The 121,896-nt window shown below is 42.6% G+C and overlaps 1 protein-coding gene across 2 annotated transcripts; it reads left to right on the forward strand.

Moving 5' to 3' along the window:
* Positions 1-54,684: 54,684 nt before the first annotated feature.
* B4GALT6 (beta-1,4-galactosyltransferase 6) lies at positions 54,685-121,383 on the forward strand. 2 transcript variants are annotated; one of them, XM_068993850.1, is made up of 9 exons: positions 54,685-54,799; positions 75,354-75,470; positions 85,425-85,538; positions 103,267-103,391; positions 108,834-108,950; positions 117,039-117,226; positions 119,893-120,015; positions 120,296-120,397; positions 121,236-121,383. In XM_068993850.1, the coding sequence occupies exons 1-9, from the start codon at positions 54,685-54,687 to the stop codon at positions 121,381-121,383; spliced, it is 1,149 nt and encodes a 382-aa protein (XP_068849951.1). The 2 variants fall into 2 exon arrangements, with proteins under 2 accessions (XP_068849951.1, XP_068849952.1); XM_068993851.1 differs by lacking the exon at positions 75,354-75,470.
* The last annotated feature ends 513 nt before the right edge of the window (positions 121,384-121,896 follow it).

A 121,896-nucleotide genomic window follows, 5' to 3' on the forward strand; every position in this document is an offset into this window, starting at 1 on the left:
GAAACTAAGCCATGCTGTGTGGGGCCACCCAGGATGGGAGGGTCATGGTGGAGAGGTCTGACAGAATGTGGTCCACTGGAGAAGGGAATGGCAAACCACTTCAGTATTCTTGCCTTGAGAACCCCATGAACAGTATGAAAAGGCAAAATGATAGGATACTGAAAGAGGAACTCTCCAGGTCGGTAAGTGCCCAATATGCTACTGGAGATCAGTGGAGAAATAACTCCAGAAAGGATGAAGGGATGGAGCCAAAGCAAAAACAATACCCAGTTGTCGATGTGACTGGTGATAGAAGCAAGGTCTGATGCTGTAAAGAGCAATATTGCATAGGAACCTGGAATGTCAGGTCCATGAATCAAGCCAAATTGGAAGTGGTCAAACAAGAGATGGCAAGAGTGAACGTCAACATTCTAGGAATCAGCAAACTAAAAATGGACTGGAATGGGTGAATTTAACTCAGATGACCATTATATCTACTACTGTGGGCAATAATCCCTTAGAAGAAATGGAGTAGACATCATGGTCAACAAAAGAGTCTGAAATGCAGTACTTGGATGCAATCTCAAAAATGACAGAATGATCTCTGTTCGTTTCCAAAGCAAACCATTCAATATCATGGTAATCCAAGCCTATGCCCCAACCAGTAATGCTGAAGAAGCTGAAGTTGAATGGTTCTATGAAGACCTACAAGACCTTTTAGAACTAACACCCAAAAAAGATGTCCTTTTCATTATAGGGGACTGGAATGCAAAAGTAGGAAGTCAAGAAACACCTGGAGTAACAGGCAAATTTGGCCTTGGAGTATGGAATGAAGCAGGGCAAAGGGTAATAGAGTTCTGCCAAGAGAATGCACTGGTCATAGCAAACACCCTCTTCCAACAACACAAGAGAAGACTCTACACATGAACATCACCAGATGGTCAACACCAAAATCAGATGATTATATTGTTTGCCGCCAGAGATGGAGAAGCTCTATACAGTCAGCAAAAACAAGACCGGGAGCTGACTGTGGCTCAGATCATGAACTCCTTATTGCCAAATTCAGACTTAAATTGAAGAAAGTAGGGAAAACTGCTAGACCATTCAGGTGTGACCTAAATAAAATCCCTTATGATTATACAGTGGAGGTGAGAAATAGATTTAAGGGACTAGATCTGATAGACAGAGTGCCTGATGAACTATGGAGGAAGGTTTGTGATATTGTACAGGAGACAGGGATCAAGACCATCCCCATGGAAAAGAAATGCAAAAAAGCAAAACGGCTGTCTGAAGAGGCCTTACAAATAGCTGTGAAAAGAAGAGAAGCGAAAAGCAAAGGAGAAAAGCAAAGATATACCCAATACCATGGCTCAATTTCCCCCCAAAGAGTGGCGGATAATCTGTAATTATTCCTTGAGCTACAGATGGTTTTGATAGACGGTGTGGAGTCCAAACCTCGGAGGGGGAAAGGGTGAAGAGATTTTGGTGTGATGTAGGGGTTAAAACGTCAGTAAACTCCCAAGCTCTTAGGTCACCAGGTAATCTGCAGAACATTAATCCTCACCCTAGTCCTGAGCCTCAAATCTTTGCTGATTTGTATCCCTGGGGAGACGAAGAGTGACGGGGTGAGGAGTGAGGGAGCTCCTGGAGGAAGGAGAGCAGGTGTTACAGATAGTGATGATTTGAAAGGGGAGAAGAGCGCTTGCTGGGATGTGACTCTTTTTTTTTTTTTTAAAGGTTTTTGTTTTTTTTTCAATGTGGACTATTTTTAACATCTCTAAGTGAATTTATTACAATATTGTTTCTATGTATATATGTCTGTGTGTGTTGCTGCTGCTAAGTCGCTTCAGTCGTGACCGACTCTGTGTGACCCCATAGATGGCAGCCCACCAGGCTCTGCCATCCCTGGGATTCTCCAGGCAAGAACACTGGAGTGGGTTGCCATTTCCCTCTCCAATGCATGAAAGTGAAAAGTGAAAGCGAAGTCGCTCAGTCATGTCCGACTCCTCGTGACCCCATGGACTGCAGCCCACCAGGCTCCTCTGTCCATGGGATTTTCCAGGCAAGAGTACTGGAGTGGGGTGCCATATATATGTATTTTTTTTTTGGCATGTGAGGCATGTGGGATCTTAGCCCCCTGACCAGGGATCAAACCTGCACCTCCTGCATTGGAAGGCAGAGTCTTAACCACTGGACCACCAGGGAAGTCCCTAGGATGTGACTCTGATCCCAGCTGGTTGAAGGTTGGAATGCACTAGGGTCAGAAATGTTTGGGAAAATTCTGTACCTGTCATGAAGCTGTTCTTTGGAGAAGTGATCTTATGCTTTGACAGGAACTTTTCATTTGTCCAAGTCTCTCTTCTGTCAAACTATCTGCAGCAATGTTCCATTCTAGGAGCAAATCTTGTGCAGTTTCAAGGGAAATTGAAGATGAAGAAAAGACAGACTGAGAATAATCTAGCTATGAAGTTCGGAGAAGGAAATGGCAACCCACTCCATTACTCTTGCTTGGAAAATCCTATGGATGGAGGAGCCTGGTGGGCTGCAGTCCATGGAGTCATGAAGAGTCGGACACGACTGAGCAACTTCTTTTTCACTTTTCACTTTCCTGGATTGGAGAAGGAAATGGCAACCCACTCCAGTGTTCTTGCCTGGAGAATCCCAGGAACGAGGGAGCCTGGTGGGCTGCCGTCTATGGGGTCGCACAGAGTCAGACACGACTGAAGCGACTTAGCAGCAGCAGCAGCTATGAAGTTACTGGGGCTTGGGTTGGAGACCCAGCAGATGGCGTGATAACAGCTTATCTGAACATGGAGGATATATGAGATGCTAAATGGAAATCCATTCTGGTGAATCCCAGATGCTGGTCCAGGGCTCAGCTGGATCATAGAACAATACAGATTCCTGGGCTGCAGACCAGACTTTCTGATTTGAAAGGTTTGTGAGAGTCCTTGGGGGTGATTCTGAGGCAGATTGAAGGTCAGTCAGTTCAGTCATGTCCGACTCTTTGTGACCCCATGGACTGCAGCACGCCAGGCCTCCCTGTCCATCACCAACTCCCGGAGCTTTCTCAAACTCATGTCCATCAAGTCAGTGATGCCATCCAGCCCGCTCATCCTTTGTCATCCCTTTTGAAGGTAGGAGCCATTTACCACGGTTCAGAGGGCTCAGCCTTGGCTTCTGATTAGAATCACCTGGTGAACTTGAAACAGGTGGTGCTGTTCACCCCCGACCCTGTACCATTTACATGAGTCTTCAGGGGGAGCTCACACAAACTAGTAAAAAGAAATCTCCCAGGTGATTCTAATGTGCAACCAAGTTTGAGAACCATGGCTGTAGGCCATAATGGTTGTTAGACTTCAGACTTCATGTTTTCAGAGCTTAGAAAAGTAGCAGCGAGAAGCACCTCCCACAAAATGCTCCCCACCCTCCCACCACCGACAAAATCATGTGGCAGATGATAAGCTAGGCTAAGATATTTGGCATTTGATACTTCCATTTTTAGGAAGCACATAAAACTGATTGGGGGAAAAATGGTTGAATACCTAATTCAAAATATCACAATAGTGATATCTAGTGTCGAATTTAGATGCTTACTCAGAATTTCAGTATTTTCCTCCCTCTCCCACCCCTTTTGGTGAATATTATTTAAAGCAAAATGCAGAGAGATAATTTTCAGTAGCCTTTTAATAATTTCCAGAGTCTTCAGAGCTATAAATTGGATGATTTGGTGATGGCGTAGAGGAGCTGGTGAGTAGGGGGTGTGCCAACTCAAGAAATATAATTATTCCTCCTCTTGCTTTCTAGTAGATTTGGAAAAAACCAAAAGCTAAAAACCTGACCCGGCGTATAATTGAGCCTTTCAGAACAATGTGAAATAATTATCCCAATTACCCGAGTGCTGAGATGAAGCAGATCTTTTTATATTCCTGTGTGACCTCAAATCTAGAGCTTTTTCACCCACTTCCCCGATCTGAGGTGTAGACATTCAACTTTCCAGGAGGATGGAGAATCTCATTCTGGCTCAGACCCAGCCACACAGACCAGAGTGTTTTGGGTCCTCAGACCTCCCTTTCTTCCTGGCACGTTCATGGCTCACCATGAACTGAAGGTGAAGGGGAAAGCCCACAGGAAGACTGAGAAAGATCCACACGGGAGTCCAATCTTTGCCTCCACTGTATCCACACAGGTGAGTCCATCCTTGTTTCAAGGCTGGCAGGTAGGGAAGAGGGATGGGGAAAGCCTTCAATACACTTTCTTCCTCTCTGTAGAAATGATGAATTCTTTACTGTCTGAGCCACCAGGGAAGCCCGATAGATATGACAGCAGCAAGAAAATAAGCACCTCCTACCCCAACAGCAGGGCTTCCCAGGTGGTGCCAGTGGTAAAGAACCCACCTGCCAATGCAGGAGACATAAGAGACACAGGTTCAATCCCTGGGTCAGGAAGATCCCCTGGAGAAGGGAATGGCAACCCACTCCTGTATTCTTGCCTGGAGAATCTCATGGACAGAGGAGCCTGACAGGTTACAGTCCATAGGGTCGCACAGAGTCGGACACAACTGAAGTGACTTACCATGCCCGCTCCCCAACTGCGCACAGACATTCTTCTGAGTAAAAGGTGTCATTTTCTGCAAATAATTCCCCTTAAATTTAAATAATGAAAAGATAAACCTAAAGTCTCTTCAGTGTTTTCTTGGAATCTCAAAAAGCTAATGCAATAAGTGAAAATATGTATAGAGAATATTCAATATAAAGTCTTAATGAAAATGTAACCTATTAAACCTAAGAGGGAGTTTCCTGGTGGTCTAGTGGTTAAGACTTCACCTTTCAGAGGAGGGAGTACAGCTTGATCCCTGGTTGGAGAGCTAAGATCCCATATGCCTCGGTGCCAAAAAACCGAAACAAAACAGAAGCAATAAAAAAAGGTTCTTATAATGGGGGGAAAGCAACCTGAAAATAGAGTGCTACGAGGGATCAGCACCATTTCAAATTAAGACATGAGCCCCACATTAGACACAGAGCCTGAGGGCCACATGGAAATCACAACTTGCAATTTCAAACTGTGTCCCAGTGGCATTTATTTTTGACAATGATCTTTTAGTTTGTGATCAGTAGATTTTCCATTTCATTTCACTCGTCACTGAGATAAGCCATCATAAAAAAATTTGGATCTTAATCTTTCACACCGAGGAATAGGCCATTTTGCTAATTCCATAATCGTATCAACAAATGAGTGTTTATTCAATTTGTTAGAAATTTTTGAATCTCACTTGATATTTGGCTGTCTTTGCTTGCCAAATGAATTGTAGTGAATGACCTAATTTAGGTAAATGAATTTGAAAACAATCTCAGATCAAATAGGTCTGTGACCGAGAGGTAGAATTATTAGGTTGCCCTGTTCCCAGTACCCGTGAAATCCCATTTTTGGGCTTGTGTGCTGTGCTAAGTCGCTTCAGTTGTGTCCAACTCTGTGATGCTATGGACTGTAGCCCGTCAGGCTCCTCTCTCCATGGGATTCTCCAGGCAAGAATGCTGGAGTGGGTTGCCCCTTCCTTCTCCAGGAGATCTTCCTGACCCTGGGATCGAACCCACGTCTCTTATGTCTCCTGCATTAACAGGCAGGTTCTTCACCACTAGTGCCACCTGGGAAGCCCCATTTTGGGGCTTGGAGCTCTATTAACAAATTCACTTTCTAAAAAGACCTTCGTTGGTCCTCAATCAGCTCCCAAAATTACCTGCTGCTGCTGCTGCTGCTGCTAAGTCGCTTCAGTCTCTGTGTGACCCCATAGACGGCAGCCCACCAGGCTCCCTGTCCCTGGGATGAAGCAAGTTGAGAATAATACAGCAGTGTGAATTTGAAGGCCAGTGCTATGTTTGATAAGCAAACATGGGACTGGATGTTCAGTTCCTATTTTTAAAGGACTGGAAACTTAGACATGTCCATCCTGGCAGCTCCAGCCCTACATGCCTGCCCTATCTGTTTCTGATCACATCTGATTGTCCCTGTAAATAATGAAAGCGCAGGGGCCTGTCTATTTTGGGCAGTCTGTGAATGTGGCCCTAGTACATGCTGCCTTCAGATCTCCCCTGCTGAAGAACCTGAGCCTACTTATAAACAAAAAAGATAACAAAAAGACTATTTTAAAAAAATGTATTGGAGTATAGTTGCTGTACAATGTTGTGTTCGTTTCTGCTGCACAGCAAAGTAAATCACTCTGTGTTTATTTATTTGTTGTTCAGTTGTTCAGTTGTGTCCAACTCTTTGCAACCCCGTGGACTGCAGCACATCAGGCTTCCCTGCCCTTCACCATCTCCTGGAGTTTGCTCAAACTCATGTCCGTTGAGTTGATGATGCCATCCTCTGTTGTCTCCTTCTCCTCCTGCCCTCCATCTTTCCCAGCCTCAGGGTCTTTCCAAAGAGTTGCCTCTTCTTATCAGGTGGCCAAAGTGTTGGAGCTTCAGCTTCAGCGTCAGTCCTTCCAATGAATATTCAGGGTTGATTTCCTTTAGGATTGACTGGTTTGATCTCCTTGCAGTCCAAGGGACTCTCCAGAGTCTTCTCCATCACCACCGTTCAAAAGTATCAATTCTTTGTCGCTCAGCCTTCTTTATGGTCCAGTTCTCACATCCATACATGACTACTGGAAAAACCATAGCCTTGACTAGACGGACCTTTGTCAGCAAAGTAATGTCTCTGCTTTTTAATACACTGTCTAGGTTTGTCATGGGCTTCCCAGGTGACTCCAGTCATAAAGAACCCGCCTGCCAATGCAAGAGACATGAGTCTGGGGTTCGATCCCTGGGAAGATCCCTTCAGGGGATTGAAAGGTTGTTGCTGAAAGAAAAGACGCCAGGATTCTTGGCCTCTGGAAGAGAAGAATTCAATCCGGGGCCAGAGATGAGGCTTGGTCGCTCAGAGCTTTCGTATAATAAAGTTTTATTAAAGTATAAAAGAGATAGAGAAAGCTTCTGACATAGGCATCAGAAGGGGGCAGAAAGAGTACCCCCTGCTAGTCTTCAGCTGGATGTTATATAGTTACTAGCAGTCTGTTGGAGAAGGCAATGGCACCCCACTCCAGTACTCTTGCCTGGAAAATCCAATGGATGGAGGAGCCTGGTAGGCTGCAGTCCATGGGGTCGCTAAGAGTCGGGCACGACTGAGTGACTTCACTTTCACTTTTCACTTTCATGCATTGGAGAAGGAAACGGCAACCCACTCCAGCATTCTTGCCTGGAGAATCCCAGGGATGGGGGAGCTTGGCGGGCTGCCGTCTATGGCGTCGCACAGATCAGACACGACTGAAGCGACTTAGCAGCAGCAGCAGTCTGTTAATGAAAGAAAGAAATGTCTTAAAACTCAATGGCACCAGGCCCCTCATCCATAAGATGCATTTTGGGATAATCTTGGTACCAAATGATTCATCCTGGGCCATAAAATGATTAACTTGAATCTTGTAGAAGGACAGATTACCATACAAATAGTTTCATTTACATAGATTAGGGTAACAATATCTGAGTATAACATACTGGTTTGTCAAGTAGGTTCTGAGCCATTAGGCGAAACAGACTTGAAGACAGAGTTTGGGGTAAATGCATAGTACATTAGCATAGCTTAAGACAAACATTTCCATAATAAAAATACATTGGTTAACTCAAGATTTGAGAATAGTTAACTTCAGGTGAAACCAGGTGTCATTATGGCAACACAATAAGAGAAACCTCCTTTTAAATTTGTATAGAGAAGGAAAAAAATATTGCTAGTTTGTTTCCTCCTGTGCTTAAGAGAGATAAAAATGTCTGACACTTGCAGGCTATTTCCTCCATTTGGAGACTCCTGGCCTTCCTGCCTGTTACCCTCTCATTCCCTCCCAGATCCTCCCTCCAGGGGAGATCCCCTGGAGGAGGGCATGGCAACTCGCTCCAATATTCTTGCCTGGAGAATCCCATGGACAGAGGAGTCTGGCAGACTATACTCCATAGAGTTGCAAAGAGTTAGAAACAACTGAAGTAACTTGGCACATAGGTTGGTCACAGCTTTTCTTCCAAGGAGCAAGTGTCTTTTAATTTCATGGCTGCAGTCACCTTCTTCAGTGATTTTGGAGCTCAAGAAAATAAAGTCGTTCACTGTTTCCATTGTTTCCCCATCTATTTGCCATGAAGTGATGGATACCAAGATCTTAGTGTTTTTTGAATGTCGAGTTTTAAGCCAGCTTTTTCACTCTCCTCTTTCACCTTCATCAAGAGGCATAACATTCAGATGGCAAATGAATTCATTCGTTCTTTAAAATTGTGTGTTTCTTCTGCTATGTCTCCTATGCATCCACCGTGTGTTGCACTGGCCTCCTGGGGTGTCATCAGGGAAGACAGCGAACAAATTCCTTGCCTCCACAAGTCTCACATTCTAGTTGAAGGAGCAGAAAAGAAGCAGACAGACATATCTTTCAGGTAAATATGCATTTTAAAGAAAAATAAAGCAGAGCAAGGTTGCTGGATGGGAGGCTATTTGAAATGGTGTTCTCAGCTACTGTGTCTTTGGGGAGAGGACACGCGTAGGTGTGGGGAGAGTCGAGCAAAAATCTTGGGAAGTGTTCTGAACAGCAGGAGCACTGAAAGGTGGACTGGACCTTGGTGTTTTCAAGAGATGCAGTCAGACTGGAGCAGAGGGGCAAGAGGAATAACGTTAAGAACTGACTCTGGATATGTATCTTCGTGTCTATGTTCAGCTGTTCAGTCGTATCTGACTCTTTGGGACCCCATGGACTGCAGCATGCCTGGGGTTGGAATGAAAACCGATCATCTAGAGTCCTGTAGCCATTGCTGAGTTTTCCAAATGTGCAGCACTTTAACCTCATCACCTTTTAGGATTTGAAATAGCTCAGCTGGAATTCCATCACCTCCACTAGTTTTATTTTAGTAATGCTTCCTAAGGCCCACTTCATTTCATATTCCAGGATGTCTGCACTACTCCAAAACAATATTCTAAGTCTGACCCCAGTGTGCCTAATTCCAGGAAAATGGCCACTCTTGTAAGCAACTGCTCTGGGTACTAGAGAAAACTCCTGAAATACACTTATTAATGAAGATGGCTGTTATAGTTCACGTGTGCATTGCCTCAGATGGATTTTTAAACATTAACATGATTCTAAGATTCATTTATTTGACCCCAAATATCTGTTGATTACAAGTGTTCTTTTCTTTTTTAAAAAAGTATTATCTATTTGGCTGTTCCAGATCTTTGTTGCACCATGCAGGTTCTTTTAGTTGCTGCATATGAGATCTAGTTCCCTGAACAGGGGTTGAACCCAGGCCCCCTGCATTGGGAATGCAGTGTTATGCCCGAGGTCCCAATCCCCAGAACTGAGAGAACAAGACATCCACAGCAATGCAAACGCAAAAAGGGAGTTTATTTCTAGCTCGAGCCAGGACCCAAGTTTCATCCAATGCAATGGAGTGGAACAAGGGCCCCGAGCCCTGAATTACAGGAGTATTTATAGGGTTAAAACAAAGACAGGGAGTTGACAGGGGCGGATTGGTTGCAAGGGTTCCTTAGCATCTGCTAATTGGCTAGATTTTCACGCGCGGGCTTTCTTGGGGGAGGTTTTCATCCCTGTCCTGATAAGCTTGAATCAGGCTACAGGGAGTATACTGATTGGTAGAGTCCTGGCGCCTGCAGAGGATGATCGCAGCTCCTCCTTGGCAATAACTCAGCCCCTCTGTAAAGGAGACTTAGGCCTACCTTGGCCCCCTGAAGCCTGTCATGGCACCTGTTTGGTCCTAACAGCAGAGTTTAACCCACTGGATCATCAGGGAAGTTCTCAAGTGTTCCTTTCTAAGTCAGTTCAGAATGCATTTTCCAACAACTGTAGTTCTTATGCATGCGGGTGTGCTAAGTTGCTGTAGTTGTGTCTGACTCTTTGCAACCCCATGAACTGTGGCCCTCCAGGCTCCTCTGTCCATGGATTCGCCAGGCAAGAATACTGGAGTGGGTTGCTATGCCCTCCTTCAGGGGATATTTCTGACCTAGGGATTGAAGCCGCGTTTCTTATGTCTCCTGCACTGGCAGGCAGGTTCTTTACCACTAGCGCCAATTTTCCAGAATGACCTTCAAAGTCCTATTTGGCACCTCTGTACTTGATGGTATTAATAATAGCACATAACCAGGATGATAGCGTTATTTCTATGAGGAAGTCAATTCTGGGTTCCACTCAGTGGGGTCTGTTCACACCCTCCTCTCTCCTGTTCTGCTTTCAGCTCATTCTGGTTCTGCTGCTTTGTAGCCTCAGAAGCAGCATCCAACAGTGAGGTTTCCAGGGTTCTTGTGGTATCAGAGAGAGCCCTGAGCCATCAAACAGGGCTCTGATAATCAAAGTGGCAGTAGGGAATCACACACGTACTTCCCCAGAACCATCAGGAAGGGACACGTGTCCTCAGCTGTGCAAGGAAATGGGAATTACTGTAAGTCCCCTACATATGAACAAGTTCTGTTCTGAAAGTACATTCGTTAAGTCCAACAAAGTTAGCTTTGGTGCCCAATGAACATAATCGGCTAAATACTGCTGCTTTTACGTTTGCTTCCAGACCTCCTGGGCTTGAAATAAAGATACTGTTCTTCTGTACTCTATTCAGTACTGCACAGTAAAGTACACAAAAGCACTACCATTTGTAGAGAATGCACGCACATGACAATGTACACCAGACACGGGAACATGTGACATTTGAGCACACATTCACATCTTTGAAAGTTCGCAGCTTGAAGGTTCATATGTAGGGAACTTACTATAAAGGTGATGGGGAAGCAAGCAGCAGAGAAGGGGAAAGAATCACTGACTCTGAATCACTCCCTACAGCACTGTAGGGAGAAGTTATCCAGCTAGTACTTCTCTGTGGCCAACACTAGGGAGCACCATTGTAGCTGAAGGCGTGCCCCTCACTGGGAATCTAATGCCCTTGGAGTTGTACAAGTGGGGGCTCTGCAGGAAATCGGAGGAAGAGACTCTTGATGAGACACCTATGTCCAGGTAAGAGATGTTTATATATCAGGCATTTTAATGTTGTAAATGACCTTACAAACTTTTCTTAATACTTTATAACATTATCCATGTATTAAAAAAGTATACATTTAATAAACCAGGAGAAACAGTAGGATTATCTGGCTTCATGCTTTTTCATAGACCAGATTTTATGACCTCAAGTGGTATTTTCTCTCCAGAAGTGCATTTTGGACGCAACCTTCTGGTTGCATTGAGGATGAATGCAGAGAAAGCTAAACCCGGATACAGAAAGGATAATTAGGAAGTGATTGAAATAATGCAGGTAAGAGATGTTCAGAGCCTGATCTTGGGCAGGAAAATGGACAATGCTTAGGTTGTAAAATTGAACAGGCTTGAGAAATCTGACATGAAGGCAAGGAAGACTAGCAAAGGGTGCTCACTGGCTCTTGGCTGAATAAGCAGGTGAAAGCGAACACTGATGAAGGCACAGTCGGGGTGGTGGTGGGGAAATGGTGAGTTCACTTCTAGACATGTTGAGTTAGATGCATCCAGGGAATATGTGTATGGAAAGATGCAGCAAGCTTGGAGGTCAGTGAGGAGTCTAGAGTTGCAGACAGTGATCCAGGTATCGCATGCAGGTGACAGCTAAGCCAGGAGAACGCAAGGAACCTGCACTACAAGTTTATAGGGGACAGGATATATAGGAAAGAATCTCGAGGCTCAGCAACATTTAATTTTCAGAGAGAGGAGAGGTACTGGCAAGAGTTTATATACTGGAAAATCAAAGGGTGTGTCTTTAACTGGGTTTACAAAGACCCAAACCAGTCTATCTGCTCCCCAACTACTTAAGATGGCTCAGTGATGACTGCTGAGACTACTCACAATGAACAGGGAAGCCTGGTGTGCTGCAGTTCATGGGGTCACAGTCAGACGTGACTTTCGACTGACCAACCACAACAAAACAATTAATATAAATTAAGTTGCTTCTTCTTCCTTTAAACTATTACTGAAATATATCCTTATATAATAGTGTGCAAAGAATTTAGCACAAAACAGGATTAAATAGTCTTTGGTGATCTTTTAGAAGAGACTTTTGAAAGTTATGAATATGTGCCTTGACTTGAAAAGTCTTGTTACAGAAACAGTAGACTTATTTCTGTCAATTTCATATTGTTTTAATTACTCCTGATAACAGTGTTAAAATTTCCATATTTTTGACATTGTCAATAATGAATCTGTCATCATTTTCTAATTGGAAAATATATCTTAGTTTTTTAAGGAAGAAATTAGTTGGAAGCAAATATGAAAAATATTATCAATGACTGTGCGATGCTGGAAATATATTATTATTAAGTTTAAAATTATGTAAATTTTTAAAAATTCAGTATTTAAAAAACCTCTATTTTCCAGCTGTAGCTTTCAGTGAGAACATGTGATTGTAAAGTTCTTTCTATATATTTTGTGTGTGCCAGGATTTAAAATCTGACATCCATGATTTATTATGTAAGTCATTTTTATGTCAAAGGCTACACTCATAAATAGAAAAATCATTCCACAATTTTATTTTCTAGTTTTCTATTTTTGAACATAATAAAAAATTATCAGTATTTCGTTCATGACTGAAGACCTAGGCTCGGTTCTGCTTTAACATGTGTGATTCTAAGATTTCAGCAGAGCTGTGGTTTTCCAAGTTCTGATTCCTCTTCCTTTAGCAGTCGTTGACATCACCATTACAGGAACCACTGGCTTGTAGGCAGGGGAAAACCATCTTGTAAACAGTCACTGCATGCCTGTACTCCCAGACTAATTGGAGGCTGGATGGTGAGGGGTCCACAGTAAGCGTATTTCAGGTTCTTCTCAAGGCAGCCTCTAGAGGGCAGAGGAATCACAAGCCTGTTAGCAATTCTGTACAGGTATTCAGGATTCTACATCCTTTCTTTAATGTTATTCTGCTTTTCAACTTCATTTCAAATTGATGTTTTCGTGATTTATTTTTACCAAATTTCAAAGTTACAAAAGAATATTCTTATTCCCCAGAAACAACTAACACTACCCTACCCAACAACCCAACATCACCAATTCCTTATATATCTTTCCAGAGGCAGTGGTGTGTGGTGTGTGTGTGTGTATCACCCTGTCTTCTCCCTTGAAGTGAAAGTGTTAATCACTCAGTGGTGTCTGACTCTTTGAGACCCCTTGGAGTGTAGGCTCCTCTGTCCATGGAATTCTTCAGGAAATAATATGGGAGTGGGTTGCCATTTCCTCCTCCAGGGGATCGCCCCAACTCAGGAATCGAACCCAGGTCTTTTGCATTGACATGTGGATTCTTTACCATCTGAATCATCAGGGAAGCCCCATCTTCTCCCTTATTTTTATACAAATGTTAACCTCCATATACGTTATTCTGTATCTTGCCTTTTCCACTTAATATTGCTTTGGATAAAATTCAGTGTAAGGATAGAGAGCTTTCTTGTTTATGACTGCAAATTCTAGCTACAGGGTGCATAATTTTCCAGGTAATACTTCAGTGAAGGGCACTTAGTTGTTTCTGCGGTGCTGCTGGACCTTAGACATGTAAAATTTCACTAGCAATAGCGATAGCAATATATCCACCTGAGTCATATCTTACAGTGTTTTGGAGGCTGTTCTTAATTTTGCTGGGGAAGGAGGGGAAAATGATACTGAACTTGATTTTTAAAACATCTCCTTCAAACTTTAAATTCTCTCTGTAAACTAAATCTTTCCCGAGAAAACCTCTCCATTCCCCTCCCAGCCCCCCTACCTCCCCCCGCCCCCGCCCCGCAACAAGACACTGCTTTCTCTGTAGGCAAGAAGAGTGCTGAGAATTGTTCTCTTGTTTGCCTCTTCCAGGTCATTTTATCTCCTCCCCAAACACCTATTCTTAAATCTCAAGTCACCAGGCTTTCCAACCACTTCTCTTCATTGCTGGTATTCTCCACCAACCCCCAGATCACATTCCTTCATTTCTCTCTATTTTTTTAAGTTCCCGAATGGCTGTTATTCTCTTCAACTCTATTTCTGTTCTAGTGATCGGCTATTTTAATATCTACACATGTGAAAATTTCACATTCTGCTCTGGTTGAACTGGATTTCTAAGGACATACAGTAAAGATCTAGGCAAACAAGGTGAGAAAGGGCTAAAATTAAGGTTTTGTGACTAGGAAAGCACGGTGTGAAATTCGAGTTAAATTGGGACAAGATCTTGGCCAAATATAACTTTCTTTCTTCTTTCCTTCTTTCTTTTCTTTCTATTGAAGATTATTGGCGTGTGTGTGTGTGTGTGTGTGTGTGCGCGCGCGCGTGCGAGTGCTTAAGTCGCTTCAGCCGTGTTTGACTCCTTCGAGATCCTATGGGCAGTAGCCCACCAGACTCCTATGTTAATGGGATTCTCCAGGTGAGAATACTAGAGTGGGTTGCCATTTCCTGCTCCAGGGGATCTCCCTGACCCAGGGATCGAACCGACATCTCTTATGTCTCCTGCATTGAAAGGCAGGTTCTTTACCACTAGCACTACCTGAGAAGCCCATGATTGACATACATTATACTGAATACTGGAGAAGGCAGTGGCACCCCACTACAGTACTCTTGCCTGGAAAATCCCATGGACGGAGGAGCCTGGTAGGCTGCAGTCCATGGGGTCGCTAGGAGTCGGACACGACTGAGCAGCTTCACTTTCACTTTTCACTTTCATGCATTGGAGAAGGAAATGGCAACCCACTCCAGTATTCTTTCCTGGAGAATCCCAGGGTTGACGCAGCCTGGTGGGCTGCCGTCTGTGGGGTCGCACAGGGTCGGACGCGACTGAAGCAACTTAGCAGCAGCAGCAGCAGCATGTTGAATATTAGATTGGAATGTACAACATAATGATTCAATGTTTGTATACATTGCAAAATAACAATTTTATTTAGACTCTATTGGGTAGATGATGAAAGTCTCAAATATTTTCACTGTAGGAGTAACAGGCTAAAATTTGTGTTTATGAAGATGACTCTGATTGTATTGTAGAAAATTGTTGTCATGGATTCTACCCAGCTAAAGAGGTGTATTTCTTGGTCATGTTATTATTTAGATGATGTATTTGTTCATCGTGCCACATCCTGGATTTTGGAGGTCAAGGTAAACATATCCTGATTGGCACTGTCACCCCTCACCCAGGCTGGAGTTGTGCTCACTAGTGAAATATCTTCAGGGCATCCAAGATAAATTAGGTAGGTGGGATACCGTAGCCCTGTGGGCCCCCTCCCCTAAGCAGAGTAGAACTAGGGGGAATTTTACTTTAATTTCTCTGAAGATGGATGGGAGTAGGAACTGTAATGTAGTAGATAAGTGTGTAGTTTTGAAGCCAGGAAGCCTGGGTTCAAATCTGAGGTCTGTCTTCCAGTTGGCTATGGGATCTTGACTTCCCTGGTGGCTCAGTGGTAAAGAATCCACCTGGCAGTGCCGGAGATGTGGGTTCCATCCCTGGGTGGGGAAGATCCCCTGGAGAAGGAAATAGCAACTCACTCCAGCATTCTTACCTGAAAAATCCCATGGACAGAGGAGCCTGGCGGGTTACAGTCCATGGGGTCACAAAGAGTCAGACATGGCTGAGCGCGTGCACATATATGCACACACATGCGCACACACACAGGTCTCCTGAGAGACCAGATTCAAGCTTCTAGAAGAAATAACAGTAGGAGAAAAAACGATTACAGCCAATCGCAACATAGATTTTCTTCTTCATCAGCATGGAGTTGGCATCACGACAGCAGACACAATCACACTGATTTTTGTAAAGAGAGAAACAAGTATTAAAGCTTGGGAGAAAATGAGTAAGCATGAGTTGTGCCAGCCTAAAGGCTAGCATTTATCTCCAGCAAATACTGGGGCATTCGGCCCCAGAGATTTCTAGAAGCCCTCCCTCTTTGCCCTCTTGCTTCAGTTCCTGATGCCCTATCTCCCACAGTGGCTATGCCCTCTGTCATTCTGGAGGTCTGAGCTCTCACTTGCCTATGCACATGCTCTTCGTTACCTACTCTCAACCCTGAGCCTAGCTGGTGACCAGTTGTCAGCATCATGATTATTCTTGGTACAATATCAGAATGGACCTAGTGGGAAATTTTCCTCAAAAGAGATAACACACTGGCTATTTTCTTTCGTCTCCCATTTATGCTGGTTTAGGGGCAGGAACTGGAGAAAGAAATGGCAACCCACTCCAGTGTTCTTGCCTGGAGAATCCTAGGGATGGGGGAGCCTGGTGGGCTGCCGTCTATGGCGTCGTACAGAGTCAGACACGCCTGAAGCGACTTAGCAGCAGCAGCAGCAGCAGGGGCAGGAACGCATATTTGCTCTTTAAACATTTTATTTTGGTAAGTGTGCATTTGCTCATGTAATATGGGTCTGGAAATGAGTCTGGAAATAACTTCTAAAGCTCTCTGATCTCTAACCTTTTTATTTCCATGGAGGACTATTGTTAAACCAACCAGCACATAAGCTCATAGACCCTATTTTTAAAAACTCTGATGTCTTATTATAAGCAAGAGCATGATGTTTTAAGCCTCAGTCAGAAGAAATTCCTTGGGAAAATAATTTTTAGGTTGTTTTCCCTGGTTTTTGGAGGAGGTCATCAAAAGGACACAACCTTCAGTTCAACTACAAGCTGGACCTGAGTGATCAGAGGCTCCTCACCCCTGCCCCTGACCTTGAAATCAATGTTCTGCCACTGTTCCCACAGGGGTAACTGTTCTGAGGACACAGTCATGAGGGAGGAAGATGTCATTGAGACCATGTGGATGGTATACATCATAGAACCCCATGAAAACTTCTACGTAAACTTGTAAGATTCTGGTGGGCAGGTGTAGGGATCTACTTGTCTTGCAGTACCCCAGACAAGCCGCATCAGTAAGTTCCCTTGCTTATTGGACCTGCCACTGCCAGTCTGGATGGGCTACATCCATCTTCCTTCTATCTCTCCTTGCCTTCTGTGCATGGGGGCCAGTTTGCAAACCAACACTGGTCACGTGCAGGAAACAATGCTTTAGGCTTCTTGTGCCTCAGGCTCTTGGCAAGCTTAGAAATTCTCAATCTCATTACCGTGAAAGAGTGAAGGAGAAAGCTGACTGCAAATCTAAGTATTTGGTGCATTTTGCGTGCGAAACACCGATAGTATTATATATTATTCAGGAGCACTATTTGAGTGCGTTGGAGGTTAACAGAGAAAGAGACTTTCCAAAATGACTCTGTCTGAGCTTTTCTCATGAGGGTCACATGTCTATCATAATAACTCATTCACTCTGCTACAACCTAATAAGGGTGCATTGTTTAGTTATTAAGAACATTAACGAGGAACAACAGGATGCTGAGTGTGTGTTCTCCCATGCTTGATGTGCTGATGGTACATGACATCCAGGCTTACATGTCTGACACTTGATTGAGAGTGGGGACCTCTCAATCAAGTGTCAGAATTCAGGGATATTTCAAGATTCAGTGGGCTTCCCCAGTGGTGCTCAGCAGTAAAGAATATGCCTGCAGTGCAGGAGCCACTGGAGATGTGGGTTCAATCCCTGGGTTGGGAAGATCTCCTGGAAGAGGGCATGGCACCCCACTCCAGTATTCTTGCCTGGAGAATCCTCATGGACAGAGGAGCCTGGCGGGCTACAGTCCATAGAGTTGCAAAGAGTCAGACATGACTGAATCGATTTAGCATGCACACATGCCCAAGATTCAGTATATTAATAGCTCAGATAAAAGGTTAAACAAGAGAGGTACTAAAATGGATAGATGCTGCTTCAACTCCTCTAATTCTTTTGGAAATTCACCTTACTAATTGTATTTCTCAGACCTGAATAGATCTCTTCTGGTAGCACATTAATGTTCAATATTATTATGGATGTGTGATGACTTGAGGCACCTGGAGTAAATCACTCTCAACAGCAAAGAGCTCAAAGGTATGAGTTCTGGAGGCAGCTCTGCTTCTGACATTCCGTCTGGGCATTCATTTGAGTGAAGCCGTTTTCTGTCCTCTGATGCCTAAAAGCCTAGTTTACCAGGTCTCTCTACTTTGCCTTCTTCCCCAGTGGTAACCCCTCTCTGACCCTGTTTACGGCAAGGCAGCCCAAAGGGTCAGTTCAGGTGCAGAGCCATTCATTATGCTACTGTGAGGAAATTCCAGGGTATGAGCTAGATGGTTGAGGTAAATTACAGGCAGAGTATCTCATTACTCAGTTTAACAACTGTTCTGAGCACAAAACATTCTATCAGGCATTCTCTGTCATCATTCTCATTACTAGTCCCAAAGCCAATTTCTAGACTATTTTTTGTATTACCTAGTTCTGAGTTCTCTCTGAGACCCCAGGATTCCTGGGGACTTGGGACCTTTTGAATTCTGAGTCCCTAGTCTGCCCCTTCAGCCTCTTAGTTGACTGGTGGGTAAGAGAGCTGTGAGTTTGGACTTCCCTAGTGGCCCAGTGGTCTAAGATTCTGCACTGCCAATGCAGGGGGTCTGGGTTTGATCCCTGGTCAGAGAACTAGATCCCACATGCAGCAACTAAGACTCAGCAGTCAAATATATTAAAAAAAGAGAGAGTGAGAGCTGTGAGTTAACAGAATGGAAAGAACCCGCCTGCCAAGTAGGAGGTGCAGGTTTGATCCCTGGGTCCAATAGATCCAGAGAGGGAAATGGCAACCCCCTCCAGTGTTCTTGCCTGGAAAATTCCATGGACAGAGAAGCCTGGCAGGCTATAGTTCATAGGGTCACCAAAGTGTCGAACACAACTTAGTGACTGAACAACAACAATTGGTTAGTCAGTCAAACTTTTGATGAAACATTCTCTAATTCAATTTCTTTCTTTCGTTGTATCTGATATTAATCTGATCCCCTTTCACTCTCATCCTGATGAGTTGAATGAGCATTGAAATTGGAACCCAGAAAACTTGAGTGTGAGCCCTAGATTTGCTATTTACTAGCGGTTGTGCCTGGGAAATTTCTTTAATTCTTTGAGCCTCAGTTTTCTCATTGACAACATGGAGAGACTGTTGCCTTTCTTACTTTACAGGGTTGTTGTGCAGATCATAATGAAGGCCACAGACATGTTTAGCTTTATATTTCACCATCGGAGACTATGATTCCATGAAAAAGACAGCTCTAAATGTGATAGAGACTTGACTAAGAAATGAAACATGGCTGAAAGGCATGTGAATTGACTATGGTCCATCATGCCTAAATCTGAGTGACTTAGTAGGGTCAGAAAAACAGTATTTTTATAAGAGCATCACAGGATTTCCAGATCAAACACACATTGCGCAGCACGTCGGGCCTCTTTATACTAAAAAGTTACTCATTATTTAGCTGAAACTCAATTTAACTTGGGTTTCCCTGATGGCTCAGTTGGTAAAGAATCTGCCTGCAATGTAGGAGAGCCCAGTTCAATTCCTGGGTCAGGAAGATTCGCTGGAGAAGGGCCTAGGAGAAGGGATAGGCTACCCACTCCAGTATTCTTGGGCTTCCCTTGTGGCTCAGCTGGTAAAGAATCCTCCCGGGAATCTTGTATTTTACTTGCTCAAGGTGGTGATTCTACACAGGTGATCCTCACGAGTGAGCTGCTTTTGAAACTTCTGACCTGGATCTTGAGTAGGGCCTCATTGAGAGCCAGGAAAATGGGGTGACTGACTCCGTGGCAGGACATCAGATGCCATGGTGAGAAGATCATGGTGTCTTCCTATGAGAATAGAAAGTCCTGCCTCACCACCCACGGCTGTGACATTTTCTTCTTAGAATTGTATACACTGCAAATGTGAACAACCAAGGAAAAGATAGAGAAGCATCAGGCAAGTATCCATTATTTACATTTGACTAGTAGTCAGACAACCTAGAAATAAGTTAAAAAAATTTTTTATTGGAGTGCAGTTGCTTTATCATATTGTGTTAATTTCTGCTATATGGCACAGTGGATCAGCTATATGTATACACATGTCCTCTGTTTCTTGGATTTCCTTCCCATTTAGGTCACCACAGAGTGCTGAGTAGAGTTCCCTGTGCTATATGGTAGGTTCTCATTCAGTTCATTTCAGTTCAGTAGTTCAGTCGTGTCCGACTATTTGCAACCCCATGAATCGCAGCACGCCAGGCCTCCCTGTCCATCACCAACTCCCGGAGTTCACTCAGACTCTCGTCCATCAGGTCAGTGATGCCATCCTGCCATCTCATTCTCTGTCGTCCCCTTTTCCTCCTGCTCCCAATCCCTCCCAGCATCAGAGTCTTTTCCAATGAATCAACTCTTTGGATGAGGTGGCCAAAGTACTGGAGTTTCAGCTTTAGCATCATTCCTTCCAAAGAAATCCCAGGGCTGATCTCCTTCAGAATGGACTGGTTGGATCTCCTTGCAGTCCAAGGGACTCTCAAGAGTCTTCTCCAACACCACAGTTCAAAAGCCTCAATTCTTCGGCGCTCAGCTTTCTTCACAGTCCAACTCTCATATCCATACATGACCACAGGAAAAACCATAGCCTTGACTAGACGGACCTTTGTTGGCAAAGTAATGTGTCTGCTTTTGAATATGCTATCTAGGTTGGTCATCTTCCAAGGAGTAAGTGTCTTTTAATTTCATGGCTGCAGTCACCATCTGCAGTGATTTTGGAGCCCCCCAAAATAAAGTCTGACACTGTTTCCACTGTTTCCCCATCTATTTCCCATGAAGTGATGGGACCAGGTGCCATGATCTTCGTTTTCTGAATGTTGAGCTTTAAGCCAAGTTTTTCACTCTCCTCTTTCACTTTCATCAAGAGGCTTTTGAGTTCCTCTTCACTTTCTGCCATAAGGGTGGTGTCATATGCATATCTGAGGTTATCGATATTTCTCCTGGCAATCTTGATTCCAGCTTGTGCTTCTTCCAGCCCAGCATTTCTCATGATGTACTCTGCATAGAAATTAAATAAGCAGGGTGACAATATACAGCCTTGATGTACTCCTTTTCCTATTTGGAACCAGTCTGTTGTTCCATGTCCAGTTCTAACGGTTGCTTCCTGACCTGCATACAGATTTCTCAAGAGGCAGGTCAGGTGGTCTGGTATTCCCATCTCTTTTAAAATTTTCCACAGTTTATTGTGATCCACACAGTGAAAGGCTTTGGCATAGTCAATAAAGCAAAATAGATGTTTTTCTGGAACTCTCTCGCTTTTTCGATGATCCAGCAGATGTTGACAATTTGATCTCTGGTTCCTCTGCCTTTTCTAAAACCAGCTTGAACGTCTGGAAGTTCATGGTTCACATATTGCTGAAGCCTGGCTTGGAGAATTTTGAGCATTACTTTACTAGAGTGTGAGATGAGTGCAATTGTGTGGTAGTTTGAGCATCCTTTGGCATTGCCTTTCTTTGGGATTGGAATGAAAAGTGACCTTTTCCAGTCCTGTGGCCACTGCTGAGTTTTCCAAATTTGACCCATTAACTTGAATTTATCAGCGGTTGTTTTGCTTTTGATTTATTTTACACCCCACCTGCTTTCCTCATTTATTTTATCTGCCTGGCTGCCATGGGCATTGATTTGGGGATCCCTGTTTGAGAAGCAACGTTTTGGTTTCACCTTAATGAAAACAAATGAATTAAAGACTAACTTTGAGGTGCTTTTTACAAATATCAATTAGAAGCTGCCTCTCTCACACTGACTAAAAAAGGGGGCCCACGTACAGGAAAGAAGTAGCTTCAAGCTCTGTCAGAGCAGGATAGCAAGCTGGATGACTCACGTCCCATGTGGACAACTTTGGAACAGTCCTTTTGCCTATCAGAAACTCAGTTTCTCCACCTATAAAATGAAGCCAATAATGGTAGCTACCTCTTGGCGTTGTTATGAGGTTGTTCTACAGTGAGGTATATAAAGAACTTTATAGCCATGCTCAATAATAAGCTTAAAATTTAGAAAGTAACATTTTCATTTAAGTCATAGTTTTTATATTTAGGTAACATCAATTTTGAAAGAAACTGATGAGAACTAAGTGCCTGGGAAAAACTTTCTTCCTTAATAAAGGAAATAAAGAAATAAAGTGCTACAACCACATAGAGGAAATTTTTAGAAAAGGTTCTTTTCATATGTTTACTGGGTTAAACTCACTGTCATAATCTAATATACCTCACAAAAAGTAACTGCATTTTTAGGAGTTAATTTCAAGATGGAATTAGCTCATGAACACACTTTTCCTTGCTTAGTGGCATTGCTAATTTTGGAATTTGAAAGAAACCAAAAGTTGAAAAGAAATAAAATTCAGATGGAATTCAACATCACCAAAAGCCCTTAAACATGGGGCAATAAATATAAATGTGAGCACAACAAAGCAAATTACAAAGAAAGAAGTCAAAACAGTCTTCCTGAAAGATACTATGTGAGGAAAGCAAAATAAAAGACTATGTATCGATAGAGGAGCAAAAACCAGTGGTGACCACAAACTGCTGCAGAAACCCAATGGTAAACAAGAAAAGGACTTTATGCTATAGACTGTCTACATCACCGGAAGGGACGGCGGGCAAAACTCGTCAAGCTTGAAGAATGGCAAGAGTCTAAACTTGAGTGACTATAATTCTTTTAAGATATTTGGTAATTAAAGAATGTTTAGGAAACAAACATTTGAGCGTAAACTAAGTGCAGGGAAATGGGAGCAATCAGTCAGGGCCCTGCTCTCAAAGAATTATCATCAAGCTGAGAGAGGTAGGAGTAAATAGAGAATCATACGTAAAAGATAGATGATGACTGGTGAATTCAGAGAGGCGTTGCCTAATCTTCACTTTTTAGTCATCCAATTTCTTTCATTTATAAATGGGGTTTGAAAGACGAATAGGTAAATAAGAGTTTACCAGGTGGACAAGGGGAGAAAGTGATTACAAGCATGGGGACCAGCATGTTCAAAGGCTTGGAGATGTAAAATAGTGAATGAAAGATGGAGAAAATTTTACCCTCCAGAGCATGGTACACAGAGAAGATTGGTGGGATGGCTTATACTAGGAGCAGAAGTGTGTGTACGGATTTTGGGATCTTGGAAAGGAGAGGATAACATGAGGGGAAAACAGCATGATGTTGAAATTGTATGGCATGTGATGTATTTTTCCTCTCTGCTACCCCCACCCAACTGGGTAATTCTAATAGTCTCAAGAAATGCTTGATGTTTGGGAATTATTTATGGGTACCAGTCTTGGAAAAGAGCCAAGATCATGAGATCGGGGCAAGAGGACAGACACAAAGAACCACTAAGGCCATGGCTGATGTTATGTCATTTTTGTACAAATTTTACAAAGAAACCTCTTTGGGACTGGGTGGTGGCTTTGTGCCAAAAAGAGGCATTTGTAACCCCACAGCAGGGGCACAGCTTTGAGGGCAAAGTGCTAATTCGTTGCAGCTCCCACTTGCCCCCATGGCTGCACACTGTTTTGCTGTGCACAGCCTGAGCAACCCAATGTGGCAAACACTCAATGGTGAGAAAGTATGCTCGGAGGAGGGTTTGTGACTGTAAGAGGTCATGGAAGTAGTGTTTAGGCCAGCATCAAGTATCCCTAAAGGACTCAGAGATTATATCTCATGTGCCTTTGTACACTGTGTTCAGGGAACTCTGAGCAGATCAGTATTTTTGGAAACTATATTTCTAAGGGAGTGTGTTTGTTTCCTAGGGCTGCTGTGACATATTACCACAACCTGGATAGTTTAAAATAGCAAAAATGAATTCTGTCACTGTTATGGAGGCCAGAAATCCAGAAGTCTGAAATCAAGGTCATCAGCAGGGTTGGTTCCTCCTGTGGCTCTAGACAGGGTTTTCATCCTGGGTCTCTCTCCTGCCTCTGGTGGCTATAGGCAATCCTTGGGTTATAGACACCATTGACTCTCTGCCTCTGTCTTCACATCATCTCTTTCTCTTTTATGCACACACTTATCACTGGATTTAGGGTGGCTCAGTGGTAAAGAATCTGCCTGCAATGCAGGAGATGTGGGTTGCATCCCTGGGTTGGGATGATGCCCTGGTGAAGGAAATGGCAACCCACTCTGGTATTCTCACCTGGAAAGTCCCATTGACAGAGGAGCCTGGTGGGCTACACTCCATGGGGTCGCAAAGAGCTGGACACGACTGAATGAGCACAGCACAGCGGCACATATTACATTTGCAAAGACCTTGCAGCAAATTAGGTCACAACCACAAGTCCTGGGTGGACATATCTTTCGGGGGCCATCATTCAATTCACCACAAGAGGAGTCATGGTATCCACTGGGCCAACAAGCAAGCAGGAACCTCCCGTCTGACCCTGTGTGATCAACATATGGTATTGGCTTATGGTTCACTGATGCTGAACTATTTGTCACTTGGTGTTTATTTCAGCCTAAGCAGTCTTTCTTTGTTTTATACTGTGTGGTTTGGTCTTTTCCTGACAAGCTGCTGCTGCTGCTAAGTCACTTCAGTCATGTCCGACTCTGTACAACCCCATAGATGGCAGCCTACCAGGCTCTGCCATCCCTGGGATTCTCCAGGCAAGAACACTGGAGTGGGTTGCCATTGCCTTCTCTGTATCCTGACAAGTCAATTGCTTTAATAAGAAAAACACAGTTTTGGGCTTCCCCAGTGGCTTAGTCGGAGAAGGCACTGGCACTCCACTCCAGTACGCTTGCCTGGAAAATCCCATGGATGGAGGAGCCTGGTGGGCTGCAGTCCATGGGGTTGCTAAGAGTCGGACACGACTGAGCGACTTCACTTTCACTTTTCACTTTCATGCACTGGAGAAGGAAATGGCAACCCACTCCAGTGTTCTTGCTTGGTGAATCCCAGGGACAGAGGAGCCTGGTGGGCTGCCATCTATGGGGTCGCACAGAGTCTGACACGACTGAAGCGACTTAGCAGCAGCAGCAGCAGCAGTAGCTCAGTGGTAAAGAATCCATTTGCCAATGAAGGAGAAATGGGTTTGATCCCTGATCCGGGAAGATCCCGTATGCTGTGGAACAACTAAGTGCCACCACTATTGAGCTTGTGGTCTGAAGCCCAGGAGCCACAACTGCTGAGCCTGTGTGCCACAGCTGGTCAAGCCTGACCACCACAGAGCCCATGCTCTGCAAGAAGTGAAACCACCGCAATGAGCAGCCCTTACACCACAACTAGAGAGGAGCCCCTGCTCGCTGCAGCTAGAGAAAAGCCCACGCAACAATGAAGACCCAGCGCAGCCAAAAATAAAAAAATAAAATTATTTTTTAAGAAAAACACCATTTTCACTGATGCACTTCTTATTGCAGAAAGATGAAAAGTCCCAGAGTTTTCATTTGGTAATCTTCAAGTTTGAGCCTAAATTTTCCATTTGCCTAGAATTTGTTTAAAATTGTTCCTATCCTAGAGATATCATTTCCCCACTTGTAACTCTTTGTGGCTTGATTTGCACTGAACTATTAAAACCTTCCCACAGTCAAGGAGTTCTCTTTGGGCCTCTGTGTTAGAATAACATATGGTATCTGATGCATCTTGAATGAGAAAGGTTACAGAAGGATGTACATTTATGGTTGCAAAATGTTCATAGTCACATACCCCAAGGCCCATAGGTTTTAAAATTAGACTAAAGAAAAGGAAAAATAAATAAATAAATAAAAAATTTTAAAAAATTCCTCCTTGATTGGAGGAAAAGTGCTTTGCAATGTTGTACTGGTTTCTGCTGTACAACAAGGCAAGTCCGCCATAATTATACATATGTCGTCTCCCTCTAGAGCCTCCCTCCCCCTCTCCATCCCGCTCCTCTCGGTTGTCGCAGAGCACCAGGCTGGCCCCCTGTACTGTACACTGGCTTCTCGCCTGCTCCCTATTGTACGCGCAGTCGTGCATCTATGTCAGCGCTGCTTTCTTCATTCGTCCCATTCTTTCCCCCGCTGTGTCAAGTCTGTTCTCTATATCTGCATCTCTCTTAAGAAAAGCCTATTTTTTCTGAAATGGGGTTAATTACAAAATAAAATAAACTGCTGTCTCGTAGAATTAAAGAATATTGGAGGCAAATGATGCTTGTAGATTAAGCTAGCTCACCCATTTGACAGAGAAACTGACGCAAGAGAGATGGGCTTGCTGAACATTACACAGCTAGCAAGTGAAAGAGAACTCATTTGCTTTTACTGCTTACATTTGCAACAGTTGTGAAAACTAAATGCATGAGGTAGATGTCCTGATGAAACGAAAACCGGCTTGAAACAAGCATTTCTGTTTCATGAGGATACATCTAAAATAACCCACCCAGTCTCACGTTTCTTCAGTCACTTAATTCCAAAACCTGAGGATAGCCTCTCTCCCTCATTACATCACCATTTTGATTCTTTCTAATTAAATGCATCAGTTAAATTAATGAATGCTTTGCCTTTTTGACAACATTATTTTTTCCCTTCTGCCAGTATCTCCCACTATTGTCTGATGAACTCCTTTTTTGATCCAAGCTTCCTTCAGCACTTTGTTTTCTCCTAAATCTATCCAATCTTTTACTATGGAGAAAGTGGGAAAATCAGAGACAAGGGCAGAAACAAGGAGGAAAGCTGGAAAGGAATAAAGGGAGGGAGAGAAATTAGATTCTTCCTAACTTTCTACCCCGGAGCGTATTAAAAATCAGAGACGTTACTTTGCCAACAAAGGTCTGTCTGGTCAAAGGTATGGTTTTTCCAGTAGTCATGTATGAATGTGAGAGTTGGACTGAAAAGAAGGCTGAGCACCAAAAAACTGATGCTATTGAATTGTGATATTGGAGAAGACTCTTGAGAGTCCCTTGGACACCAAGGAGATCAAACCAGTCAATCCTAAAAGAAATCAATCCTGAATATTCATTGGAAGGACTGATGCTAAAACTAAGGTTCCAATATTTTGGCCACCTGATGCAAAGAGCTGACTCGTTGGAAAAGACCCTGATTCTGGGAAAGATTGAGGGAAGGAGAAGGGGGCAACAGAGGATGAGATGGTTGGATGGCATCATTGACTCAATAGACATGCATTTGAGCAAGCTCTGGGAGATGGTAAAGGACAGAGAAGCCTGGTGTGCTGCAATACATGGGGTTACAAAGAGTTGGATACGATTGAGCAACTGAAAAACAATTTTCTGCTTCTGTTTTCAGATGTCAGTATTCTTACAGTATTATAAATAAATTAAAAAAAAGAAACTAAATATCCACCAACAAGAAAGTTGTTAACTAAGTGGTTCACAAATTTTGGCCTGTATTAGAATCTCTTCTGAACACTCTTAAAAATATGGATATTTGAGCCAAACACTAGACCTGAATCTAAATATGTATAAGTTTGGACACTGGAAGCAGGACAATCACCAAACCTCATAGGTGATCCTAATGTAAATTGCAATTTGTTAATTAATACATTAAATTATTTCATGATACAGTCATACAAAGGAATAATATGCAGCTACCAAAAAGGACAGTGTAGGTCCATATGAATTGACACTAATAAATGTCTATAATGTGTGAGTGAAAAGGTCAGGTTAAAGAATAATATATTTAAAATTATTTCATTTATTTTTATATATCATATGTATAATACATACAATGTATAGACTGGTTCCAAATAGGAAAAGAAGTACGTCAAGGCTGTATATTGTCACCCTGCTTATTTAACTTAGATGCAGAGTACATCATGCGAAATGCTGGGCTGGAAGAAGCACAAGCTGGAATCAAGATTGCCAGGAGAAATATCGATAACCTCAGATATGTAGATGACATCACCCTATGGCAGAAAGTGAAGAGGAACTCAAAAGCCTCTTGATGAAAGTGAAAGAGGAGAGTGAAAAACTTGGCTTAAAGCTCAACATTCAGAAAACGAAGATCATGGCATGTGGTCCCATCACTTCATGGGAAATAGATGGGGAAACAGTGGAAACAGTGTCAGACTTTATTTTTTTGGGCTCCAAAATCACTGCAGATGGTGACTGCAGCCATGAAATTAAAAGACGCTTACTCCTTAGAAAGAAAGTTATGACCCACCTAGATAGCATATTGAAAAGAAGAGACATTACTTTGCCAACAAAGGTCTGTCTAATCAGGGCTATGGTTTTTCCAGTGGTCATGTATGGATATGAGAGTTGGACTGTGAAGAAAGCTGAGCGCCGAAGAATTGAGGCTTTTTAACTGTGGTGTTGGAGAAGACTCTTGAGAGTCCCTTGGACTGCAAGGAGATCCAACCAGTCCATTCTGAAGGAGATCAGCCCTGGGATTTCTTTGGAAGGAATGAGGCTAAAGCTGAAACTCCAGTACTTTGGCCACCTTATGCAAAGTGTTGACTCATTGGAAAAGACTCTGATGCTGGGAGGGATTGGTGGCAGGAGGAGAAGGGGACGACAGAGGATGAGATGGCTGGATGGCATCACTGACTCGATGGACGTGAGTCTGAGTGAACTCCGGGAGTTGGTAATGGACAGGGAGACCTGGCATGCTGCGATTCATGGGGTCACAGAGAGTCGTACCTGACTGAGTGACTGAACTAAACTCAACTGATAGTATATTAATTGATATTGTGGTGGCTCAGTGGTAAAGAATCTGCCTGCAATGCAGGAGATGCGGGTTCAATTCCTGGGCTGGGAAGATCCCCTGGAGAAGGAAATGGCAACCCACTCCAATATTCTTGCCCGGGAAATCCAGAGAGCCTGGCACGCTACTGTCCAGGGGTTCACAAAAGAGTCAGTCACGACTTAGTGATTAAAACAACAAGAAGCATAATATTAAAAAAAAAAATACAGATGGTGTTCTACAGTGGTATTAAGTGGTATTTGCTCTTTGTTCAATATATCTCTGTTTTCACATTTTTATAATGAGTCTATTATGAACCATGTATAATTGGGGGGAAATATTAAAATAAGTAACTGCCTAGAAGCCCTTGTCCTTAAATGACAATGCCAGGGAAGATTCTTCAGAGGATTAAGTTAGTTAATACTATTTAAATAATTTACTACTGTGAAAAATGTTTTATTCATCTCTTTCCTGACCTTACTCTTTACAAATGTTCTAAATTACAGATAGCGCATGTTTAACTTGTCCTGTAAATTAACCTTTTCAACTAGAACAGGAAGAATACAAAGTTTCCCTCCCACCTTATTCATTGTGGTGAAGGTGAAAACTCTTAATGACATCAGTTGATCAGCTTCTGTGAGTGAAGAAGCAATAAAATGATCATCTTTCAAGGCAGACACATTGGGTCACAGGCACTACTGAAATATTTTACCATGTACTAAGTCCATGGGGTTGCAAAGAGTCAGACAGGACTGAGTGACTGAACTGATCTGAACACTATAGAATCTTGGAATATAAGTGACTATTTAAAAAAATTTTTTAATTGGAGGATGATTGTTTTACAAGGTTGGGTTGGTTTCTTCCAGGTAACTATTTTATTGACGAGGGAGAAACAGATTCTTTTTCCTCTGTTGTTTAGTCACCAGATTGCGTCTGACTCTGCTACTCCGTGGACCCCTCCAGGCTCCCTTGTGCATGGAATCTCCCAGGCAAGAATACTATGGTGGGTTGCCATTTCCTTCTCCAGGGGATCTTCCTGACCCAGGGATGGAACCCCTGTCTCCTGCCTTGCAGGCGGATTCTTTACCACTGAGCCACCAGGGAAGCTCCTCTGTTTCCCTAGGTGAAATTAAATGCCTAAAAAATTTTTAAAAATAAATCAATTGACTGTTTCTCATAGTTAGAGGTATAGTTAATCATTTTGGGTGCCTCCTTGAGTAAAAAGTTTTAGGATAAGTCTTCCTTCATATTTTTATTTGCAAGGCATTGGGTTGGCCGAAATGTTCATTCAGTCATAAGATGCTATGGGGACCCAAACGAGTGTTTTGGCCAACCCAATAAATAGTTTCCCAGACACTTTGTGGTTACTTTTACCAAGAGAGAAGTACAGACAAGTAGTGCTTATTTATCTTTTTCTGTGCTGTTTCCTCCTGCCTTTTATCCACCTCCCCTACACACACCTTGGCCATATAAGTAAGTGTCTGTTCAAGATGGATATTCATAAATGAGTGATTCTTGTGATTTAGGCATGTCATGTGGTTAGTATTTCTCAAGAAGTCTGTAAATGCCTCTTATTGAATTAGTACAGTTCTCAGAGTTAACTTTATGGTACTGCTATTATTTCTGCTTTGATCTGTTTAAGCACTTTCAGTTCAGAGATATAAAGCCAAAATCAGACTTGAGTGTATTGGTATTGGTTATTAATATTAATATTTTCTATAAAATATTAAAGTCAATTATAGGAATATGGAAATATGGAGGTTTCCTAGAAGTTATCTAAGATTCCTATAGTAAATGTTTTATGTATATGATACCTATAACAGTATAATAGATATAGTATGTATGTATATATACGTATTGAACAGATTTATATACCGTATATATATGTATATTTATTCCCTCTGTGAATAGCGTTACATTTTTCTTTTATAGAGCCTGAAGCTTAATAAAATCTAACACTGAAGGAGCATTTACTATGTTCTAGGTATATTATCTTATTTAACCATCATAACTACCTGTCTAAATAAAATTTTCAAGACGCTAAAAACATGATTATCATTTCAAAATAGTATGAACAAATGCTAAAATGTTTATTAACTCATTAGTGAGAGAATCAGCAGGATAAAAAAGCTGTTCAAGAAGTAGGTTTTTATAGGCATTTAAGAGGACATGCCTTAGGGACTAAATATCAACAAGAGAGAAATGTTAATATAAGATTGATCAGTAGGGCAATTAAAAAAATTACTTTTGGGGCTATCTTTTCTACCCAACAGAAATTACTTGTGGTTCCACTGTAGCTACCTTCAAGTTAGCACTTAACTCCAAAGAGTCTAAGATCTTAATTCATGTACTCATACCAAAATTTCTGTACAAATGTCAAACAAAGGAAAGTTACACTAGATAATAAAATAATCCATGAGTGGGCTGATTAAACAGTGTCCCCGTATGACACTGAAAACTCATGCTAGGACTTCCGTAGTGGTAATGCAGGGAACATGAGTTCGATCCCTGGTCTGGGAACTAAGATCCCACATGCTGAGGGACAACTAAACCCATGTTCCTTTGTTGCCTTATAGTCAAGTTCCAGATCATATCTTTTAACACACCCTGTTGTGTAAGTGGGGGCCTCCCTGGTGTGACCCAGTGGTAAAGAATCCACCTGCTAATGCAGAAGATGTGGGTTTGATCCCTGAGTCAGGAAGAGCACCTGGAGAAGGAAATGGCAACCCACTCCAGTATTCTTGCAAAGGAAATCCCATGGACAGAGGAGTCTGGCCAGCTACAGTCCATGGGGTTGCAAAAGAGTTAGACATGACTTAGCAACTACAACAACAACAAAATTGTGTAAATAATTTTATTATCCTCATTAATTTGGTAGAGATAAATCAGATTCAAATAAGCAAAATCACATATATATATTTTTTTAATCACATATATTTTATAAGGCAATGAAGCAATCTGAGTTAGAGCAGATATATTCTACTCTATATTCCCATCTATAAATAGAAAATAGCTATTATTACCATTAATATCTATAAATAGAGAATAACCAAATCCATAGAGTTTCATATTTATTACCTAGCTTTTGTCTTATTTGACTGATTTGGCATTGTTGTATCTGTGATTTTTAAATGACAGGCTATGCCAAATTCTTTTGATGGGTAAACATAATATTAATATAGAGTTTTATCTATAAAGATTGAACTTTGTATGCCTACTGTAAATTAATTACTAGTCACATGACTCTTTCCTCTTTGCCAAAACCCAGAGCCACTTAGCCCAGCTGATTATTGTATGTATTGTCAACAAATGAGGTCCATATGGGTTGCTTGATTCTAATATAAAAAACTCTTCAATAACTATTGTCTGCATTCCTAAACCAATTGGTTAATTCACAAATATGTATAAGTGGTGAGGAGAGAGCAAAAACCTACATATTATGTCTTCTAAAGATTCAGTCCATCATCACTCTTAGAAAATTAAGTCCAAATACTTGATTTTATCATATTTTATATATTTGGGACAAGGCATGTAAAAAACTTTAGTAAGGAAGGATGCAGGCCTTTTTTGATATGAAAAAGCTCTTTTATGCCCCTTTATACATTATCTTGGTTTTGCTCATCCAGTTCTATTTTTCTATGTATCTTAAAGTCCTCTAAGTTCTACAGATTATTAATTAATTGTAAAATTATTATTAATGCTTTGTATTTGATATTCTGATTTATCATTTACTGCAAAACTTGCAGGGCTAGTTTTTCACATTCAGTTTTTGTCATTGTCATTAATGTCATCATTTTTGTTGAAAACAGAGATAACAAAGAAGGATTAAAGTCCCAGGGCCTGGGTACATGATATATTATAACAGAAAAGTTTTGGTAGTTCATTATCTTGAGTCATGAAGCACTGACTCTCAGCTCCCAGAATAATATTTAAACCTCTTAACCCTACTGCTATGCAAATAAAAAAAAAGTGTGCTAGTATCTCAGTTATGTCTGACTCTTTGTGACCCCATGGACTGTAGCCCAGCAGGCTCCTCTGTCCGTGGATTTCTCTAGGCAAGAACACTGAAGTGGGGTTGTCATTCCCTTCTCCAGGGGTATCTTCCCGACCCAGGGATCAAGCTCAGGTCTCCTGCATTGCAGGTGGATTCTTCACAGTCTGAGCCACCAGGGAAGCCCAATATGCAAAAGAACCAGTGCAAATTAGCTGCTCAGAGCTTTACATATTCCTGCATATATTCTTAGACGTTTAAATATACCCGAGTCAGGTCTGTCCTTGAATACACTTATTTGGCTCTCACCTGATTCTATTTATATCACACAGCTTCCCCAGGTGTTCTCAGAGCTCCAGCTGTATAAGCTCCCTCTTAATACTGGTGTGATCTCTGACCTTAAATGTGATACCGATGAAGACTTTCTAGGGGCTTATGTTTTTCAAAGTCTTGCCTAGTATCTGGTTTAGGATGAAATTTGTTTTTAATGTCTGTCCGTCTGTAACTCTTTTTCACTCTTATTATGAAGCAGCTGGAACAGCAAACAGAATTTCTGTTCCTTTAATCTCTCCCACCTACCCTATCCACATAGCATAAACACAAGGTTTTTCTGAAGGATTGGGGTGACACAAAATGGCATGTACACATCCCGTTCTTCAGTTCTGGTTCGTCCTGGTCTTCTTTCTCCTCGGGCTCAGCCACCCAGCGTTTTCCAGGCCCCTGTATTTCTCCTCGAATTTTTCACTTCTCCCTATTGTCTACCTATTCTTGGATTCCCTTGCCCTCTCCATATGATTCTTATTTTGTTATGAAAATAATTTCTCTTTTGTTTTTCTTTGTCTTTCTTTTGTGCCTTCCTGATACCCTTTTCTTCAGCCAGGATAACCTACCAACAGTTTTCTCCCTGAATTCTGCCACCAGCTAGTTTTAAAATAATTATATACACACACACACACAGATATATGTATACATACACATGTAGTTACAAAAAATTCAACAATAAATAAATATAAAATTATAAATAAAATGAGTTTATAAATAAAAATTAAAAAATAAAAATGCATAAAAATGAAAATAAAAAGAATGCAGAGAAAATATGATTTTCTTTTATACTTCAACAGCTCCTTTTTAAAAAAGTTTTATTTATTTTTATGTTTGGCTGAGCTGGCTCTCCGTAGCTGTTTGTAGGATTTCTCTAGTTGCGGTGCCAGGATTTCTCGTTGCAGTGGCTTCTCTTGTTGCGGAGTACAGTCTCTACAGTGTGCAGGCTCAGTCGCTGTGACGAGCAGGCTTAGTTGCTCCTTGGCATGTGGGATCTTCCCAGACCAGGGATCAAACCTGTTCCCCTGTACTGGCAGGTGCATTCTTAACACTCAACCACCAAGGAAGACCAAAGACTCTTATTTTTATATGATTCTCCTTTCCAAAGGCCCCTCATGCCAGATTTTTGGGTGCTTAAGTATGTGTATAACTCTGCTTTCCAGAAAACAGAGCTCTGCGTATCTCCCATTTCCCCCTCCAGACCTACTCTGTACTTTTCGTTCACTTATTAGAGCTTTGTAATTGATTCATCCTCGGACTTCCTCACCTCTGGCTTCAGGTTGAAAGATCTAAGTGGGAGAAGAGAGAGATGGGGCCTTGGCCTGGCTTTCTAAGGTCCCCTGGTGGCTCTCTCCAATCACTCTCTCCTTCCAGTTCACGTAACTGGGCCTTTCCTTCCCCTCTTCAGGTCTATTTTGTGGTTATACTGTGCCTTGTAGTACTACTCTAGAGGTTTCTAGAGAAACCCCTGTCCAGAATGTATAAGCAGTTTCCTTTGAAAACTCCTTAGATATTCAGTTTGAGTGTTGCCTGCTAGAATCCTGAAGATGTAAATGGGAGCACCAAATGCATGAGTTTTAGGAACTTTGATGTCAGGCTGTACTGACTCATACGAAATTGATCTTAGGCCTTTACAAGCATAATTTTCAATTGCACTGGTATAATTTTTCCACCCGATCCGTTATTGTTGGCAGTTAGGTTATTTCCAGTCATTCTATGCTTATAATGTTGCTGCAAACATATATCCTTGTGTTCATTTCTTTGCATATATGTACAAGTAGGATTGGAGGATACTTTTTAAAATTAGTAATTGCTGTACCAAAAACTATATGCATTTAAGACGTTAATATAATGCTGACATTTGCCCCCGTAGAGGTTTGTTCTAGTTTATACTGCCACTTGCTAATGCGGTTGATTCTTTCTCAAACCAGTAATTGGAATATGGTATCTCATTGCCATTTTAATTTGGATTTTTAACATTTTGAGTAAAAGACAACAACTTTCTGGTTATTTAAAACTTTTTTTTCCCGTGAGAACTTCCTTTCCTTATATCTCTTATTGATATGTAAGTGATTTTTTAATATACTAATTAATACTTTGTCTCTTTTATGTGTTTCAAATATTTATTTTCAGATTGTCCTTGATTCTTAAGAATTCTTTATTTCATTTATTTCTTTTTGGCCGTGCCAGGTCTTCGTTACCGTGAGCAAGGGCTACTCTCTTGTTGCGGTGTGCAGGCTTCTCCTTGCAGTGGCTTCTCTTGTTGCAGAGCACGGGCTCTAGGGCTCGAGGGCTTCAGTAGTTGCGGCGCATGAGCTCAGTAGTTGCAGCTCCAGGGTTCCACAGCACACAGGCTCAATAGTTGTGGTGCCCAGGCTCAGTTGCTCCAAGGCATGTGGAATCATCTCAGATTGGGGATCAAACCTGTGTCTCCTACACTGACAGGTGAATTCTTTACCACTGAGCCACCAGGAAAGCCCTGTCCTTGATTTTTATCTTTGCTTAAGGGACATTTGAAATTTTGCTTAGTAACATTTCTTAATCATCTCTTTTAATGTCTCAGTTACGAAGACCTTGCTCATTCTATAACGAAGATTCACCTTTCTTTCTTCCAGTATTTTTACCATCTCACTTTTTATATTTTTGTGTTTAAAACTTTAAACTCTCTGGGTATAAAATTAGTGCATGATATTTTCTTTCCCTGGTGATGTCTGAAAATTATTGAAGAAGTCAGGGTCCCTGTGGAGAAGCCTGGAGTCATTCTTTGAACTCTTATTTCTTTCTCTATTTATATTCCAGATGTGTGTATGAATATTCTTTTTAATTAAAAAAAATCTATACTGATCTCATTCATGGTATAATCTTTTATGATATAATCTTTCACACTCTTGGTTTTTTTTTTTTCCCCCTCCTGTTTTTCTTGTGTTTTATGCTGGCCCCTTCTTGATCAATCCTCTTTTGTCTGGAGTTATTCCCAGTCTGTGGAAGGAATGGCAACCCATTCCAGTAGTCTTTCCTGGAGAATCCCATGGACAGAGGAGCCTGGTGGGTTATGGTCCATAGGGTTGCAGAGAGCAGGACACGACTGAAGTGACTTAGTAGGCACACACACACTCTCAGCCTAGTAGGGGTGAGGGTCAAGGAGTGCACCTGAGGAGGGTCTACATGACAAGGTGTTCCCTACAAAAATTTTCATGAGGCATTTTGCCCTGTGGCATGATTCTAACCCAGGTTATGAGATGTTACACTGCTTTTTCATGAATTTCCGTATAATCTAAGTTCCTAGTAAGCTTCCGTGTGGCTTAGCGTTTACCACTCTTCAGATTGCTTTTGACTTTGACTGTGTGGATCATAACAAACTGTGGAAAATTCTTCAAGAAATGGGAATACCAGACCACCTGACCATACCAGGCCTCCTAAGAAATCTGTACGCAGGTCAAGAAGCAACAGTTAGAACTGGATATGGAACAACAGACTGGTTCCAAATCGGGAAAGGAGTACGTCAAGGTTGTATATTGCCACTCTGCTTATTTAACTTATATGTGGACTATATCATGTGAAATGCTGGGCTGGATGAAGCACAAGCTGAACTCAAGATTGCCAGCAGAAATATCAATAACCTCAGATATGCAGATAACACCACCCTTATGGCAGAAAGTGAAGAAGAGCTAAAGAGCCTCTTGATGAAAGTGAAAGAGGAGAGTGAGAAAGTTGGCTTAAAACTCAGCATTCAGAAAATGAAGATCATGGCATCCAGTCCCATCAATTCATGGCAAATAGATGGGGAAACAATGGAAACAGTGACAGACTTTATTTTTGGGGCTCCAAAATCACTGCAGATGGTGACTGCAGCCATGAAATTACAAGACGCTTTCTCCTTGGAAGAAAAGCTATGACCAACCTAGACAGCGTATTCAAAAGCAGAGACATTACTTTGCCAACAAATGTCCGTCTAGTCAAAGCTATGGTTTTTCCAGCAGTCATGTATGGATGTGAGAGTTGGGCTATAAAGAAAGCTGAGCACTGAAGAATTGATGCTTTTGAACTGTGGTGTTGAATAAGACTCCTGAGAGTCCCTTGGACTGCAAGGAGATCATACAATTCAATCCTAAAGGAGATCAGTCCTGAATATTCATTGGAAGGACTGATGCTGAAGCTGAAACTCCAATACTTTGGCCACCTGATGCGAAGAACTGACTCATTTGAAAAGACCCTGATGCTGGGAAAGATTGAAGGCAGGAAAAGAAGGGGATGACAGAGGATGAGATGGTTAGATGGCATCACCGACTAGATGGACATGAGTTTGAGTAGGCTCCGGGAGTTAGTGATGGACAGGAAAGACTGGCGTGCTGCAGTCCATGGGGTTGCAAAGAGTTGGACATGACTGAGTGCCTGAACTGAACTGAACTCTTCAGATTATAAAATATTGGCAGCTCAGGACGACCAGTCATCCAAGGTTTTGTCTCCACAGGCCACACCGACAGCCTGCTTCTTAGAGAAATGGTGTGGCTATATTTTGCTGTTGAATACTTTCCCTGCCATGTTGTGAGAAGAGGTCAGAGAGACTGTCTCTGCGTCCTGGCACGAGCTTGCCTTCCACGGATGCAGTGTTGGTTTTGCCTCTCAGGGCTCCAAGCCTCAGAGAACTCTGAGCTCTGACACCTCTGTCTCAAACGTTCTGAGCAGGAAGCCTTTGCCAGCATTCTCTCTGATGGGGCATCGTCTTCCCAGACTTTCTTCCTATAGTCTTGCTCAGAGTTTTAGGTGTTTTCCAGCATCAGTGAAGATTTTTCTTGTACTCCTTGTTATTTTTGGTTGATTTCAGGCAGGAGAGGTGGCAGACTGTTTTCATTTTATTGGTTTACACTGGAAACTTCTTTCTGCCAGCCTGGCCTTTAATAACAAGCTTTCTTTCTGCTACATGTATAATATTTTTATTGCTTCAGCCCCTTTTCTCTGTGGCAGTGGAGGAGGGTTGACCAGAATTTTTTTCTTAAAGATAGGAAAAAAGTCAAGGCCATCTCATTTTGATGAAATTTAAATTTCATGGTATTAATATTCCCTCTCCACATACTGCATGGTTCTTGAGAATTGCCATACATGATAAAGGCTCCTAGGGGATTTTAATGTTATTTTAAATAGGATTGAGTCAGGAATTCAATGAGAGTGTTTAAAATTAAGTGTCTTTATTAACCGCCATGAAATTCGTGTTGATAAAATTCTTCTACCATTTACAATTTAAAGATATATGAGGTGTGGGGATGCCTGGATGTGAAGTGTGGAAAGGTACATTTCAGTTCTTTCATGTCATCCTACCAGTTTCACAGTTCTGCGTATTATTGTGATAATGTGGGATTTGGGGTTAAGCCAAAATAGGGAGTTTTTCTTTCCACTGAAACAAGTTATTAAAAAAAAACAAAACATATCAGGACCAGAACCTAAATCAACAATAACTCAGTAATAATGGCCAGTTGTTGTGAATATCCATGTGAACAAAAACCCTACAGATGGTGACTTCCCTGGAAGTCCAATGGTTAAGACTTTGCCTTCCAATGCAGGGGCTGCAGGTTTGATCCCTGGTCAGGGAACTAAGATCCCACATGCCTCATGGCTAAAAAAACCAAAACATATAACAGAAGCTATTTGGCAACAAATTCAATAAAGACTTTAAAAATGGGTCCATATCAAAAATATCTTAAAAAACAAAACCCTATGGATGCTTATCATTTGACTAGGGAAGATCGTACAGTAAAGGACTCTGAACTCAGTGAGGTACTTTGTCTCTTTTAACCCACTGGGAAGTCTGGAGAGACTATGAGCAATCATTCTCTATCCTCTAGCCTCCTGAAAAGGTTGATGTGTTTAAAGATATCCAGTCTTGCTGGGGATGTATCTGTGCTCTGGATAATGAGCAAAGGGGTATTATGTTTAGTGCAAGCAATAATGCTTCCACCTAGGAAGGTAAAGTGTTGTTTACAAGTGCTGACCTTCTCCATCTCAGACACCTGAGCTGATTAGCTGGGAAATGTTTCCTCTTCACCTTACATCTTCCTGAAGGAGCAAGTCCACTTATTTAAAGATAGATCAATCATCTTTCTCACCCTCACAATAACCATATCATTCCTGTCTTGTCAGATGAATACTACAGGAAACATAGTTGGTAGTGATTATGAATATTGTTGGGCTTCCCAAGTGGCTCTAGTGCTAAAGAATGCACCTACCAATGCAGGAGACAGAAGAGATGTGGGTTCAGTCCCTGGGTCAGGAAAATCCCATGCAGGAGGGCATGGCAACCCACTCCAGTATTCTTGCCTGGAGAATCCCATGGACAGAGGAGCCTGGTGGGCTGCAGTCCATCGGATTGCAAGTAGTCGAACATGACTGAAGCAACTTAGCACGCACGCATGCATGCGCGCATGAATATTGTTACTTTACATCTTGAGAGTTGTCTCTTGATTTGGAGGCCTGCTTATTTCTGTGTGTCCTGTCTTAAAGCATCTATTTTGGGAGAAGTGACTGTAACTCTCTAACCTGATCATTCTCTAACATTCATTGTCACGTTTAAGGAGATCCTTATCTTTATCATATTGCATTTCCCACCCTTTCCATTTTCAAGCCTTCTATTTGATCTCCATTTGGGGGGAAGCAAATTAACTTAAAAAAATCTGATTTTCAACATGAATTAACCTTATTTTTATTTATTTTGCTGTGCCACTTCTCAGCTGCAGCATGAGGGATCTTTGACCTTCATTGCAGCATGTGGGCTCCAGTTCCCTGATCAGGGATCCCCTGCATTAGAAATTCAAAGTCTCAGCCACGGGGCCACCAGGGAAGTCCCTAAACTGATTTTTAAATTGGCCCCTTATTTTAAGAGATTGGCCTTTTTAAAACTGCTTTTCAAGTGCAGTTTCAGGATTGCAAACAAGTTGAGAGGGAGGTACAGAGATTTCTCCATGTACTCCCAGCTTCCACTTATTCATATCTGCCCAACCTCCTCCATCATCAACATCCTCCACCAGAAGTGGTGCATTTGCTACCATCGATGAACCTCCAATGACACATCATTATCACTCAAAGTCCACCGTTTATATCAGGGTTTACTCTTGGTGTTGTACAGTCTATTGGTTTGAACAAATGTACAATAACATATGGGCTTCCCAGATGGCCCTAGTGGTAAAGAACCCACTTGCCAATGTAGAGACATAAAGAGATGCAAGTTCAATCTCTGGGTCGGGAAGATCCCCTGAAGGAGGGCATGGCAACCCACTCCAGTATCTTGCCTGGAGAATCCCATGGATAGAGGAGCCTGGCGTGCTACAGTCCTTAGGGTTGAAAAGAGTAGGACATGACTGAAGCAACTTAGCAGGCATGCATAATGACATATATTCATCATTACTGGAGAAGGAAATGGCAGCCCAGTCCATTATTCTTGCCTGGGAAATCCCATGGACAGAGGATTTGAGTGGGCTACAGTCCACAGGGTTCCAAAGAGTTGGACGCAGCTGAGCGAGCGTGTGCACACACACACTCATTCATCACTGCAGTATAATAGAGTATTTTTCACTGCGCTAAAAACAGTCTGTGCTCTGCCTATTCATTCATTCGCCTCTCCTCAACCCTGGCAAGCACTGGGCTTTTCACTGTCTTCAGAGTTTTGGAATCATACAGTATGTAGCCTTTTCAGATTGACTTCTTTCATCTAGTAATATGCACTTAAGTTTCTTCCATGACTTTTCATGGTTTGATAACTCACTTCCTTTTAGCCTAGAATAATATTCCATTGTCTGGATGGATCACAGCTTATGTATCCATTCACCTACCGAAGGACATCTTGGTTGCCTCTAAGTTTTGACAGTTATAAATAGAAAGCTGCTGTAAGTAGCTGTGTGCCGATTTTTGTGTTGACATAAGTTTTCAGCTTCTTTAGGGTAAATATCAAGGAGTGTGATTGCTGCGTCATATGGTTAAAGTGTGTTTAGTTTCGCAAGAAACTGCCCAACTGTCTTCCAAAGAGGCTATACCATTTTGCATTCTCGGCAACAGTGAATTTGAGTTCCAGTTGCTCCATATCTTCATCAGCATTTGGTATTGTCAGTATTCTGGATTTTGGACATTCTTATAGGTTTGTAGTAGTATCTTGTTGCTTTTTTTTTTCAATTTGCATTTCCAAATGATACATGATGTGGAGCATCTTTGCATATCCTTATTTGCTATCTATAATCTTTGGAGAAATGTCCATTAAGGTCTTTGCCCTATTTTTAATTGAGTTGTTTGTTTTCTTAATATTGAGCTTTAAGAGTCCCTTGTATATTCTGTTTTATTTTCTTGGCTGCTCTGTGTCTTTATTGCAGCTCACGGGCTTAGTTGCCCTGAAGCATGTGGGATCTTAGTTCCCTGACTAGGGATCAAACCTGTGTCCTCTGCATTGGAAATTGGATTCTCAGTCAATGGACCACCAGGTAAGCACCAAGTGTTCCTTGTGCATTTTGTATAATGGTCATTATACATCTGATAGATGTATTTTTGGCAAATATTTCCTCATAGACTGTGGCTTGTTTTCTCATCCTCTTGACATTGTCTTTTGCAGAGAAGATTTGTTTTAAGTCTAGCTTATTATGTCTTTTATGGATCATACTTTTGGTGTTGTACCTAAAAAGTCATCATCAAATTCAAGGGATTTTAGTTTTTCTCATATGTTATCTTCTAGGAGTTTCATAGTTTTGCATATTACATTTAGGTCTCTGGTCTATTTTGAGTTAATTTTTGTGAAGAGTATAAGCTTAATTTTTTTTAATGTGGATGTCTATTTATTCCAGTATCATTTGTTGAAAAGACTATCTTTGCTTTATGTTATTGCTTTGCTCCTTTTCAAATATCAGATGATTAAATTTATGTGAGCCTACTTGTCTGTTCTTTGGCAATTTCAAACTAGCTTGATTATCACAGCTTTATAATAAGTCTTGAAGTTGGGAAGTATCAGTTCTCCAACTTTGTTCTTCTCCTTCCATATTGTGTTGGCAATTCTGGGTCTTTTGCCTTTTAAGAGTCAGTTTGTTAATATCTACAAAATAACTTGCTGGGATTTTAATTGGTGTTACATTGAGTCTGTTTGTCAATTTGGTAATAAGTGACATCTTAACGATATTGAGTTTTCCAATCCATGAAGAAGAAATATCTCTCCATTTAGCTTTTATATTTCATTCATCAGTGTTTTGTAGTTTTCCTCACATAGACCTTGTACATTGTTAAATTTTATACCTAAGTTTTTAAATTTTTGAGATGCTAATGTAAATGGTATTATGTATTTAATTGCAAATCCCACTTGTTTATTGTTGATATACAGGAAAGTGATTGATTTTAAAAAAGAATTTATTTTTGTTTTTGGTTGTGAGTCTTTGTTGCTGTGCGTGGACCTTCTCTGGTTGTGGGGAGTGAGCTTATTCTTCGCTGTGGTGCATGGGCCTTTCACTGTGGTGGCTGCTCTTGTGGCAGTGCACAGGCTCTTGGCACACAGGCTTCAGGAGTTGTAGCACACAGGCTCAGTAGCTGTGGCTCACGAGTTTCAGTTGCTCTGTGGCAAGTGGAATCCTGGAGCAGGGATCTAACCTCTGGCCTTTTCATTGGCAGGCAGATTTACCACCAGGAGAGTCCAGTAATTGGCTTTTTTATATGAACCCTGTACCTCACAAACTTGTTATAATTGCTGATTCGTTTCAAATGTTTGTTTGCTTGCTTTTTGTAGATTCTTTTGGATTTTTTTACATTGATCATGTCATCTGTAAAAGATGGTTATATTTCTTCCTTCCCAATCTGTATATCGTTTATGCCCCCCTTTTTTTTTTCCCTTGTTGCATTAGTTAGAACTTCCAGTATGATGCTGAAAATGGGTGGTGAGAAGGAACACCCTTGCCTTGCTCCTGATCTTAGTGGGAAGCTTTGAGTTTCTCATCATTAAATGTGATGCTAGATGTAGGGTTTTTTTTTTTTTTGGTAGCTAGTCTTTATCAAGTTGAGGAAGTTTTTCTCTATTTTTAGTTTACTGAGAGGTGTTTTTTTTTTTTTAATTTTTTACCATTAGTGGATGTTAGTGTTGGATTTTGTCAAATGTGTTTCTGTATCTATTGATATAGTCTGTAATTTTTATTTTTTAGCCTGTTGATGTGATGGATTACATTAGTTTTAAATATTGAACTAGTTTTGCATACCTGGGATAAATCCATCTTGGTCATAGCACATGATTCATTTTAGACATTGTTGGATTTGATTTGGTAATACTTTGTTGAGGATTTTTGCATCTGTGGACATGAAAGATATTGGTCTGTAATTTTCTTGTCTTGTAATATCTTTGGTTTTGGTGTTAGGATAATGCTGGCCACATTGTATGGATTAAGAAGTATTTCCTCTGCTTATACCTCTTGGAGGAAAATGTACAAAATTGGTGCAATTTCTCCCTTGAGAGTTTGGCATAATTCACCAGTGAACCTATCTGGGCCTCATACTTTTTGTTTTGGAAGGTTATTAATTATTGATTTAATTTCTTTAATAGATATAAGCTTATTCGGATGCTCTGTTTCTTCTTGTGTGCATTTTGGTAGTTAGTATCTTTCAAGAACTACATCATTCCACTCTCTTCTTGATTTTTGAGCAGAAATCAAAGATGATTCTTATCTTTGTTCATCTATAGATAAGGTATTTCTTCCCTCTGGCTCTTTCAAGTTTTTTCTTTGATTCTCTGCTGTTTGGAAATGATATCTCTAGGTGTAGTTTCCTTTGGCATTTATCTTGCTTGGTGTTCTCTGAGCTTCCTGGATCTGTGGTTTGATGTCTGGCATTAATTTGGGAGAAATTCTCAGACATTATTGTTTCAAATATTTCTTATTTTCCTGGTTTTCTCATTATGTGTATGTTGTCCCACAGTCCTTGGATATTTTTTTTTTCCCCCAGTCTTATTTTTCTTCACTTTTCAGTTTGAGGGGAAGGGTTTCTACTGATATATTTTCAAGACTATAGAGTCTTTCCTCAGCTGTGTCTATTGTAGTAAAAAGACCATGAGAGACTTTCTTCATTTTTTCTCAAAGTATTTTTTGTCACTAGCATTTCTGCTTACTTCTTAGGATTTGCATTGCCTATTTGTTCTTGCATGTTGTCTACTTTATTAATTAGAGCCCTTAGCATATTAATTACAGTTGTTTTAAATTCCCTGTCTGATCATTCCAGTATCCCGCCATGTCTGATTCTGATGCTTGCTCTGTCTCAAGTTACACTTTTTAACTTTTCATATGCCTAGTGTTTTTTTCTTGATAGTTGGACATGATGTATTACACAAAGGAACTACTATAAGCAGGCCTGTAGTAACGAAGTGGTGTGGGGGAAGGGAAAGTGTTCTGTGCCCCGACGGGTAGGTCTCAGTCTTTTAGGGAGTCTCTGCCTCTGGGCTGTGAACTTCACAAGTGTTTCTCAGCTTTTTTTCCTCCCCCTTAGGTGGGACCAGATGACTGGAACTGATTGGAGTTGGACAGTTCCCTTCCCCAGGACAGTTAGGCTCTGATAATGCCTCAATCAGTCAGACTCTGGTTAGCTAGTTTCTCCTAGGGGCATGCCTTGTTAAGAACATAATGCTCTCCTATAATCATGAGGGGATTTTTTGCTGATATTTATTATGGGAACATGTTTGAGCTCCTGGAGACAACAGTCACAAAAGTGTGGAGTCCTCCATGACTGGCCCCCTAGAGGTTTTAACCCTCAGGTTTGTTCATACTGAGCCTGTGTGTGTGTGTGTGTGTGTGTGTGTGTGTGAGCTAGTCGCTTAGTCCTGTTTGACTCTTTGTGACCCCATGGATTGTAGCCCACGGTCAGGCTCCTCTGTCCATGGAATTCTCCAGGCAAGAATCCTGGAGTTAGTAGCCTTTCCCTTCTCTAGAGGATCTTCCTGACCCAGGGACTGAACCCAGGTCTCGTGCATTGCAGGCAGATTTCTTTACCATCTGAGCCACCAGGGAAGCCCACAGAGCTGCTAGCAATTTGTTATTAATTTACCGTCAGGTTTTCCTACACCAGCACTGATTCCGTAGATGGTTTCTGCTTATCACTTTCTGCCTCCGGAAGTCCTAACTCCCTGTATTTGCTTGTTTCTCCAAACTTGGGGATAGCAGCTTATCGTGTATCCTCATCTCTCTTAAGAATCCAAGAAAAGTTTTTGACTTTTTTCCAGTGTGTTCAGTGTTTTGCTTGTTGATGGGACAGAATAGTGATTTCTAAGCTCCTTAAGTCTAGCCTCCATTTTTTTTCTTCATGTTATTTTTATGCATTTCCTTTACAGTTTATTTCTAAGTATTGTGTATGTATGTGTGTTAGTTGCTCAGTCATGTTTCACTCTTTGCAACCTATGGACTGTAGCCCGCCAGGCTCCTCTGTCCATGGATTTCTCCAGGCAAGAATACTGAAGTGGGTTGCCAGTTCCTTTTCCAGGGGATCTTCCTGACCCAGGGATCAAACCCAGGTATCCTGCATTACAGGTGGATTCTTTACCACCTGAGCCACCAGGGAAGTCCATTTATAAATATTACTTACATGTATTTTCTGCTGTTCTTGAGTTCTTTTTGTTGTTGTGTATTTATTATATAGTTTCCAAGGTTAATGTTTGTGCCAGGTAATTTGATTCAATTTTATCTATTTTTGTAATATAATCAGGTATTTATAGCTTCCATTTGCTATTCATCTTTATATATTTATTTATTTATTTGGCTGTGCCACATGGCTTGAGAAATCTTTGTTCCTCTGCCAGGGATTGAGCCAGGGCCCTGGCAGTGAAAGCACCGAGTCCTAACCACTGGACCACCAGGGAATTCCCTGTCTTTACATTTTAAAAGCATATGTTATACATATGCTATATATATATAAACAATGCATTTAGATATAGAATAATCTATCATATCATCCTGTTACTAAGGCTTTCTCTATGCTCTGAGTGCCATCATAAGTTAGCCCTATGAGGTACCAGTGGAATACACTGCTACTAATCATAAACAGTGAGGGATGTCCTAGCTGTCTTGAGATGAATAATTCTATTGTATATATTGTTTTCTCTGCTCTGTCCTCTCCAGAGATTTGAGTTCTGGTAAATAATTCTGACATGAATTGACTTCCAAAGTTATGGGACCATAGTACTCTACCTACTAAAAAGGAAAAGGGTGAAGGACTAGGCACTAGGTTAGAAACATAAATTTTCTGGCAACTTATGATGAGTTAAGGAAATGCTTCAGGAAGCAGAGGATAAAGATAATTAGGAGATTGGTAGAAATCTTTTGACATTTTGAAGGACATCCTAAACAAGCAAAGCTGAGATGACTGGGCAATTGCTTAAATACAATGCTTAAAATACTTCTCCATAGGAACTATGGGACTCTGTATAATCAAGCCCAGTTAGAGCTCTAATATTTAGGGATGCATCCCCATGCTGAACTGTGTGTGTGTGTGTGTGAATATGTGTGTATATATATATATATATATATATTTGAGTGGCTGTTTATTTTTTCAACTGTATTTTTTTTTTAAGTTTTAAAGTTTAATTGGAGGGTAATTGTTTTGCAATATTGTGTGGGTTTCTGCTGCACAACAATGGGAATCAGCCATAGGTATACATATGCATCCTCTCCCTCTTGAGCCTCCCTCCTACCCCGGAATATCACCCGTCACCGCAGAGCACCAAGCTGGGCTCTCCATGCTGTATGTACTGCGGCTACCTTCTCGCTCTCTGTTTTACACACGGTAGGGTATATATGTCAGTGCTACTCTCCCCATTTGTCCTGCCCTGTCCTTCCCCTGCCATGTCCAAAGTCTGTTCTCCAAGTCTGCATCGCTATTCTAGCCCTGCAAATCGGTTTATCAGTACCATTTTTCTAGATTCCATATATATGCATTAATGTATGATATTTGTTTTTTCTCCTTCTGACTTACTTCTTGAGTGGCTCTTTATTAATCTCTATTAGATATAATATGTTTTCCAGTTAATGCTTTTTATGGTAATCATAAACCTATAAATAATAATTTTTCTTATCACATTCTTTCTATTTTTAGCACTTAATTTTATTATCCAAGTGCATTGGCTAATTCTTTCCAATCCAAATCTTCTTGTGACTCGAGTGAGTATGATTCTACATTAATCATACTGATGCAATTTGCTTGCAATATCTCTTTACAAACTAGAACATATCTTCATCCTTATTTTATGAAGTTTCAACATCAGAAATCGTTTCATTGTATCCTATGCTTTTCAAGCCTCAAGAGACATTGTATGTCAATAAATTTATGAAAAATTATTCAATCCCACTAGCCCTCAGGAAAAGTGCAAATTAAAACCAAAATGAGACACTCATCACATTCTACCTGAAATGCTAATGTTAATAGGGTTGAATATACTAAGTGTTGGTTAAGTGAACAACTTGAACTCAAATGCTGATGATGAGATTGTGAACTGGTGTAATCATCTTGGGAAATTGTCTGCCATTGTCTCTGAAATCTGATCATTCACATATCATAAAATCTAGAATTTTGACTACTAGGTATATAACCAAAATGAAATGTATAGTATGTGTATATATTAATATATTTTTATTCATAATTGAGTCAAACTGAAAAGCCGTGTCCTTTAACAATTAATAGCCTTCCCTGGTAGCTCAGAGGGTAAAGAATCTGCCCACAATTCAGGAAACCCGGGTTTTATCCCTGGGTCAGGAAGATCCCCTGGAGAAAGAAATGGCAACCCACTCCAGTATTCTTGCCTGGAGAATTCCATGGACAGAGGAGCCTGGCAGGCTACAGTCCATGGGGTCACAAAGAATTGGACACAACTAAGTGACTAACACACAAGGTAGGTAAATAAATTGTGCTATATTTATACATTCACCTATTGAAAAAGACACTATTTTTTTCTCTAACCTGTCAATAATTTGTTTAATGTTGCCAGGTGGTTGCATTTCGGAGGCATTCCTTATTGGTCATGGTAGGCTGGTATTATTCATGCTTTTTAGGATGAATACATTTTGGTTTCTTTCTTTCTTTTAGTTAGCTCTGATGTATCTCAAGTTCTTCCTTTTTCACATGTCTTGTTACAATAACTTACATCGAGCATGTGGATATGAACTCGGGGATTTCAGCATGCCAGGACCTCAGTATTCCAAAATTCCATTTCCAGACACAGAGGCACTGAAATCCTTTATTGAATTTACCTGAGACCTATTTATCACTTCAACATTTACCCATTTAAGCTCTGAAACCAGTGTTTTTCCCAGAATGATTTAGTCACAGACTGAGAAAATCCTGTGAGGCATATGTTAAACATGAAAATAAATGGATAGAAAGTGGCCTATCACTGTCCTTCATTAAAAGCTATTCTGCGTCATAATTTCATTTTTTAAAAAGCTTTCGTCTGTCACAGCTATTAAGATTGTTGATATGAGAGAACACTTTCATAGCATACATCTTTCACCTATTTATTTTATCCTCTACTTTTCTTAGTCATTCACCTATAAAGATGGCCCTTTTGATAAAAAACCTCTGGAAGAGACAAGGTGAACTAACTTCTACTCCTTGTTACGCTAAACTGAAAAGACTATACATAACTGTGTAAAAGTTAAGACTGTGTTAATTAATCCATTCACTAATTATCTACTGTCTTACTTTTGTACTGAGTCCTGGGAAATAACTATAAATCATCAAAATAGAATCGTGTTCAGGAAATGACTTCTTAAAAAAATCAATTGACTGAGGGTAGGCTCTTTCAACTCTAATGAGCAGATACTTTTAACTGCATCAAGCAACAGACATTGTTTTTTCCTTCTTTATATTATGAAGTGAAGTGAAAGTTGCTCAGTGTCTGACTCTTTGCAACCTAGTGGACTATACAGGCCATGGAATTCTCCAGGCAGAATACTGGCGTGGGCAGCTGTTCCATTCTCCAAGGGATCTTCCCAACCCAGGGATCAAACCCAGATCTCCTGCACTGCAGGCAGATTCTTTACCAGCCGAGCCACCAGGGAAGCCTTTATATTATGGATATGTACATTAACAAAAAAGGTCTTTCTCAGAGTTACCCAGGACTAACTGCTGTTCAGAATTCTAGGCTGCCCTAGGAATGTGTATATTTGTCTGTTCGGTAGCCAAGTTTATGGGTCTTCTCTCCAGGGCTGAGTTGCCCAGCTGGTGTACACAGCACCATGTGCCAGGATTCTGATTTTCCTCAGCTTTCAGAGGAAGCCTCAAGCAGGTCCAGAGACAGCCTCTGTGTTTACCCTGAAGAAGCCAGAATAGTGTCCTCTCCACATAAGGCACAGTGCACTGCCTGGTATGTGACTTGCCTACTTTTTCAATCTCCTATCTTTGTTTTTTGTCGTCTGTCGTCTGTCTCTACCCTCCAAGTTTTCCAAACAGATTCTAATCCCATTGCTGTTGGTAGGCTTCTTTCTCAGGGGGAAAATCAGTGGCTGCTCAGATTCCCTTTAAGGCAAAACCAGCCATCTGTGGTGGAGAAGGCGATGGCACCCCACTCCAGTACACTTGCCTGGAAATCCCATGGATGGAGGAGCCTGGTAGGCTGCAGTCCATGGGGTCGAGAAGAGTCAGACATGATTGAGCGACTTCACTTTCATTTTTCATGTACGTGCATTGGAGAAGGAAATGGCAACCCACTCCAGTGTTCTTGCCCGGAGAATCCCAGGGATGGGGGAGCCTGGTGGGCTGCCGTCTATGGGGTCGCAGAGTCAGACACGACTGAATTGACTTAGCAGCAGCAGCAGCAACAGCAGCAGCCATCTGTGGACTAACCCTAGCATGAAATTGAGAAGAATGGATGGAGCCAACAGGATCAATTCGTTTTCTCATTCTGACTTAACAACTGATGACAGGCAAGGACTAAGCAATTGGGCCCTAACTTTATGCACCACCCTGTTATGCTCAGACACTCAGTTGTGTCTGACTCTTTGAGAACCCATGGGCTGTAGCGCCCCTGACTGCTCTGTCCGTGGGATTCTCTTGGCAAGAATACTAGAGTGGGTTCCAATCCAATGAATATAGTTCCTGAAACAGATGTCTGAGACAAAATTGGTAGAGAAAGTTTGAAAAAAATGGATTGCATATATTCATTTCTAGAAAAATTAAAAATATGCAGCAAATCAAACATTTGCCCAGACAGGGAAAGAAATATGTGTGAAAATGGGAGCCAGTGTAGTTTGTGGAAAGGGCACTGAATGAAGCTGTTAACATTCTGGCTCTCTCCTCAGTTCTGTTACTACTGATCACCACGTGACCCAAGGCCAGATATTGTACCTCACTGAGCTTTAGTTTTCCCACGCCCAAACGATATACTAATAATACCTGCCATGCCTACCCCAAAAGGATGTTATGAAAATGATAGGAAAGTGATTTGAATACTTGAAAATGCTAGCAGGCATTCTTATGATGTGGAAGAATGATCTTGGATTCAGGATGAAAAGATTAAGGCAATGTAAGATGAGTATGAAATTTGGGTCAACTGCTGAATTAGGGATTGTTGCCACTATGGTGGTTTTCTTTTTCAACTTTAAGTATAATATAATGTAATAATAAAATTATATATACAACTTTTAAAATTTGGCTTTAAGGGGATTATGTTTGATCTCAAATGTAAGATAACTTAAAGATAGGGACTAATATTTTTTTCTCAGCAGAACTCTGACTATATTTATAATGGAAATCAGTGGGAAAATGGACTTTATTTAAGGGAAGTTTCTGTAATAATATTTTGGAATATGTACTCCATTTTATAAATAAAGCCAATATCTAATTCATATAATCTACATTCCAATTATGTAAGTAAAAAAATTCAACTGTCTAAGCACAATTTATCAACCTAACAATTTTCTTGAAATGAATCTTAGATGCTGAGACCATGTACTTAAACATGTAAAATTACTATACTTAATCAGTGATTGTACTATGGAGGTCTGAACCCTAAGCAATCATAGAAGTGAGATTCTATGTGCTCTTTCATTCTCTTTCCCCCCAATTCACAAGGAAAAAAACTTACTGATTTTTACTTAACCAAGGTTATGAGCAAGGCCAAAACACTTAATGGATATTATTTATCTCAGCATAAACCAAGTGAAATGTCACCCATCTCATTAAACAAGTACATTTTCCTTTTTTTTCATGGTAATTACAATCTCAGTAACATATTTTTGATTAATATAAATAGGAAACCATTAGTTATAACTTAATTAAGTTGGTTCTCTCCTCAGCTCAGTATCTCAGCTGGTAAAGAATCTGCCTGCAACACAGGAGACCCTGGTTCAATTTCTGGGTCGGGAAGAGCCGCTGCAGAAGGGATAGGCTACCCACTCCAATATTCTTGGGCTTCCCTGGTGGCTCAGCTGGTAAAGAAGCCGCCTGCAATGCAGGAGACCTGGGTTCGATCCCTGGGTTGGGAAGATCTCCTGGAGAAGGGAAGAGCTACCCACTCCAGTATTCTAGCCTGGAGAATTTCAAGAACTGTATAGTCTGTGGTGTTGCAAAGAGTCAGACACAACTGAGCGACTTTCACTTCACTTCAGCTCAAAACAGCTAACATGACATTTACTGGGTCTTGCTACTATGTCTCACCATCTTAAGTTTAAGGTCTCTTTGGTATCATAAAATGAAACTGAGTAGGTCACCCTTCTGCTGTGGGCCTTACCGGGCTCCTGAGAAAGGATCAGGTGATAATCTGGGCTGAAAAGATTTGGTCCTGAGTATTTCATTGCTCTTTGCTTTATAAATAAGCTGAGACCTTGAGGCATACTTCAGACTATTAGAGACTGAGACTTCAAGGCTGACTCAGTAGGTGTTTTTAAACAGGAATAGACCAGCACAACTTGTTACTGTTGGCACAGAGTGATCTAAAGGAAAGATTAAAAAAGTTTTTTAAACAAATATTCAAATAGTGCTTATTAGGTACCAGGTTCTCCCAAGCTTTTTAAAGCACTGACTCACTCAATTTAATCCTCATGATGATCCTAACAGGTACTATGGTTATTTTCTTTAGCTTGTGAGAAAGTGGAAGCGCAGGGAGTTTTAAGTAACCTTTGAGGTCACTTGACCAGAATGACTGAGATTCAACCCCAGGCTGCTAGGCAAGAGGCATGGTTACCTCTCTGTGTCGCTGGTGACCAATGGTGCTAAAGAGCACACAGACTAAACTGGTTTTCTAGTACTTGCTCAAATCCAGGGAAGAACTAATCAGTTCTAAGTACTGCAGTGAACCCGGGATAGATAGCAATAGCAGTTGTCTATGCCAGCCAAGCCCATCTATACAGAGGCTTCAGAGTTCTTAAAATAAGATTAATCATTAATTTCTAAGATGTTAATCTGCTCATTCAGTTTTATAGTAAACTTTCCTTTCAAAAACCCAGTCTTCCTTGAGAATTATCCATTGCCAAGCCAGCAGTGGTATTAGTGGTATTAAGCACTGTAAACAATAGTTGACTGGTGAAAATAAAGACAGATAAAAGTCAGCAGGGTGAGAGAGGGAAACAAGACAATTTTGCTTTCTCACTATTCATGGATTTCTTTCTCACTTGTATAGGTTATTTTTTTTACAAGAAATTTTTATCTCTTATTTTATATATTGCTCCATTTTGTATTTCAGATGTTACAAAACTGTTACAAAAATGTCACGTACTTTTACACTAAATATCAAATTAGCCAGAGAAGTTGAATAACTTGTATGTACTCCAAAAAGCAAAATGAAGATGAATTTGCTGATTCTATCCAGTCGACCCTCTAAAGAGATGTAAGGAAACCCCTTAGGTGCCAGAACTCATGTTTAGCTTTTTGCACAGTTATCAGGTTTAATCCCATAACCTGCAAGCTGGTATCACACCCACCATTTGAAGACTGAGAAGACAGGCTTGGAGAGGGTAGTGGCTTGGCATAAGTTTCACAGTTAATAAAGGGTCTTGGCAGAATTATAAACTCAGGTATTTCGGGCTCCACAGAGCATAGTGCTATATCAGAGTCGATGGAAGGCATGGGTCTCTTGCTAAGAAGAGACTAATTCTCCTGGCAATCAAGCGGTAATTCAATACCACTGCATCTAGAAATACTGAGCAAGTAATGGCAGCAGGGGGCATCCAGCCACCTCCTACGTGACTAGTTGCAAAAGAAACACCCACAAACACACTTTGGAAAAATGTAATATAGCTAAGGACGAGCTAGTAGGAAAAAAGTAGCTTTTGAACAAAGGATAGACCACGACCTTGGAGGTGCAGTAAAGCAATTTGCCCATTGAAGCTGGCTGGTACGGCAGCATTTAAGGGCACATTGGTTGCACAGAAGTCTTTTCTGTGCCGCCTGAACGGATACAGCTAAAGCAGGGCTACCCCGGGCTCACCTTCAGAGCAGAAGGCAAGTTCTATTATGAGAGATATACGTAGATCGTTATCACATCCCGACGGTAATATCTCTATAGTTAGTGCGGGATGGGAGGTTTCATTAATCCAGGATCAGAAAACACCTTGTTTCCGGAGAGTATATTTCGGGAGGAACGCACATCACTGAAGCCTCCTCGTTGAGATACAAGCACAGCATCGTTCATTATCGATCCCCAGGGTGGAACGTATCCGAGGCTCAAGAGCGGTCCCTCAGCCCCCGAGAGCGCGGCCAGCGCCGGGGACCCCGTGCGCGGGCGGGGGCCGCGGTGACGCAGGACGCGGTCGGGGCGCGGGTCTTCGCGCGGGGAGCGGGGGTGGCGGCGCGGGCCAATCAGGAGGCGCGGTGTTTCGGGCGAGGGGAGGGGAAGGGAAGGGTGGGCGGGGGCCGCCAGGTTTCCTCGCGGCCGCCGCAGCGCCGCCTGCAGTTCCGAGCGAGCGCGCTGAGCCCCCGGGGGTCTCCGGACGCGCCGCCGGGCCCGATTTCCTTCGCGGCTCCCCCCGCCCTCTGGAGTTCGCCTCTTCAGCGACCCGGACGCGGCTCCGGGCCCCCCCGTCTTTGGGCTCCTCGGCCCTGCCCGCCGCGCAAGTCGTCCCGCGGCTCTCCGCCTGGTGTCCGCGGGCCGTGCGGGGGCGGCGCCGGCGGGGGCGCTTCACCCCGGCCCGGCGGCGGTAATGCTGCTGCGGTTGCCGCCCTTGCGGCCGGGCGGACAGCGGGCGGAGGCAGGAGCCGAAGCCGGAGCCGGAGCCGGAGCGCGCTCGCCGCTGGCCGGGACGCCGCCCTCGCCTGTGCTCGGCTCCCGCGGCCGCCGGGGAACGCCGGGGCCCCGCGCGGCATGAGGAGGAGGCTGTGCGCCGGCGAGCGCCCAGCTCCTCGGCCCCCAGGGCCCCTGCGGGCCCCCGCGCCTCGCGCGCGCCGGCTGCGGCCCCGGCGCCCACGCTAGCCCAGCGCAGGCACGAGACGCCGCGGCCCCGAGGAGGAGGAGGAGGCGGCGCAGGCCTGCCTGGCGCGGGCGGCCCGGACCCCGAGCGCGGGGGCTTCGCGACCTGGACCCCGGCGGGCGCAGACAGCCGGAGCCGCGGGGGAGCCGCGCGTGCTGCAGTCGGCCGGCCTCTCCGCAGGGGCGCCGCGGCGCGCAGCCGGCGCCTCTCCCCACCTGCAGCCCCTCCTCCCGCCGCCACCGGGCGCGTCGAACGCCGCTCCTCGCCCTTCCACGGCCTCCTCGGGTCCTTTGGTCCCCGGACCCGGGCCCCGCGTCCGCTCCCTTCCCCTGCCCCGCATCCTCCCAGCCTCTCATTCATTCCGTCCGCTCCTTCCTCTCTTCTTCCCGCTTCCCCAGAGTCTCCCCGCGCGGCCCCGCTGCAGTCTCGGGGTGGTGGTGTTTTTTTAGCACATTCATGGAAGTTTAGGGCCTGGACGGTGCCCCCAAGTCCGGCCTGAGAGTGCAGCCCGAGCTGCTGGCCGGGAAGAGGAAGATGTCTGTGCTTAAGCGGATGATGCGGGTCTCCAATCGCTCGCTCCTCGCCTTCATCTTCTTCTTCTCCCTGTCCTCGTCTTGCCTCTACTTCATCTATGTGGCTCCGGGCATCGGTAAGCACCGAGGCACCCTCCCTTCCCACGGTAGCGGTAAAGGAAGTGTAGCATGTTACTTATGGGATTGGGAAGCTGTATGGTATGTACCGGGGCCCGGCAGAAAGCATTTTATTTCAAATGAGACGTGTCACATAACCCGCTTTGGGGCATGGTTTTGGCACGTGAGTTTTGTTAATGAACGTTTAACTAACTTAAAAGACTGCTTTAAATGGACAGAGCAAAGTGCGGTATGATGGACCTCATTTTGATGGGCCTCATTTTGATGGACCTGAGATACCCCTGGACGGTTTGTTGAGTATTCCTGACACTTTTATCCATTTAATATTAAGTTTTTAAGCTTAGACTTAGTGCTTATTCAAATACCCTCAGCTATGTTAACTGGTTGTAAATACGATGGAGAAACCCACAGTAAGGAATGTGATTGAGCTCAAGAATGTACTAGTGTAGTGTTCCAGGTCACTTTTTTAGAATGGGGTCAGTGAACATTTGTGCCTCACTTCAGGAATTTTTAGGCGATGAGTTGTCTATTAAAAACAATGCTCCATTATTTAGTCTGCTTGGGTGGTTTTTCAAGCGTAGGTAACTTCTGCTACCTGTCAGGATGAATTCCGAAATACAATAATAACTGAAAGAACAATTATGCAAAATAGCTTAAATGGTAACTGTTTAGTTTTTTGTTTTTGTTTGTTTCTGGTCCAGAACACACTTTTGTATAATCTGCTTGAATTAGCCTCTTTATTAAATATCCTAGTTTCTCAGCACCTTTGATTGAAAAGGTACCAGTGTGGCATTCTCATAAGAAACAGACCATCACCAGACCTCATCAGGACTGTTGAATTTCCTAAAAATCACTGTGACATTTCTTGATTAAATTTTCAGGTTCAAGTAAGATGTATAGGCTCAGAATGATACTTGAGAAGGCATAAATTGTTGAAACCTTAATAACCCAAAATAGAAGTTTGAGGTTAAAAGTTTGAAAAAAATGTGAATATTTTAACATAGTATTTTCTTTTATTGCATTTTTTTTTCTTTAGGCTAAATCAGACACCTCCTGAAGCCTGTAGCAGAAATGACAGCGATAGCTCAGTGGATTCCAGAGTTCTTAGCCAAAATACTCAGCAGGCTTTTTCTTAAGATCCTCTGCCATTTTGGAAATCTTATCAATTAACGACTCATTCTACAGCAGTTTTTTTACTTGTAGCTCTTTAAAGATTGGACATCATTGGGGGATGTTAGTTTATCTGATATTTCAAGTTTGAGAGATTTTGGAGAAAAAAGGTTTATTTTTGCACTGAGCTAACAGTTTTGTTACTTTCTTGGTATTTTGAGTAACATTACAATTATGTTACTCAAAAAGCTAACCAAAGGAACTCAGAATTCCATTTTTCACTTCATAATCAGCCAGTTTTTGTCATTGTATTAATGTATTGTGTATATATTCTTAAAGTTCTGTTGGTGTGAAATACTTAGACATTTTCCTTATTTGCATACTTAATGTTTACCATAGAACAGCCACTGATAAGTCATAAAAATTTTGGCAGTTGTCTTCTAGGCAACTAGATTAAAATTATTCTTGTGGGTCTTTGAATTTATTCTTAAAAAGATTGATTGAAACCAGTAAGAAGAATGAAAACCAAAACTTAATGTTAAGGATTTGTTAAACTCAATCTGTTTCTCAAACTAGTATTACTTAGCAGCAAAAAAAAAAAAAAAAGCCCGCTTATCTTTTAATTATTGAGAAGCAGTTTTCCAAAATTCATATTTTTGTTTGAAAGCTCTGATTTTGTCATCGGTAACACATACTATCAGTTTTTCTGACACAATGTCAAGCTCATTTTGCTTACTTTTTGGGAAAATGTAGGTCAGATACAGAAATTAAATAACCATAGTTTTGCAGTTGTACCTTAAAAAAAAAAAAACTAATGTCACGTTAAATTTTTTTAGTTTATTTTTGGCTGTGTTGGATCTTCGTTGCTCTTCGGGCTTTTCTCAAGTTGAGGCGATTGGAAGCTACTCTTCACTGTGGTGCATGAGCTTCTCATTGCGGTGGCTTCTCTTGTTTCGGAACATGGGCTCCAGGGTGTGTGGGTTTTGGTAGTTGCGGTTCCTGGGCTCTAGAACACAGCCTCAATAGTTGTGACCCGTGGGCTTAGTTGCTCCAAGACGTGTGGGATCTTACTGAACGAGGGATCAAACCCATGTCTCCTGCATTGACAAGTGGATTCTTTACCACTGAGCCATCAGGGAGACTCTTCAGTTGTACCTTTAAGTAAAAATGATGTTCCATGAGAAAAATGTGGCTAGTTCAGCTCACAGTGCAATGATCTATTACATGGTTTGATTTTCAAGATAACCACGGTCCTTTGGTATGCTGCTGAAATGCCTTACGTGTGCTTCCCATTTCATCACAGATTTCTTTTGTTTTTAATTAATTTTTATTAGAGTATAGTTGACTTACAATGTTGTGTTAGTTTCTGCTGTACAGCAAAGTGCGTCTGTTCCACATACACATATATCTACTCTTTCTTAGATTCTTCTCCCATACAGGTCATTACAGAGTATTCAGTTGAGTTCCCTATGCTTCACGGTAGATCCTTATTAGTTACCTAGTTGGTATTGGGTTGGCCAAAAAGTTCGTTCGGGAAAGCCTGACGGAACTTCTTGGCCATCCCAACATACACTCGTGTGTATGTGTCAATCCCAATCTCCCAATTTATCCCTCCCCCTTCCCTCTTGATAACCATAAGTTTGATTTCCTACTTCTGCATCACAGATATCTTATTAATGAGACGTACCCTCAACTAAGTAGTTTCTTACGGCTAGTTTACATTAGATGTCCATAGACTCTTTTGGAAATAATTCATATTTTAGCCTGGGTTAACATCTTGGAGCAGAGTTTTCTTTCTTATGACTAAAATACATGTTGTATAAGAGAGTTTTTTAAATTGATCTGAAATGTTTCAAATCTCTTTTGTTAAAAAAAAAAAAATCCATATGAGCTGTATCCACATCAACCTGTTTAGTAGCCATCAGTTGTTTTTTCCTTACTTTTCTGCCCAGAGACTCATTTTTCTTGTGTGCCTCCCCCCAGACAGTCCTGTCATTTTAGTGACTCTTGTTAGTCTCCATCGCCCGTGTTCCTCCCTCCCTCTCTAGTACCATATAGCAGTGCACGCGTGCTCGTTTGCTCAGTCGTGTCCGACCCTTTGCGATTCTGTGGACTGTAGCCCACCAGGCTGTTCTGTCCATAGGATTTCCCAGGCAGGAGTACTGGAGTGGGTTGTCATTTCCTTCTCCAGGAGATCTTCCTGATCCAGGGATCAAACCTGTGTTGCTGCGTTGGCAGCAGATTGTTCACCTGGGAAGCCCCTTCTTCCTTTGTGATTGCAAAATGATGAGCAAAGTTTCCCTCAGAGGTCTTGCCTTGGCTGAATTGAAACTGGAATTCCATTTAGCATGGAAATGTTTCCAATATAACATAGCATTGTCATTTTCCTGCTATCATATCAGAGGAGTAGGTGAAGTGACTTAGATTCATTCACCTAACATGAATAGAGCACCTTGGATGGGATAGACTTTGTCTGAGGAAGACAGATGGCTAAGACAGGCCACCTTCCCTCATGTGGTGGGGTGAGTACCCTGCAAGGGCTGCAGCCAGTCCTCGGAAAGCACACAGTGCAGTGTGCGGGCTGGTGGAGGATTTCCTGAGGAGGTGACAGATGGGATTTATCTGGACTGAGCAGAGGGATTCTAGTCGGAGGGAACAGCAGGAACAAAGGTAGGTTCCAGAAAGTAGGAATATTTCCATCTGATACCACTTAAGGTGTGGGGTGGTGGAATGGCCAGACCAGGAAGACTCGTGGGTCTCCCCTGCCCAGCCTGGTGTTCTGGCTCTTTAGGTCCCTAAACTTCCTGGCTGAGAGTGACTGGCCTCGATTCGCACAGCTTTATGAAAGTGGTCTGTGATTAAGACGTTGATGTGCCTTGACTCAGTAGGGCAGTATCATGGGGAAGATGGTTCAGCTGCCCTGGGAGTCGGGATTTTGCTGTCCATTTGACTCACCAGCCATCCTGACCTTTGCTTGACTTGCTGATAGGCTCTTTCTTTCTTTGAGCAGAGGAAGAATCTGGTTGGATCACTTTGGTGTGAATTCCTGTGGGGCCTTCGAGGAATTACCGGGCTGTGTGCCTCACTTTTTGGCTCTCAAGTGGGTGGATGCCTGGCTGGGACAGGTGGAGTTGTTGATGGATGGGCCGGGCATGGAGGGTGTGTTGTGGGAGGGTATGGCTTAGTAGAGCCTTGCTCAGAGCCTCCCTGACATTTCTGGCTGGTTTCTGTCACTTTGCTCAGAGAGTAGCTTGTTTGTTGCCCTGTAGCTTTCTCATCGGAGAAGGCAGTGGCACCCCACTCCAGTACTCTTGCCTGGAAAATCTCGTGGATGGAGGAACCTGGTGGGCTGCAGTCCATGGGGTTGCTAAGAGTCGGACATGACTGAGCGACTTCACTTTCACTTCTTACTTTCATGCCTTGGAGAAGGAAATGGCAACCCACTCCAGTGTTCTTGCCTGGAGAATCCCAGGGACGGGGGAGTCTGGTGGGCTGCTGTCTATGGGGTCGCACAGAGTCGGACACGACTGAAGCGACTTACCAGCAGCAGCAGCAGCAGCTTTCTCATCACAGCCTTTCACCCTCCTGGGGTTGAGCCTGATTGTGGTTTTAAGCTGTTACACTTTGCTTGGTATTTCAGAGTTCCTCTTAGTTATTTTCCTCACCAAGTTCTCTGGTCACTGTGACTCCTTTTGAGGATTCTTTTGGTTGGGCCACATGTTGGGCATTTCTTTTTTGTGGGCCTCTCTTACCGGACAGGCTTCCCAGGCTAATGTTTTTCTCCTGTGAGTAGCAGGAGACATCAGACATTCTGAACCTGGGAATGCTGGAATCCTTTGTTTTAGAGCAGTTCTTCTAGCCTGGAGTACAGTTTATACAGGACAGAGGGACCAGGTGGGAAGTTATTTCAGTGGCTCAGGCGATAGAAGACTTGAACCTAATCAAGGCAGACTTGAAGAATATGGACAGTGGAATTGAAGGAAAGGGAGATGCTTTAAGACAATGCTTGTATTGTGGCCTAGACACTTGTATTCTAGTGGGGCAAAGGGGCTGTAGAAAGGCAGGTGCCTTGAGGGGGCCATTTTGCTTTTAGAGAAATTGAGTTGGGATGCTTGTAGGATAGCGAGGAAGAACTTGTCAGCAGGTGGGCAGATGGAAAAAAGGGCTTAGAGCCCACGACTGAGGTCTAACAGGAGAGAGATGTCATCAGCGTATAGGTGGATGATAGATACCTATTTTCCCCTACACATCTGAGTTAATAAAACTAACTCATGCAAGTGACTCACTAAGTTAGTTACTCATAAATATGGAACAGTAGGTGTCAGATGGGAGTATGATGGAGGCTCAAGTGTAGTTTGAGGGCTTCTCTGGTGGCTCAGCAGTAAAGAATCTGCCTGCAGTGCAGGAGATGCAGGTCATCTGGAGGAGGAAGTGACAACCACTCTAGTTTCTTTCCTGGAAACTTACATGGACAGAGGACCCTGGTAGGCTGCAGTGCACGGGGTCTCGAAAGAGTCGGACACCACTGAGTGACTAAACAAGTGTAGTTTGAAGGATTTCCCATGAGGCTGTTACCTTTTTCACTCCCCGGCCCCCAAAGGGGGTAGTGTGATCAACACTGTGGAAAAGTTCGGGTGGCCACCCAGGGAGAGCTTGTGGAGGCTGAAGACAAGGTAGCCAGGGATGAAATCCATCAGCCTAGGGTGAGTGAAGAAATAGAAACAGGAAAATGAAGGGAGAGAGGTACCATGAGAGTGAAGAGAGTTAGAGGCCTTTGCAAAAATGGATCCATCGACAAGTAAAAATGATGATCAGCAAGACAAGCATTGCAGTGGGGTAGGGTAAAGTCTTGAAGGAGAATCATGCATTTGGTAAGTAGGAACTCCGTGACGGCCACTAGGGGACCTGTTTTTGTGCTGTTAGAGGGCACCAGTAAGACTGCCTGAGGTTGGATAGTATTAATAAAGTCAGATGAAAGTGGCTGATTTCCAGGAACGTGGGATCAAAGGGATCTTAGAAGATGGGAAGACCTGAGCTTATGTGGATTTTCAGGGAGTGAGGACATGCTTTAAAGATTTGAAGAAGGGAACAAATTATGACGTGATCTTGTTCAGTCGCTCAGTTGTGTCTGACTCCTTGCGACCCTATGGACGGCAGCACACCAGACTTTCCTGTCTATCAGTATCTCCCGGAGTTTGCTCAAGATAATGTCCAGTAAGTTGGTGATACCACCCAGTCCTCTCAACCTCTGTCATTGCCTTCTCCTGCCTTCACTCTTTGCCAGCCTCAGAGTCTTTTTTCAGTGAGTTGGCTCTTTGCATCAGGTGGCTGAAGTATTGGAGCTTCAGCATCGGTCCTTGCAGTGAATATTCAGGGTTGATTTCCTTTAGGATTGACTGATCTGATCTTGCTGTCCAAGGGACTCTTGGGCCTCTTCTGCAGGACCACAGTCTGAAAGCATCGATTTACTCTTCCGTACATGTTTGTCTGGTTCTGCATTGAACAGGATCCACGTGGTCCCTGTTTTCCTAGAGCTGAAGCATGCATGCTAAGTTGCTTCAGTCGTGTCCGACTCTTTGCAACCCCATGGATTGTAGCCTGCCAGGCTCCTCTGTCCATGGGATTCTCCTGGCAAGAGTATTGGAGTGGGTTGCCATGCCTTTCTCCAGGGGATGATGCCAGGGTCCGTCATTTTGTTGCCTGTTTGCTGTTTGGTCGCTGTAAGTCGTGTCTGACTCTTCTGTGACTCCATGGAGGCTCATCTGTCCATGGGATTCTCCAGGAAAGAATACTGGAGTGAGTTTCCATTTCCTTCTCCAGGAGATCTTCCCAACCCAGGGACTGAACCCACGTCTCCTGAATGGGCAGGCGGATTCTTTACCACTAAGCCACCAGGGAATTACCTCCAAATTTAGGGCCTTAAAACAACAAACATATGTTATCTCCTAGTTTCTGTGGCCAGGAATCTGGACATGATTTGGCTAGATGGCTCTGGTTCAAGGTCTCTTACTTGGCTACAGAGTGTAGGTCAGAGCTGTGGTTGGAGGCTCCACTGGGAAAGAATCCACTTCCAAGTTCAGCCATGTGCACTCGGGTAGGATTCTGCCCCCTGAGGGTTATTGCACTGAGGACCTTGGTTCTTTGCAGGTAGTTGGCTAGAGACCTCACTCAGTTCCTTGCCCCGGAGCCTCTCCACTGGGTATTTACAACCCTATCACTTTGGCTATATTGTCTTTCTCAGAAAAGAGTCATTTTGGGCCAGTGCACAGTCATGAGCTGGGGAGCCATCTCAGAAATTGCTTACCTCCATCAGGTTGCCATTCTTTTATTTTTACTTTATTTTCTGGCCACTGTTCTTGAGCCTATATGTTAATTCAGCTGTATTGTTCCAGCAGAAGTGAACCTCAATTCTTTGATCTTGTGAGGAATCAGGTAGTTTTCAAGGGAAAATGAATTCATTGAAATCTGACAGTGCTTCACACCGTTGTCCATGTTACTGTTTTATGAGTAAATTCTCTTTTGTAATTGGCAGATAATTGCTTTACAGTGTTGTGCTGGTTTCTGCCCTACAGCAGTGTGAATCAGCCATAAGTGTACGTACGTTCCCCTCCCTCCTGAGCCTCCGTCCCACCTCCCACCCCATCCCACCCCTCTTGATTGTCACAGAGCACCAGGCTGAGCTCCCTGAGTCACACAGCAGCTCTCCGCTCCTGTCTGTTTACATGTGATAATGTATTTGTTTCAGTGCTTCTCTTTCGATTCATCCCACCCTTTCCTTCCCCTGCTGTATCCATTTCTGAGAGGTTGTTCTAGAACTTGGATTGCCTAGGTCCTGCTTGGGCATTCCTGGTCAATGGAGAGCCCCACAGGCCTTGTGTATTTCCAGTTTTCTCCTTCTGGTCCATTTCCCTCGCCACTTGAGACCAAACTGAGTGTTGTCACCACTAGTTGAACTGCACTTGACCGGTTTCATCACAGCAGCCTGCCCCCAGCTCTTTCTCCTTCTTCTTTCTCCTTTTTCTTCTGAATCATTTTTTTTTTCTTAATTCCCAAAAGACCCAGTGATTGAGTATATAAAAGATATGTTTCTGCCTTTTCTCAGGATAATAACAGAATAATATGTGGGTAATATTGTGGTTAGAGTTGAAGATTGGGTCAGTTGAAGGTTAAAAGTAAGTTTTCTGAGAATACGTACAAGGCCATTAACATGGGAAATCAACTGGGAAAATCAAGAGTTTTACTCCAGTTATTATTAGGTATTTTCTCCTCATGTTTTAGACCCATTGGAGAATTTTGGGCAGCATTCCAGTTTTATTTTTCTGTAGCATGTATATCCTACATTGGGCTGACTTGATTTGTTGTGTTTCATGGGCATACTTGTTTTTGGTTGTAGCAGAACTTGATGGTGTTTGGTTTAAGCCACAGCAAAACCCCTCCTCAGTTAAAGTAGGCAAGAAAGGATGTTTATCCTTGTTTGTTGGTTTGAAAGTATGCTCTGGCTGTGGAAATCTTTGAAATTCATTTTCCATGCTCTGTCCCCTTCTCTCCTGGTTTTAGAGGCATTTTCCTTTCATGAATAAGTAAATTGAAATTATGAAATGTTTTATTTTTGGCTCTGTGGCATGGCAAAATGTTTAAGAAAACATAACTTAGTGCTTTTAAATCTAAATTGTAATTAATTTTTTTTCCTCCAGAGGGATAATGGATATGACTTTTTGCTTACATCTTGGTTTTCATGATTAAATAGTCAAGTTAGTAAAAGTCTTTGGTTCTCAATCCAGTCTTTATGTTGTATACTCCTTGAGGATGAAACATAGATTCTTCATTGTCTGAATGAATTGCACATAAATTAGGAAGCTGTATAAAAGAGGATGTATTTATACAAGTTAAACTGTGAAAGGAGACTTCTATTTTTTGGCCTGTTACAAATGTTAGTGATGTTTAGAGAATTACTACAAGCAGTAGTTTTCAAACATGAGGGTGCTCAAGCCTTATTTCAGGCAACCGAGGTCTTATCATTAGAGAATCTAATTGGGATCCTGATTGATTTTAAAAATATATTTATTTATTTATTTGGCTGCATTAGGTCTTAGTTGTGTGCAGGGTCTTTTTTTTTCTTTTGCATTAAAAATTTTATTTTTAATTGGAGGATAATTACTTTACAATATTGTATTGGTTTCTGCCATGAATCAGCCATAGGTATACACGTGTCTCTCCCTCCCTCCCACCTGAGTTTGATCCCTGGTCCAGGAACTAGATCCCACATGCTTTAACTAAGAGTTCACATGTGGCAAGCAAACGATCCTGCATGCTGGGAATGAAACTACCATGCAGAATCTTCAGTTGTGGCATGTGCCCTCTTAGTTACGGTATGTGGAATTTAGTTCCTGGATCAGGGATTGAACCCTGCCTCCCCCTCCAATATTGGGAGTATGGAGTGTTGGTCACTGGACCACCAGGCAAGTCCCTGATTGATTTTTTTAATTAGTCCTTCACCCTGGGAACTTTATTTCTGGCACACACCCCAAACAGTTGGGAAATCCTTTAGTGTGAAATAGTTTTACATTTGAAATTGGTTATCTCATTTGATCCTTCATCTAGCTAATCTTACCTGTTAAAAACCAGAGTAATTTGTTTATAGCATTGTATGTTACTGGAAAAAGAGTTTTCATGGTGAAGAATTTCTTTCCTCCAGAATAAAAATGGGCAGAATGTACAGAAAACTTAAGGCAACTAGGATCATGTGTTTCTTTATGAACCCACTATGTGATTGAGCTATAGGTTGATCCTGAATTTGTTATTTAATGTTTTTAATTATTAGAGAGATACATTATAATTCAGTTAATAGGATCAATATAAAAAGTACATCATGAGAAATGATGGGCTGGATGAAGCACAAGCTGGAATCAAGATTGCCAGGAGAAATATCAATAACCTCAAATATGCAGATGATACCACCCTCATGGCAGAAAGTAAAGAAGAACTAAAGAGCCTCTTGATGAAAGTGAAAGAGGAGAGTGAAAAACTTGACTTAAAGCTCAACATTCAGGAAACTAAGATCATGACATCTGGTCCCATCACTTCCTGGCAAATAGATGGGGAAACAGTGAGAGACTTTATTTTTTGGGCTCCAAACACATTGCAGATGGTGACTGCAGCCATGAAATTAAAAGACACTTGCTCCTAGGAAGGAAAGTTATGACCAACCTAGACAGCATATTAAAAAGCAGAAACGTTTCTTTGCCAACAAATGTCCATCTAGTCAAAGCTAGGGTTTTTCCAGTGGTCATGTATGGATGTGAGAGTTGGACTATAAAGAGAGCTGAGCACCAAGAATTGATGGTTTTGAACTGTGGTGTCAGAGAAGACTCTTGAGAGTCCTTTGGACTGTAAGGAGATCCAACCAGTCCATCCTAAAGGAAATCAGTCCTGAATATTCATTGGAAGGACTAAAACTGCAACTCCAATACTTTGGCCACCTGATGCGAAGAGCTGATTCATTTGAAAAGACGCTGATGCTGGGAAAGATTGAAGGTGGGAGGAGAAGGGGATGACAGAGGATGAGATGGTTGGATGGTATCACCAACTCAATGGACATGAGTTTGAGTAGACTCTGGGAGTTGGTGATGGACAGGGAGGCCAGGCGTGCTGCAGTCCATGGGGTCGCAAAGAGTCGGACATGACTAAGCGACTGAACTGAACTGATGGCCCTACATGTTAGCCAGTGGAAATAATTTCAAAAGAAAAGACTTATAAAAATCTCTCTATGACATGTTCATAGTTAAGCACCTCTGTGAAGTTTGTTACTGTACCATCACACCTTGATTGAAATGTTATATCTTTTTAAGTATTTGAGGCTTGCTAGTGTTAATAATTCTTTACTGAAATCGTGTTTTATATATTGCCTTCTTGGTAATTAAGTTAATGGCTCAGATATTATGACTTCTAATCATAGTGCAATGTCCAGCTTGACTTGGAGGAAGAGAACTCGGACTTCATTTTCATTTCACTCAAGAGGACCAGCAGTAGAGAATTAAAAGATGCCTTGTTTTTTAATTTGAGAGTATGCTCTGGCTTCAGAAATCATTGAAATTTATTTTCCATGCTGTGTCCCCTTCTCTCCTGCTTGTTTTAGAGTCATTCTCCTTTCATGAATAAGTAAGTTGAGATTATGAACGGTATTTTAATTGTGAAAACCCAGGGAAATTGTGGATAATTATAAAGCATATAGTTCACATAGGTCTCCCTTTTATGTCCTCTTCATTATGATAGCATTCTCAAGTGGGTAGTGGTTCATTTCATTCACCTTAAATCCATTCTGAAGTCATTTATTTTCAGCAGATTTACAGTGTTTCCTGGGTGTGTTTATTTACGGCTTCATCCTTTAGTCTGTAATTTCATTAGGTAAGTTTCCTTACTGATTAGATTAAAAATGTAATTGCCTGCATTTTTCCTTTCCTGGTTCCCTCATTTCCTCCTGATTCTACTTTTCTCCCATGTGGTTTATAACTCTTGAGTCTTTAGGCTCCTGTCGCACTTTAAAGAAGCCATATGTTTAAGTGAGTAACAATGAATTAACAAAGGACAGTGCTGAAAGCTGTCATGTGTTAGATCATGTGTTCAGAGTCTGGTTTTTGAATTTTCAGCTAAGTTTAAACCAGGCTGAGCTTGTCATCTGGTTGTTGTAGAAGTAATTCCGATGTTTTAGGCAGTTTACCCTTTCTTAGGATTTTGGTTTTTACAGAGGGGCCCCATGGCTCCTTAGTTGCTGACACTGCTTGGCAGTTGGTGGTTATTCAACACATATTTATTGTGCATAAACACATGTCTCTACCTTGAACATCTTTAATAAGACTGTTAGAAAAGTTATCCTCAAATAACTTAAGGCTGTTAAACTGCAGAGTGGAAGTGGTGAAAAACACCTTTCGGAAAGAATTTCTTGTTAATTTTTGGTGCCTACATCAGCAAAGCTTGAGCTATTGGCTAAGATCTGAAATAGATCTGCACTGTATGTGATCAGTGTATTCATGATGATAAAATGGGATTCTGAGCACAGAATTCTTTCATTCTACTTATTAGTCAGTCTGTGATTTACTGGAAGGATGGGGAGGAGGATATTATAGGCTAGTAATTACTTGCTCTGCAGATTTTCTTGAGCCCATACTTGACTTTGAATTATTATCACCATGGTATGTTTAAAAAGTGCTTTGACATAAAGGGAATCATTTGCACAGCCTAGAAGTCTGTTATGTTTTGTTTTTAACTTAAGCAGTGCTTTGGTTTTAGGCAAAGTTTGAACTCTTTTTCATATGTCATGTGGCCTCATCCTGGAGGTTACGGCATTATTATTAGGAGATAATATATTTAGCTTTTACAGACTCAGACGAGTAATTTCTGGGAACTCATTGAACAAGGGGCTAGATGTGAAAAGAAGAAAACTTACAGACATGTGAAATAGATGTTTAAAAGGTTATTGTGAGTTCTTAGCAGTTCATAGAATACATGATTCAAGTGTTTGTGGTTACTATCAAGGGATGTATATATGCAGCTGGGCTCTAAAGGCTGAGCGCCAGAGAATTGATGCTTTCAAATTGTGGTGCTGGAGAAGACTCTTGAGAGTCTCTTAGACAGCAAGGAGATCAAACCAATCAATCCTAAGGGAAATCAACCCTGAATATTCATTGGAAGGACTGATGCTGAAGTTCCAATGCTTTGGCTACTTGGCGTGAAGAGTCGACTCACCAGAAGAAACCTTGATGCGGGGAAAGATTGCAGGCAAAAGGTGAAGAGGGTAGGAGAGGATGAGATGGTTAGACAGCATCTTTGACTCAACAGACATGAATTTGAGCAAACACGGGGAGATAGTGAAGGATGGGGAGTGTGGCGGGCTGCAGTCCATGGGGTCACCAAGAGTTGGACACAACTTAGCGACTGAACAAGAACAAAAATATGAAGTGGTTTGCTTTTTTCCATGTTGTTTATTTCATTACACTGTTCTGTAGATTATATGGGAAACCATTTTCTCTCCTGTGACTTTGAAGTACTACTACTGATATCTTCCTTGCATTGGTTGCAATCAGTTAATCCCCTCTGTTGTCACTTCCCTCATAACTTTTTGCATTGAAGAGTTTTCTTTTTCTTAGTCTCTCTCTCTTCTGTAGGACTTCCAATCATTGCTTCTCCCAGATTGCTGCCTCAGTGTCGTTTAGAGCAGTCCTTGAATCTTGAGTTTTTAAAATTCTACCTGTGTAACTTCTGAGTTTGTTTTTTGATCTCTTTTTAAAAATATTTATTTATTTGCCTACAGCAGGTCTTAGTTGCAGCATGTGGGATCTTTGTATCATGTGAGATCTTTCATTGCAGCACACCGATTCTTTGATTGTGGTGACAGTGAAAGATAAGTCGTTTAGTCGTCTCCAACTCTTTGTGACCCCATGGACTGTAGCCCACCAGGCCCCTCCATCCATGGTATTTTCCAGGCAAGAGTATTGAAGTGGGTTGCCGTTTCCTTCTCCAGGGATCTTTCCGGCCCAGGTATCGAACCCGGGTCTCCCACATTGCAGGCAGATGCTTTACCATCTGAGCCAATTGTGGCTTGCGGCGAAGTTCCGGAGTTGTGGCATGCGGGCTCAGTGCACGGGCTTAGTTACTCTGAGGCATGTGGGATCTTCCCAGACCAGGGGTTGAACCTGTGTCCCTGCACTGGAGGGTGAATTCTTAAACACTTCACCACCAGGGAAGTCAGTTTTCTGGTCTTAAAATGTGGAAAGTTGTGCTTGTTTCCTGAGAGGGTATATTTGTTTCCTAGGGCTGCAATACAAATTACCGCAGTCTGAGTGGCTTAAAGCAGGAAGGCATTCCCTCACAGTTTTGTTGGCCAGAAGTTCAAAATCAAGGAGTCGGCAAAGCTGTGCAGCCTCTGAAGGCCCTGCGAGACCCTCCCTTGTCTCTAGCTTTGGGTGCCTGTTGGCATTCATTGGCTTCTTAGGCTGGTGGCCAGTCACTCTAATCTGCCTTCATCCTCACTTTACTTTCTTTTGCATGTATGTGTGTGTAGAAGTCTCACTCTGCCTTGCTCTTGTATGTGTACTTTCATTGGATTTAGGGCCAACCCAGATAATCCAGGATGATCTCCTCATCTCGAGATCCTTAACTTAATTACATCTATAAAGACTCCTTTTCCAAATAAGATAACATTTGCAGGTCTGGGAATTAGGATGTGCACACACATCTTTTGGGGGTGGGTCTCTGTTCAACCTGCTACAGAAGAATTAAATGAAATGTAATTCATAGCATTTAGCTCAGTGCCTGATGAATGGAGGTATTCAATTCATGTTGATTCATTTCCCTTCTCTTTAGAAACCCACGCCCTCCAACATTCCACACCTGGGATGATTTCTGAGTTATGCTCAATTCGGAGCCTTCCTGTTCCACCCCGTCCCCCTTCTCTGCAGACCACAGTCTTCCTAACCTTCTACATCTGGGACTTTCTCACCTTCGTTAATGTTACTACTACTTTTTTTAATGTTGAGAATAACCTAGTTAACTGGTCATAGGGAAGTACTTAAAATTATTTATTTTAGCTGTTGCATGTGAACTCTTGGTTGTGGCATGTGGGAACTAGTTCCCTGACCAGGGATCAAACCCAGGTCCCCTGCATTGGAAACGTGGAGTTTTAGCCACTGGCCCACCAGGGAAGTCCCCATTAATGCTATTTCTCATCTTCACAGTGACCCCCGAGTCCTCTCCTCGCCTTTCTGTTTCTTCACACCATTTACCTCCTGGGACCGTTACAGCTTACTGTCCATTGCTGCCAGCGCTCCTCAGGTTGGATGGCTCATCTCTGAGTGTCCTCTGCAGCTGTGCCTCCGAGAGCCTCTGCTCGTGCCGTCCCACCAGTGGAGACGTTCCTCTCCCTCTTTCGTCTTACTCGCTTAGAGCCTTCACTTTAAATTCCTTCTTTTCTTGCTCTACTCAGGTCATGCTGCGGTCCCTCCTGCCCAACAAAATATCCTTTGACCTGGCTCTCTCTTACCTGTTCCAGCACTGGACTGCTTTCACTTTGTCCGCACAACTCTCTACTAATTTCTTTTTTTCCCCATTAGTTGGGTGAAACTGCTCTCTTGAAGGTTGACCAGGATCTAATAGCACTTTGATTTATTTGTTTTAAAAAATGTTTATTTGGCTGTATCAGGTCTTAGTTGTGGCATTTGGGATCTTGGATCTTTGTTGCAGTGTGTAGGAACTAGCTCCTTGACTAAGGATTGAACCCAGACACCCCTGCATTGGGAGAGCAGAATCTTAGTACTGAACCACCAGGGAAGTCCCTGTAATATTATTTTAAAAGGCTGACTGGGATGGTGATGAAGAGTTGGGTTGCTGGAGCTGTCTGCTGGGGGTAAATCCTACTTCCACTGCGTGCTAGTAAATTACTGTGTGACCTTGAGCAAATCACTGAACTCCATTTTCCTTATCTGTGAAATAGGAATATTAGTACCTACCTTACAGGGTTGTCAATTAGTTTATATAAAGAATTTCTGAGGAGGCCCAGTAGAGTTAAGTGCTAGGTATTAGCTTTTCATTTTTCAAGCTTTTTCCTTTTTTTCCTTATTGTCTGTCTTCTTCTCTGTGTTGACATTTGTCATGGTTGACCATTCCCTTTTTCTTTTGTCCGGTGGCTTCTTCACTGTGTTCCAGCTCAGATTAATTCATCTTGAGGTCTTTTAGTTTTATATCTTCTATTTGTGGTCTGAACTCCACCTTCTTATCTCCTTTCTAGATAATTTTTCCTGTGGTAATTCATCACCATGGTTCCCACTTTTGCTTTTGTATGAACATTTCCCCCAGTTGTATTTGTACCCCACTCTTCTTAGCTCTGCTGCTGCTAAGTCGCTTCAGTCGTGTCCAACTCTGTGCAACCCCATAGACGGCAGCCCACCAGGCTCCCCCGTCCCTGGGATCCTCCAGGCAAGAACACTGGAGTGGGTGGCCATTTCCTTCTCCAATGCATGAAAAGTGAAAGTGAAATTGCTCAGTCGTGTCTGACTCTTTGCGACCCCATGGACTACAGCCTACCAGGCTCCTCTGTCCGTGGGGTTTTCCAGGCAAGAGTACTGGAGTGGGGTGCCATCGCCTTCTCCGCTTCTTAGCTCTAGCACTGTGTTTATAATTGCGTGTGAGAATGTCTGACAACACAGTCTCCCTCTCAGAATCAGCTGTGCAGTTGACTTCTGATTTGTTAAAGGACCTGGAGATTGTGGCAGTCAGGAACAAGGATGTTGAGGTCAGAGGGATGTTGTGTTTGAGTCCTTCAGAGCCTAGGAAGCCTTTGCCAGATCACTGCAGACTGCAGAGCTCCTTGACTTGAATCCATTCTGTGCTTTGAAGGAGCGAAGCTACATGTGGAAAAGGGTGTGGAGACACAACTTTACAGCAGATACATTCCCTAGTTTTCTCACGTTGAGAATGAGGCATGTTCATTACTCTCTTTCCTCATAAACCCAGGGTAAGATGCCTACAAGCTATTGTAAAGTGTTGATTTTTTGAAGTGTTTTTCCCCGTAAGGTATAACTTCCCTTCCAACCCCTGGAAAACAGACTAGGTAAATAAGTGAAATTTATGTCTCACAGTGCAGAGGCAAATAGCAAATGAACTAAATTAGAGAACATGACATCATTTTAATGAAGCAGGACTGGCTTTTAGTGTTCTTTTGTCTTGAGACCAAAGGGCAAGCATGGGAAAGAATTGCCTATTTTCTGAAATGTAGTCACTTGTAAGATGGAATAGAAAAATCTCTCTTTTTTAAAAAACTATTTTTTGCAGCATTTGGGCTTCTTAATTCCCCTACCAGGGATCGACCCCTAGCCCCTTGAAGTGGAAGCATGGAGTCTTTACTACTGGACCACCAGGGTAGTCCCTGGAATAGAAATTTTAGACAAGGATTTCCTGGCTTGCCAATAAGACATTCTATTTTACAATAATGATGATTAGCAGGCATGTAGAGTTACCTGAGTGTGGGTTACTATAGTTTTATGATGTTTGGTAGTCAGTCTGGATTATTCCATGCTGGTTTCTTATGCCTTGAAACACTTTGACACATGGCCTTCCTCCTGTTAACAGTGCCTCTATTTAAATACAGCTTCATTCCTTAATGGGTTTTGATCTTTAGGGATTAAACCCATGAGGACCATTAACCTAAGGAATGTAACTCAATTAGCTGTGAATGATTTAAAATAAACTAATAGATTTTCCGTTTGGAGAGCTTGGTGTCTCACCTTTATTTTTTCTCCATCTGTCTAATGCATAGTAAACACATGCTTTTGGTAAATCACCCTTGTCGCAGGTGCCATCAGTAATCTTTTTTTTTTCTTTTTTTCTTAACAGTTTGGTTACCTAATATTTTGAAAGTTTTTAGGAAAATTTGACTTTGTTCTTTTCTATGCTTGTTATTGTCCTTGTTTCCTAAATTTGACTTGGTTTCAAGATTTGGATTTGATTCCTGGGTGGGGAAAGATCCCCTGGAGGAGGGCATGGCAACCCACTCCAGTATTCTTGCCTGGAGGATCCCATGGTCAGAGGAGCTTGGCAGGCAATAGTCCATGGGGTTGCAAAGAGATGGACACGACTGAGCGACTAAGCACACAAGATTCAAGCAGTTTTCTCTATTAGAGTAGGTATGTTAATTAAAAGAAAAAGCTATGTAGTTTGTGAAAATTCTATTTCCAGGACACACATGTATTCTTACTTTGTATATCCTTGTTTGGGGCAGTATTGTTTTTCCCAGTACTGATCTTGGCCTAATAACTCTTGACTCAGTCCTCCTTCTCCAGGTTTTTTCCCCGCCCCCAGTTTGGTGCATAACAAATAGTATAGGCTATTTACACCACTGATAACAAATTTCATATATAATTTTAGGATTAAATGATCCAAGATAATGGTAAAGTAGATGCTCGTAATCCATTTCATTTTTTTTCTCTGCGTCGTTTCAGTTGAAATCTTGGTTTAGGTAGAATTGCTAATGTCACTTTGGCTTTTCTTGAACATTTTACCACATTTTTGGTTGGCTGTTCTCTTTAGTTTTATTTTTCGCTTTGTCTCATCTGTCTGTGAAAGTCCACTAAAAAAACAGAAATTAATAAAAACTTGTGGGGTTTGTAAGCCTGGTTTAATAAATTCAAGCCTAAACAAGTTAGATCTAATTATAGGACTGATTTCCAGAGAGGATGTGGTGCATGTGTGCTAAGTCGCTCAGTCATGTCCGACTCTTGGCAGCCCTGTGGATTGTCTGTCCGTGGGATTCTCCAGGCAAGAATACTGGAGTGGGTTGCCATGCCCTTCTCCATGGGTTCTTCCTGACGCAAGAACTGAACCCATGTCTTACATTTCCTGCATTGGCAGGCAGGTTCCAGACAGGCGCCTAAAAACGATTGAGCTGGAGCTTATGTGAAACCTGCGTTTCTCTCTTATGGATTAAAGGTGAAAAAAAAAGTGTTAGTTTATTCCACTTCTCTGTTCTGTTTATTCTCTGCTCATTTGTACTTCGAGCAAGTTCAGATTTCAATAAAAGGAGAAAGGAGGTAGCAAACATTTTGCTCATCTCCCTGTGCAATCTCAAAGAGGCAGAACTGGGCCCAGAAAATGAGTTGGCATTTTTTATCTTTTAATTCAGGATTCATTTTTCAAGAGTGCCATTAGTGTGTTGAGAGACAGCTTATCTTAAAATTGAAAGAGTCATTAACCAAGCCTTGCAGTTTCTTGATTTTGCTGTGAAAATGAGCCTCCTCCTCTTGCCTGAATGGAACTTATGATTTTTAGCTTTATGCCTGGAGCATTTAGCGTAGAAGGGGCTTCCGAGAAACCCGGTGTAGTACTGCCATTTTTAGGTGAGAGAGCTGAGATCTGGTGCACTGTCCAGAGTTATGCCCAGCACTAGCAGAATCAGGACCAAGAAGGAAAGGGTCTTGCGACTTCTGTGCTTTTATGAGGAGGCCTGGTGTCTCAAAAGGCAGTGACTTTTGTAATCTTTGTCCAATTACCAGTTTCTCCCAGAGGAAAAAATAGAAATTATTCTTGCAGCACTTACCTTGGAGATTGAAATTAACAACTTGAAAATGCCGCGTTGATTTTTTAAAATTAAAATGAGACCACTAATGATGTATTTAAATTTTTTTTTTCTATTGAAGGACAGTTGCTTTACAGTATTGTGGAGGTCCCTGCTATACATGAATGTGAATCAGCCATGACTATGCGTGTATCATCCCACCCTTCTTGGTTATCATAGAGCGCCAGGCTAGTTATCTGTTTTACACATGATGTATACATGTCAATGCTACTCTCTCCACTTGTCCCACCTCTTCTCCCGCTGTGTCCACAGCCCACTCTCTACGTCTGTGTCCCCATTTCTTCTCTGTAAATAGGTTCATCGGTACTATTTCTAGATTGCATGCTGACGTGCTCAGTTGCGGCCAACTCTTTGCAACCCCATGGATTGTAGCCCGCCAGGTTCCTCTGTCCATGGAATTTTCCAGGCGAGAATACTGGAGTGGGTTGCCATTTCCTTCTCCACTAGATTCCATATGAATGCTTTAATAGATGATATTATAAATGATAATAGATGATTTGTTTTTCTGACTTCACTCTGTGTAACAGGTTCTAGGTTCATCCACCTCACTACAACCAACTCAGATTTGTTCCTTTTGAGGGTTGAGTTATATTCCATTGTGTATAGGTACCATATCTGCTTCACCTATTCCTCTGTCATTGGCCGTCTAGGTTGCTCCCATGTGCTGGCTATTGTAAATAGTCCTGCGACTTTGATTTTGATTTTGTCTGCTTTTACAATCCTGGTAGGTAGATTTGTGATTGAGAGTGTAAAATTTCAGGTAATCAAGAGAAAGTGCCAAGAGAGATTGTGATTCTAGATTATCCTATGTGTGCCCCTCAACACTGAGAATTTGAAAGATCTGTATCCAGATTAGACATGGTGATTTGTGACATATGTTTATGATTCATGAGGGAATTCTTATCTCTGTGGAGTCTTTGGTTTGAGGGTATTAATACAGAATTAGAGGAAACGAATTTTAGGATTATGTGGTTGAATGTGGTAAAGAATTATGTGGTAAGGAATGCCTTTCTGAAATTCCTGAGTATATTTTATAGTGGAAAATCATATGTGGATAAAGGAATTATGATATTTTGGATTGGTCATTTAGTCTCATTCTAGTTGACGGATGGATATTAATTTTTCATTTTAGTGTGTTTTAAAAGGAGTTTGTTTTTGTGAGTTCTTGATAATGGGAAATAGTAATTTTCTATTTGTTTTCCCGTTCGATGTGCTGATTGAATCAGTTTGGGTCTGTTGAGCAGTTCCTCAATTCTGAATATTATTTTTTTAATTTAAAAAAGCTAATTGAGTCATGTCATTCTTTTTTTTTTCTTTTATAGCCAACACATATCTCTTTATGGTACAAGCTCGAGGAATAATGTTAAGAGAAAATGTGAAAACAATAGGACATATGATCAGACTGTACACAAATAAAAACACTACACTCAACGGTACAGGTAAGACTGTTTCCTGCTTTAATTTTGCTTTACTTCTGCTTCTTAGCCTTGTCGTCATAAATTAGTAAACCAAATCTCTTCATCTTTGTCTTGCCTCCAAGTCACTTCCTGTTAAAGAGGAAGGTCTCCTGACTGCACTGGGAGGGCCCTTCACTGTGAGGACTGTCAAGTATTCTAGGACGTAAAAGATGTGATCACCCAGGTGATGGGGTTTTGTATAAAGATACTTAGGTTAATTCTTGAAAGCATAAGCAAAATATGAAAAATAACCTGTATTTTTCAATTCACCTTCCATATTAAAGACAACCACAAAGAGAGTCATTTATGCATCTTAGCCCTGCTGCCATCTCTCTTCATGCCCATTTTAATTCCTAAGATGATTTGCCAACTTTGTGTAGAAAATAGTTGTTTCAGTTACAGAAGAATGTTAATCATTGTATGGCATTTTTAGGAGCGAAAGGAAGAAATCATATAACGTTGGAAATCAGTAGCTGCTCTTGCCTTTTTAAAATATAACTTGAAGATTCTCCATCAGAATCACAGGAAGTTAAAGCCTCAGTAATAGGCCCAACTCATGATTTAATGACGGTAGAGCTAATGTGAGTAGCTCTCCTGTTGTGGAAGAATGCACGTGCTCCTCTGTGGCAGTGTTCTCCACATTGTCTCTGGAAGCTGTATTAGATGCTATTTTAAGGGTTCAGCGGCTGATTGTCACCTGTTGCATCCACTGTATTCTTATTTTAAGCAGTTAAAATTCAAGATTTAACTTATGTCACCAGTTCTTCATTCATTGCGTCACTATAAATCACACACACACACCCCCAACTTGCTAATAGGAAGTCCCTGTCCCTCCCAGTCATAGGTACATTTTCTTAAAATGTATGTTAAGGTGGGTAATAGTTTTAGACCCTTCTCAGATCTCAAGACTGTTGCAATTGATTCTTAATTTCAGTGTCACACATGCTTCTACAAAATCTGTTCTAGTCATTTGCCTAATTTGTGCTTTGATGCCACCAATCAATGTTTTTTAATCACCCTTAATTTTCTTCTTCCTTTTAACTTTAAAGAAATTTCCTTCAGAAGGATGGTCTCATCTGAGTTGGTATTTTAATAGTACAGTGAAAGTCTCATGAACTGGTCTTCTGCCTGAGTTAGTCTTCTGAATAATAGGTCAATTTTAGAGAAGTTGAAACATTTTAAAAGCTTCACTGGGATTTGTCCTGGTTGAATAAGTTGGTTGTGAAAGTGTTCATTAAAAGTTTGTTCAACTGTACAGAAGTATTAAGCATCTTTAGGTTACTGTATTTGTGTGAGTGAGTGCTTATAAAATCTGTGTATAATTAGGTTCTTTTCCCAGGGTGTGAATAAGTTATAAGTGTGAGTATTGTGCTTCATTAGGAGAATTAGTTATTTGGGCAAGATGAACCCCACCTCCAACCCCAACTGCAATACTTCACAACTGAAAAGAAATTCCCTCCTCCCCTCACTAAATCAGAGTTTCAGTGAAGACCAAACAACGAATGCATCCTTTGATTAAAGTTTGCTTTTTGTGAACCTTTGGAAGCCTTTCAGTTGGTTCCTTTACTGATGGTGCAGCTCTTCTCAGGAGACTGTCATTGTCAGTTAGGAATTGGGTTTGGTTGTAAGAGAAAGCTGACTACAGTGGTTTAAACACACGAGGCTTACGTTCTTGTGTGAATGAAGTCTGGAGTTTGGATAACTTCCTTTTGTTGAGAAACTCTTCACACGCTTTCCCCTTCTGCTCTGTCATGTTTCACAGGCTGAGACACTGGGGGTCTCCGGGCTTCATTCTGGTCTTGGGTCATTAGAAGGAGCACTGGAAGAAAGGGAAAAGAAACAGTTCCCCCTTGGTAAAGATCCTTCCCAGACGTCCCACGTGGTAATTCCACTCATGTCTTGTTGCTGTTTTTCAGTTGCTAAGTCGTGTCTGACTCTGCGGCCCCATGGACTACAGCATGCCAGGCTTCCCTGTCCTTTACTATCTCCTGGAATTTTCTCAGATTCATGTCCACTGAGTCAGTGGTGCTATCTGTCTCATCCTCTGCCTCCCTCTTCTCCTCTTGCCTTCAGTCTTTCCCAGCATTAGACTCTTTCCCAATGAATTAGCTCTTCGCATCAGGTAGCCTAAGTATTGGAGCTTCAGCATCAGCTTCAGTCCTTCCAGTGAACATTCAGGGTGGATTTCCTTTAGGATTGACTGGTCTGGTCTTGTTGCAGTCCAAGCAAGAGACTCTCAAGAGTCTTCTCCAACACCACAGTTCAAAAGCATCGAGTCTTCAGCACCCAGCCTTCTTTATGGTCCAACTTCACATCTGTACATGACTACTGGAAAAACCTTGGAAGAAAAGTTATGACCAACTTAGATAGTATATTCAAAAGCAGAGACATTACTTTGCTGACTAAGGTCCATCTAGTCAAGGCTATGGTTTTTCCAGTGGTCATGTATGGATGTGAGAGTTGGACCGTAAAGAAGGCTGAGCGCCGAAGAATTGATGCTTTGGAACTATGGTGTTGGAGAAGACTCTTGAGAGTCCCTTGGACTGCAAGGAGATCCAACCAGTCCATTCTGAAGGAGATCAGTCCTGGGATTTCTTTGGACGGAATGGTGCTAAAGCTGAAACTCCAGTACTTTGGCCACCTCATGCGAAGAGTTGACTCATTGGAAAAGGCTCTGATGCTGGGAGGGATTGGGGGCAGGAGGAGAAGGGGACGACAGAGGATGAGATGGCTGGATGGCATCACTGCCTTGATGGACGTGAGTCTGAGGGAACTCCGGGAGTTGGTCCTGGCGTGCTGCGATTCATGGGGCCGCAAAGAGTCGGACACGACTGAGCGACTGCACTGAACTGGAAAAACCATAGTTTTGACTATACAGACCTTTGTCAGCAAAGTGACATACTTAATTGTGAGGGAGACTGGGAATGATAGTCTTTGAGCTGGGCTCCTGGTGCTCTGAATGAAATTGGGATTCTGTCCCTGGTGGCTCAGATAGTAAAAAATCTACCTGCAATGCAGGAGATGCGGGTTGGGAAGATCCCATGGAGAAAGGAATGGCAACCCAGTCTAGTATTTTTGCCTGGAGAATTCCATGGACAGAGGAGCCTGGCAGTCTACAGTCGATGGGATTACAAAGATTCAGACACGACTGAGTAACTAACACTTTCATTCTACCTAGGAAGAAAGGGAAAATGGAGTTTGAATAGGTAGCTATGAAGCATTGCCGTGTTCATTTATATTGAGCAGCTAGTATAGTTAATACTCAGCTTGATATTGGAGATACAACATGAAGAGAAATATCCTTTCAAAACTGTGCTTTCCAACAGCATGGTCTTTCTCCCACATTGCCACATTACATTTTTTAGGGAAAATAATCTTGAAATAATCTTGAAACTTTAGATCTAGAAGGACCATTAGACATCACTTGCTTCAACCCCATTATTATACATCTGGGACGACAGAGCCCAGATGAAGTGACCAACCCAGGGCTGCACAGCTTGTAACTGGTCAACCAGGGCGAGAGCTTGTCTTCCCTACTGCTGATGTTCTCTGGTTTAAGGATCAAAAGATTCTGGATCTAGTACTTGTTCTTATACCAACTAACCTGTGAATATTTAACAGATTCTGCAAGTTCTTTATGCCCAGCTTTTTCATTTACCTTGTTTCATAGAATTACAGGACTAAAATGAAAATCTGGCATGTAGCATTCACTGTAAAAGGCAGATATTATTGTAAGTCATGTCCAAATCTTTTGCAACCCTGTAGACTATAGCCTGCTAGGTTCCTCTGTCCCTGGGATCCTGGGCAAGAATCATGGAGTGGGTTGCCGTTTCCTTCTCCCGGGGGTCTTCCTGACTCAGAGATTGAATCCAAATCTCCTGAATCAGCATGGAGATTCTTTACCACTGAGTCACCAGGAAAGCCCCAAAGGCAGATAGTACAATTCAAAAATAAAGGATTCCTACCTCCCCCACCCCCCACCCCCAAAAAGAATAAAAGATCTTCATTTTATGGACGATCTCTAGGAGATCTTCTGGGAGAGATGGAACTGTAAATAGCTACTTATAATGCAGTGATTTATTTCTGTGCAGATGTGTACAGATAAAATCTGCCCAAAAGGAGACAGTGGTCAGTAAGGTGTACAAAGGACTAATTGGGCTCCAGGGAAGAGTTGAGGAATATGTATTGACTCACTGAAAATTTATCACTTAGATTAGATCTTTAAAATACTCATCATAAGAAAAAAATATGTAACCATGTGATGGATGTTAATTAATTAGCCTGGTGATAATCATTTCACAATATATCCAAGTATCAAATCATTATGTGGTACACTTTAAACAATACAGTGTTATATGCCAATAAAACTAGTTAGCAAAAAGCATAATATTTAACACTTAGTGGCAAATTGTGATATTTCTAAGTACATTTAATTCCAAATAGGATTTTTTAACCTGTCCCTGACATTCTGAAGCATCAAGTGTAAAGAGATTTACATAAAACTTTTGTAAAGAAATCATGTACTTTTATAATCAAATGGTACCTTGCCTTGGAGTCAGTCAAATTAGGAAAACAAAATGTATTCAGTGGGCAGTTATCAGAACGGATGACAAAGGTCACGTGCTGTTAGAGCCAGTAGGCCTGTTAGAAATAAGCCAGCACACTTCCTCATTTGGCGGGTGCATGGTGGGAGGCCCTCGGACTTGGCCAGCCTGACATGGCAAGCAGTAAATAGACCAGAACACTCACTGGGTTTCTATTACCTGCTTTAAGCCTCAGGGGAAACAAAGCCCTGGAGAGGGTTCATTTGGCCTGTTCTCCTAAGATCCAGTGAGAGCCAAGGAGGGGCTTGTCTAACAGTTTTCACTCTGGGTTCCTTTTTTTTTTCCGGTGTAGCTCTGAAAGGGAGGAAGAAGGCAGGGGCCCAGGTCTCACTGTGTTTTCATCCGTTCATTAGATGAAATAGTGTCTGCATTTTACAACGGTTGTGGTAGATCGGCCTCTGGAGCGTGTGTCATGCATCACCTTTTAAAGCTCCTGGGTTTTGAAGCTGGGGGTGTGCCACATGGGCCTCAGCCCTTTGGTAGGAATAACAATTTTGTGGGTTTATTACATCATAGTCTCCCAGAGTTTAAATCATTGTTGGCCACATTCTCAGTTGTGAAGTATTCATTTGTAGTAAGTGTCTTCTGTGTTGTAGATGCTGTATTAGATCTTAGAAATCAAAGGCAATTTGATTTCAATTAAAAGAGATTTACAGACATGGCAAGGGGGTGCATAGTTCTTATATACACAATACACTGGGATGATGTAACTACCACTGCATGCATTACTGAAGGGTACAGACATTTTTATTAGCCTGACAATGAGTTAATGCTCTTGTGAGCATTTATAAGGATGTTGTCAAGAGTCACATGTTTTAGCTAAAAAACTTTCTATTTAAAGGATAAAATTTAATGATACTGCATGTCTCTGAGGGTTTTTTTAAATTGATTCTTTATAAATTGATAAAAGGGATCCATGGTTTTTTTCGTGACAAATTCAGTCATTTAAGCATGAAAATAAAAAGTGAAAACAATCCTCCAGCCCTCCCATTGACACGAGACTCCCCAGAGAGAGCCATGTTAACAGTCTGTTTTGCAAAGAGGTCTGGAGAGCTTTAAACCTCTGTGACTTGGATGTGGATTTAGAGTCAGAGTCTGTGGCTAAAAGAGGGGGCCCGGTCTTTAATGACAAGACTTAATAAATTATGTATAGTAAGAAAATGCTCTTATTTAAATTTATATGACATTAAGAAATTAATTTGGGATTGTGTGTTAATATTTGTCTTCTTTGGGATTATAAGAAAATGGGCCTTTGGACCACAGAAAGGCAGTGGACTCCTAGGGACAAGCTTATTTATCTTCTATTTTCAGCTCCTACAAATGCACAGTATAGAGTAGATGCTTGGCTGGCATCATTTGAGTCCCCAATAAAAGGAGAAGAGTTTGTTTGTTTTACTAGAAATTTGATATATATATATCTACAGTTTTTAAAGGATTTTGAAAAAAGAATCAGAACTTTCCTGGACTTCCTGACACTTATTTTGAAGCTTCCCAGGTGACGCTAGTGGTAAAGAACCTGCCTGCTATTGCAGGAGATGAGGGTTTGTTCCCTGGATTGGGAAGATCTCCTGGAGAAGGAAATGGCAAGATTCTGGAATTCTTGCCTGGAGAATCCCATGGACAGAGGAGCCTGGTGGGCTACAGTCCATAGGGTCACAGAAAGACAGACATGATTGAAGTGACTCGGCACGCACACTTGTGTCATGCTTTAGTTCAGTTCAGTGGCTCAGTCGTGTCTGACTCTTTGTGACCCCGTGAATCGCAGCACGCCAGGCCTCCCTGTCTATCACCAACTCCCGGAGTTCACCCAAACTCATGTGCATCGAGTCGGTAATGCCATCCAGCCATCTCATCCTCTGTCGTCCCCTTCTCCTTCTGCCCCCAATCCCTCCCAGCATCAGGGTCTTTTCCAGTGAGTCAGCTCTTTACATCAGGTGACCAAAGTATTGGAGTTTCAGTTTCAGCATCCGTCCTTCCAGTGAATACCCAGGACTGATCTCCTTTAGGATGGACTGGTTGGATCTGTTTGCAGTCCAAGGGACTCTCAAGAGCCTTCTCCAACACCACAATTCAAAAGCATCAATTCCTCGGTGCTCAGCTTTTTTCACAGTCCAACTCTCACATCCATACATGACCACTGGAAAAACCATAGCTTTGACTAAACGGACCTTTGTTGGCAAAATAATGTCTCTACTTTTGAATATGCTGTCTAGGTTGGTCATAACTCTTTTCTTCCAAGGAGTAAGCGTCTTTTAATTTCATAGCTGCAGTCACCATCTGTTGTGATTTTGGAGCCCCCCCCCCAAAAAGTCTGACACTGTTTCCACTGTTTCCCCATCAATTTGTCATGAAGTGATGGGACCAGATGCCATGATGTTAGTTTTCTGAATGTTGAGCTTTAAGCCAACTTTTTCACTCTCCTCTTTCACTTTTCATCAAGAGGCTTTTTAGTTCCTCTTCACTTTCTGCCAGAAGGGTGGTGTCATCTGCACATCTGAGGTTATTGATATTTCTCCCGGCAGTCTTGATTCCAGCTTGTGCTTCTTCCAGCCCAGCATTTCTCATGATGTACTCTGCATATAAGTTAAATAAGCAGGGTGACAATATACAGCCTTGACGTACTCCTTTTCCTATTTGGAACCAGTCTGTTGTTCCATGTCCAGTTCTAACTGTTGCTTCCTGACCTGCATACAGGTTTCTCAGGAGACAGGTCAGGTGGTCTGGTATTTCCATCTCTTGAAGAGTTTTCCACAGTTTATTGTAATCCACACAGTCAAAGGCTTTGGCATAGTCAATAAAGCAGAAATAGATGTTTTTCTGGAACTCTCTTGCTTTTTCCATGATCCAGCGGATGTTGGCAATTTGATCTCTGGTTCCTCTGCCTTTTCTAAAACCAGCTTGAACATCTGGAACTTCGTATCTTTAAATCTTTCAGATATCTATGGATGAGATACAGGTGTGGCCTCCTAGAAGGGTTTGTTTTTGTCGTTTTTGTCTGTCCCTGCATGTATTGGCATAAAAACCGATAATGTCCACTGAACCCCTCAGTCCTCTGTCTTAAAGGGCTTTCCTTACCAAACGGTCTGCAGGCTTCCCTGGAGAAAGGCATGAGTCGGGGAGGACTTTGTTACTGGGGCTTTCTCACTTTCTGGTGGAATAGGTCTTAGCCACTGTACCGTCACTGGGCCCTATTTGTCACGTTGAGGTTTTCTGGTAATACACTTACCTTCAAACCTGACTGACAACTTGCCAAATTCATGAGGAGTTTCCACTTATTAATAAGGGGCTCTGGTCTGCAGGCCCCCTCCCAGCAGGTAGGCCTGAAGGGTGTGTGTATTTGCTCCAAAGTGTCTTCCTGGCTCCCAGGCTGCATCTCCTTCTACTGTTGTTTTTTCTTTTCTTTTTTTTTTTTTAAGAATGTCTTCAGTTTACTTTGTTATTTATTGGTCACACCTGTGGCTTGCAGAGCTTTGTTCCCTGACGAGGGATTGAACCTGGGCCCTTGGCAGTGAAAACAAGAAATCTTAACCACTGGACCACCAAGGAATTCCCTTCATTGTATTTTGATGATGCATGAATGTTTGTTAGGTCGTGACATGGACCAGAGGTATTTAGGTTTCTTTGATTCTTCTCAGGTGCTTCATATTCAATTTCCAGGAGTCTGCGGTGAGAAGGTTTAACTTTTGCAGTTCAGTAAGCCTGTGATTTTGACCCTCACTCTTCTGCTTGCTGGTCACTGGTAGGCAGACCTCCCTTTTAAGTCATATGTCCATTTTCCCCTTTCCTAATTCTCTTCTTGCTGGCCAGTTCTTATAGGAATGCCTTTTTCATTAGAGCAGATTACTGAGGACTGAAATAAAGTCTTCGTATTTTCCAAAGTGGCTGCTGGAACTTTATTTCCTGTGGGTACAGAGTTTGTGATCCAGAAGAGAGACAGTGGTGTAATCAGCTGTTTCCATTTCTCGGCTCTTACTGCGTGCTGGTCTCATTCTCTTAGGCCAGCTTCGTCTTGCAGAGCAGGAAGCTATCAGGTCATGGTTCCCAGATTTGCATCTCAGAATTGCTTGGAACTTTGTTCCAGAAAGGGACTGAGACGTGATCTCCTCGGTTCCAAGTTAAAAAATTCCGAAGGCTCTTGATTGTTGCAGGTTGAGGGGCTCATTTCTAAAGCAGTCACTCCCAGCTGAAGTTCCTGAATATGCGTATGGACTTGGGGTTGTTCTGAGCACTTTGTACACTTACCTTTCTGAAATCTGAAAATGACAACAGAAGAGAAACTTTTCTTCTCTTGCTTTGTACCACCAAGCTAGTGCATGTTGGCGCAGGATTTGAACTCAGTACTTGATTTTGGCACTCTAAACCAGTACCTCTGTGTTCCATAATTTGCTGACTCTAAAAATAATAGACCTAATGTAATAATACCTCCAGGGTGCTCCAGAAACTGCAGCCCACGGGTTGGGTATGACCAATTTAAGACTTTTAACTGGGCTGTATTGCAGAAGTCAGTTGAGTGGGTAAATCTCAGTTTCTTAAGTGTGAGGCGGTGAGGAAAACATTACTCCCACCGTCTACTCTCTTTGGCTGCAAATGCAGTGTGCTGTGGCCATGTGGGTGTCCAGAGCACCCTGGGCTGCCTGATAGCGGTGATCATCCCCCTGGAGCACTTTCTTTGTATATATATTAATATATATGTATATATGTTACTGTATTTTATTTTTGGCTGTGCTGGGTTTTCATTGCTGCATGTGGGCCTTCTCTAGTTGTGGCAAGCAGGGGCCACTCTTTGTTGCGGTGCACGGCTTCTCATTGTGGTGGCTTCCTTGGCCAGGGGGTTAAGAATCTCCCTGCCAGTGCAGGGCACACCGGTTTGATCCCTGGTTGGGGAAGATCCCACATGCCACAGGGCAACTAAGCCCAAGCACCACAACTGCTGAGCCCACGCTCTCGCCCCCCTGGTATACTTTCACTCCCCCTTTGCATCTAGCTCGGCTGGGGGAGGGATGGGAGCAGGTGTTTTCTGCTGGTGGCAAATGAGTCTGCTGTGTGTGTACACACAGGGACCCGGCTGCTCTGCTCCCAGACTCATCCCAGGGTCCCTGGGGAAATCATGCTGAGAGGTCCCTTCTGGCAGCCGTGAAGGGTGAATGGGAGAGCAGTCCTGGCAGGTGTAGTTTGCTTTTCCCGAGTTCTTTCTAGATAATTGCCTTTTAAGTGCTGCTGTGGATCGCAGAGTGTAGTCTTTACACAGTGACAGCCACATATTTCATACTAGGAGCAAAGCAAAAGGCAATTTTTTGGTCGTAACTTTTTTTTCTCTCTTTCTCTGTCTAAGATTATCCTGAAGGCAATAATTCAAGTGATTATCTTGTTCAAACAACAACATATCTTCCGGAAAACTTCACATATTCACCATACCTCCCCTGCCCAGAAAAACTGCCTTACATGCGTAAGTTTCATCTCGTTTTCACTTCAAGTATGTGCTTGTATTATAATAACATAATAAAATTCACATGGTTTGAGCACACCACCCTCAGGTCATTATCAGGGTGCTCATATTCATATCGTGTAGCATGTTATTATATTTGACTTTTGGGGGGTGCAGAGCAATTTTTTTGTAGTGAAGAGGAGGATTGAAAACCTGAAGAAAAGCTTTTCACTTACCCAGAAATAACCTCTGTTGTGAGTTTCATGTGTATTCTTAAAATTACTCTTAGAGTGACTTTAATATCTTTTATATAGATAGAAAATTAGAATTTTGCAAAGGCTTTAAGAATTTATATAAGTGGTTTTAAAACTGCATTTTTTCCTGTAACTTGCTTTCTTAGTTATTTTTTGAGAACTGTCCATGTTGATACATTTATTGTCATTAACTATCATGCAGTATAAAAACGTGAACTGTGTGCGTGTGTGCTAAGTCGTGGCCGACCCCATGGACTGTAGCTCTCCAGGCTCCTCTGTCCGTGGGATTTTCCTGGCAAGAATACTGGAGTGGGTTGCCATGTCCTTCTCCAGGGGCTGTCCCAACCCCGGGATCAAACCTGCATCTCCTGTGTCTCCTGCCTTGCAGGTGGCTTGTTCACCACCAAGCCACGGGGGAAGCCCACTGTAGAGTGTATTTTTGAATAAATGTATGATATTTCATTTACCTTTCTCTCTGCTGATGAAAATTTAGTTTGTTTCTAATACTTTGCTATCACAAAGCAGCGCTGTAAGGACAGCATCAGGCATTTCCTTGTGCCCAGAAGCATTATTGCTGGGCTGGCTGGCAAGGTTGCACTCCCCAGCAGCTATCCCCATTGATATCCCCAGGAGCAAAGCACGAATGCATTGCTCTGATACTGATGGACTTTTAAGATTTTTGCCTTTCTTATGGATAAAACACTTTCTGCTATTACGATAAATTTAAAAAGATATCTTGTCTAAGTGTTTACTTTTCTTCATTACTAGCGGCCTTGAGTGACTTTTCCTGTGTTTGTGAGTAGTTCTGAATTTTCTCCTGTGACTCAGTCACTGCTTTATTGGCTCCTTATTGGTTAGTTAGATTTTTGTATGGATCAGTGGGAGTTCTTTATATATTCTAGCGGTGTCCTACTGTCTGCTATTTGTGTTGTAATTGGCTTGTCTTTTCATTTTGTTTATGGAATCATGAATTTTAAAATTATGTTTCTAAGTGTATCAATCACATTAAGGCTTTCACTTTTTTTTTGGTCTCAAGAAAGCTTTCCTTGTTACCCAAAAGCCATACAAATACTCTCTTATTTACTTCTAATAATTTTGTTTCATATTTTTGTGTATAATGTGAGATAAGGGCAAGATACTATGTCTTTTTTTCAAAATTATGAAGATAATACATTATCATTTAAAAAAAAAAAGCTCTATAATCACTCAGAAGCCACGGAGCTGTTATTTGCAGGTTTTCATTGTTTGTGTCTGCACCTCCCCCGCCCTGATTTTAAGCATACTTCATACATATAAGTTAGTATCTTGATCTTTATATAGTTAAAATTTAAATAAACATTATTTGGAATTGCTTATTTTTAATGTCCTAAGTAAGTGTGTTTTTATGTCTTTATATAACTTTTCTTTATTGAGGAAGTTAGCCTGGTGTATTTGTAGGATTTTTCAGTGTATTTTTGATAGATAGTGTATAACTATAATTAAAAGTAAGAGTCATCTTTTCTCACCATCTAAGGCCATGGCTCTCACACTTTGGGTGCATCAGAATCTCTGGACAGTCTTGTAAAGTGCACATTTCTGTGCCCAGCCCTCAGAGTTCTGGTCAGTAGATGTGGAGTGGGGTGTGAGAAGTTTCACTTCTAACAAGCTGCCAGGTCACGTTGATGTTGGTGATCCTTGGGCCACAGACCCACTGATCTGGAATCAATCTTGGCTGTGCTATAGCCTGGGGAACGTTTATAATTCTTGGGCCCAACCCCTGAGTTTCTGATTTTTATTAATTGAATGTGAGGCCTCAGGTTTTCTTTTTTAATTAATTAGTTTATTTTGGCTGTGCTGGGTTTTTGTTGCTGCGAGGGCTTTTCTCTAGTTGCGGTGAGCGGGGGCTACTCTAGCTGCAGAGCTGGGGCTCCTCATTGTGCTGGCTTCTCTTATTGCAGAGCACAGGCTCTGGGGGGCACGGGCTTCAGTCGTTGCAGCATGTGGACTCAGCAGTTGCGGCTCCGGGGCTCTAGGGCACAGGCTTAGTAGTTGTGGCTCATGGGTTTGGTTGCCTCTCGACATGCAGGGTCTTCCTGGGATTGAACTTGTGTCTCCTGCACTGGCAAGTGGATCCTTTACTACTGAGCCATCAGGGAAGCCTGAGGCCTCAGTATTGGTTTTTTTTTTCCAAATCTCAGTTGATTCTAGTACTGTAACCTTCTTTGCTGCTGCTGCTGCTAAGTCGCTTTAGTAGTGTCCGACTGTGCGACCCCATAGATGGCAGCCCACCAGACTCCCCTGTCCCTGGGATTCTCCAGGCAGGAACACTTGAGTGGGATGCCATTGCCTTCTCCAGTGCATGAAAGTGAAAAGTGAAAGTGAAGTCGCTCAGTCACGTTTGACTCTTCGCGACCCCGTGGACTGCAGCCTACCAGGCTCCTCCGTCCATGGGATTTTCCAGGCAAGAGTACTGGAGTCGGGTGCCATCGCCTTCTCCAGTAACCTCCTTTACTGTCCCATAATAGGGACTGAAGCTGTGGTTTTTGTACCTGTATATTTGTCAACTTTGTCATTGCAGTTTAGGCCTTCTAAAAATGAGTGTTTCTGTCTGTGCAGTGCTGAAACCACTGGGTGATGCTCTGTCGAAATATTGATTATAATAATTTCATTTTCATAATTTGCATATTCAGGGATTGAGAGTTTTAGGAAGTCTTTCTGTTCTTGGTTTAGCTGCCACTTTCTTAATTAGTGCTTTGTGGGTGCTTGTTTCGGAGCATCTGCTTGCCAGGCCGTCCTGTCCCCCGTCCTGTCCCTGCCCTGTCCCCCAGCCCCGTAACTCATGAACGCTCCTGTCACGGGCTTGAAAGATGGCGTCACAGCTGCCCTCCCTGCCTTTCTCGGAATGTCTGCTCATTCCCTCTGCTTCCATCAGTCTTACATTCTTTTGAAGAAGAAGATCACATCAATTTGTCCAGTCACTTTTTCACAGAAGGACTTTTCAGGGCTCTGTTGGCTTTGCGTCCAGCTCCAATCCCTTGTCCAGTTAGCTGTGGCCAGCATGATGGGACGTTTAACAGAAAATATCGTCACATGCAGAAACTCCTGAGGAGGGGGCCACGGGCACAGCTACCACATTGAGGCTTCTACCAAGAGGGCTGGTGTGAGCCACCCTGGAGACCCCTGCACTAGCCTTGTCACCGCTGCACAGTCGAGCCTGTTTGCCTGTCTGTAAAATCTGGAATGATATGTGAACTTCATGAGGATAAAGAGAAGCACAGCGCCAGAAGCTTGGTGGTTGTTAATTTGCTATTCCCTCTCCTTTTCCTCATTTCCTTGAATGATGGAGCCAGATTTTACAATGATCAGGGGCGTAAGAAACCTAGGAGAAATGTGTAGAGTGAAGGCATTTATTTTTACTTATCTATGCATCCTTAAATTTTTTTTTTAATTAGCAGATTTTTTTCCCATCGGTGACAGAGAAAAGCATAATAAAATACCTAATTATAAAAATCTTGTCGTAATGTCATACAAAGTGATTGAATTCTATACCTCCCCAAGTAATAGTTAAGGAGAGGCTGTGTAAAAAGAGAAAAGGAAAGATATAAGCATCTGAATGCAGAGTTCCAAAGAATAGCAAGAAGAGATAAGAAAGCCTTCTTCAGCAATCATTGCAAAGAAATAGAGGAAAACAACAGAATGGGAAAGACTAGAGATCTCTTCAAGAAAATTAGAGACACCAAGGGAACATTTCATGCAAAGATGGGCTTGATAAAGGACAGAAATGGTATGGACCTAACAGAACCAGAAGATGTTAAGAAGAGGTGGCAAGAATACACGGAAGAACTGTACAAAAAAGATCTTCATGACCCAGATAATCATGATGATGTGCTCACTAATCTAGAGCCAGACATCCTGGAATGTGAAGTCCAGTGGGCCTTAGAAAGCATCACTATGAACAAAGCTAGTGGAGGTGATGGAATTCCAGTTGAGCTGTTTCAAATCCTGAAAGATGATACTGTGAACGTGCTGCACTCAATATGCCAGCAAATTTGGAAAACTCAGCAGTGGCCACAGGACTGAAAAAGGGCAGTTTTCATTCTAATTCCAAAGAAAGGCAATGCCAAAGAATGCTCAAACTACCGCACAATTGCACTCATCTCACATAGTAGTAAAGTAATGCTCAAAATTCTCCAAGCCAGGCTTCAGCAATACGTGAACCGTGAACTCCCTGATGTTCAAGCTGGTTTTAGAAAAGGCAGAGGAACCACAGATCAAATTGCCAACATCCGCTGGATCATCGAAAAAGCTAGAGAGTTCCAGAAAAACATCTATTTCTGCTTTCTTGACTATGCCAAAGCCTTTGACTGTGCGGATCACAATAAACTGTGGAAAATTCTGAAAGAGATGGGAATACCAGACCACCTAACCTGTTAGCCTCTTGAGAAATCTGTATGCAGGTCAGGAAGCAACAGTTAGAACTGGACATGGAACAACAGACTGGTTCCAAATAGGAAAAGGAGTATGTCAAGGCTGTATATTGTCACCCTGCCTATTTAACTTCTATGCAGAGTACATCATGAGAAACGCTGGACTGGAAGAAACACAAGCTGGAATCAAGATTGCTGGGAGAAATATCAATCACCTCAGCTATGCAGATGACATCACCCTTCTGGCAGAAAGTGAAGAGGAGCTAAAAAGCCTCTTGATGAAAGCGAAAGAGGAGAGCGAAAAAGTTGGCTTAAAGCTCAACATTCAGAAAACAAAGATCATGGCATCCGGTCCCATCACTTCATGGGAAATAGATGGGGAAACAGTGGAAACAGTGTCAGACTTTATTTTTGGGGGCTGCAAAATCACTGCAGATGGTGACTGCAGCCATGAAATTAAAAGACACTTATGCCTTGGAAGAAAAGTTATGACCAACCTAGATAGTATATTCAAAAGCAGAGACATTACTTTGCCGACTAAGGTCCGTCTAGTCAAGGCTATGGTTTTTCCTGTGGTCATGTATGGATGTGAGAGTTGGACTGTGAAGAAGGTTGAGCGCCAAAGAATTGATGCTTTTGAAGTGTGGTGTTGGAGAAGACTCTTGAGAGTCCCTTGGACTGCGAGGACATCCAACCAGTCCATTCTGAAGGCGATCAACCCTGGGATTTCTTTGGAAGGAATGATGCTAAAGCTGAAGCTCCAGTACTTTGGCCACCTCATGCGAAGAGTTGACTCATTGGAAAAGACTATGATGCTGGGAGGGATTGGGAGCAGGAGGAGAAGGGGACGACAGAGAATGAGATGGCTGGATGGCATCACGGACTCGATGGATGTGAGTCTGAGTGAACTCTGGGAGATGGTGATGGACAGGGAGGCCTGGCATGCTGCGATTCATGGGGTCGCAAAGAGTCGGACACGACTGAGTGACTGAACTGAACTGAACTGTGTAAAAAGATGATCTACTTAGATGAAAACCATTCAGGTAGGAATGATACTGAATTTCCTTATAATCACTGAAAATAAGGTTAGGGCTTAAAGTTGTTGTTTGATTATCTAGCTGTAACTTTTTTGATTTTTCTGGCACTTGATTACCATAAAGAGTGAACTTCTCCAGTTGGAATTCACGTACAGTTGACTGCATGGGTTTCAGCATTTATTTCACAGTCAATTACATTATAAAATCTATTTTAGATATTATTTATACAATATGAGTGAATACTTCTTTATTGTTAGGGTTTATAGATTCTCCAGAGGGCAAATCCACTTTCAGCTTTATTAAATTTATAGGAGACTTTCCGTAGTCACCTGAAGAGGGAATGGCAACACACTCCAGTATTCTTGCCTGGAGAATTCCATGGACATGGGGGAGCCTGGCGGGCCACAGTCCTTGGGGTTGCAGAGTCAGACAGGACTGAGTGCCTGAGCAAGCACTCCGTATTAATAATATTCACTTTATCTGGGGCTGAAAAATAATGCTTAGTATTGATGTTTTGATTTGTCTGTGTGAGGTTAGTGATAGAAAATGTCAGCTGTACACTCCGCATTAAAATGAAGACATACTTGTCTGTAGATTTCCCGTCATTCAATTCCTATTCAAAGAGAGTGCCTCTGTAGTGACCCCGTAATGCATTTCGTCCTGGCGTTTTTGGAATAGTTGCCTTTGTGGTTTAACGTTGATAGTTTCTATGGTTGCTAGCCTTAGGCCCACAACTAAAGCCACAAGGACTTTTTGAGATGAGTTTAAATAGTTCAAATGAAAAATGAGCGGAGAGGGAAAAGATAAGCAAATAAACTTCAGACAAGCTCAAGTAGTGCTTACTGTAACAAACTGTCATGCCTGTGTATCGTAGAGAAAAGCCACGGGGGCCGTTGCAGAGTCGTGAGCTGCCTGTGGCAGGGCCTCTCTTGTTCAGGAGGCTGGTGGGGAGAAACACAGCTGAGTACGTGCCTGCCAGCTGAGCAGGCGACACACCCAGAGACGAGGCTGTGACAAAAGGGAGACAGCACTTCCTTCTGTAAGGAAAGAGACACTCCAGAGAGAGGGGGCACGCTGAAAGTGGATCTCGCAGGATGGTTTAGTAGATAGCTGAAGGGGCAGTTTGCAGGCACAGGAGGCTCTGTATCCTGAGAGTGGGGAGTGGTCGGCTATGACTGGGGTGGGTGTGTTGTGGGATGTATGGGAGGTGAGGCTACACAGCAAGGTGAAATAGTCATAGTCTCAGTCACTCGGTCGTGTCTGACTCTTCACGACACCATGGACTGTAGCCCACCAGGCTCCTCTGTCCGTGGAATTCCCCAGGCAAGAATCCTGGAGTGGGTAGCCATTCCCTTCTCCAGGGGATCTTCCCAGCCCAGGGTCTTCTGCATTGCAGGCAGATTCTTTACCATCTGAGCCACTGTGTAAAGGACTCACCAGTCCGAGGGCTGCCTGGGTCCCATGAATTGCTGGGCATCCATGAGGTGGGCATCAGGGGAGTGGAGCCCTGAGCACGTGTGCAGAGGGTTCACTTCCAGCCAGGGGTGCATCTCTAAAGGTGCATGGTTTTCCAAGAATCCAGGGACAGAAAAGGGTAAAACAAAGTGGAAAACACTACTTTGGGAAATGTAACCTTTACCTGCTTTCAGTAGATGCATGGTGGGACTAGGACAGGACTTCAGAAAGGTGCTTCGGATGAGCAGTTGAGATTGAACAAGAGTGGGGAAGTATCAGGCCCTGGAAGAGCCACACGGAGCTCCCCACATGGCCTGGAGGAGCGGCTGGGGTACGTGCCGGGCAGTGGTGCTAAAGAAAAGAGAGATGCTTTTGGTCCAGTGTGATGACCAACTGAGGGATCAGGGTTGATTTCCAGGTTTTGGCTCAGTGGTGGTTAACCGAAAAGCAGATGGCAGGATAAACCTCACACTTGGGAGAATGGGGAAATGAATGAGTTCGGTGTTGGGCTTGTTCTGTTGAAAGCTCAGGAGACTTTGTTTGGGGTCTGAATTTTTTCAGAGAGATCTGGGCTGGAGGTGGTAGCAAGTGAGCCTGGAAGAAGGCTGCATATGAGTGGGCCCTTGGAGAAAATCAGAGCTCGATGGTCAGCAAAGAAGGGAGAGAAGCCAGGGAAGGCGGGGGTCAGGGGTCAGGGGACGTGTCCTGAAGGACAAGGAATAGGCTCTGCCTTGTCCCATATCTCAGAGCAGTAATGGGAGTGTCTGTGAGAGGCTGTTGAACTGGGCACATCTTACACTCACGGGACCACAGCCAGCATGATTCAGTGGAGTGGTGACATGAGAAGCCAGGTATCCTGACCCAGAAGCGTGTAAAAACTAGTTGGTTTAAAACAAAGAAGTTCAGGATTTCCCTGGTGGTCCAGTGGTTAGGACTCAGCGCTTCCATGCAGTGGGGTGCAAGTTCAACCCCTGGCCAGGGAACTAAGACCCTTACACGCCTCAGGTCATGACCAAAAAGAAGTTTTGTGGGAAAGGGAAGGAGACTTGGGGGAAGGAGTCTGTGGACGAAGTGGTGTTAAGGGAAGAACGATTTAGGAGGAGATGGACTGAAGTGAGTTTTAAGCTCCGCGGGGGAGGACGCTGTGGACAGACTGAGATGCGAGTGAAGGGAGGAGGAGGGAGGTGTCAGGGAGCCCGGATCATGGCGAAAGTGGCAGGAGACAGAACGTGCTCCTGGGGGGGCACTGGTAGGGACTAGGAGGAACACCGCCTCCTCCAAGCAGGAGTGAGACCCATTTGGAGATGAGGGGGAGGAAAGTCCAGGGGGCTCAGCCCTGTTGCTTCTACGTTCCCAGTGGAGTAGGGGCCACATGCATATGAGGGGTCGGCCACGAAGGACCGGGCAGCTTGAACCATGAGATGCAAAATATTTAAAAAGCAGTGGTAGGGAATGCAAAGTGGAGTCAATAAATCATGCATTAAAAGGTGCTGACTCACCTGTTAGCCAAGAGAGCCCTCCCCACACAGGGGTGGTCAGAAGCTACAGATAATGTGACTCTCGTTTCTGTTGAAAGCTTATTCTGTTTAAGGCAATCAGTTGGGTCCTATCACCTCAATGATGAGTCTAATCTGTGTGCTTACTTGATTTTCTAGGGGGAAGAATTTGAGTGGCATTTCTCAGGTGATGAATTTGAGCATGGGAAATTGTTGAGCAGATGTGGCAGGTCAGGAAGGGAGGGAAAATAACAGTGTCTGAGTATCTGGGTGTGTCTTAGTCTGTTTGGGGTGCTAAAGCAAAAATACCCTAGACTGGATTACTTAAACAGCAGATATTTATTTCTCAGTTTTGGTGGTTGGACATCTGAGTTCAGAGTGTCAGCAGGTTTGATAACTGATGAGAGCCTGATTGCTGGTTCATTGATGGCTGTCTTCTTGCTTGGCATCATGTGGTGGAAGGGGTAAGGGGTCTCTCTGGGGTCTCTTCTATAAGGGTACTAATCCCATTCATGAGGGCCTCATCCTCATGATGTAATCACTCCCCAAAGGCCCTGCCTCCTAACACCGTCACATTTGAGGTTAGGATTTTGCCATGTGAATTTGGAGGTGGGGGACCACATACATTCAGCCCATTTCTCCACAGGTGTGCTGTGATTGGGTGAAACTCATGGAGCTGTGTTGCTCCAAGTGTGGTCCAGAGATGATCAATGTGTGCCAGAAGCAGTGAGGAGGAGGGTTAAAAATGCAGGCCTCTAAGCCAGCAGTCCCCACCCTTTTTGGCACCAGAGGCTGGTTTTGTGGAAGACAGTTATTCCTTGGAATGGTTGGGGGATGGTTTCAGGATGATTCAAGCGCACTACATTTATTGTGCACTTGTTTCCATTATTACATCAGCTCCACCTCAGATCATCAGGCATTAGATCCCAGAAGTTGGGGACGCCTGCTCTAAGCCAAAGCTCAGAGCCGTAAAGAAAGGTTTCTGGGTTGCCAACCACAGGATGTAACTTGATTGGGTTAAAGAGGAAAGGGAATCCATAAAGAGATATCAGGCAGCCCCAGAAAACCTGGGTGGCTGCGGAGTTCAGTTCAGAGGCTGAGCAGCCAGAGCAAGGCCCAGACCACTCTGGGAAGAATCTCCTGCCGCCATGTGGCTGGGATCGCAGCTCCTGCTATGCCTGTGTAGGTCTGGGGACCAGAGGTGCCACTCCTGGGGCCCCTGACACCAGAAGCTTCTGCCGTCACTGTGACGTCTGCTTCAGCGTCACCATCTGTGCATCTCATCACTTGACTCCTTCTCTCTGCTGAGAGGTTGGGAGAGGTTCTAGCTTCTTCCTCTGGGAGGCAGGACTCAACAGTGGGCAGTTGTGCAAGCCCTGAAATGTGTTGACATGTAAAGCTGGCTGCCCACAAACGTGACCATTTAGTGACACAGGAGCTCTGAGAATGGGCCCAAGACCTTCTTTCTCAACAGGCAGGACTGGTGATCCTCAGCCACTCCACCAAAATTAGCTATTGCTTTTTTAGGAGACCAGGGAGACAGAAAAAATGGGGAGACAGCAGAGAGAACTAAAGCCAGGACTGGCTGGCTGTCACTGCTGACGCTGCCCGTCATTCTAGGTGACGGTGGGGCTCAGGGTGTGAATTCAGAGCTGATGTTACCAGGAGGATGTCCAGGGAAGGAGGTGAATGTCGCTGAATGTGGCTGCATTTTGGAAGGTAGTTTGGCTAAAAGCCAGAAACTTCAAAGGAGGTAAATTTATGAAAAAAGAAAGTAATGATTTTTTATGAAGTGTAGGTATAAGTCTACAGTGTACCTTCTTATTTGCCTCACCCCAACCTTGTGGATCTCAGAGACTAAGCAATGAGCACGGTTTGAGAAGAATAGTGTTTCACTTAAAATGAAGAGTTGGGGTGATATCCTAGAAAGACGTTGAAGTACAGTATATGGGAAACTTCTTGGCCAGAGTAGGAGATGTGGGTTTAATCCCTAGGTTGGGAAGATCCCCTGGGGGAAGAAATGGCTACCCACTCCAGTGTTCTTGCCTGGGAAAGCCCAAGAACAGAGGAGCCTGGTGGGCTACCGTCCAGGGGGTCTCAGAGAGTCGGACACGACTGAGGGACTAACACTTTCACTATGCTGTTTTCCGTGGTGATTATACCAGTTGACATTCCCACCAGTAGTGTTGGAGGGTGGAACACTTTCTTGAGTGAAACACCAGGTATGTAAGGAGATGAGAGTAGCCTTGGTGGGTACCGTGGGAGGAGGGACTTGGGGTCCCACCACAGGCTCACCTGTGAGGTTCTTTCCTCTGAGGGTAGTTTGGAAACCGTGTCACCACTCGCTCACCTGTGAAGTGCCTCTTCCTGGCCACTCTCTATAATTTGTCCCTTTTCCTTCACTTTCTGTGCACAGGAATAAGTATTTTTTTCTGATACCACGTGTTGAGTAGCTGCGGCTGGTGTATGAAGTTAATAATAGGCAGATTATGACCTGTTTGAATAAAGGGGCATAAGCTCCTGACACGTGGTTGGCGGGGAGCTCCCGCAGCATCAGAGCTTCTACTCTGGGGAAGTGGGACCCACAGGATTGTTTTGATTCAAGGTGCCATTTCAATACACCTCACACGGAAAGAAGAGTCACGAGGTTTATTACTCACGGGCAGGGGCACAGAGAGCTGATGGAAGGGTGGCTTGCCACCCCCGGAGGTAGAGAGCAGGCACCAGGGATCTGTTGCTGATAAGGTGGTTGGGGCAGAGGTCACTGAGTTTTCTTGGCCTTAGTTCTAAGTGGTTGTTATTAAAGGGGCCTCTGGAAAAGCAAAGTGGGAGCTTTTTGGCAGGAATCCCAAACTCAACCCCTTATCTGAATGTCCAGACTCAGGATGTGAGCAGGGTTATCACACCGTGAAATGCCGAGGCAGCAGCTCAGGAAAACAAAGGTTGTTTTTCTCATCACAATTGATCCCGTGATGCCTCAGCATTATTAATCTTCAGGGCAGATCACAGACACTGTGTGAATGGTGGAGATATTAAAGGCCATTGGCAAGGGTGTTGTTCACCAGCACACAAAGCAGAAATGCCATTGGCAGTATCAATAGACAAATGCCAGTTTGCAGTCCCGTCTGTAGCCACCCACTCCATTATTTGGGGTCCAGCCAAAAAAATTAAGCCCTTGGATAACGTTCGGGTAGGTATTTGATTTAAAAACCCAGGCGAGATTGTGGAATACTAGTACCTATTGGGCCATCTTTTGAATGTTTGTGTAAAGTTTGTGTGGAATTATTGACGTACACACAGAGAGGGTTCCCCTTACAGCGCGCACACACCTTCTTCCTGGGCCACTGAGTACACCATTTGTGCTAAAGAATCTCACTGCCGCTGCTGCTGCCTGAAGGCTGGGCTTTGTGCGGTGTGCTTGGCCGTGGCGGCTCACAGGTTGGGGTTTGCTGTAATGACGTGTTGTTTGGTGCCCAGAGCGGTGGCACCTTGAGTCACCTCAGTCCCATTGAGGGAGGGAGGTGGCTGACCTACTGCCAGTGTAATGGCCTGAATGTCTCAGGCTTTGACATGAAGTGGCAGACAAAGAATTGCGGGGTTCTGTTCAGTGATGCAGGTGTTCCCAGGGAGACTGAAGGGCCCTGGTGTGAAAACAGGGGTGCAGGGAAGTGGAGGGAAGGAGGAGAAGTCAGGGGTCTTCCCCAGATGGCTGCACTGTGAGACCCAAGATGGCTGTGCTGTGAGACCGCCCCCCCGCCCCGCAGATGGCTGCGCTGTGAGACCCAAGATGGCTGCGTTGTGAGACCCAAGATGGCTGCGCTGTGAGACCCAAGATGGCTGCGCTGTGAGACCCAAGATGGCTGCACTGTGAGACCCAAGATGGCTGCGCTGTGAGACCCAAGATGGCAGAGATTATACTCCTTGGGACCAGGTCTGGGTCCTAGGACTCCATGAGTGTGGTCAGGGCATCCATAGCTGTGCCAGGAAAGGGTCGGGGTAGATGGCCACCACCAGGAGGTTGTTAAGAAAGATGGTTTCAGTAGTGACATCTGTTGTCCTACTTGTTACGCCTCGTAACGGTGCCCTTCACGTCTGTTTGGAGCAGTTCCAGGAAAGCAATGCAATTTGGCCTCCAGTGTCAGTGAGAACATCCCACTGGATAATTAGAGAACAGGTGATCATCCCTCAGAGGAAGGGACAAGTTCAGGGACCTGCAGGGTCCCTAGGGAAGGGGTCTTGGTCGCTGTCACTCTCAGGGATCAGGTGTGGGATCCTGGGTTCTGCTTCTGGGATGTAGCACCACAAGAGGTGACAGCAGCTTCCTCCAGGATGGGACCACTGTCTGCTGAAGAGCACCTGGACAGAGGCGTCTAACTTGTGTTCAGCTGTCCCAAGGTTAAGTCACCAGGGACCTGGATCTCCAGAGCTCCAGTAAGGAGCCTGTCGCTCATCTCATGAGGGAGGCCAAGCTGCTTGTTTCTGTCTCTATAGGCTTGGAAGGTTCTCTTTCTCTGTAAACAGAGCCCGGAACCAGTTCCAAAGACTTCTAAGAGCCAATTGGTGCCCTCTCCCTCTCCCTTTGAATGAATTTTCTTAAAAAAAACACACACACAAAACTCTTGCATTTCTATCATGGTATAGCTAGGTGTCTCATTCCTCACTCACACTGGCCATTGCTGGACCTTTTGGTATATGCTGCATAGTAACAAGGAACGCCTGGGGCAGAAGTCACCCCTTCTCCAACTCCTGTGCTGCCACCTCCCATTCCAGGGGGTCCCAGTCGACCACCGAGGGGTTGGGACCCGCCTCTACTAGTGCAGCATTAACAGACACATTTGGGAAAGCTCCAGACACTGAGAACATAGGTTCATAACTTGCTATGTGCGTATGCCACCAGTAATGCCCAGACCATGAGGATCTTACAAGCTTCCAGTAGTAGTTGTTTTTTTTTCTAGTATTTATTTATTTGACCGTGCCTGGCGTTAGTTGCGGCATGTGGGATCTAGTTCCCTGACCAGGGATTGAGCCCGGATCCTCTATACAATGGGAGCGTGGAGTCTTAGCCACTCGACCGCCAGGGAAGTCCCTCTAGTAGTTTTTTCACCTCCTCTGGGGGCTTGGGAGGGCTTGGGGCCCCACTTTCAACAGTGTATGATGCACTTGCCTCCTGGGTGCCATGAAGGCCCTGGTAGAGCTGCACCTCTCAAGGGTTAGAGCAGCTCTCCATGCTCAGCACTCAGTCCTGACCCAACACAGCGGCCCCGTAGCTGGCCTCCCCCTCTGGCTCCAGGGCTCCAGGGAGCTCTCCTTGGCTCCTAGAGCCTCAGGGCCCATGCCTCCGCCCCTGCCCAGAGAGAGAGGGGCAGAGCCCTACCATCCAGTGCCCAGACTTCCACAGGTGGTTATAGCCGATCACCTTCACAGCCGACGCCAGGTGGGGTCTCATTCAGAGAATAAAGTGAAGTAGAGGCGCTTCAGCCTAGGGGCTGCTGGCCGGGCTCTGCGGGGGAAGCTGACCCGGCACAGCACCAGCAGTTCGGCAGGGGAGGGAGGCTTCTCTGCCAGGCCTGGCATCAGCGACACACAGCAACTCAGAGGAGCCGACCTCCAGCCAGCAGTGGTTCTTTCCCCGAGAGACTGAACAACCTGGAGGAGGAAGTTAGCCATTTGCAACTCCTAGGCATCTAGGAGTATGAGGCCCCAGCCGTACCCACCATCCCATCCTCCTTCTCAAGTGTATTGAGCAGCTGGAGCTGGTGTATTAAGTACATGGAGATGATGACCTCCTGAATGAGGGGGCACCAGCCACCCATACTGGTTGGCAGGTGGCTCCCTTAGCATCTGAGCTCTCACTTGGGGGAAGTGGAGCTCGGGGGTCATTTTGATGGAAGGTGCAGTTTCAGTACACCACAAAAAGGAAGTAGAGTCTCAGGATTTACTCACAGATTCCAGAGGGGGCCAGGGCCCAGGGAGCTGCGGGGTGGGGGCCGCCCTCCGTCCCAGCTCACCAGCCAGCAAATGGAGAGCAGGACAACATGCACCTGTCACTTAAAGGTGGTTGGGGTGGAGGCTTAACTCTGAGTGTTTATTTGAGAGCTTCCCCAGGAAAAGCAGAGTGATGGGCATCTTGCACTCAAGTTCTTATCTAAATGTCCAGACTCCGGGTGTGAGCAGGGTGGTCACACTGTGAAATGCATAGGCAGCAACTCAGAAAGAAATGGCTGTGTTTTCAGAGAAACAGAAGTTGGTTTTTCTCATCAACCCACCCCACCCCACCTCCACTAATCAGTGTTTATTTTTCCTTCTCTCTTTGTGACCACACTCTTGCTATTCCCGGTGGTGGTGGTGTCTGTCCTGGAGCCTGTCCCCCACCCCCCAGTAGGGAGGTTGCTATTACTCCTGGCATGACAACCTCATGCCACTGGGTCATGTTTGGCCTTCAGCCCGTAAGATATTAAGATTTCAGAGCAAAGAGCAATAAGCAAATAGAAAAGATGCTGAGGGTCTCTGAGGAATGTGAATGGGGGGGCTGCTGTGGGGAGGAAGGTGAACTTCGGATGCCTCAGGCATCAGAGATTGTTAAGTGATGGACACTGAAGCCCCCTCCCCCATTGAGGAGAAAGATATAAGGCCCACCTCTTAATTTGCTGGCGCATGTGTGTTCAAAATGAAAATTAAACTACAAATAATGCTGGAGCAGACTGCTGACAGTAATGATGATTGCAGCTGTTGAAGCTATAAAGCTGGGCAAAAGGCAAAAAAATTGGTTTAACAGTGCATAAAGAATACCAACTTAGGTTCCTTATATGAACTACTTATTTAGTCTAATTACTATCATTTGGGGAATCATGCATACCAAGAAATGCATCAGATTTACTTGTGTGGATTTTATCTGATTACAGTTATAGATTCTGTTTCTGTCAGCTGAGTCATGAGAGTCTATGCTCACATCGACTGGTGGATCTTGCATTTGATCTGTCCTTCCTCTGCAAGTTCATAGATTCGGTAAATCTGCCCTTTCTAAGATTAGCTACTTTGCATGTCTTGTCACAGCACACATTAGAGGAACAGACGGAGAGGATTTTAGATTTTTTCCTAGCTTACTCTATGTAGCAAAGCCATTTGCATTTTGAAATACTTCTTTCTAGTGTGCCTGCCAGTGCAAGAGATCCAAGAGATGCTGGTTCAATCCCTGGGTGGGGAAGATCCCCTGGAGTAGGAAATAGCAATTCACTCCAGTATCTCGCCTGGAAAAGCCCATGGACAGAGGAGCCTGGAGGACTATAGTCCACAAGGTCGCATAGAGTCAGACATGACCGAGAATGCACACAACAAATGAAACAAGTAGTGCCTAAGTGCTTAATGGTAGTGACCGTGTTCCTGCCTCGTTAGGTTGAGGAGGGAGATGGGAAGACGGGTGGCTGTGAAATCTTACAGAATAGAAAGTAGCAGGAGGAAAGGAAAGGGGCTCTCTTGAAGAGCGACCGTGTGTTTCTCAGTTGTCCCTTGGTTTCTGAGGGGCATTGGATCAAGGGCCAAAATATGAGGATGCTCATGTCCTTCCCTTACTCTGTCGGCCCTCCACATGTAGGCTCTGCATTCACAGATTTCAGCCAACCTCATGAATACATGCACTTCCCTGGTGGCTCAGACGGTAAAGCGGGTTCGAGCCCTGGGTTGGGAAGATCCCCTGGAGAGGGAAATGGCAATCCACTCTAATACTATTGCCTGGAAAATCCCATGGACAGAGTAGCCTGGTAGGCCCCAGTCAATGGAGTCACAAAGAGTCGGACACGATTGAGTGACTTGACTTCACATGGATACAGAGGGCTGGCTGACTGCATGTATGGAATCATGGCCACTGAGCTCAGATGCCTTGAAATAGGTAGCCTCAATATTTGTTGGTTTGCATTTTATGAGACAAGGAGGTGAAAGAACTTAGTTGTTAGTCCTTAGTTCTTGTTTGCTTTTTTAAGTTTAATTTTTGTAACTTTTTATTCTGTATTGGGGGTATAGCTGACTAACAGTGTTGTGATCATTTCAGGTGAACAGCAAAGGGACTCAGCCATTCATGCGTGGTTGCCAGGGGGAGGATGGCAGGAAAGGAGAGTTAGGGAGTTTGGGATGGACATGTACACACTGCTGTATTTAAAATGGATGACCAACAAGGACCTACCATATAGCACAGGGAACTCTGTTCAGTATTATGTGGCAGCTTGGACGGGAGGGAAATTTGGGGAAGAATAGATATATGTATGCGTCTGTAGTTCTTGGTTGGTTTTGATTGAGTTAATGGAAATGGTTTTCCATGCAAGAGTCATTCCTGTTTCCATAGTATATGTTAGAAAAACTATTAGTAAAACAGCTCCAGGAATATCATTTATTTGTTAATTTGAAGAGAGAGTGCCTAGCAGACCAGGAACATCTTAGAAGTTTATAGTTTTCATTTTGCATGTCATGGTAATACATGATAGGTGCTCAAAATAAATTTGTTGAATTGTGTTTGCAGATTCTCTCTTAAGAAATGTCAGTAAACTGGATGACAGTAGTAGCAGCTAAATTTCCTGCTGGTGTACCTTTGTGCCCAGCATCTAATGGGTATGACCACAGTGGGAGGCAGATCTCTTTTTACAAATAAGGAAACTGAGGCACAGAGAGGTTAAGTAATTTCCCTAAGACACAGAAGCTAGGATTCAGCTCCCAAACTAACTGCTTAATTAACTTTTATATACTGGGCATTCATGTCTTCTATGTTGAGTATGTTGAAATTAAAAATGGTTTCTAAATAGTTGATTAAATTGAAATGATAAGCTATACTGTAATGACTGGAAACATTTACTAAAGAATACTATAATATTCATCATATTACTCGAAAGTGAAAAGCTTAAGTGCTTTGGTTTTCTTTGGCTGATTTGCCAAAGATAGTAGGGTAACCATATGATTTATCATCCAAAGTCACACTGAAAGGTGGTATTAACAATTATATGGTGAAAACAGGACTAAATGGTACTATGCCAGCAAATATGTTATGCCACCGTGCTACTGAATGTTGTTTGTCTGACTTCATATTAAAATGGTTCTTCACATTTTTGACCTTCTAGGGGGATTCCTCAATGTCAATGTAAGTGAAGTCAGTTTTGATGAAATTCATCAGCTCTTCTCCAAGGATTTAGATATTGAGCCAGGAGGTCACTGGAGGCCTAAAGACTGTAAACCCAGGTGGAAGGTGAGGTCCATTGTTTCATAAATCATGTGACTGTTACTATGCATTCGAGAAAAGTGTTTTCAATTTAGAATATATAGTGGAATCCCTGTGTCTTGATAAATAAAGACAGTTTGGTGTTTAGTGTTTAAGTATTGACAGTTCAGATGTGGGTTAGTTGTGTTACCTGTGAAGATGAGCTACACCTGTGCTTACACAAATACTAGGCTCCTGTGTTCAGTCTCTCAGAGAGCCTGCTGATAAGTTCCTCACTTGGGACTGGCTTGGGAAACAAATGGTCTTCTGTTCTGTTTGAAAGAGAGGCAGTGATGTCTTTGCCTCCCAGTGCTGCCCCTGATGGTTACTGACACCTGCAGGCGTGTCCCCACCGAGGCCTGGAGCCAGTGGTTTCCAGCTGGGTCTAGCATTGGGGCTCCTGAGTCCCAGGATTCTAAAGAGGCTGCTTGGCGGTCCCTGCAGGACACACAGAACAACTCTGGGCCCTTTTTCGCCTCTATTTCAGAAAGCAGAGTGTAAGCTTTTCATCTTTTTGATATGTCAGAATCCTACTTTTAATGTTGTGTTTGAAAAACTGTAAGGGAGTCAGCGTGCCCCTGCTGCTTAAAAAAAAAAAAAAAAAAATTGAAAACCGTGGTTTAAGTCAGTTGCTCTCAACACTGTGAAACTGGTTAATAAGCACATGCCCATGTAATGTTGTTATGTTTGAATAGGAAGTAGCATTTATGCCATTCAAGTGAAAACTGCATATGATTAAATCAGATGTATGATTAAATCAGATGTTATATCCTGAAGGGCTGTGATGTAACCTTAATCTGGGAACATTTTTCAGTTCTTCTTTTAGTATTTTAGTATTTTTAGTATTTTTTAATATTAGTATTTTGTTAAAATATTTATCCTTTGGTACCAAAAAACGATAATCACTCCTGGGAAGGAGAATTGTACGCTGTTGAGCTTCTGATGAAAGCTGTCTGACTTGACTGGCCGTGCGTCCTTTGTGTTTGGGGTGTTGGGGATCTGTATTACTCATGTTGGCTTCCCTAATGTAGACACCAGTCTCTCGTGTAAGGTAAGCACTAAACCCAGCTTTGCCGAGTTGAGTTTATGAGACAGATAAATGCCTTGCTATAAATTATTAAATAATTTTTTATTTTCCTCAAAAAAGTTGTAAAACTGCTGAAATGGATTCCAGTACAAATGTTGGCAATGCATTCTGTTTTACAGTTGCCTTATGCTGTTTTCCAGAGCAGATTCAGATGATAAATTGATTTCATGATTGATTTTATCATGTTTGTGTATAAAATATGGCCCAGTTTACATAATAACTACTTTTTAAAATGTCCTGGGCAAAATAAATTATTTTTCTTATTTGGCTGATGAGTATGTATGTTGAATGCTAATGGGAAAAGTGTCCTCAATCACAGAGGCTGTGGGAGAGCGTGGAGGTTGGTCCTCAGATGTGTTAATACACGCGATGCATCCCCCTCAGGTGTGCATTGTGTGGTATCACAGGATAACTTGGGGTCAGAAAAATTGAGTGTTTTGTCCTCTCTCTAGTTGTCTATATCAGATGTTGCATTTTAAAGTGTTTTAGGGTTTGTTTTCTTCTCATTTTCTGGGAGAGAGGTATGTATCACACATAGGTAGCTCCTACTTACAGATTTTAGTAGCCTGTAAACTCCAGTGGATGGGTAGGTAACACTGTTGAAAGTGGTGTTTCAGGAGCCAGCTAATTCAGGATTCTAAATATGGTACTGTTGCTCTTATTAGAGTTATGTCTAGTCTCAGCTTCCAAGCTATGCAGCTCAAGGTATGGGAGGAAATTTGGAGATAGCTCAGAGATGACTTGTACTTCCCATGTTTAATCAAATAACCTTCCCCCCCGACCCCAGCCTCTGTTTACATTCTGATAATGTCCCATTTTAATCTTGGAACTGAGGTGAGAGAGAGGATGCAACTAGATTTATGTGAAACATCCGCTGCCAAGTTGATTCTTAATATTTGAGGATCTTTTTTTTTTTTTTAAAGAAAACAACTAAGTTGTCTTAAAAAAAAAAAAAACAAAACTCAGTTTGTTGATGGCCAGTTAATTGGAACTGAGATCTGCTAAAACTAGTGGTTTCAGCAATTCCTAGGTATTCTGAGCACCACAGGTCCCCATTGAAGGTTTAGCACAGGACAGATGCCTTACAGAGGCAAGGTGGTTTCTAAAAGGGAGGTTGAAAGAGGAGGAAGGTAATGCTTTTCAGATCATTAAAGTGTTTACCTATGACGTTACCTGTGTTCCATTCGGGGTCCAGGTGGAGGCCCGAACCACTCTGGTCTAAAACCTGAAGGCTTTAAAGAACCAGGCAGCTACTTGTTGGGCTTATCTGGTCGGAGGCCTAGAATTGTGCTTCTAGTCTGAGGTTCTTCAGAGATGGGTCTTGACCATCTGCTCCAGAGCTCCCTGGGGTGTTTGGTAAAAATGAAGATTGTTGAGCTCCTTCCTCAGACATTCGGAGTGAAGGCTTGTCAGTTTCTGCTCTGTTCTGTCTTAGTTGGTCGCAGACAGCTAGGCAAATCGGAAGCCGAGTCATTTAGGGACCCTGTAGCGGGAGGTGTGATTAAAGTCTGAAAGTAGAACAGAATCTTGGTGGGGACAATGTATGTAGTCAACATTTTTCTTGCTGATCTCTTCATGGTGAGTGTAGGAGAAAATGAGCAGGGAAGAGAAATAGGTGCATAAATTCAGTAAGTTTAGCAGTTTTAAAGAGATGTGGAGAGATTCACGAAGATGCCTTGTTTTTCCAAAGATAATAATCAGATGTTCTCCAACTCCAGTGGAGATGCATCAACAGGAAAGTGGCTCCAGCAGCAAATTAGGGCACATGTAAGGAAGAATCTCCTGAAACAAAGGCTATCAAACTTCGAAATAAATTACTGTCACATACCGAGAGCTTCTTTTTCTAGAAAGTGAGCTATAAACTATTGAGAGTCATTCCAAGCCACAGGGAGGGATATACCAAATGAATCTTTAGATGCTGTTTAGCTTTGTTTTAATAAAAACTTCAGGCATATTCAAAATCTTTATTATCTGCCTTATTAAAATGTGGGCACGTCAGTTTAACTTTGAACTTGCTGTGACAGTGGGGCATTTTTTCCTCTTATAAACTCTCAGTTTCCACACAAGATTAAGAAAGAAAAAAACTCAGTATTTTAAATGTTCTGTTGGAGAAATTACTGTGTTAGGGGCCATGACTACCTTTGTCTATTCTTATGTTCAATTGATTACTCAGCCTAATTGTACTTAATTAATACGAGCTGTCTTTAATTTGACTCTACATTTTTAAAATAGCTTCTTTCCTTAAATATAGGACTTCCCTGTATCTCAGATGGTGAAGAATTTGCTTGCAACACAGGAGACCTGGTTTCGATCCCTGGGTGTGAAAGGTCCTCTGGAGAAGGGAATGGCAACCCACTCCAGTATTTTTGCCTGGAGAATTCCTCCTCCTGGAGAGAGGAGCCTGACAGGCTACAGTTCGTGGGGTCACAAAGAGTCAGGCACGACTGAGTCAGCCACTACTTCCTGAAATATCTGTTTAGTTCACTCGCTCAGTTGTGTCCGACTCTGCGGCCTCATGGATTGCAGCCATATCTGTAATTGACCTTAACTGCTTTTATAGCCCATTTATATCATAGGCTGCCAACTTGTGGCCAAATTCAAAACCAAGAAGGGCAAGCTCAAGCCTAATTTGCTAGAAATCAGGTCTCCTGCATTACAGGCAGATTCTTTACCATCTGAGCCACCAGGAAAGCCCAAAGAAGTTACTGCACTGATACAAATCAGATAAGGTCAGTGGTAGAGGTTGGTACTCAATCATCCACCTCCTTTTTCTCCTTCTACTTTTCATAACAGTTTTCTGTCCTGAGAGTAAGCCTAGGGGCTCCTGAACTGCTCTGTGAGTTGTGTAGATTCAGGAATTCTGTAAATATGTTAGCAGTTGATCCTGAGGCCCATCAGCAAGTCCTGGGTCAGTAGCGAGCGCCCAGCACCAGCAGCGACCGTTGTGTGTGGAACGGAAGGGACCCCCTAGCTCTGGGTTTCGAGTTGTTCTGACAGTCTCGTGGTCCTTAGGCCGATAAGCCAAGAGATTCCTTATGGAGCAAACCAAAGGAGAATGAGGCCCAAAATGTAGCTGGCAGATACGCCAGAACCTCTCTAGTTCCTGCCACGTACCAAGCCTGGCACAGTGTGGACATGAAAATGTCAGCTTCCAGCAGACATAGGTCTCTTTCTTTTTCCACTGTCTTTGTCATCATTAAGGAAAAATTAGTGGCGGAGTTTTTAGTTCAGATGTCAATTTTCTGAAACCATCTTTTGTTCTCTTTTAAAATAAAACTATTTTAATAATCTGAAATTTTCTCTCATGTATGATCCTGGCAATGTAAAATACACAGGTAAACATTACTATTTTCTATGTCTCTAATGTTATGTCCTGATTCTGCAAGTAGGATTAGATCTTAAACCTATGTTCTGTCAATTATTTGCATCTGTTCATTCATTAGTAAAAGTATTTGGTATAGTTGAAGTTTTAATAAATCCCACATTTTCTCTTTAACCAGTTTATTAGGCTTTATTAAAAAACCCAGAATATAGAATGACACATAAGCATTGTTATTAGACATATTTTGACTCATACTCTTTGAAAATCTCATGATTTTGGAATTTATTATTTGTTCAGCATCCTTTTATTGAACTCTAGTTGATTTACAATATCTTGTTAGTTATGCCTTTTTATTAAATGAAAAATATTAATATAATTATCAAACTTCATTTATTTCCATGCTGTGCCTGTTAATAATATCTCTAGGCAGATAAGCCATATTAGATACTAGATGTTCAAGTGGAATCTCTTCTGAATGCAAATTGAAATCCATAAAGTTATTACTTATGATCTAATTAAAAACCTAGAATTAGTCTTGACACATCCCTCTCACTCACTGCTTATATATCCAATCCATGAACAGATCCTGGTACTTCGCCTCTTAAATGTTTCAAACGTCTATGTGCTCCTACCCTTCTGGTCCTTCTCAAGCTACTGACACCTCTTGCCTGGACTTTGCATTCATTTTCTAACCAGCACCCTGAATCCGTTTTTTGTTTTCTCCAGTCTGCCCTCTCCAGTAGTGTTTGCTGACACGGTTATATCTCTGCTTTCAAATCTTCCCATGATTCTGTCGTTTTCATGGGAGAAAGACCGCTATCCTTAGGACGGCCCGTTTATACCACTGCAGGTTCACAGGTGCATAAATGGTACAAAAGCAGGGGCCATGTTTGTTTGTGTTCACTGTTGGATCTCTGGTGAGGCAATTCTTAAGTAAGAGGATTTCAAGGGTCAGTTTTTATCTTTACATCTAGGGCTTATTGCTGTATTTGTTTATATATGTGACTATTTTGTTTTAAAGGTGGCAGTCCTCATTCCTTTCCGCAATCGCCATGAACATCTTCCAATTTTTTTCTTGCATCTGATCCCGATGCTCCAAAAACAGCGGCTGGAATTTGCCTTTTACGTCATTGAACAGGTGAGAATAATTTTCAAAATGGTAACTAGGTATACTAGAACTTAATAAACTCTTAGATATTGTGTGATTAGAGATGCTTATTACCTTGGCTTTATATTTGTATACAGTTCCGTTTTGGATTGTGTATACCACATTTGGTTAATCCATTTATCAGTTGATATGCTTCTATCATTTTTAATAACCTAATGTCTTACCTATTAAAGTAAAATACAGATGTAATTATTCTTCGTACTATCCGCTCGTTTTTCTCTCTGTAAATATTTTTGTCTGGGGATTCAATGTGTAGTTTCTTTGGTCCTAACCCTTTTGGAAATATTCTCTATACGTCTGTGTCTTCCTCCTCTGTCATCACCTAGTTTTGTCCTTAGGGTGTCATCTTGGATTTCTTCCTTGTTCTTTCCCTCCTCTCACTTCCCAAACACTAGTGTCCTTGCTGAATTTTATCACTGATTTCTATATGCTGTTTCTAAAATGGTGCATTTTGTTCATGTTTTGAATACATTGTAATTTGGATACTTTTGGTTTTAACATTGTTGACCTGGTTTTATCCTGATTGTTCCTTCTTTTTACTAAATCTGACTAAAAGCGTATTTCCTTATTTATCAGTAGACAGAAAGTGGCCTAGTTTATATTAGATGGTTCTGATTTTTTGTTTTTGAAATATTAGAAAATATTCAAATTCTCTTCCTAAGATTGTTCCATTTAGTGTGTTTTCCCAGCTCCTTTATGGCTGATTCTCCATCTTTTTTTATTTTATTTTTTCACTCTTAGCTTTTTTGCCTACATTTCCCACCCTGAAAATACTTGGCATTTAATATAACTTAAACTTGGTCTGTATGTAAATCACTCTTTTAAGGCCTGTTTCCTGTTCATATGATGATGTATTAATATATAATGCATATGTGCTTTTTAATGCAACTGCCTATATTATCAAAATTAACTTTTTTAACCTGATAGTAAATTGAACATTTTAGCCACTTTCTTGGGAGCTATGGGACTTCCCAGGTGGTGCGATGGTAAAGAATCCGCCTACCAATGCAAAACATATAGGAGACACAGGTTCAGTCCTTGGGTCAGAAAGATCCCCTGGAGAAAGAAAGGGCAACGGTATTCCTGCCTGGAAAATCCCATGGACAGAGGAGCCTGGTGGGGTACAGTCCATAGGGTCGCAAAAAGTCAGGCACAACTAAGCACACATACACGGTAGCCAAACTTCTAGGCCTGTTTTACCAACTGCTAGCTTCCTTTTTTGTCAGTCTTCATAATGTGGATGATGAGATACCTATAGCTACCTGTGTCTTTAAAGGCTTTTCGTCTGGGAGTCTGACACGATTGAATCACTTTGTGTATGTGATGAAAAAATCTGCAAAGCAGCTAAGATCCTTATTTTCTAAACCTCTTAAGTCTGAATCTCAGCCTTGATCAGTATTAATTCAGGCTTGTATATTTGATAGTGTGAGGCTTTGAGCAAGTAACATCTTCACCACGTAGGAAATGTGAAGAGTTATTTTCCTGCTGGACTGGTGCCTAGAGGAGCCAATCCTTTGACGAGCAGCTCAGAACCCCCAGTTATATATGAAGGATAGTACACATATTTCTGTCTCTTCCTTCTTTTGCTATTGAATCAGGTGTACATTTCGAGTGATGGAGAACGGTCAACCAGGATGCAACCTTTTTGTCTTGAACAAGGGCGTTGCCGTTTTCTGAGCTGTGGGCACACAGAATACTAGTGAGGAGAAATGGGGCTTCTGTTTTTGTTTCAGTTTGGTTTTGCTCGAGCATATGCATGTGTGTGTGCGTGTGTGAGTGTGAGTGCTGTACCACAATCTCATGTACCTATGTGGAGGTTCCCCTTCGCTTTTTAGTGCCTTACTCTCAACCATGATGGGAAGCCAAGAGTTCCCACAAGAGGAGACAAAGCCAGTCTAACAAAAAGGATTATAGAAAATGGACATAGTGGAAGGAAGAGAGCACATTTTTGAAAAAAAGAAATTAATAGTAATACAAATTCATAATCACTATCCACAGAGAGACAAGGAAAGATAATGAGCCCGTGAAATGAAAACAGGACTTCATTAAAAGAGAGAGAGAGAGAGAGAATCAGAAAAAGTTAGAAAAGAAAAGGGGATAAGTGAAGCAAAGCTTTCAGTAGACAAACTTAAGAAGATAACTCTTAAACTAGAATCAGGGCAGGAGAAGTTAAGAAAGTTAATCAGAAAGTACCAGTACAGCACAGAGATGACCATCTCCAAGATGGTCCCCAACTAGCCCTGCCTCCTGGTGTGGCCTCCTGCCCCAGTGACCATGGGAAGCACACTGAGGAGTGGCAGTGTGTGCCTCTCGAAGCTGGGTCATAAAGGACGTTGCTGCTTCTGCTTTGGTCTCTTGGATCTCTTGCTCTTGAGGAAGCCAACTGCCATGTCATGAAGATACTCAGGCAACCCCAGGAGAAAATCGACTTGCTAGCATTCTTACTGGCCTTGTGACTTAGCTATTTTGGAAGTGGATCTGCCAGCTGAAGTCCACACATCACGGAGCAGTGATCAGGGATCTTTGCCAGAATTTCCTATCACAGTGCTTTGAGCATTGTAAATGCTGTGGTGTGATTAACCACCGGTTTCGCTGTGATTTGTTACACATCAGTTGATGAAGAATGTATTTCCTAATCAGAGTTCTGGAAAAATATAGCAAAAAAAAAAGGGGGGGGTGGACGGGGAGGGGTAAAACAACCAAAGAAATAATGTAAGAATATTTTCCCAGAAGCAAAGACATGAGTCTTCAGATTAAAAGGGTCCACATGTACCCATGAATAAAATACAGATCTATAAAGCATACTACCTTAAAATTTTTTAATACAAATTAAAAAGAGAAGATAACAAAAACATTCTGTAGGAACAGTTGCTCATGATTATGTGTCAGAATCATATGAACCTTCTCAGCAGTGCTGATACCTAGATGATTGTGGAGCCACATGCCTTTAAGATTCTAGGGGAAAGTAATTTTTACCTAGAATTTTTTACCCAGTCAGTGTATCAATCAAGTGTGCAAGTAGACTGATGGCATTTTCATTCACTCATTAGTTAAATACACACACACACACACACACATACATGCATACATACATACATATATGTGTGTGCTCAGTCACTTAGTCCTGTCTGACTCTCTGCAGCCCAGTGGAATGTAGCCTGCCCATGGCTCCTCTATCCATGGGATTTCCCAGGCAAGAACACCGGAGTGGGTTGCATTTCCTTCTCCAGGATATCTTCCTAACCCTGGGATGGAATCTCCATCTCCTGCATTGGCAGGTGGATTCCTTTCCACTGAGCAACCTGGGAAACCCCACCCCCTGCCTCTCTCTCTCTCTCTCTCTCTCTCTCTCTCTCTATCTATATATATATATATATATATATATACACACACACACACACACACACACACACACACACACACACACACACACACACACACACACACACACACACACACACACACACACACACACACACACACACATATGCTGCTAAGTCGCTTCAGTTGTGTCTGACTCTGTGTGACCCCATAGAGAGCAGCCCTCAGGCTCCTCTGTCCATGGGATTCTCCAGGCAAGAATACTGGAGTGGGTTGTCCTGCCCCCTCCAGGGGGTCAAACCCCTATGTTTTAGTCTTTTATGTCTCCTGCATTGGCAGGTGGATTCTTTACCTCTAGAGCTACCTGGGAAGCCTATATATTATATATATATATACACACACAGACATATGTACGTGTATGATGTATATATGTGTATGTATATATTTAATTTTCCCCATGGATCCTGACCTGGGAAGCTGCTGAAGGAAGTTCCTCAACAGATTGACAGAGCCAAGTGAAGGACACAGCTGATGTAGGGAGCGCAGGAGGAGGCCCAGGATGATGGCCACAGCTGCTCAGACCGGGCCAGACTGGAGCAGGATGTGAGGGCAGTGGGAGCTAGAGCTGAGCTTGGAGGTTGGAGGAGGAAGTGATAGATGGTTTGATGTATTTGAATGATTGCATCAGTTATTAACAAAACGGCATGCCTTTGGGGGCTTTTGTACAAAATAACAACAGTTATATATTAAGAAAAGTGAAGACTGTTATTAATCCCAGTTTGAGGAAGAAAACAGAATCGTAATTTATTCAACACAAATACTTACATAGTTGTAGTAATGCAAACACCATTGATTTAACAAAAATTTGTGACAGAACTCTGTTGGGAGAGTGGATGGAGGGGCAATGAGTGTGGAGGCATAAATCCTCAGTGACCATGATAAGAAATCAATAGTGTCTAAAAAGTGAATGAGGCGAGGGGATATTAGAACTCTCATCACCTTGAAATGCAGAGGTGCGTCTAGAATAAACTTCTAGATGTGTATAAATGTATTGCTTTTGGAAGATGAAGGGCGTTAGATATAGAACTTATTTTTATTATAAGCCATTAAATATTAGGTCCACATTTAATAAAAACAATATTTTTAAATCTTAAAGTCATTTGTTCAAACCGATGATGTACCAGTAATAACATTATAATTTAACTGCCTTTTGTTTTTATCCTCTCCATCTCACTGGTGAGGAAAAGCTTTAAACAATAAAGTGATTTCTGTTATCTCAAGTTAGTGCAGGGCTCAGGACTAAAACTTAGTAATTTTGCACTGTTGAGGGAGCACTGGTGATGACTGCATTGTGTATCTCATTTGCTTCTGTCATAATCCTTTTTTTTGTTTTAAGTTTTGGAAATGGTTGCTAAGAAATATTGCTAAGGCATAGGTAATTTTGCTCTAATTTTCTTTAGCTGTAGAAGGAAAGTTTTTATTGCCAATCTACCTTTATATAATTTCCCTTGTAAGTAAAGGGAAGTGGTTATAATATAGGAAGTTGGATTCTGTGTAGTAAGTTCCCACTTTGTTTGTCTCTTAAATTGTTCTTGCTCTGTATCATAAATAAGAATAATAAAAATAGAAACTCTTGCCTGGGTACTATACAGTGGAAGTGACAAATAAATTCAAGGGATTAGATCTGATAGAGTGCCTGAAGAACTGTGGACAGAGGATTGTGACATTGTAAAGGAGGCAGTGATCAAAACCGACCCAAGAAAAAGAAATGCAAAAAGGCAAAATGGTTGTCTGAGGAGGCCTTACAAATAGCTGAGAAAAGAAGAGAAGCAAAAGGCAAAGGAGAAAAGGAAAGATACATCCATCTGAATGCAGAGTTCCAGAGAATAGCAAGGAGAGATAAGACAGCCTTCCTAAGTGATCGATGCAAAGAATAGAGGAAAACAACAGGATGGGAAAGACTAGAGATCTTTTCAAGAAAATTACAGATACCAAGGGAACATTTCATGCAAAGATGGGCTCAATAAAGGACAAAAACGGTAGGGACCTAACAGAAGTAGAAGATATTAAGAAGAGGTGGCAGGAATACCCAGAAGAACTATACAAAAAAGATGTTCATGACCCAGATAACCACTGGCTCTAGGTGAGTGTGATCACCTAGAGCCAGACATCCTGGAATGCAAAGTTAAGTGGGCCCTAGGAAGCGTTATCGGAGAAGGCAATGGCAACCCACTCTAGTACTCTTGCCTGGAAAATCCCATGGGCGGAGGAGCCTGGTGGGCTGCAGTCCATGGAGTTGCTAAGAGTCGGACATGACTGAGCGACTTCTTGGAGAAGGAAATGGCAACCCACTCCAGTGTTCTTGCCTGGAGAATCCCAGGGACAGGGAAGCCTGGTGGGCTGCCGTTTATGGGGTCACACAGAGTCGGACACGACTGAAGCGACTTAGCAGCAGCAGCAGCAGCAGCAGCAGCAGCAGCTGGAAGCATTACTACCAACAAAGCTAGTGGAGGTGATGGAATTCCAGTTGAGCAATTTCAGATCCTAGAAGATGATGCTGTGAGAGTGCTGCACTCAGTATGCCAGCAAATTTGGAAAACACAATGGCCACAGAACTGGAAAAGGTCAGTTTGCATTCCAATCCCGAGGAAAGGCAATGACAAAAAAATGTTCAAACTACCTCACAATTACACTCATCTCACATGCTAGCAAAGTATGCTCAAAATTTTCCAAGCCAGGCTTCAACAGTACGTGAACTGTGAACTTCCAGATGTTCAAGCTGGATTTAGAAAAGGAAGAGGAATCAGATCAAATTGCCAACATCCATTGGATCATCGAAAAAGCATGAAAGTTCCAGAAAAACATCAACTTCTGCTTCGTTGACTACACTAAAGCCTTTGACTGTGTGGATCATGACAAACTGTGGAAAATTCTTAAAGAGATGGAAATACCAGACCACCTTCACTGCCTCCTGAGAATTCTGTATACAGGTCAAGCAGCAACAATTAGAATGGACGTGGAACAACAGACTGACTCCAAATTGGGAAAGGAGTACGTCAAGGCTGTATATTGTCAGCCTGCTTATTTAACTTCTATTCAGAGTATATCATGTGAAATGTTGGGCTAGATGAAGCTCAAGCTGGAATCAAGATTGCCAGGAGAAGTACCAATAACTTCAGATATGCAGATGACACCACCTTTATGGCAGAAAGTTAGGAAAAACCAAAAAGCCTCGATGAAAATGAAAGAGGAGAGTGAAAAGGCTGGCTTAAAATTCAACATTCAAAAAACTAAGATCATGGTATCCAGTCCCATCACTTCATGGCAAATAGATGGGGAAACAGTGAGAGACTATTTTCTGGGGTTCCAGAATCACTGCAGATGGTAACTGCAGCCATGAAATTAAAAGATGCTTGCTTCTTGAAAGAAAAGCTATGACCAACCTAGAGAGCATATTAAAAAGCAGAAAGCAGACATTACTTTGCTGATAGAGGTCCATATAGTCAAAGCTGTGGTTTTTCTAATAGTCATGTATGGATGTGAGAGTTGGACTAAAAGGAAAACTGAGCACTGAAGAATTGATGCCTTTGAACTGTGGTGTTGGAGAAGACTCTTGAGAGTCCCTTGGACTGCAAGGAGATCCAACCAGTCCATACTAAAGGAAATGAGTCCTGAATATTCATTGGAAGGACTGATGTTGAAGCTGAAGCTCCAGTAAATCCTTTGGCCACCTGATGTGAAGAACTGACTCATTAGGAAAGACCCTGATGCTGGGAAAGATTGAAGGTAGGAGGAGAAGGGGACGAAGGAAAATGAGATGGTTGAATGGCATCAGTTCAGTTCAGTCGCTCAGTCATGTCTGACTCTTTGCGACCCCACGAACTGCAGCACGCCAGGCCTCCCTGTCCATCACCAACTCCCAGAGTTCACTCAAACTCATGTCTATCGAGTCGGTGATGCCATCCAGCCATCTCATCCTCTGTCGTCCCCTTCTCCTCTTGCCACCAAATCCCTCCCAGCATCAGGGTCTTTTCCAGTGAGTCAATTCTTCACATCAGGTGGCATCACCCATTCAGAAGATACAAGTTTGAGCAAGCTCTGGGAGTTGGTGATGGACAAGGAGGCCTGGCATGCTACAGTTCATGGGGTTGCAAAGAGTTGGACACGACTGAGCAACTGAACTAAAAGGGAAGTGGTTGTAAGAAAGGTAGTTGGGTTTTGTAGAAGTTCCAGTTGTTTTTGTCTCTGCAGATGCCTTTGTGTCTATTATAAGCAATACAAAGTTAGCACCCCCACCCCGGCCTTATTATGTAAGAGAGGGGTCCCTGCTTCCTGATTCACTTTGTTTCCCACTTCTAGTCTTGACACCATATGGAAAGCTTCACTAAAAAATGCAACCTGTATTATTTTCGGTGGCTTTGTTTTTTTTTTTTTTCCTGGTCATAAATAACCTGTATCCTGATGTATTTGAAGTAAAACAGAAACATGAATTCCATCATTATATAAATGTGATGATCTCCCAATGGACTTGATAATAATAGTGTTTTCTCATGTGTTACCAAAGTATAAAATAAAGTAATAATTCAAATAGTATATTTGATAATCCTAAAGCATTTATCTATTTGATGTGGATGTGTTTATTTTTGCTGTTTGACCATGATTCAACAAGTTAGAAAGCTACAGAAAAATGTCATGGCGGAGCCTGAGTACATTTCTGTTTTTCTTTCCTCCGTGTAGACTGGTACACAGCCTTTTAACCGAGCAATGCTCTTCAACGTGGGCTTCAAAGAGGCCATGAAAGACAGCATCTGGGACTGTGTCATTTTCCACGATGTGGATCATCTACCTGAAAATGACCGAAACTATTATGGATGTGGAGAAATGCCACGTCACTTTGCAGCCAAGCTGGATAAATACATGTATATGTAAGTAACGGCAGTCTTCCTGATACGGTACAACATGCTTGCGCTCAGTCATGCCCAAGTCTGTGCAAGCCCATGGGCTGTAGCCCGCCAGGTTCTTCTGTTCGTGAAATTCTCCAGGCAAGGATACTGGAGTGTGTTGCCAGACCCTCCTCCAGGAGATCTTACCGACCCAGGGACTGAACCTGCCATCTCCTGCCTTCACAGGCAGGTTCTTTACCATCTGAGCCGGGAAGCCAGATACAGTGCAACATACCTGCAAAATTATATCATTAAAATGGAAGCAGCCTTATGTGCCTGGATCTGAGGGGGTCCAAGAGCCTAGAGAATATCTGTCACTCCAGCCCACCTTCACAGGGAGCTGGTCCATAGAGTTGCTTGTTATCCTGGTGCTTCCTCACACACAGGTTTCAGCGTGGGGTGGTAGGAAAGAAAGCCTGGTTTCTACGGTCAAGGAAGTGTGGACCCAGTTTCTGGCTTTTACATTTGGCAGTCAGAGGGCTTGGTTGTCCCAGGACGTGCATTTCTGAACGCTGGTGTCCTTGTTCAGAAAGCAGGAGAGCCCACCCCACAGGTTCTGCGAGTTCCCAGGCTCTGGGCTGCCCAGGCGGGAGCAGGGCACAGGCTGGCTCCCCTGTGTTCCCCTCCTCCGCGGATGTTCCAGTGCAGGGAAAGCCCTCTCTTCTGCAGCCCATTTTCTCTTCTTCTGAAGCTGTGTTTTCTTGACCTGCCTTTAATATTAAGAAACATGTTTTTCGTTCTGTGATGGGAGATATGTTGAAATGATACCATCATTGGAGCTGTGATAGTAAACTTAAATTGACATTAAAGCAGGCAGGCCTGATCTGGGAAATAGATCACAGTTTTTATTGGCTAACGGAAGCGCAGAGGAGAGAAGATAGCTTGGAGCAGGGAGTTGTTGGCTCCGTCACTGTTTCACCGCTGCCTGACCTGCAGAGCTCGAGAAGCAGGAAGTCTCTGTGGTAAGACCTGGCGAATCAGCTTGGAAATGAGAAAAGAGTGCTTTTTTTAAAAAAAAAAAACTGGTCATTGTCATCATTAGAAAATCTCCTTTTTACCATGGTATCAGAAATCCAAGTCTGGCATTACCTTGGGAAGATCACCCTGGTTCAGGATCTGATTCTTTGCACTTCTAGAAACTCAATTGTGGTCAGCCTGCTAGAGTCACATTATATTCAGGCGAATTGATTTTTGCTAGGACTTTCCTGAACTCAGTTGTTAAAGAATCTGCCTGCAATGCGGGAGACCCTGGTTCAAGTCCTGGGTCGGGAAGACCCGCTGGAGAAGGGATAGGCTACCCACTACAGTATTCTTGGGCTTCCTTTGTGGCTCAGCTGGTAAAAAATCTGTTTGTTTGTTTGTTTACTAAATTTTACTGAAGATTTTTATTTAATCTTATAAATTAAAATTTAATAAATTTTAATAAAGATTTTTGCTAAAAGATAATCATGAGTGTCATAGAAATGAAAAGTTCTCAATTTTTGTTTGAAAATATTGATTTCTAATTAATAAAGTCATCTTACCTACCTAGACTAATCCTAGGACTTCCCAGGTGGTGCTAACGGATGATAACGATGACCCAAATGCGAGACAGCAAAAGATATAAAAAAACAAAAGATATAAAGAACAGACTTTTGGATTTTTGGACTCTGTGGGAGAAGCCAAGGGTGGGATGATTTGAGAGAATAGCATTGAAACATGTATATTACCATATGTGAAATAGATCACCAGTCCAAATTCAGTGCATGAAACAGGGCACTCAAAGCTGGTGCACTGGGACGACCCTGAGGGATGGGATGGGGAGGGAGGGAGGTTCAGGATGGGGGACTCATGTACACCCGTGCTTGATTCATGTCAGCATATGGCAAAAACCAGTACAGTAGTGTAATGTAATTAGCCTCCAATTAAAATAAATAATTTTTTTTAAAAACCCACCAGCCAGTGCAGGAGACAGGAGATACGTGGGTTCAGTCCCTGGATGGGGAAGATCCCCTGGAGGAGGGCATGGCGACACACGCTAGTGTTCTTGACTGGAGAATCCCATGGACAGAGGAGCCTAGTGGGCTACAGTCCATAGGGTTTCAAAGGGTCGGATACAACTGAAGCGACTTAGCATACAGACTAATCCCAGGGTTCATAGGTATCTGGGGAAGAGCATTGCAGGGATAGGCAGCTGGTTTTTTCAAAATTAAATGCTAGACTTGCTTTTACTAGTTTATATTTATCCTCATCTATCTAACAGTGTATTTAATGAATAAAGATCAATTAGGAAATTAGCTTGGTAACATCTAACATTGCATTAGCACCTATTGATGTATTTGATCAAGTTTACTTTTGGTGTGAAAATAGACCATCTTTTGAACCCTAGGTTTTGATTTGAGTCTTACAAAGTAACAATACTAAACAGTGAATTTCAGTTACCACAAGTGTTTTATGTAATACAGTTAGGTGTACCTATTTCACTAGAATATGAAGACGCTTTGTTTCTTGGTGTGCTTTTTACTTCCAAAAATATGATTTAATCAACATGATTGTTTATATGGAAATAGAGGTATATTTTGCAAAGCACGTAGATCTAAAAGTCAACTTCATGTGGCGAACTGTCTTGACTTCACTTTCAGAATGCTGTTTTCTGCTTTCTTTTGTAGTCTTCCTTATAAGGAGTTTTTTGGTGGTGTAAGTGGACTGACAGTGGAACAGTTCAGAAAGATCAATGGTTTTCCTAACGCCTTCTGGGGCTGGGGAGGGGAAGATGATGACCTTTGGAACAGGTATGTTGAGGTACAGATTACTTAAAATTGGAATTTCTGATGATTTCCTTTCTGTTAAATAAACTGTACTTTCTATCCCAGGAAAGGATTCTTTGGGATGGAAAATCTTTGTGGTTCCTAAATCCTATTTTGTGTTTTTCTGTTTTTCCATTGAGTGCCCTTTTGAAATTACTGACAGCACGTACATTCGAGCATTCTCTTGTATTTTAAATAGAACTCAAATAATTATTTTTATATTTTATTTCTTAGTGTATTTTCATTTCCGTATATTGTATCTTAGGGTTCACTATGCTGGATATAATGTAACAAGACCAGAGGGGGACCTGGGAAAATACAAATCTATTCCTCATCACCATCGAGGCGAAGTCCAGTTCTTAGGACGGTAAGTTTAATATCATCTTTAGATAGCGAGGTTTCAAAGTTATTTAACACATGAAAGATCTTTTAAAAAATGCATGATACTACCCACAAAAAAAAAAAAAAACTTTTGAAGGGAATTATCTGTCGATACCGTTTTTCTTTATAAAAGTAAGGCATTCTTGTGCTTGTTTTTTTAAATAGTTTTGTTTATTTATTTATTGTTTTTGGCTGTGCTGAGGCTCTGTTGCTCTGTGGGCTTTTTTCTAGTTGTGGCGAGGCGGGGGCTTCTCTCTAGTTGCAGTGCGCAGGCCTCTCATTGCAGGGGCTTCTCTTGCTGTGGAGCCTGGGCTCTGGGGCATGCCGGGTCAGTAGGTGTGGCATTCGGACTCAGCTGCTCTGCGACACGTGGGATCTTCCCACATCGGGGGTCAAACCCGTGTCTCCTGCATTGGCAGGTGGATTCTCCACCACTGAGCTACCAGGGAAGTCCTTGTGCTTGTTTTGAAAAGATACATACACATGTATGTATACTTACACACATACGCACCCCTATATGTTAAAGAGCCTCGTTAATTGTTTATATAAAAAGTTTTTCCTTAGCATAAAGCCTAATGCATTTTATTTCTTAAGGATATCTAAGTTGTAAGAGTACAAAATAATTATTTTTCAGGTAGCATTTTAAGACTAGTAAAAATGCTAATTTAGAATGTGGTGTAAAATGGTTTTTAATTATGTGTAAGAACCCAAAATTGTAAAGAGCTTTAAATGCTTTACTGATAAGAATGACCTTGAGCATATTCTCATGTTTTTCTTTTGAAACATGTTTCTGTTACTTTTAATTTTTTTCTTTAATGCTGTAGGTATAAATTACTCAGATACTCAAAAGAGCGCCAGTACATCGATGGGTTGAACAATTTAGTATACACGCCAAAAATACTGGTTGATAGGTTGTATACAAATATATCTGTAAACCTCATGCCAGAGTTAGCTCCAATTGAAGACTATTAAAGGAAATAGCTCTCCTGGCAAGACCGCAATGCTGGATCGGAAACTGGGAGTGCGCCCCTAGTGGAGGTCAGTGAATGGATGCGTCACAGCGCTCTGCGCGGTGAGAAGAGCCTGCGTTCTCAGTGGTTATTTGTGGGATTGTACACAGTCAGCCTTCTTCCACCCACCCATCTTTTACCGAGACACACCCCCTGGCGAGCACTGCAGAGACCAGATGCAGTTAAGTCTGGCAGTTACAGAAGCTCCCTACGAAGAGAAAATTTTTATACTAAAATCTATAATTTAATTCAAGAGAATGCTTTATTTCCATTTAAACATATTTTGTACATATGTGGTGTAAATTAATGTGTTCAAATTGTTGAAAAATAAGATGTGTTACAGTTTTGCATGTAACAGGTGATGCCTTTATGGGACTTTTATAAACATTTTTTATTTGCATGGAATAAAACCCTGTAAATTTATGTCGCTAAACAAAGGTTAACCTTGTGTGAAATGAAGGAACTGTCAATAATT

The sequence above is a fragment of the Capricornis sumatraensis genome, chromosome 21 (genome assembly GCF_032405125.1).
Source record: "Capricornis sumatraensis isolate serow.1 chromosome 21, serow.2, whole genome shotgun sequence".
NCBI classification, from domain to species: domain Eukaryota; kingdom Metazoa; phylum Chordata; class Mammalia; order Artiodactyla; family Bovidae; genus Capricornis; species Capricornis sumatraensis.

Excerpts from the sequence above, each read along its gene's own strand:
- B4GALT6 (XM_068993850.1), top strand. The coding sequence starts at position 54,685 with ATGTCTGTGCTTAAGCGGATGATGCGGGTCTCCAATCGCTCGCTCCTC. Across the intron at positions 103,392-108,833 it reads ACTGTAAACCCAGGTGGAAG|GTGGCAGTCCTCATTCCTTT; the intron begins GTGAGGTCCATT and ends TTTGTTTTAAAG. Across the intron at positions 120,398-121,235 it reads GAAGTCCAGTTCTTAGGACG|GTATAAATTACTCAGATACT; the intron begins GTAAGTTTAATA and ends TTAATGCTGTAG.